This window comes from Crocodylus siamensis, chromosome 4 (assembly GCF_052110815.1).
Source record: "Crocodylus siamensis isolate JL-2025a chromosome 4, ASM5211081v1, whole genome shotgun sequence".
In the NCBI taxonomy this organism is placed as follows: domain Eukaryota; kingdom Metazoa; phylum Chordata; order Crocodylia; family Crocodylidae; genus Crocodylus; species Crocodylus siamensis.
The window spans coordinates 101,403,385-101,509,339 of NC_143398.1; the positions used below are offsets into that span (position 1 = coordinate 101,403,385).

The 105,955-nt window shown below is 44.1% G+C and overlaps 1 protein-coding gene across 1 annotated transcript; it reads left to right on the forward strand.

The window, feature by feature from the left end:
* The first annotated feature begins 421 nt into the window (after positions 1–421).
* Positions 422–65,820, forward strand: NUAK1 (NUAK family kinase 1). Its single transcript, XM_090043166.1, has 7 exons — positions 422–1,254; positions 30,157–30,277; positions 48,052–48,203; positions 49,540–49,605; positions 59,886–60,005; positions 60,366–60,498; positions 61,781–65,820. The coding sequence occupies exons 1-7, from the start codon at positions 1,045–1,047 to the stop codon at positions 62,932–62,934; spliced, it is 1,956 nt and encodes a 651-aa protein (XP_089899292.1). The 5' UTR covers positions 422–1,044; the 3' UTR covers positions 62,935–65,820.
* Positions 65,821–105,955: the final 40,135 nt, after the last annotated feature.

Here is a 105,955-nt window from a genome sequence, read left to right on the forward strand (position 1 = left end):
GCTTTGTGTGTGGGGGAGAGAGGCTTTGTGCCTGAAGACATGGGCTGAAGGATTGTTTTAACATAACCTAGGTATTTCTTTGGCCACAAGCATTGGGAAAGCACCTGGAGGGGTTGCAGGAAAGCAAGGAGGCAAAGAAAAGGCCTGGATGTGGGTGACATCACACCAGACCCCGGTGGGTCTGAGAAGGCATCATCATCATCATCGCTTCTCGGGGGGGGGAGGGGGTGCCCTTTATTGTCCCTCTTGCGTCCCGCTGTCCGCCTGCCCCTCGCATCTTTCGGTCCCTCTCAGGCGGGGTCCCCGCTGCTGCCTCTCCCCGCCCCGGCGGCCGCCTGCCCGGCCCACGGCCCGCCCCGCGCCTGCACGGGGGAGCGGGTGGGAGGGAGCGGGGCGGCTCCCAGCTGGAAATCCGCTAGTCACTGGCTCGCCGCCGCCTCCCCGCCCCAAGCGCGGCCAGAGCCGAGCGCGGCTGCCGGGCCCTGGGCAGAGGGCAGGGAGGCAGCGGCCCGCCGCCGGCCGCGCAGCCGGACTATGAAGAGGCGCCTCCGCCGCCTGCCGCCGGCCCCGCTCCGGCCCGGGGGACACGGGCGACTTCCCGCCGCACGTGTGTAGCCGCCACGGGCTTTGCATAGCCCCCCCGGCGCGCGCGCGTGTGTATACGCGTGTGCGAGTGTACTTAAACGTGTGCCCCGCGTGTGCGCGTGCGGACACGTGTGCTGCGAGAGCCGGGTGTGCGCTGTTTGTGTGCACGCGTGGGCGGCGAGTGTGTGTGGGTACATAGCCGTGTGCTGCGAGTGCGCACCGTGTGCGTGTGCGTACATAGGCGCGCGCGGTGAGTGTACATAGCCGTGTGCTGGGAGCGTGCACGCGTAGGTGTGCTGTGTGTGTGGACGTCCGCGTGTGCGGGGGGGTGGGTGTGTGTACATATACGTGTGGTGTGTGCGGTGAGTGCGCGCGGTGTGTGTGTACATACGTGTGCTGCATGCGCGCGCGCGTGTGAGCGCGGCGGGGCCGGCGGATGCGGCCCCGGCGCTGAGGACCATGGAGGGCGCGGAGCCGGCGGGCAACCCCCCGGCGCGGGGCGCGGAGGAGCCGGCGGCGGGAGAGGCCCACGCGCCCCGCAAGCAGCAGGGCGTGAAGCGGCACCACCACAAGCACAACCTGAAGCACCGCTACGAGCTGCAGGAGACGCTGGGCAAGGGCACGTACGGCAAGGTCAAGCGGGCCCTCGAGCGCTTCTCGGGACGAGTGGTAAGGGCCCCCGCGCCACATGTGCCCAGATGTGCAGGGTGTTTGTTATGCCCCAAGCCCGGGGTGGGGGGGAGAAAAAAATGCAGTGGGGTGGATTGGGGTTTGGGGTTGTTTTGGGGTTTTTTGGTGGCCTCCCACCTGTTCCCACCATTCCCCCCACAGCCCTTGCCCTGCTGACCCGCATCCCCTTTCTGCCTCTCAGCAGCTTCTTCCCTCTGCCCTGCCCTGCTGGAGCTGCCTGCTGCGGCCTCAGCTTTGCTGACACCTGCAAATAACACCCAGCCTGCCATGCAGCCCCACTGATTACAGCCCAGTGCCTCGCTCAGCCGGGCAGGGCTGGCTCAAGTCCTAAAGCCAGCCCTGAAGTTGCTCATTTAATAACTGAGTCTTGCTTGCTGGCACCTTGTACCATGTCTGGAATAACATGCAGCATAAGTGTGTTAGTCCTAGTCTTTATTTCCCCCCCCCCCATTGAAATGCATTAGAAAAGGGGTGGCATGAGATGTGGGGATTGCCTTAGGGATGGATGGCACAAAGAGGGGGATGCTTTCCCCAACATGCATCTTCATTTGGAAGTAGGCTGGTTGATCTGCAGTACAGGGGATACAAAAGCAAAACCAGCCACACACAGGTTGTGTTTCATTTATCTTTTTGTTTTCATTGTCTGCACACTCAGCACATACCCAGGCAGAAGCAACAGTAAGAGAGAGGGAGAGAGAGAGAGAGAAACCTGCCAGTGAGGTGGCTTTCATAATGGACATGGCTTTGCAACTGTATATCTTTGTGCCCGCAATGAAAATGAGAGAGGTTCAGCCAAGTTGTAGAGTTGCATTATATATACTTTCATTTTATGAGCTCATTTGGAGGCCGGCTACAGAGGAACCAGAGATGAACATCTCTGCACATGCTCACTCCGATTCATGATTTTTGGAGTTTGCTGCCTTGGCTGGTTCATACTTTCAGAGTAAGGAATGCTCATTGCTTACATAGAAACCTACTGATATTTAAAAGTATGCCTTTTCTGAATTGTATTTCAAAAGTACACCCCCTCCCATAAGCAGACCTGTTAAGCCCACGAGCAGAACTACTTTTAAAACACAAATAATTGAAAAATGATTAATTTTAAAACATGTTCAAGGGACTTTAATCAGATTTGGCTGGAGAGAAAGGCCTCTTCTGAACTGACTCTCTTTAGCTGAGGCAATAAAAGTTCAACAAAATAGGAAGAGAGTGTGAAAATCAAAACATAGATGGTTTTTAAAGGCAGATTGTATGCAACATTGTATTGTTTATTGTTATGTAGAATAAACTTATTTACATGAGTATTTTTTTGTAATTTATGTTGTAGTAACATTACTCTTGCATATAAAAATAAAGCATTTATATTAATTAGGCTACACTCAGGTTCTGACATAATGGTTTTTGTCTGAACCTTCATCACTGAGTGTGTGTAAAATATCTGCATTTTGGCTGTTCTTAGAGCTATTTGCCATTAACCTAAGTTAATGAGACCTGAAGTTAAATGAGAATGACTTTTTTGCATTTTCCTACCTTACCTTATACTTAGACCCTCAATTTCTCACTAAGATCAATTCACACAGAAAAGGAGAATGCAGTAAAAGGAGGTTAGGGCAGGAGAGCTTCAGGGTTTTCCTTCAACTTTTTCCCTTTTTTTCCTAGCTCCCCCTCCAGTCTTACTTGTCACCAGCATTTATGCCATCATTGAAGTGGCTTGAATAGTATGGCCAGCAGGGGATGCACAGAGAGCAGTGTCAGGCATCATTCCTGTCATGACTTCAATACAAATTGTCTAACAACCAGAAGCTAGGAAGCAGGAGTCCCAAGGTCACTCTTTAACCTAGGTGTTTGCTTTCTGTCATACTACTGGCATCGCTAATCTTTTTTTTTTTTAAACAACAACTCAGTGGTATGTAAATATTTGAAGCTGTACTGCAACAGATTGCAAACCTGCCCCTTGGAAACAACATCACATTCCCAGTAACCAGCCCTGTCCAAGTTATCTGAATATTTGGCCTTCCCAATTTTTGTGAGCTAACAAAAAGTTCAACTACACAGTGTTTTTGCTAAAGATTCTTGTATGATTAAAAAAACCCTTTCATACACAACATGAGCTTTGCATTTTCTCCAGGGTATAGGGCAGTAATAAACAACAGAGGAGAAACTGGCAGGTTTGGCAAACTGAACCCATGATTCTGATCTCAATTTGCTGTAAACTAGAAATAACTCCATTAAAGTTAATGGAGTGATACTAGTGTAAGAGGACAGTTAACTCCATTGTTTGTAAGCAACTCAGTGTTACTTCCAATTAAAGTCAGTAGCAAGATTCTTGTGGACTTCAGGGGGAGTAGTATTTGGTTCACTTTTAATAGTTTATGGGTACTCTCTTTGTTATTGTGTCTTTATCTTCCTTCTTTCTGTTTTGCATCAAAACATGTCCATAAAGTGACCTGCAAGTAAAACCACTATGCAGACTGTATATTTAGTTTGTTGTTGGAAACAATTATTTAAATTTGTGTACTAGTTACTACAGTTACTACATAAATTGTTGTTGTGTGTTGTATGAAACACAGTGAAATTAATACCCACTACATGGTACACTGGGGCACCCTGTTCTCCAAACAAGATTTCCTTAATTAGTACTGGCTGGGTATACCCTGTACATCTCATGACATTTAAAGTAAAAGCATCTGTAAGCATAAGAAGGAAGAGATGATATAGAAAATGTGTGAAGTAGCATATACAATGACATTTTGTGGGGGGTTTCTTCACTTGCCCGCTTGCATATATACAATAACAGAACAAAGCTTTGCTCATGTATTGTAATCTGTTGGCGTGTCTACATGAAATGCTGTGTAGCATCTGCGGGCACAAACCATGATGCCAGTGCTACTGCGCAGTAGCAACAAGCTACTGTGCAGTAGGGTCAGAAGGGACCTGGGTGCCACTGGGATGGCAGCGTAACGGCAGTCACTGCACAATCATTTAGTACTTGTGCTAAAACAAGTGCTGCACAGTTGGACATGCATGTAGACATGTCCCACAAATGTACCTTTAAGACACACTAGGTGCATCTACATGTGCATTTTACTGTGGAGCTGACTAATTAGCTACACCATCTACACGGGCACCTGTATTAGGATACAGTAAGTTAATTGTCTAGGACAAGTACTATCCTACTGCAGAGTTACATGTGCTGCAACGCACATGTAGATAGTGACTAAGGCTGGCTAGGGCATGAGGTTGCAACAGTGTGGGGGCTGCCTGCTGGCTAGCCCCATAATGTACGTGTCCCATCCAGGCCCTCTATAGCATGTTGAGCTGGGTTGGAGCAGCTCTGGGCTTGCAGGCTGATCCTCCGGACCCCCGCTGTCAGCCGGGGATGCTGCGTCATGGCTCAACATGCTGTGTTCCCAGGTGCACAGCCCAGGAGCAATAAACTCCCACTAAACATCACTAAGTCTCGTGTGATACATCATCAAAGTAGATGTTTCAAGATGTTCATGCAAAGAAACACGGTAGGGATAATTACTCCTGCTAATTTTCTCTACTTTACTGAGAGGTCTTTTCAACTTTATCCCCATCTTAGTGTATTTTTTTCTGGAATTACATACAAGGCAGTACAGGGTACTGTGCTGATATTGTGCATGTTTTGGTAACATGAGCAAAAAGGAGGTGTGGCTTTAATCATGGAAGGAATGCAGCTGAAAGCCCGATACTCTGCCTGATCCATCCAAAACAGAATATGATTTGCTTCTTCAAAAAGAAAACATATGAGGACCCTCTGCAGATTTGGAGAGTCCTCCCTCTGTCATGTAGTCCTTTCTTTGCAGCCCAGCATATTAACTATGGTTCTTGCTGTCCACTCTCCCAAGCAGTTTCACCCAGGCTCCCTCCATGTCAGCCTTTATCCACAGTACAGGTCTTTTTCTCTGCATGGTCTGGATCTTCTGTCTGTCTGTTTCTCTCTTTCTTTCTATCACAGGCAAGGTTAAGATAGCAGGAGCTGCAAGTGTAGATTTTTTTTTCCTGGTTCAATCCTGAGCCAGGGTTTCTTTTCTTCCTCCTGGCCAGCAGGGGGCAGGCAATACTATTTTTCTTTCCCTGCTCTTCTGACAAGTTTTGTTATTCTGAGAATTGATGGCAAGCTGCAGCACAACATAAAACACAAGCATTTTGCACGTATCAATATAGATGTTTACAACCTATTTACTTTTCTAAGTAGAAATGCACAGTGCAGTGCTTAGCTATGAGGGTGCTACCAATGGCAATGTGATTCCAGATTTGTGTTTCTTAAAAAACAAACTTTTGTGAAATCTTAAATCAATAGAAACACTTGCATAATTCCAAACAAAAAGAAAAAGAAAAACCTTGCTTAAAACAAGTCAGCTTCCCCCCAGCTCCATGCTGAAAAAGCAAACATTATTATTCCCAAGAACCTGAAAATGGAACATTGTCTCTTAAATATTTATGTTTAAAAAAGGGGGAGGGGGAACTGCCTTCACTGATTGTCACAGTTCTTACACAGAAGAATGCAGAACACTAATAGTGAAAAGTAAAATGGATTTTTAAAGTTTTGTCATTTTAATAAATAAGGTCTTATTTCTAACACAGATAGATTGGTTTGTTGACAGCATGGCTTTTGTATGGAGACTGACCCAAGTTAGGAGACAGAGCAGATTTGTGGGTCATGAGGAACAGGCACAGTAGAATAGGACCTCTGCTTTGGTTTTTCATCCTGCTGAACTGATTTCAGGGTAGCTATGGACCGTGTGTGTGTGGGGGAAATTGGCTGTGTACTGTTGAAGCTTTTCAGCTTTCTTAACTCAGGGCCTCCTTAGGTTGCTATTGACTGTCCACACATGTGTATCCTTCCATGTTCTGCCATCCTCTGTACACTGAGGACCAAGAAGGGACTGGTGCAGGGCTTTTAATTACATGATCACCCACCAGTTTCTGCAGAACCCTTGCTTAATTCAGTGAGTGGGTGGCTATTCAGTATTGATTTATGTTCTCACTATTCAGGGTAGGCTGCTGTGCATTATTTGCTGCATAATATCCAAACCCATGGGACTATCTGTTCTTTTCCTGTAATCAGGGTTTGAATTATGGGGGAGCTCAGGGGGCTGAGACCCCCCATAAGAGACAAGAACCCCACCCCCACGGGCTGGTCAGCCCGCAGTCCACCCCACCCCATGCCTTTCTAAGCAGCCCGGGTGGTGGCAGTGGTGGCTCCTTCCGGCTGCCGCCGCCACTGGCCCCAGCCCTGCAGTACTGGTAGGGACCTGTACGCACAGCCCCAACCCTGGCTAATTTTTTTGGCAGAGCCCCCACCCCGCCAGCCCTCCAAGAGTTGAAGTGTAATTCAAACCCTGTTTGTAATCCCTTGCCTCACTTTTTATGTGCCTTCCATCTTTGGCAGCATGTGAGGTAGGAGTCTTATGAACAGCCACCTATCTCACTAGACAGCCCTGCTCCCTCCAGTCTGTCCCTCTGTTCTCTTCCTCCTTGGCTCTTGCCTCTGGCATCTCTTCCCTTTTTATTTCCTTCCTTCTTTGTACAACCTGGACATCAGGGAGTACTGGAGAGAGAGTTTCCTTGCTGTCAGTTCCTGTGCCCATAGGCAGCCTGGAGGAGTAGCTGCAGTCCTGCATATCCCCTGCATTCAAAGAATGAAGCATGCTCAGTGAGTCCATGGAGGCATTTCATGGACACTCCAGTTATCACATAGGACCTGTGGTGGACTGGAGATCTCTCAGTGTAGATGGATCCTTTGGAGGATTTATCTTCCAAACTCTAACGAGTCTTTACTGAGCATGTGCAAACTGATTTCTTAGCAGCTTATAACTTAGTTACAGTGGGCAAATTTTCACAAGAATAGCAACAGTCATATCCCTGATACCAAGGCAACCCCTGCTAAATTTCAGCTCTCTTTTTACAAAGCGTGGAGGTGCTAGAACATCCTATGAAAAGATTGAAAGAGTTATTTTTCTAAAAACAAAACAATGTATTTTCCCCTTTCCTTGTTCTTGGAAATACCCAGACTGTTTCAGCTGAAAATTTCCAAATATATTCATCACGAGACAGACATGCAGCATGGAAAATTTCAGTCAGAATCTTTTAAATTTACAAATTACAAACAACTGAAAAACAGCATTTACTAATGGGAAATGCAATGGCATCTTAATGATAGGCATAGCTACCTCCACCGTCTATAGAAAAGGTGGGCTTGGGGTAGATTTGTTTTGTATTGTTCCATTCCTAATTATTATGTAAGTGTGTTCTGAAACATTTGCATGACTGTTCTGATTAAATTCAGTAATGTATATATTTTTTGTACCTAATGTCCTTCACAGCACAGCACCACATATTTATTATGGAGGAAGCTTTCATGAGGTTGTATCATATGACTGCAACTAGGGCAGTGGTTACCAACCCAGAGATCCTAATCAACAGGTAGATCCCAGAGCCTCTTTGGGTCGATCCTGGGCTGGGGGGACAGCTAGGTGCGTACGCATGTGCACACCCAGCCCCAGCAGGTCAGTGTGTGGGGGAGGGAAAGGGCAGGGGCCAGATCAAGGGCCTCATGGTGAGTGATAGACGGTGAGGCCCAGCCAGGGCCAGGGGAAGGTAAGTAGGGCCCTAGCCCAGCCAGGTGGTGGGAGGATTGGAGCCCAGGGGGCTCCTCCAGGGGCGCGAGGGGGTCTTCCTCACCAACTCTGCGGTGGTGGAGGCAGCAGAAGCAGCTGCTACTGCATCTTGAGTCCCACTGCAGCTGGCCATGTGGGCACGGCTCAGTTCAGCAGCGGGGACTCACGTGGGGATGGCCCTGGTCTGGCCGGGTCTGGGAAGGTCTGATCATCCAGGAATGCATGGGGGGGCTCCTGCTGCTGGGTGCAGCCCAGAGGAGTCCTCGGGGGCCTGTGCCCTCTCCCCACCCAACATGCATGGGGTGCAGCAGGCAGGCAGGAACAGCCGCCTTGTCCGCAGCACAGGTGGCAGGGAGCACAGGCCTCCGGGGCCTCCACCGGCCTGTGCCCAGTGGCAGGAGTCCCCCCACCCCTCCCACACACCCCTAGACAACCAGATCTTTCTAGACCTGGCCAAGCCAGGGCCCAGCCTGACTTCTGTGCTACCACTGCACTGAATCATGCCTGCTCAGCAGCCAGAGGAACGTGGCATCAGGACCTGGCCTGGCCAGGTCTGGAACTCTCTGTGGCCCAGGGGTGCGTGGGTGTTATAATATTGTTAGAAATGGAGTGTTGTTAGAAATGCACAGTTTGCATCTCGTACCTGATAAGAAAAAAAAAACACTGCCAAGGACTTTTTTTTTTCTTGGCCAGCCTTGCCACAGTTCTTCTTATACTAAATCACACTCTCCCCCAGCCTCCCCCTAGCTTTTCTCATGCAGATTACAGAAGCTGGAATTCAACTGACTGTGTCCTTGAAAGGGGGTGGGATTTAAACTCTTGGTGACCTAAAGAACTTTCTGAGCATGCACAATTAGCTGATGCATATTTACTTCTCCGCCCTGCATACTTAAGTAGTTAATTATAATGTACATGCGATGGATGTAGTGATGTAACCACACACATGTTTGTATGAAACGGAAATGAACTGTAAGAGTTCCTGTTTCTGCACACGTGCCCAGGAGGGAAAGGATAAATACGGGCTGCAAAGTTCCTCAGGGGTTCAGAGTAATCTGAGTCTTTGACTCTGCTCTGACCCTATTTGCAAATACACCTTTTGTGCTGCTAATAAGTGTGTGTCTGTGATTTTGCGAGCCTCCAAAGAAACGGACTGCAAGCTTTTTGCATCAGGAGGATGGGTCAGTGAGATGGATGCATCCATGGCAAGGTAGGGCCCTATATTCTGGCCCTATCCCTATCCCTATTCCTATCCCTGGCTTTTCTGCACCTTGCATTTAAGATTTATGGGATAAAATGATTGAACGGTAGAGGGGTAGTTTCTGCCCTATTAGCACAATAATGGTGTAAGAGCCTGTATCAATGAGTAGCCAAAAGGGTGTGGTCTCATATTCATTTTTAATCTTTTAATTAAATCAAAGAATGAAATGCTAGCTTTGTTTCTTGGGTAGGTATAAAGTGATGTTCACTGGAGGACCTTGGATCCTTAAAGGAATGAATTACAGCAGTGGTTTTCAACCTTTGGTCCATGGACCCCTGGGGTTCCACAGACTATATATAAGGGGTCTGTGAAAGATAACTATGATCAATCAAAAGTATGTGAATACCCACAGTTACAATTCAGAGGGGAATATTGAAATATTCATTTCAACTCCATTTGAAATATTTTAGGTGTCCACAAATGAAAAAAGGTTGAAAACCACTGGATTACAGGATGCCTGGATTCTGTTCCTGGTGCTTGGGTGATTTTTGACAGATCATTTAACCTTTCTGTTTCCTCTCTGAGCAGGGACAATACTAGTTGATGCAAAGTTATTATGTAAATGAATAGGCCAAACTCTACCTTGTTTTATGCCCTGTGCCATACAGTTGAATTCATGGTAGAATTTGATCCAATCTTTATATGATATTTTATCCTTAAAGAAGTCCACAGTTAAAAACACTTTAAAACTTCTAAATGTTATTAGTAATCATTTCAAAACACCATGTATGTGAGAAAACACAACAAAATACATATTGGTTGTAAAAATTATCTTTCCTTATTTATTGATCAGCTGTACTGTGTTACTAGCTGTGTGTGATTACTTTTTACTTTTAAGAATCACAATTAGGATATGACATGGAGACAATTATCATGTATATTGTAATTTGGGGTATGTTGGCTAGACTATTTGGAACATGCAGTTCCTATTGAAGAGTGCTTATTCTTTATAGAATTATAATAGTCTATGTTTTGTCTGGTAAATAAATGATTAGAAAGTCTTTGCTGAATTCAAGACCCATTAAGTGGCATGTGGTAGCCACAACAATACCAGAAGAGAAAGCCATATATGAGTTAAAAACATGGACAGTATTTGGCAGATGAATGGACCTTGGTCACAGCCAGATCAACCTGCAGAGCCATGAAAATCAATGTCAAAAGACTACGGGAAACACCCCAGTACCCTTACAGCATACATAGATCAGTTGACATTTTCTCTTGCACTCTCTGCCCCCTCCCAGCCTTTTCCAAACATGAGCCAGAATTGGGCTCTAAATTGCTAGGGCATGCCCCTCACTCTACAAAAAAATGTTCTTGTACCTCTGATGGAACAATGTACCAGCTATAGTTGGTGTTCTCAGGAAAACTGGCCTCAAATGACAGGTCCTGTTACTAAATATGTAAGCAGTATTTATCAGTGTATCCTTAGCTATCTTTTAGCAGATGTGGATACCATGTGGGTCGATTTAATAAAATAAACTAAAAACAATTTCCACTTTGCTAGATATATGGGCAATGGTGGAAGGGAAAAACTACAAAGCAAGGTAAAAACTGCATATGTGTGTTGTTATATTTGATGACCAATTCATTAAAGCCATAAGTGTATCCAGGCTTTCAATAGTGTTCTCCTGCTGTTGCTTCCTGTACTTCCTGGCTATAGAATCAGGCTCTATGGCTCTGATTTGTCTAACCCACATGAAAGCCTTTGAGCATCTGTAAGTTATGATTTGAGAAGTATCTGCTTTTAAACAGAACATATTTATCACCATGTCTGCCCAGACAACATTGTACATTGTATAAATTAGAGAATCCTAGACCTTTGAGCACCAGGGGGCTGGGTGAGATATTCCATGAGACTATGGTGTCTGGCCATACTGATCAAACATCCTGGCCCCACACCAAAATACCAGATGTTTAATACATGTAGAGGCCCTTCTGTAACCTTTAACTGCATGGTAAAATGGGAAAAATGCCTCAGTGCAATCATCCCTTGTTGAAATGTTGTCTGAATTTCTGGTTGCAACTTAATGTAATTTTTATACCAATCACTTTGAGTACAAAGCAGGCAGTTCTTAAATCATATTAGTAAACTAATATATATTATTAATATTTGTAATATCCTGGCTTTCAAAAGCATATAACATTTGCTACTAGTTTTGGTGGTTCACACAAGATATCAACCCTTAAAACTGTCACTGGTCCAGGATTTGATATGAGACCTGAGTCTTGCTCAAAAGTGATTTTCAGGCTCTGTTCTTAAACATACGGAGGAAAACCATATTTTTATAGGCTGTTCCTTTCATTTAAATGAAAAGGCAGCTGTAGGAAAAGTGTTGTACAGGATTGGAATGTTAAGAGTAGTCCTAGTGGAATAAGAATAGCTAGCTACTCTAGGGTGAACTCAACGCTGCAAAACAAATGTAGCTTTTTTCTGGGGTTAATAACTTATTTCATAGGTGCAGAGTCTATTCTGCCTGAAAATGATCACATGATCACTATACAGATGTATATACCTGACCAAAAACGTTAAAGCAAACTGCTGTGGTTGCTCAGGTTAAATTCCACCAACTGGTGCATTAATCTAGCCAGCCCCCTTTGAAATCTACATCTTATTACTCAGCTACACAGAATAGTTTTCTCTCCACAGTGCTATTTTCCACAGCCCACCATACATTTTTGTTTACTTCCTTGTCTCTTCCCATATCCCGTTTCAACTTTCCATGGTCTCCCTGCATGAGCCATTCACCATGTCCTCAACCCAGTTGGTGTATTTGTATGATACACGGGGAAACCAAAGAGGGCATGAAGTGGGATGTGAGAGAACTTGAGGGCCCATGGGATTCAGTAGGATCAGGAGAGTGACAAAGGAAGTGGGGGAACCAGAGGGGAACCAGACTATGTGTTGTGTAGAGGGTAGCTGAAGGATTTGCTGTGATTCTGATATTTCAGTGTGAGAGCTGTGCCTTAAGTATTGGGGGGTGGGATCCTCAAAAGTACCAGTCCCTTGGCACAGAAACAGTGGTTAATATATCTTTGGCTGAAAATGTAGAAAATTCACTTGTTCTATCAAGAGTTATTGTGCTAAATTTGGAAACTAAATTCAGTTATGAATATCTAAGCCAGGAGGGATTTTTGTTCTGCTTTAGGCAGACCTTGCAAAGCAGCCCTAGCTATAGAGTTGCTACCAATACATACATAATTTATTTCCCAAACTGAAAAGAGATTTAATCCCTACTACACCTTCCAATCTCAACACAGTCCTAGTGCTTGATGTGGTAGGGTGCCTCCATAATGTTCACTTTATTTGAAAGTTATTGGTTTGGTTTTCAAGCAAGTGTGAATAGTGCTCTTGAGTTACCTATTACACAGCTTAGCAATGGGGGCTGGATGAAAATACCACTGTCCCATGATCATTATCTTTATATTAAGCAAATGTTGCTTTTAATTAAACATAGTGTTTTGAGTTTTTTTCTATTTATCACTGATACATATGATTAAATCAGCATCTGAGCAAAAGTTTAATGAAGAACATGGCAGGTTTTTTGTTTGTTTTTTTAAACCTCACTGTCATGTACTTTTGGGATTTCCAGAGGGGGAGGGGGAGCTTGGTACTCTGCAGAGGTAAAAACTCAGTAATTTTTGGTTCTATAGCAAAGCTTAATTGTGTTTGTCACAAAAAGTGAAATGAGTGGATTATTAAATAACAGTCTTGGAATATAGAATGCTTTAATATATATATATAGTTACGCTTACAACAAAGACGTATCTCATAATCACCTTAGCAGTGGTGTTTTGTGGTTTGCTGTTTCAAGTGGAACATTTTGGCATAGGAAAAAGTGACCGTTGGGAGAACACTGAAGAGTGAAACCTCCCTGGTAGTAGAATGCTCAGCAAGGGAAAAGGTTTCCCCAAAGCTGTACTCCCTGGTGTCTGAAATGATTACATACCAGTATGAAATATTATAGCCCATAAAAATACCAACTAAAACACAGTACTACTGCCTGACCACAAGAGTATTTAAGATACATTAGTAAGTGAGACATCTAGACCTACACCAGTTGGGTATTAACATTTTTGATAGCTCTATTGAGATAGCAGTCGATAACTAGGTATTTTTGGTTTCACTTGAGGTTTGCTTTTATGGCTCATTGGTCCACATCACTGGAGAGTGAGTTTTCCATGGCCTTAACTGAATGAGATAAAGGTATATATGAGTAGCACTTACCTCGCTCTCTCATGCAGATAATTTTTTAACCAGGTCTGTACTCAAGTTATAAGGTGATTGATTATCCGTTCCAGTATGCTCAGCTGCCTCTTCCTTTACATAATTTGACTTTTTCTTGTTCACTTTCATTTAGATTTTTTTGTGGCACTCATTGCCCTAATATCTGAGTACTTCACAAACACTGATATATCTCACAATATCACTGTGAGGGAGGAAGAATTATTTTCTCCATTTTACAGGAAAGAAAATGAAGCCTGCTTTAAAAGTTTTGATGGCGTATCTGTGTTGGTTAGGAAAATATGAAAAACTCACACCCCTGATGAACGCCACTCTGCTGGCAAGAACTCTAGTATAGTTGCAGTTATATAAGCAAAATTGTCCTTTTGCTACTGTAGATTATTTTGTTTAGGCGAGTAGTATAAAATTTACCAGCAAATAAAACTCTGCCGTTTTAAGATGAATGTCCATTAGGGGACATTTTCCTATTTGCTAGTATTATTATATTGATAAAAAACCTTTCTAGTGTAGACAAGACTTCAAGTATTGATAGTTTTATATCAGGGTTTTCCAGTCTGGGAGCAGTTTGGGACCAGATGCCCTCAAGCGGCCTAGGCTACAGGCTCCATAGACTCCCCAGACTACACCTTGCCCAACCTCCAGGGCTCCGGGGAGGAAAGAGAAGCTGGATGAGGGAGGGCAAGCTCAGAGACCCCAACAGCAGCAGCAGCAGGAGAGTGCTGGAGGAAGTGCATCTGGACCAGGAGCCTGGGGACTTTAACCCTTGCAAGTGGCATTCAGCTCATGGTCCACTAGTTGGACAGCCATCATTCAAATGACTTAGCTAAGGTCACACAGGAAGTCTGTTGCATAATGAGAAACAGAACCCAAATCTCTCACCATTTCTTGCCTTTCTCTCTTTGATTATATGTGGTAGCTTCATGTATCTTAGGGGAAAAAAACCCATCACTTTCTTTGTGACCAGTAAAATGAGTGTATCCCTTTGAGATTATGGTTATATTCCCATGAGTGATGGAGATGTCATTGTTTTTCTGCCCACATAATGTAGCCTCATATTCATGTCCATACTCTTCCTTATGTCAGGTCAAGTACTTAAGGCTTAGAATGAACAAGGGACTTCCACTGAATTCTGCAATATATTGGCAGCCAAGAAGCCTGCTGTTCTTCTTTTCCAGCAATAATTTTATTCCAAGTATAGTCTGACAGCTTTCTATAATCTCTTTTTTTCAGTGAAATAAATATATTCTCACGGTTCATCCTGTCTGGCATTTCATTATGAAAATGTATTCTAACAGGACTTATGAAATGCTTCATTGTGGAGTTCATATTACTGTAGAGAAATTCATTAGGGAGAAGAATTTCATGACGTACTCTAACCTTGCCCTTTCCAGCCTTCCTAAGATGAAAAGAAAAACTGTAGCTTTGAGTGTTACTGATTATCATTATTGGATATCATTATTCACTCTCCAAGTACAAAACAGAAAACCACATTCCTTGTGATGCGTTTGGACAAAATGCTACCCTCAGTTATATTACTATCACTGTAAATAGAAGAGCAAGATTTGGCCCTTTATTTCAATTGAAGTATTTGCTTAACACAGGCAAGAACTAAACAACACACTTGAAAGTGATCTGTACAATTGTCTGTAGAGCAGAATTTGTGTTTTATGAACTGGCAGATCATAAAGGCCGCATAAATCATGTAAAGGAGTCTCATTTACTTTTGCTCTTTTTTGCAGATGGGGCTCACAGAGTAGAATTGCAGTCAAATGTCTGCTTCAGGATATTTTAGTTGAGCTGTACAAGTCCATTAAACAAATGTAATAGCTTTTTGGAAAGAAGTGCTATATGTTTGAGACCAAATGTTTTACATAGAGAACATCTGGGTAGTTCTCAGTTTATGTGTACAGCACATCAGACAGCAGCCTTAGTAAGCTCAGCTGGGAGGCTGCCTGGGATGTGGTTGTAGGATATGACAGTTCAGTTGTTATAAGAAATAATTCGTATGAAGTATTGCCATAAACCAAATGTTTGGCATGAATAGCTGGGTCTTTGTTTCACTCTACACCCAAATTCTTTTCATTGTCTGCCCAACAAAACCCACTATGACACTTTAACAGCTTATTATATAAGCTAATTTCAGTGTTGGCACATTCTGAATTGTGGCACACACATGAAAGCACACTTCAGAAAATAGTCACACTAAAAGAAGAGCTCAGATTGCTTCATTGTGAGCAAGAAAACTGTTAATCTCTGTCACGAATTATCTGATGCATTTGTGATATTAATACAGTGCTTGCAAGCATTAATGAGAGGGTGAATTGGGAAAGATCAGTAATTTGGTGGTAGTCATATGTATTCTTGTTTTGAGGAATGTAAAAATACAAAACCCAGAAAAACACATGCAGTTAATACAACACACAGGTTCATCAAGCGGCTAATAAAATCACTTTTGTTCCTGGAGGCAGTCAAATGTGATGAATTTGGGTTTATTTCAGCTAAATTGCAGTTCATATAGGTAGGCCTAGGAAATATAGCTGGTAATCTAGGTAGATTTGAAACACTTAATTTTAGGAGTCTTACAATTAAATTAGTTCTACCTTTTAGTGGAGGAATGTGTGGCTCAAATGAGATGAAAGTTATTGTTAAGTTCCAGAATACCTAATGGAGCCTCCCCTTTCCGGGTCGTTTAAGCAAAAAGTTAAATAAAGTGGGGTAGGCAGTCTTTTCTCATTCCCTTGTGAAGAGCAATTCACATTGCACAACACCACTTAAATAGTTCTACGCAGTATGACATGATTTGTGGTATTTGCTGAGATGAAATTCTGGACAGAGTAGCTTGTGAGGGAATTGTTCTTTACTCTGGGGGATGTGGTACATCCAAGTCTGTGTTAAGGTCACTGGCAGGGTGAGGTGGGAAGTTTGTATTGCTGCTGTTGCTCTACCTAACTTCTCACATTTTGGCAAAGGGAGCCCAGAAATTCAAGTACTGATACTCCTTTGTTCACTTGACCCTGGCCAAAGTGAATGCCAAAAAATAGAGCTGGAAGGAGGGGGCTTCAGTCCTAGAGATTATACAGTCTGAGTGGATTCTTTGCCAGAAATCTTTTACTTGTTCCTTTATTGTGGAATTCTGAGTTGACTTTTTTCAGACCTAATTCTCTCCAAACTGCTTATAATAATTGTCTCGATTGCTGAATTAACTATAGAGCAAGGAGAATAGGTATCCTTCTCTGATGCTGCAGGATCATGTGAAAGGACAATTAATTCTTCAGCCTGCCATACCTTGGTCAATTCTAGACCCTCCCCCCATGCCCCCAGGGAGCAAAATATGCATGTTTTTGTATTATTGCATCTAATGAGCCATTAAGGTAACCTCTGTAATTTTCTTTTGATAAACAGCAAAGAGTAGCTGCAGGTTTCTCTACCTTCAGGAATACTGACATTTCCTAGAAATTACAGGTGAATGGGAAGAATACAAGCAGAGTACTTTTCTCTCTGCATATCAATTCTACCAGATTTTGTAATAAATTTCAAGATTCTGTTACTAAAGAGGGCAATTAAATGGATACTGTTTGAGCTGTACAATATGATACTAAAGCAGAAGCTGTTACGAGTACAAGAGAGGAAAGTTTAATATTACAGTGATCTGTAGGCCCAAGAAGAAGCAAAATCAACTGGTGAGATGTAAACTTTCACAGTTGCCAATACTTGAAAATATTTTCCAGGAGCTGTTCTCCAAGTAGGATGAGGGACTACCGTTTATTAGCCCCCTGCTACAAGATTCTGTTTGCATTCTGGTTTATTTTAGAATATTTTAGAAAATATATCTTAGTCATAACGTCTTTTGAGTCTTGTGTGATAAACAGGGTGCTCTCTTTCCATTTATATGCTTTTGCACACCATGTGCCGTGTTTTCTGCACCATACATGACCCTTATAACTTAGCATGCCCACAGTGGTCATTGGAAAGCACTAACCCTAAATCCCATCTTTGAAATCCATGCTCATCCGGAATCCCCTTTGATTTAACTAAAATTTTTAATTGCTCAAGGAATGTAGGTGGAGGTTCAGATTAGCACAGCCCTATCCAGGAATATGGATTCTCTAAAAAGAAAATTCAAAACCAATTCTTTCTGCTTTGTGGGTCGCAGGCTGGAAAGAGACTTTCTCTTCCCTTATCCTGTTTGTAAGGACTACATTGTCAAGGGAATAAAACAAAATGAATGCAAAACCCAGGAAAAGCAGGGTAAAAGCAAATGCAGGAGCACATGAAAAGCTCTGCATTTTAAAATGACTTATCACTAGCGATAGGAGAAAACAAATATAGGTCTGTGATTTGCTAGCACCAACAAGTTCTGGGGCTTCTTTAAACTCACATAAGTCCCAAACAATAGCCTTTGGTTCATCACCTTCTCAGACCCCGCTGCCTGTTGTAGTGGCTTTATGCAGGGTGGCAGGTCCTGTCTTTTGTACTAGCAGTGTGGCCAATATGCCTGTTTCCCTTTCTCCAATATCTCTGGGGGAGACCAGTGGACCTGTTCCCTCACTGGTATCTTCAAGGAGTATTGTCTTCCTTTCATTGGGTCTGACCATGCTTCCACTGAATTTAGTAAAGAAACTGAGTGACTTCAGTAGGTGCTGGGTAGTGACTGTTTAGCAGGATGGTTTTTCCTTCCATGTTCATTTTGATACATCTTTCTTTGCCAGATTACTCTTCAGTTTCAACTCTCTTATATGAAGAAACGCATTGGTATCATCATTCAGCTGTTGGTACAGTGGGCCTCGTTAGCATGATAAAATTGAATGATCTTAGTGACAATATACATTGTGCATGCGTGTGTGTGCATATACACAGACACATACATACATATGTACATGAGAGAGAATAAGGAGAAAGTTTTCCTTCATGTAAGCAGAATTCTACTTGTTGATCTGCACCACCACCACTTAGATCTGCTTTTTGATATGAAAATGTACCTGGTGGGTTCTTGCAAAATGCTGGCTAAATGTAAGATAGAGTTTAAACAGCAAGGACAGGTACATGTTATGTTTATAATACATTTTCTTTCTTAGCACATGGGCTGAATGGTGTGGTGCTGTATTTGGAAGCTGATGATCAATAATGATTGCATAAATATAACCTTATTTAAACTATGATATACACAGACACAGAAATGGATGCTACAAGTTTTTTTCCTACTTATAAGTAAGCCAGCTTTTTTTCTTTTTGGTTCCAGTAAAATTGTAACCTGGAAGGAAAGGAGTTAGGCTTTGTGGAATCCCAGTTTGATGTAGCATTTGGCTTCAGTAAATGGAAGCCAAAAATAAACATCTGCTTGGCAACTTCCACAAAGTTAAATATAAATGCAGTTTCTATTCTTTTCAGTGAATTCGGCATGCAGTATTGGATACTATCTATTCAAAACTAATGACTCCATAGTTAAGGTTATAATGCTGTTTTTTAAACATTGTATTATAATGTGTATTATCTAGTATTTTCTTGTGATATAAAAAAAAAAAAACTATATAAAATTTCTCATGTCCCCAGAGGTGAACTTTGCAAGTTTAAAGATAGTTAAGTAGGATGTTTTTGAATATAGAAAATTGTTCTGACATTTTTTTCCATTCACAACCCAGAAGGAACTTGACGTAAAAATTTAAACTGTGTTTTTTAACTAGTCTTCCCACAGAAATAGAGCATAAGACTGTTTTAATCAGGCATGAGTACCAAAATTTTAGGTATAAGGAGTTGCAGTTTTTAAATGTTCTTCTGACAGGTCTGGGTGACAGGTACAGGTTAATCTATTTAAGAGTTAAACCTCTAGCCCATTTTACTAGGAAGATAAACTTTGGAACTCACAGTTGCCAGCTGGCAGGATACTTGTCACCTCACAACTTTGCACTTCCCTGCTTATGAAGGTTTAGGCCAGGGGTGTCAAACATATGGCCCATACAACATATCCAGACTGCAGGGCCTAATGAGTTTTACACCCCTGATATAGGCTATGTTGGATCTCCTAAGCAATGCCACTGAGAGAAAGTAGCAACTGTCCCTTTCCCATATCCCATACTGCCATTGCGTTCTATCATTCCTGTCTGAGGGAAACACAGTTTTTGAGAGTCAGAGTCATTGGCAGTCCTTCGATTGGAGGATGACAGTTTTTCCACTAAATAAGGAAGTCATCCCTGAGTCTGTAGATGACTGAGGAGGCCAATCTGAGATCTGTACCTTTGAGTGTAGGTGTGGCAAATAATTCCAGAAGAAAGGAGTAGATTCTGGTGCTGTCCGGTCACAATTCTTTCCCTTTGTCTCTCTTGTCTATCTCCTGTAGGGAGATGAGTTTTCTTGGAATGATGGATGCCTTGTCATACATCATGGCACCATTGGGGATAATTCATGACTTCAGTCTCCTGGAATTGATGTTAATGTTACCTTCTTCAGATTGGCCTTCAAGGTGTCCTTGAATCTCTTCTTTTGCTGACCTCTAAAATGGTGAGCATCAGTAATTTGTGAGTACAGGATCTGTTTAGGGAGCCAAGTTTCGGCATTCTTCTTATGACACATCCTGTCCAACAGAGCTGATCCTGTATAAACGTGCCTTCAATTGCTGGTGGTGTTTTCTTGAGTCAAAATGTTCTTTCTTCTGTCCTTCTAAGTTAATATGGAGGATTTGCTGAAGATATCCCAGATGGTAATGTTCCAAAGCTTTCGGGTATTTCGGGTATGGTGTTGCACACCCCATCAACAGGGTAGGGGCCTGATAGACAAGTAGTTTAGTTTGGGTCCTGATGTCATGATCATCAAAGACACAGTTTTGGACATGTCCAATGTCAGCACTGGCAGATTTTGTCCAGTGTTGAATATTATCATTTATGTTTACTTTTTGGAACAGGTAGCTACCAAGGTAGGGGAAATGTTCAACATTCTCCATCCACGGATTGCCTTCTAATTGTAATGTGTGGAGGAACCGCTGCTTAGTTTGGGGTGGGCTGGTAAAGTATCTTGGTTTTCATGAAGGTGTCTTTGAGTCCAAGCTTTTCATGTGCTTTGCAAAAGCCATCAAGAGTGACTTGAAGCTCTGCAGTTGAGGGAGCACACATGACAAAAACATCAGTGTGTTGAAGATCAGTAACGGAGGTCTTGGCTTATCTTGGATTTGGAACATAACTGGTTCATATTAAAAATATTCCTGTCCATGCAGTATTGGAAGCTGATTCCAGATGGAAGTCTGTCAGCAGTGAGATGTGGAATAGTTGTTATATAGATGGAAAAGAGTGTTGGTGGAATCACACATCCTTGCTTGATTCCAGTTCTAATAGTGAAAGAGCACCCCCTGACTATTAGAATTGGGGTCAGGAGAGATGTTTGGACCCCACCCCCTTCCACTTTTTGAGACCCACCTGATGCTATGGATTTCAAGGAAATAGATGGAAAGTGACAGCATCTGTGATTTCTGTGGTCACCAAGGCAAACTTACTTCACCTGCTGATTGTGCAAGAGGAAAATGCTTTTGAATTTGTACTAGCATGCTCATTCTAATGTAACTTTGTGAACAGGTTTTGAAAGATAACTTGTGTTGATCCAGTTTGAAAAAGTGAATACTTCATAGTCATTAACATTCATTAATATATTAGGTCTTTCTTTTAAACATATGCACTGCTGTAACTTGGGGGTTTATTATTGCTTAATAAACACCTTTCCTGGTGGAGGAGATGGCTTTCACTAGTGTTATAATGTCCATCAATAGAAGTGATCATTTGGGGATGTGCATTCTTGTTCTCTACAAAATGTGAGAGATATCAAACAACATCTGGTTTAGGCTGGATCTGAACCAGTGCACGTCTAGAAATGAAAGCATGTTTTTTTCCATTGCCTGAGACCGTCAGTTCTTTCCCCTTTTACAAATTTCACTCTACAAGAAGACAAAAAAAAAAGTAAGTGAACCACCAACCCGTATTTTGACTGTTCTTGGAAAGGAGTTCTAAGCCAAACCAGTTGCCTTTTACTTTTGAGTGTAAACCTGTCTTGAAATGGTTGGTGTAAGGTTGTCAGATCCAGTTGGAGATAATGAAAAGGCAAGGAAGAGTACCTTCTGAGCATGAGAAAAAAATGGATTGTCCAGAGAATGTTGGTAGAGGGTGCAGAGCAAACATATGCCAAGCTTCATTTGTGCAGCACAGGACAACAGGTACCAAACAGTGAGAAGATGTAAATTTTCCAGCACAGCATTAGTTTCTCAGGAAATACGCGCACAAATCCTGTTAACATATATCATGGATGGGGAGAGCACAGAAGAGGAGGAAGGGTGTTGCACATGTGCCTCCTGTCACCCACTTTGTGTATGTGCAGCATAAATCTCTTGGTCTGAATGCTTCTGATACTCAGGAAGCTTGGTTACACCACAGGCAGTTTCTTAGTTTGTGAATATAGGAGGCATTATAAAGAGAATGAAAATCTGGCTATGATTTATGAGTCACTAATTCCTTTTGCTGAATCACCACTAATATAATAATGACATTTACAGCCAGCAACATTTGAAAATGAAGAATTAAAACACAGATAAAAGCATCCTGCCTCTTTCAAAAGGCACAGGCACACACAGTATCAGTTTATGCAAACACCATTTTGATTTGACATTTATCATCTAGATCCAGAACTTTCAGTGCCTGAGTGCAAGAATGAGTTTCCCTTCAGGCAGCGATACAGCAGCCATAAATCACCTTTAGTTTTAGGAAGCAATCTTTTTTATGTGACACATTGGGAAGTAGAGAACTGGAGGAGTTAGCTACAAATTGGGGGGGAGGGGGGTTTAAATGCTTTTACCATACAGAATGAACTTGTTGGAAAAGATACCTTGCCCTTTTCAGAGAGAAAACTCAAAGGTGCCTGAGTAGCCTCCGTTGGCATGATCCTGTTTGCCCTTCTACACTTGTTGATGCAGCTGCTTGCTCTTAAACGACATTCATCTTTGTAAATGTCCCCGTAATGACATGAAGAAACGTGAAAAAAATAGCAAAAGCACAGCAGCCTTGAGGTTTAAATCAGCAGGGATCCAGTTGGTACACATTGCCCCACTACTGTTTAGAGGGAAGTATTTAAGCTACTTCCTTAATTGTTACATAGTTTGCCAATCTACTAAACAATGGAGTTGGGTCGTTTATAAATAATTAAATAGGATTTTGCTGCATGACTGTCTCCCAAGGAGCATTGCCATGGAGATGATCTAGCTCATGGGATCTGAAAAGTAACAATTTCCAAGACAATGGTAGTGTGTTGGCTTTAACCTTCTCTCCCCAGAGAAAAAGAACACTCAGAGACAGATCAGCTTGATGTTTAAGGCCATATTCTAATTTTACAGCACTTCGCAGTGCTCTTTTATCTGACTTTTCACTCAGTGCATGAAATTTTTTCTCTGTCTCTGTGGAAGTCTCTTGTAAAACTGTTTGCACTGTATATATTCAATATAGCTTGGAATCAGATTGCCACTCTTGCATCTTAAGCTCACAAGCAGGACTGTAGCCCTGTCATCCCTTTATAGGCTAATGCCCACAGGGGGTTCTTGGGGAGGGAATCAATGCCATTAGGATGTTCTTGTGGATTTCTCATAGCTTGCCTCTTTCAGATGGAATAGTTCATCCGCCGCCCTAAAACTTGGCAGAACCCAGATGACTTATATACAGCTGTCTTGATCCCTGGCAATAGAGCTGCAGTGAAACTGCACTGGCAGGGACACCCTTGGGACTTCCCAGTTTCAGAGCTGTTTCCCCTTCTCTGCACTCCTTCAGAGGGGAGATGATACGTAGGTCAAGAGCCACGAGTAGATACCTTTACAAAAAATACAGTATAGTCCCAGGCTTTATTTTTCCTGCCTAAGTTCCATAGGAGGAAGAACAATATGTTCTCCCCCCCCCACCATCACCTCACATACTATAGACATCTCCCTTTTTTCCTGGCCTGCCGATTACTGCCACCCTTTCTGCATAGATCTTACCTCCCACCATCGTGGGATCTTGACCTATGCATCTCACACTCTTCTTCCCACCTGGGATTCTGGGGGCTGAAAACATCTCTGAAACTAGCTGGACCCACTCACTTCCCATCACAGGATGGAAATATCTCTTCTGTTCACAGCTCTGGGGAAATACAGGTCTTGTCACACTTCCTCCTCCTTCCCTTCAACAAATAACTTCATTAAAATGCATTTTTAACATATTTCCTAATACAAGTAGCCAATCTCCCTCCCTCAGGAGATTGCATTCTCTCCCAGTGTCACTTCCCCTGCGCTCCAGAATGCTGTTGCAGTAACAGGCTGGAATTTGAGGCAGACTAGAACTGGTATGTCTAAGAGCTTGAACCCACCTAAAATTCACTGCCCCCACAGGAAAGGAAGAGACTGGGGAGGTAGGGGGAATGGGTAGAGGCTGATGAGCAGGGGGGAAGAGGCAAAGACTGGGAGAAGTTTGGGGGAAGGGGCAAAGGCTGTGCAGAGCTGGGAGTGTGCAGGTGGCAGGGGGGGCAAGAAGGCTGCAGCAGAAGGAGTGGGCAGGGCAGAGGGCAAGGGGGCCACCTGACCCCCTCCCTTAGCCACTGCTTTCCCTGCTGTAGCAATGGGGGGTAGAGAGGGGTGGTAGGATTCAAGACAACCCTCCAATACTTAGATTCTATACCTGGAAAATCATAAAGGTTTTATAAATTTTCCATATATAGAATCTAATTATTGGGGGGGTCATCCTTTATTCAAGGTTATCTTAAATTTGAGCAAATACGGTTATTTGCTTATCAGACAAGCTGAAGCTGTGGTATATAGAAAGTACTGGAGGAGGCTTTATGAAAGAGGTCTGACTAGATCAGTGGTACTCAACCTTTTTCCCTGAGGAGCCAAATGGGCAGTGCCTGGTCAGTCTGTGTACTTGATCCAGCTGGTGGTCCCAATCCAGTGCCTGGGGCAGGCACAGCAGGTGCCATCCAGCAACAGAGGAGGTCAGGAGGCAACCCAGCCCTAAAGGTGAAGAGGGCTTGACCCAGCCTTGCAGGAGGAGCAAGGGGGCATGGATCCATTTAGTGGGGGGAAGAGGGTGTGACCCATCCCCTGCTGGCCCTGGAGCAGGTAAAGGGGACATGGCCCTGCCCGGCAGTGCAGGGAGGTGGTGTGGTCCAGCCCCAAGCTGGCCCTGTCGAGGGGCAAGGAAGTATGGCCTGACCCTGATACAGCTGTGGCAGGAGGGGCATGGCTCTGCCCTACAGGGGAAAGGGCATGGCCCTAACTGACCTCATGAGGCTTAGAGTTTGGGAATTTGGCAGGGGGGAGGGAGACCATGTCAAATGGCCACTGCTCCCCTATTGCCAAATTTCCCAACCTGTGGGCAGCTCCGTGGGCCAGATTTGATGGCTTCATGGGTCATATTTGGCCCTCAGGGTAGAGGTAGAGCACCTCTGGACTAGATGATCATAAATTTTATGTACTGCCTTAAAATCAATGATTGTGTGCAATAGGGCAAATTCTGCCTTTGTTCAGATGCATGCACCCTTGGGCAGAATTTGGTGCATTACCATTAATAATTAGTAAGGAACAATTAAAAAAACCCATTTATGCTTTGATAAAAGCATAGCTTTATTATTCAAGATGAAGTCTGGGATTTTCTCCATACCTCCCAATGAAATGATATAGGCAAGATTATACCCACAGAGATGTCAATTGGATACTGAATGTGTAGCCCGGAGGTAGATGCTGACTTATTCCCTGTGCTTTTTGCCAAATGTTCATAGTCCGCAATATTTTCCTGAGCATAATGCTCTTACTGTGTCTTTAAAGGAAAATTCCAACTACAGTACTTTGCTTTTGCCGAGCACTCTGAAAGCTCATAAAAGAAGAGAAACATTTTTCATGCAGATAGTACTAATGTACAGAAAGCTTTATAACTGTCATGATCTTTGAAATATTTACAACTCAGTACAAATTATTTGTACCAAACAAAAGCAAGGAAACATGAAATGTATTGCAAAATGTTGCCCAGAGCTGTGTGTTTCTTCAGGTCTGAAGAATAAGTATATATCTTCTTTCCAGGAAAAGGAGATAGGTAATTTATTGAAGCCCTGAAAAAGCATCAGCTTACTTCTCCACATCTCTGCCCAGCCAAATCTACCAGCCAGCCCATGAAGGGGTGAAACTATGGCTTCATCCCCTCTTCACCTACCTGGTTATTAAAAGGGGAATGATGGCTGCTTTGTGGACCCACTGCCATAATGTGTTCAGTCTTAACACAGCAGCACAGGAAGTTGAAGTTGAAAGGACATTATTGCCTTGCATGGCTGCATGAGGGTTAGTGGTAATCTGCCCCTATGTGTTCATAACTTTGTAGACTGAAAACTTCATTTCCAAATCTATTTCCCTCGGTTGCTAAACTGAGTGGGGGTGTCTTGGTTTTCTTTTAGACAGCCACAGTGTATAAGTTGATACTTTAGTGTTATTCTCTTATGCACATCTTTTCTTAGTTTTTGAATGAACTTAGTCTTTCTGAAAAGTTCAGGATTTCAGGGTACCTGAAATTCTTATTAGGGAAGGATGGGAAAAATCATGTTATTCTGTTGATACAGTTAACAAAAATGCCCTAATTAAATATCTTAAGATCTAAAGCTACAGGTGTTTTAAAATTATAGTAACAAAAGGAGGATGTGTGGTGAGACTTAGTACAATATCATGGAAGGCCTCATGGGCGCAAGAGCACCTTTTCTTCAGATCTTGAAAAGGCTGTTTTAAGCAATTGATAGGATTGGCATAAAATACACATTTTATTTTATCCTACCACAGATCTGTGTGCTTTGACCCTTAACATGTTGGCAGGATGAAAAGAATGGGTTTGTTCCATTGAAAGATAGGGACCAGCAGGATGAACAAACAAGTACTTTTACAAGTACAATTAAAATACAAGTACAATTAAAATAATTACTTCTAGGACTTAAGCCCTTCAGGGCCATTATGTACAGTGTCTTGTTTTAGTCCCACATATCAGATTTTGACAAAAGGAGCTTACAGTACCTCTAATGTTAAAAGCATAAACCTACTTTAGGAATGACTCTTTGTTTCCTGAACAGATTTTTGAATAAAATTAATTTCATAAACATAAAATCCATTAGCAGAATTTTGGAGAGAGGCTCATTTTACTTCTTGATGCCATAATGCAGGGATCTTGTTTTGTTAATTGAGACTAAAACAGGGCAATGTACAATAATTTTCTAAAATGTGAGCAGAGCTCTTAGACAAAAACAGAACACGTTTAAATGAAAAAATTCAAACACAAAAAAACTGAAAATCTTCAGGCCAGATTCTCATTTGTGTTGCTTTTTGAAGATAGTGGACCTGCTCCAGGTGCCTGGGCTAACCTACTCTGTGAATCTGATGCTGATGAGGTGCTTGACCCCCAGTTTTTTGACGCTGAAGTCTCTTTTATATCTACAGAAGAATCTCCAAGATGGATGGGTGTGGTGAGGATTAACTAGATAACATTTGTACAATGCTTTGAATGTCTGAAGTACCCAGGAAATGCTAAGCAACATTATTATTATTAAGCATGAGTATACAGATTCTTCCTCTGTCACTTGCAGTGAATAGTGCCATACTATATATACAGACTACTAATGGTTAGTACTGATACCTTTTTTCACATCTAATATCCAACAAGCTATCGCTACATTAAAGAGTGATAGACTATGACTCAACATCTGGCTAAGTATTTTGGGGCAGAACTTCAGCTGATCTAAAATGTCACAGCTCTGTTGATTTCAATAGAACTATGACAGTTTACACCAGCTGATTATCACAGTCTGTGCTAAAGTAACAGTTACTTTACACATGTATGTTTACACATGCAGTTAACGTGACACAATAAACTCCGGAGCCATAGTGCTTTGCACAACTAATGTTGAACCCTAAAAATATTTTCAAGAGACATTTTTTTTCCTCAAATTGTAGTGAAATCCTTGCCTTTAGATAAAAACTTCCAGTCAATTTCATAAAGTCAGGATTTTACCTCTGGAATTTAATCTAATGTCTTACATATACCAGGTACAATTTTTAAGAGAACCTGTAAGCCCTGATTTCAAAATTAACTTGAGTACTTAATAGTGCAAGTTATTTTCAATAACACTGAGGCTCTCAGGTATCTAAATCATTTTTGAAAATGGGACTGGCCTTTCTAAGTCACATAGGTGCAACACATTTTGTTATATTAAAAGGCAGATGTCTACAAGACAGTTGTCATTTAAATCATTCATGTGCATATTTAAAAAGTACACATTTTCATGTATTATATTTTTTCCATAGAAGGTCCTGATAGGAAAATTAGCTCCATAACTCATTTGTCAATTATGGAATCAGAATACTGGCAGACTGTCAAGCGCTCCAGCATGCTATTATTTCCTTACTTTACTGACCCAGGATGTTGAAGAATTTGCTCCCTGTTGTACATTTGATGATAAAGTCCTAAAATTCTTCTGACAGCCAAATGCAAGGCTGCCTTATAAGAAAGACCATGTTTTTTATCCATGTCTGAATATCCTTCTTGCAAGAGTTCATGTGCTGCTCCAAAATCCACTCACGCTTCCTTATATATAGGTCATACTGCAGCCCAGCAGTATGGCCCAAAGCGAGCAGATAAAGAGGGAGCAAAGTCAGGCTTTGCCTGCTGGTATAAGCTACTTTAACCATTTCATTGGAATAATTTAAATTTGTCCCACTCACTCTTCTGGTAGAGACTTTCGCTTTCCACCTTCACTAGTTATGTATGGGTCCAGCATTACTGGTGTACTGTTATTTTTAAGTGTCTGTCCCAAGCTTTTGTGTTATGAAGCAGAAAAGAATTACCAAGCTTTTTGATGCCTTTTTAACCTGCCATTCTTTCCGGCTCAGTTCCATTCTGTTGTACATTTAGGTGTTGGATCAAGAGAGGGTATACTCACAAGCTTGACTTCAAGCTGTTGCTTAAGTCCCATGAACTTTGGTGGCCTGTAGGCACATGATTAAGGGTTTTGCTGATTAGGGATATTTTCCTGAATTGAGGACTTTTGCAAAAAACAAAACAAAACAAAACAAGCAAGCAAACAAAAACAACCCTGGTTCTTTAGATCACGCTCAAACTGTTCATTTTAATATTATTTTATGTTTCCCCCAGTATTCTGTAATGTAATTAAAAGGACACCAGTAGTTCCAGTTAGCAATTATTGATGCAGCAATGAAGTAGTTTTTTGAGATTTTTTCTGATAGGACCGAAGACTATTTATTGACAAGGCTAAGTGTCCTCTCAGGAAAGTTCCATATGGTAATAAGTTAGCAGAATGACAAAAGCATTATTTACTCTCCTTCACAGGTCAGAGTTAAGGTCACTGGAGGGCACTGTAGGATAATGAGGTTTGACCAAAGATTCATCTTTGACTCAAAACTAGTTGACAATTTATTCCTTGCACTCTGACTTGAAAGGCATGTCTACATGTCGCCCCACATCACCTAGCAACATGCTACATTGCCCTACAGCGGCTACAGCGATGTAACAATCACATGGGTTTACATGTGATCAGCAGCTATGTTGCCATAATGGTGCACTCCCCCATTTTAGCGTGCCGCTACAGCGATGTAGCAGTGAAATATAACCATGCACTGTGCACATGGCGTAGTATGGTTAGTTACTGCACTGTGCTTTAGTACTTCCAAAAGTGTAGATTTTGGACATGTAGACACTCCTCCCACAAAAGAAAAAGAAACCCAGACAACTTTAGGGTAGATATCTGTGATATAAAAGCCAGCACTGCCATTTACTGTCATTCAGAATATACATTTCCCCCTCCATTAAGTTCTCCCCATTGCGCTTTTTCATATATAGTATGATCTGACCTCAGTGATTATTTATGAGCTTGTTCATATAAGCCCTTTCTTTCACAGGCAACACACACACTCATAAGGGCTTTTAGAATCTGAATTTGTATTGCAGGTTCAGCTATAGCTTCCTTTGTTCCCACCCTGCTTTTTGGAAAGATACCCAGTCACATGATGTGCTTGTAAAAGGTGGCTGATTGAGGAAGGATGCAGGAAGGATATGGTTTTGGAGTGATTGCAGAAGTGCTGTATAGGACATGAAAGTGCAGGATTTATACAAGAATGATTTTCAAGGCAGTGGTTCAAATATCAGTTTTTTTCCCATTCTTAGCTAAGGCAGAGCTCCTGGCTATTCTACAGTACCATAAAACAACTTTATTAATTCAGTGCTTGTATTTACATAGTCCAATAATAATTTGTTACTGGCACTGTGGAAATTCATCATTTTTCTTTGCAAAAGAGATAAGATTTCTGTTTGGAATCAGCTAAAGCTTCTGTGTGAGATTGTCAAAAGCAATCAGCTCTGACCAAACTCTGCTTCTGTAGAAGACAATGGAGAATGTTACCATTTTCTTTAGCTGGAGCAGATTTAGGCCGATGTAGAATGCTTTTGAAAATCCCACTCTTGTTGCAGGATTAAGGCTTATGAAGATCTCAAAACTCAATGTCATTCATTGCTGTGTTGAGAACGAGTTTGTTATGATGAAATGAGAGACAGGGTGCGGGGTATGTATTTTAAGTTGTGTTTGGGTCATTTCACAATCTGCCAACATCTGACATCTGTGTTTATTTTCTGAACTCTCCTTAATGGATTATTTGCATCTGTTCAGTTCCAAGAGTAATGTTTGATTTCCTGCATTTATAGGTCGCAATAAAATCCATTCGTAAGGACAAAATTAAGGATGAACAAGATATGGTTCACATCAGGCGGGAGATTGAGATCATGTCATCCCTCAGCCACCCCCATATCATCACTATATATGAAGGTTAGTGATTGCAGTTCTTTTCATTGTCTGTGTTATTTTTTTATTTCAGACCTCTTCATAGTCTTTTAGGTGATGGATAAATTTCCCTTAGCTCATAGCAGAGAAATTGTTTCATGCATCATCTTCCCTACAAATCACGCTCCCCTTTGCAAATATACAACACCTCTTTAGCCAGTACAATAATTCCTTGTGGGGTGGGACCTGTATATGAGTGGCCGAAATGCTACATGTTTGCATGTATGACAGAGAGAGAGAGAGGGAGTGAGAAGGGAAAGGTTGCTAATATACCATCCCATCTCCCTGTTCCCACCAAAAAATTAAAAAATTCTCCCCGACACAAGTTCATGGTCCCCTCTCAGCAAAAACACAGTAAATCCCAAACCATTTTTTACACAATTTGCTGAGCTAACTCCCTAGAACCCAAACTGAATAGTCTTGTCTAGTTGAGCCCTAGTTCCTTCTTTGCGTAACAAGTCCTCTTTCTGAGTTTCTCCTCTTGCCCCATAGCATCTTTGTCCCTTGAATCAAAGCCCCTGTTTGTTGGCCCATATAGTACTCTAGTCTCTGCATCATTTACTCTAATCTAGTCACTGGCTTGTTACTCCAGTATCCCAGTCCAATCCTTTCCTCCTGCCAGCAACGTAATTATTTCCCCTCTATTACATGTCAGTGGGCACACATCTACACAAGGCATTTACTGTGGAGCTAACTATTAGCTCTGCAGTAAAGTTTTAACATCTACATGTGTGGCTGTATTAGACCAGGAAACTAATTAACTCTGCCTGAAGTTAGTACTTGTAAACAAAAGTACTCTTCTGTGACACAGTTCTTTAGTGCGCAGCAATGCACATGTAGACTCTGACAGGGTTGGCTGGGACACAAGAGTGCTATAGTGTGGGGGCTGCTTGCTGGCAGCAAGTTCCTCTGCAGCACGTTGAGCTGAGTTGGAGCAGCCGTGAAATCCTCTTCTGTTCCTCCTTCCTCTGGTAGGCTTTCACATCCTGACCAGAGCTGAGTACTTCAGGTAGTGTATGTGCTAAAAGTCACAGGTCATGCATCCTGCACACAAACCTTGACTAGAAAAAGAACCAGACAGAGGACCTGTAGAGTATGATCCCCAGAGAATTTGAGGGAGCTGGGCACAACAACTTTGCCCTGTTTATTCACCTTTTTTTTCACATGCTCATCTGTAGGGGGGACAGCCTGCATTTGACCCTTTAATATTTACATATGCACACAGTATTTTAGGTGATGATACGTATATGGCAAATGCCATTCTGAGAGTCAGTATGACTGATTAAAACAAGGTCTGGCTTGGAATAATGTTAAGTATCACATATTGAGTTATTCAAAAGCATGTTCTTTTACTTGAAAGGAGATGAATATCTGTCTTTTTATTGACTAAATTTGCAACAGCATCTGGGAACAGAAAAGGGGAGGGGTGCTGTGTCAGCATGTGGGTTGCAAATGGAACAAAAGTTATTCCTAATGTGTACTGGAACTAAAAAAATTAAGCACGCTACAATGCTTTGACCAAGAAGATGCTGAATTCTGTCTCCCAGCCTGCTTTAAATAATGCTACTGAGTTAAAACATTGTACACTTAAAAGGAGAAAGAAAAAAGAGAGAGAGAACAAAACCCTCTAATAGCAAGACCTTCCCGCATAACCTTTACCCCTCAACTTCTTTGAGAAGAGGCCTTCCCACAGCTAAGCCAGCGTAAGTTTGCACTACAGCAGTTTTACCCTCTCCCTCCCTCCTAGTAAAACCGTATATGTCAAGTGACTGTTCCCCTCAGTAAGATCCTTGGCTGTTATTCTGTGGTGACTCATCAGCCAAAAGTGATGCATATCTACAGCTAGCTCAAAGTCAGCTTTCTTCTGATCTTTAGAGGGTTTCCAGGGCATTTTCCTTGTACTACTGTTTGTTTCCTTTTAAAACAGTCCCATAGGAAATAGCTACTCTGTTATTAAAACAAAATAATTATTTATAAACTAGAGCAGTCTGTCATGTCCTCCTGTATTTAATTCATCTCCTGAAAAGATGTATGGTGGGAATTTGGATTGACATTGCAACTTTAGTCCATCATAACACCAGCAGGAAGACACAGGGAGCAGAAATATAGCATCACATCTTTCCAGGAAGCCAGAATAAATATTTTCTTTTAAAACCATTGCTGTAGTGTGAGCACTGAAATGCAAGGTCCACCTGGGGAAATGTGTCAGAGGAATAATGACATAATCCACAAGTACTTGTGCTAGGGACAGAAGTTACGCATAAACTGGTTTAAGTGATCAGAAGCTGGTTTGAACCTGTAACAGAACAGAAGTTTAGTGCACATAAATCAGTTTCAAAATGGCTGAAACTAATTTAAGATAAATGTGGTTGAAAGTAGTATCAGACTTAACTGATTTAGGTAAAAGTGGTTTATGGACCTTCTGTCCCAGACCCCTTTCTGGTTCAAGTTAAATCACAGTCCCCCAGCATCCCAGAATACTTTGCAGCTCTGGACTGGGCTGTGCTTCTGCTGGAGCGGTGGGCCCACCCCTCCGTTCTCTAGCCAGAGCAGTGAAGGCTGGTTAACAAGGTTGTGGGGATGAGAAACCCAGGTGGGGACACAGCCTAGTCTGTCTGGCAGGGGCACAGCAGCCTTTGCCAGACTTTTCTCACGGGGGTGTGAGACAGCAGGCTCAGGCAGAGAGGGATTAAACCCCCCTGCCTTCCCTCTCCCATCAGCATAGGACCTCAGCTGTTTGCAGTTCAGCACAGCCCAGGACCCCCAAAGCCCTCCTCCCAGCCTGGGGGCAATTCTGCTGCACCTTCCTAGCGCCAGGGCGGGGAGTTTCACTTGGAGCAGCCCAGGAGCAAAGGCCAGATTAGGGGAGGGAGGGGAGGAAAACCAGTCCCAAGGCCAGGTGTGGACATGCACAGAGCAGAGCACAGAGGGATCGTGGTGGTGGTGGCTCCATCCTGGATGTGAGCCCTGCTGAGCAAAGGGCCCAGGCTGGGGGGTGGGAAGGGCAGGGAAGGAAGGGGCTTGAGTGTGTGTCTGTGCTAGCCCAATGCAGAGCTGAGCTGAGCGTGCAGCTGGGGGAGCAGCTTCTGCCCAGAAGCCCCTTCTACCTGCTGCAGAGCAACACCCAGGCCAGCCCTAGCCTTGGCCCCTGCAGTGGGACACATGGTGCAGGCTCTCACCAACAGCTCCTGGAGTTGTGAAAGAGCACCAAGAAGCTGGGCAGCATGATCCTGGAGGTCAAGCTGGGCCAGGTGCGGGACCCAGGCTTTGCTGAGCCATGAGCAGGGGGAAAAAGCTGAACAGACCCTGGCTGGGGTCCCATGCTGGTGGGAGAGAGGAGGCAGAGGGGTCCCTGCAGGCCAGGGGTGGGACTTTAAACCCCTCCCCAGTCATACTCAGCAGCCAAGGGAGGGCTTGCTCTAGGCCCTCTAGCTTCTAGCCTGAGCCACTGCAGACATGCGCCTGCATTTCCTGAAGCAAAAGTGAATGTCTATTCATTTGCTTGTTAGTTCAGTCTACGCAGGTTAGACTAACTTGCAAAGATTGAATCAATTCAGACTTGAGCTTTTTGAATGTCTGTACTTAGCCTTGAGGCACAGTCCAGCCAGGTATTTAAGCACATGCCTCACTCAGAAGCAGTTCCAATTAAGTGGATTACTTCCATGATTAAGGTCTGCAGGTCCTTGCTGAAGCAGGGTTTACATTCCAGTGATTCATGAAGTGAGGTACAGTAATGGTATTCTTCATTCTTTGCTTATTTATTCATTTTATTCTCTCTCTCTCACACACACACACACACACACACACACACACACATGCACACAAACACTCTCTCACATACAATGTGCCCCAGAATAAAAGACACCTTATTTTTGTAAGGTAGAATGAAGGAAAAATGATCTTTCCTTATAGGAAGTAATTGCATAGGAACAGCTAGGGAGTTTATTCTGTTCCATGTATCACAGACTTTTTTCCCTTTTCCCCTCTAAGCAGAACTCCTATTACCACAGTTCTCACATAAAATAAGCACTCCAATTAGCAGCAGCTGGCTTTGGGGAAAAAACAGTGCACTGTATGTGAGAAAATATGGCGTGCATATGCGCACGTGTGTGTATGTGTGTATACGTGCATGCACATGCAGAGCCAGGTTGACACATAGGCAAAATGGGCATATGCCTAGGGCTCTAAGTGAAGAAGGGGCCCAGTTGTGCTTATTTTGCTATAGCAGTGCTGCTGCTGCACTGCTGCAGTGCTGCTCAGCTCCTTTTCCCTTCCAGGGCTGCAAGCTGCAGCTCCAGGCTGTGGCGGTGACTGTTGCTGCTGTTTCCCTATGCAAAGCGACTAGGTGCATAATTTGTTTGCCTAGGGCTCACTAAGAGTTAATCCAGCTGCCCGCACATGCGCATGTGCACGTGTATGTATTTTTCTGCTACGGTCATTCAAGGATGAGTAGGTCAGCACAGCCACCCTGCTCCCCTAACATCCGCAGTTCTATGTATAGGGCTGCATGGCGTCTGCTTAAAATGCCTGCTGCTTTCTCCCTCTCTGTGGAAGATTGCTGATGGGTCTTTACATTGTACTTACAAACATGTGATTTCCTTAAATGGCATCCATGTTTATATATCCTTTTGACCTGGCTGGGAAAAGGTGATTAACCTCTGAATTTGTCAACTCGATGTAAACAGAAGCCACCGGTTTTTGATTCTAAGGAAATTCAAATGTTTTTATACAGGCTTTCTAGTTTGGTGATATTTTTTGTAACCTAATCAGAAAGAATTTATCTTTCCCACTAGCTGCAAGAGGTAAACCCCTAGTTCTGAGTCAGAAGAAATTCCATCTTCTCAGCAGGAAGGTAATTGGCAATCCTGAGAGTGCAGCTGGAAGGGAAATGCTCTTTCTAGTGACTTTAAACTCCTTGAAAGGGACAGAATAGATGAAACCAGCTTTGCCAAAAGTGTTCTGATTTCAGGGCATAAATTTTAACTCAGAAAGCAGTGTCGTCGTCCCTCCCCCCCCGAAAACCTCAGGATTTGATAGTTAAAGCCTTTTGAGAGCAAACATGGAATTCCAGGGGTAGCCTTCCTGCAAAAAAAGAAAAAAACCCACAAAACATGCCATCTGGCAATACTTTATACGAGTTAAAATGTAAGGAGGGTTTGGAGCCCAATCCAGCAAATGCTTACACAAGTGTAGAACTATTCATCTGAGTTAAGTTTTATATATATAGAGAACCAGGCCCTTGGGTTTCTCCTTTGTGAGGCAGAACGTTCTGTAAGAGTTTCAGTGCTGCAAGTAGTGTTCCTGCTGCATTATAGTCAAACAGAGATGCCAGTGAAATTATTTGCGAACAGGTTTGTTGTGAATGTTTCAACAAAGATTTAAGCTGGAGAATGGGTGGACACTAATAATATGTGCTTGATCCAATATCACTGAAATGAATGACATGGTTACGCACATCCATAAAAAGGCATGTGCTTAAATGCTTTGGCCAGGCAGCTTAGAATTCTGCAGGATTGATCACCTTCCAACAGCATAGCACTAAATTTGCTTTTATCTTAAAAAAGACACTTCCTGAAGACCTTGTAGTTGCACTTATTTAGTTGGAAAAAGATTCTTAATGGATCGTGAATATGAAAAGTAAGCAAAACTCAGACTATACAGTTTATCAGAGTACACACTAATGTGCTCTCAGCTGTATCCTCACTGCACTATTGCCTCTTGCTAGGAGCACTTGTGCTTCCATGTGCACCCTGAGGCAGGCCAGTTAGTGAGACAGAGCACCATTCAGCTCAAACTAGAGATTTCTGCAGGTGGATAGGAGTGTGGCTAGAAGCAGCAGTCTCATTAGCTTCTACCTAGGTGTAGGACCTGCGAACTCCATCAGTTCCACCCAGTGTTTTTCAGTAATGATGAAAACAAACCTTAGGTTACTGGGCCCTGGGGCTAGGGACAGACATTACACCTAAACCGGTTTAAGTGATCAGAGACTGGTTTAAACCTGTAACAGAACAGATGTTCGGTGCACATAAACCAGTTTCAAAATGGCTGAAACCAGTTTGAGATAAACCTAGTTGAACATAGTATCAGACTTAACAGATTTGGGTCAAACCAGTTCGTGCTATGTCTGTCCCAGACCCCTTCCTGGTTTAAGTTAAATCAGAGTCCCCATGCAGGAATCCTCCCCTTCCTCTCTCCCATCTCCCACAGCGTAGACCATGGACCCTGGGCATGTAGTATGCTAGCTAATACGAAGAGGTGTCTGTGTGTGTCTCCAATTACACTGGGACAGGCAGACAGAACAGTGACCAGGGTATTTTGGAGGTAGTCAGCAAATCATCTGGTAAGCTGTTTAAGAAGTGTTTGAACTAATAGAGAAGCTATTGTTTTGCTGATGAGGTGATAAATGCTGTTATCTGGAAGCTTCCTGCTGGCTTGCTTGCCTGTCAGTTTGCTGCAGAAAGTATAAAGAAGCAGGGAGGGAGATTGAAAAGCTCTATATCATCAATAGATGCATGCACTGAACACCATGGCGCCCTTGCCTCATAGTACTAGCAGGGGTCTGGGGTCTGGCAACACTCCTTCCCCTTGAGCAGCCAGCAAGGGAAAGCCTGGGATGGTGCAGGCAGACTTCCCTAATCAGAGGTTCTGCCAGGGCCTGGCCACGCCCCCCTCAGCTGAGTACTGTAAAAGGGAAGGGAGGGCTGCTCTGGCACCCCCAGCCTTCTAGCCTGAGCCACTGCAGGCATGTGCCTGCATTTCTTCAGTCCAGAGAGAATGTCTGTTCACATACAAACCAGTTCAGCCTAGCCAGGTTAGACTAACCTGGAAAGATTGAATCAGTTCAGGCTCAGGCTTTTTGAATGTCTGTCCCTAGCCTGGGTGTACAGAACACACTCTGAATATAATAAAAGTCCTGTATATGAAGCATAGGTAGAACTGAGCTTTCAAGGAGAACACCAGAAATTAGAAAGCTGGAATATTTTTTTAAATTTATCCAAGAGATAGTATTTGAGTTGTGACAGAATTTAGTGACATTTCTAATGAGCTTCCTTTAGTTATGTAGCCTTTGGACCTTTAAATGGATTCTTTCCATTATTTTTCATTTGATAACATCCAAGAATATAAAGTGATTTTTCTACAGTCTAGCAATTAATAATCAAACAAGTATAAATGAACTTAGCTCATAGGTTATCATACCGCACCTTTTTGAATTTCCTTTCATTCAGTATGATGTAAGACTTCTAAAGCATTCCTTAGGACATGAACCTATGTTCCTGAGGACACTAGCAATTTCAAATCACATTCTAATATTGTCTCAAACAGCACTGAAATTTGTCTTGTATTTCAGTTAACCAGGCTTCCCCGCCTGCCTGATAGATGTTTGTCTGAGGTTCTATAAGAGGTTACAATCATAATTTTAAAAAAGTAATCAACCCCTGCATTCCTAGGCAAAAATTAGAGATAGTGGATCAGAAATGTGAAGTGTAAAAGCTGAATTAGTGATCTTTACATTTTGCTTGGCTTCTAAATGGATGGCATACTATCAAATTCTATGTTTCCTCAGATGTGCACAGAAAGAAAACAAAATTGTCAAAGGTGATGGTTCTAATGTTGATTTAATCTACTCAGTGGGGATTAATTTCTAACCACAGACTGATCTAAACCGATTAGTACAGGATCTTAACTACATTCCTTTAACTTAAAAAGGAATTATTTGCAATTCCACTGTATAAGGCTGTGATTCAGGAAGGTCATGTAGCACATGCTTACCTTTAAGATGAATGCTTTAAATTCCATTGACTTCAATGGTAATTAAGCATGTGCTTAGAGTTAAGCATAAAGGCTTTCTTGAATGGGATACTGAAAGAGGAGGGCTAATAGATGTTTTTCATGCCTACGACATGCTTTATTTAAACAACTTAAAATAGCAATAAAGTAGTAAATAACATTTTCAAAATGCTGTTTGGGGGTTTATAAGCCAAATAACTACTAGATTTGTTGCAAATTATTATGAACACATAACATACATTTGAATGTATTTCTTAGGTGGAAACTATTTCTCATTCCAGTGTCTTTTTAAGGAATAATTTAACTTTTATTATATGAGTATGTTAATTGGGCTTTGCACAATATTTTTGAATGAAAAGATTATTCCAGCCTGCATCCCTAAAATTAAAAGACAAACTTTTTTTTTCTTTTGATCTGGCTGACCTTTAATAAAAGACCATTTTGTAGCAGTGAAAAAGGTACTTCTGTCTGCGGCTGTTAGGAGAGTAATAAAAATACCACTGAATGGAAAGACACCAGATGGAAGGAATGTCAACATACTGGAACTAATTTAGGAGATTGCTCTGATAGAGAGCAAAGGCATGAGGAGAATTCAAATGGTTCCAATGCGCAGAGATTGGCTTCCCCTCTTAAACCAACAAACTAAAATTCTTACCCCAGGGTTACATGTAAACCAAAAGAAATTGGCCTACAAGGAGGTAGTGCTTTAAAGAAAGAAGAATAAAACCCAGAAAACCTGGACGGATGGATGGACGTGTGCGCGCGCGCACCTCCCCCTCCCCCCCCCCCCAGCCTGACTTTGGCATCTTATAAAACTCAGTTATAAAGGTATGAGGGTATTTTTTCTTAAATTAGATGTGAACTAAGTTCAACAAACTGTCATAATTAAAAAAAAGATGTCCAAAATATGCTTAGATTGGTGCTTGCAAGGGCATGTTCATATGTGGTTGAAACATTTATGACTAAATTTCATTTGGCGATGCCCTTGTGTATCTCCCATCTTTTGGTATGGATGGATGGTGAATGGTTCAATCAATGGCAGCATTTGGTCTGTGGAGTCTCTCTGGATCCATAACTCTTGTGTTTGTAGAGGGGAGAATAGAAATAGAACAGAAATACTGGGAAATGAATAGAGAGAGGTCTTTGCAGTAATGGTGCTATCTGGGAAATGTAAAGCTCTAAACAGAGGCTGTGTTCAGAATTATTACTACAATGGAACAGACTGATGTAGCCTAATTGTTGATATTACAAAATGTACATCAGTTCAGGTGTGTCTTTGGTCATAAAAACTTACGTTTTTTTCTACTTCTACTTTTGTATTCTTCAACCATCTCCTAGCCAAAGGTTTTGATTTCAATACCTGTTCAGAAACATGGGGTTTTCATTTTTTTAAAACAAATATTCATAGTTTCATAGTTTCATAGTAGCTAGAGTCGGAAGGGACCTAGGTAGATCATCTAGTCCAACCCCCTGCCTTAGCAGGAAAGAGCACCGGGGTCAGATGACCCCGGCAAGGTGCTCATCTAACTTCCTTTTAAAAATCCCCAGGCTAGGAGCCTGCACCACTTCCCCTGGAAGCTGGTTCCAGGCCCTAGCCGCCCTGACTGTGAAGTAGCGCCTCCTAATATCTAATCTAAACTTACCCTCCGCCAGTTTGTGACCGTTATTCCTGGTCACTCCTGGCAGCGCACGGGGGAACAGGAACTCCCCCAATACCTGCTGATCCCCCCTGACCAGTTTGTAGCAGGCCACAAGGTCCCCCCTTAACCTTCTCTTGTGAAGGCTAAACAGGTTCAGGTCCCGTAGCCTCTCCTCATAAGGCCTGCCCTGCTGACCCCTGATTATACGAGTGGCCCTCCTCTGAACTCTTTCCATATTGTCCACGTCCCTCTTGAAGTGTGGCGCCCAGAACTGGACACAGTACTCCAGCTGCGGCCTGACCAGTGCCGCATAGAGGGGGAGGATCACCTCCCTGGACCTGCTGTAACAAATGCTCAGCTGAATATCTGAACATAGGCACCTTTCACTGGTTGCACAGAATCCAGCTCTTCCTTCATTGAAAGAATCCTTGGGATGGAAGGAAGACTGAAAGAGATTTATAACCTAGGTTGAAAATATTTCTTACTTCCTGATACATTGTTGTGGTACTCCTTTTCTACCTTTGATGCACTTTGACAGCCTTCCCCTTTTCCCCAACTTCCTGATACAATATCAGGACACCCCAACATCATGGTTTATTACCGTGGCACTCTCCCCGCTATCCCCCAAAACTTCTTATACATTCTTACAGCACTCCTACATTTACCATGTGGAACCTTACTGCAGCCTTTTCAGGCTCCAAGAGGAGGGAACTAAATAAACACTGGCCATGTCTACACGAGACACTGACAGCACAGTAGCCCATGCCTACTGCTCAGTAGCACTGTGTGGCAGAAAGCATGATGTGATGCTGCTGCGCAGTAGTCACAAGCTACTGTGCAGTCATCATCACAAAAAAGCCATTCCTTGGCGCTACTGTATACAGTAACTCTGGTTACTGCACAGTTATGTAGTACTTCTTTATACAAGTACTAAATGAATTCACAGTAATGACTGCACAGTCAGAGTCTCATGGAAATGTGGCCACTATCAGTAAATCTAAGAGAAGAATGAAAAACCACTTCAGACAATGTGTTTCCTCCATTTCTTTCTCCTCTAGCATAGGGACCCTTTATTTGTCCCTAAACAAATCTTCTCTCTAGATTTCTTATTGACAACAGTCCATTCATTGACAAGCCTCCTTTTATTGCTTTTGCACCACTTGCAGAATTTTCCTCAAAACAGTTCCATACCTGTTCTGCATAAATAACCTTTCCATGGCCCTTCTCATCAGCTCAGGAGCAGTTCAGGGCAGCCTGGCCTCCCCATCATTAGCAGATAATGGAGCTTTCCTGGAGGAAGTAAGGAATGGTAAGCACTGAAAGATAAAATAAAAAGTTAAAAAAAGAATTTAAAAAGAAATAGAGGACATAAATTACAGAAAGTTGCATGTTTTAATAAATTAGGCTTTGGGATTGGGGTGCAGGGGATGCTGGTTGTGCTTCCCAGGGTGGCTGGGAGGTGGGAGCAGTGAGGGAAGGTGCTTTTGGGGGAGCTACTGCCCCTGGGAAGGCAGCCCCAGTTCATGGGGACCTGATCCAGCCCCTAACTTGTTCTCCCCACACCTTCCCTAGACCCCACTTCTGGACCCATCTGTGACTTGACTAGCTGGCATGTGCTCTGCAGACTTTTTGCACGTGGTTGCACCCCTGAGGGTGAGAAGGTTGCATCCTTGGGAGTAGGGGAGCTGGCTTGGTGCCAGAACCTCCCCATGGGCAGTAGAGTTCAGGGGGTGGATAGTTGGTCTACACAGAACAGGAGAGTGGGGGAGGGAACACTGCATCCTGAGGTGCTGGAGGACTGCAACATAGGTGTCTCATCTGTGGGGAGCAGCCACAGGGACTAGGGACAGAAATTACACATAAACTGGTATAAGTGATTGGAAACCAGTTCAAATCTGTAACACAACAGAAGTTCAGTGAACATAAATCACTTTTGAAATGGCCAGAACTGGTTTAAGATAAACCTGGATGGATGTAGTATCAGACTCAACTGATTTAGGCTAAATCAGTTTATTGAACTACTGTCCCAGATCCCCTCCAGATTCAAGTTAACTCACAGTCCCCCAACATCCCAGGATGCTTTGCACCTCCCCTGCCAACCCCCCCTTGCAGGGTGGGTCGGCTAGCCTTCACCCAAGCTAACTGCTCCAGGTTTCCAGGGAGGCATACTGTAGCGCATCCTGGCTTCTGGCTCGGGCTACTGCAGGAACGAGGCTGCATTTCCAAAATCAAAAGTAAATATTTGTTCACTTGCTTATTGGTTCAATCTGTTCAGCTTAAACTCACTTGCCAAGACTAAACTGATTCAGCCTCAGGCTTTTTTTGACTGTCTGTTGTTAGCCACATTGATGGAACATGAGCTGGGTAACACTGATTCAAGATAAACCTGGCCTGGATTGGCATAAGTTTAAGCTGCTTAAAGTGTGCTTAAAACTAGTTTCAGGTGTTAATGTATGGGAAATCCAGGGGTTATGAGCTCCAGGATTACCGTACCTAAAATTACTGTTTAACAAGGGCTTTAGTGTCCTTCTCCCTTCCCCTAACTCTTGATCATAGTATTTTCACAAGGCATATCTTTTTAGTAGTGTACTACACACATTTTATACATTATATATATGCTGTGATGTATTATGCTGAAAATACGTGAAAATAAATGTATAAATTTTTCTTTAAAAACACTGCATTCAATTAATATTTTATGGAGAACTGCTTAAGTTGGGTTCAGGTTGCATATCCCACCAGTGCAAACCATGAAAGGCAAGGGAATAGTTAAGTCATACAACTCCCCTTCTATACTCTGTTCATTTAGTTCTTTCCTTTTGGCTATACCCTTTCCACAGTCTATACATCTCCTTTCTCATCCTGAATAACCAGTGTACAGATCTGTTTATTAGATACACAGCTCATGTGTTCTGGGATTTAATGCTGGGTTGGTGTGTTTTGTTTTCATTACACTGTACAGGAACTGGTATCTTGATGTGATAAGGTAAAAGAAGATGGCAGCAGGCCTTAAATAATGCCTGCAGTATGCTTCGTTATAATATTTAGGAAAACCCTTGTCAAGGTGTGAGCTATAATAGTGGTGGTTGTAAAATTAGTACTAATCATTATGTATAAGTTACAGAACCGAAATCTTCAATCTGTGTGCAGAGGTTGACTAAAGATGGTAGGAGAAAAGGGAGGCTATAGAGGGTAGGGATCCTGGCATCTGTGCAGGGTTACCCAAGGTGGCGTGGAAAGAGCTATGTATTAAGAAATCTGTGCTTGAAGGTCCCTTCTCCTCAGCTACTGATCATTTTGTGCTTTTTCAGTTATTACTGTGCTGAGATAGCTGCTCTTATGGCAATCTAAAACAAAGGATCATTTCCCTATGATAAATCTCCTTTCAGTGAGATAAATACCATGTATCAGTGCCCCCTTGAGAAGACATGTCCTGGTTGCCAGTTACTGATATGCTGACACACTGTTTGATGCTAGTGCTTTTTTCCCCTCTAAAAGACAAAACTTCAGTGTAGTGATTTAATATTTCTTAAATTTAGCTTTTCAGCTATTAGCCCTGCTGGATGGCATGTTTTCTCTTGCAACAAAAAATGGATCTCTTTTTAATATGTACCTTTGTCCAAGCAAACACCACCGGCATCTATTTATATATAATTGTAGGGAAGGTTTTCTGGACCAAGACTTGTACTGTAATGTTGAATTTCAGGTCAGTGAGAAATGTGATCCTGGCATTATAACCTTGTGAATATAGAGGAAAATTTGACAAAACTCAAATGGTTGAGTTGTGAAGACAAAATGAATCAGAAGATTGCTAGAGTCAACTACATAATGCAGAGATGCTATGGCATATAATGGCTTCAAGCAGTTTGTTGTCACCTGGTAAGCTACAAGGGTGAAGGATGTCCAGTGGGTTTAGCAGAGTCCAAGCGCCTTTGTATGCACGTCCTCATGTTGAGGCCAACAGCGTCCTAAGCGCAGGAACTGTTCAGTGCTATTAACCGTTGGGATGCAAGCTACACCAAAACACTAGTGAAGGGTAGCCATATGCTTCTGCACCCTTGTCAGATGCACACATGCTATCAGACCTGACTGGCCATAGAGGACTGAACATAAAGCTCACCACTCCCCCAATTTAGGAATTGAGACAGTGAGACAACACCATGCCTCCTGGACACAGTACAGTTACAAACTGCCTTCTTGTCAGAGCTGCTAGCTCTCAAGCAGCACATATGTACCAGTAGCATATTAGCTGGAGTATTTAAATTGGAAGAAGTGGTAGCCTCCTTGGGATTAATAAATCCTCAGCATATAGCAGCACATAGATGAGCCAGATCCACTCTTACTGTGAATGGAATTCCACTGAGATAGCTGGAGCTTTGCCCATCTATACTAGCGACTTATTTGGCCAGTTAACTGTATGTGGATGATACAGTAATGCCTGGTACAGTGTCTTGGACTGGTTTGTGAAATGACATTATTTCTGGTTAGGAATCATGAATGAATGCATCGTTAACATATTCTCTGAATTTAAAGAAACTAGTTCCCTTCCTATGCAGGCTATCCATAGCAGTGGATTAGCAACTGTTTCGGTGCTTAGAGAGTAGATACACTGGAAGATAGGGCTAGGATTCAGAGTGACCTAGACAAATCGGAAGATTGGGCCAAAAGAAATCTCATGAGGTTCAACACGGACAAGTGCAAAGTCCTGCACTTAGGACAGAAGAATCCCATGTACGAGTACAGCCTGGAGACTGACTGGTTCTGCAGAAAAGGACCTGGGGGTTAGAGTGGGCAGTAAGCTGAATATGAGTCAGCAGTGTGCCCTTGTTGCCAAGAAGGCTAACAGCATACTGAGCAGCATGAGTAGGAGCTTTGCCAGCATATCTAGGGAAGTAATTATTCCACTCTATTCTGCACTGGTGAAGCCACATCTGGAGTACTGTGTCCGGTTTTGGGCCTCCCACTTCGGAAAGGATGTGGACAAGTTGGAGAGAGTCCAGCGGAGGGCATTGGAAATGGCTTGGGGGCTGGGGCACATGATTTCTGAGGAGAGGATGAAGGAACTGGGTTTATTTAGTCTGCAGAAGAGAAGACTGAGTGGGGATTTGATAGCAGTCTTTAACTACCTGAAGGATAGTTCCAGAGAGGATGGAGCTAAACTGTTCTCAGTGGTGACAGATGGCAGAACAAGGACCAATGGTCTCAAGTTGCTGCAAGTGAGGTTTAAGTTGGATATTAGGAAGAACTTTCCTACTAGCAGGGTGGTGAAGCACTAGAACAGGTTACCTAGATAGGTGGTGGACTCTCCATCCTTGGAAGTTTTTAAGGCCCGGCTTGATAAAGCCCTGGCTAGAATAGTTTGGTTGGGGATGGTCCTGCTTTGAGCAAGGGGTTGGACTAGATGACCTCCTGAGGTCCCGTCCAACCCTCATTTTCAATGATTCAATATAGGGTTGTGCATTACTGCTATAACAGTAATAAGCCAGAACATTTTTGTATAGGACACATATTATGTTCTTTCCAGAGTGCACGAGCGTGTAATTCTTGGACAGAGTACAGTAATACAGAGGTTCTCAAAAGTTTTTCTCCTTGTGTATCCCTTCCAGATTTACCAGCTGCCTGTGTACCCCTACCAGCATATATTTTTATTTTAACCCCTTAAATGCCAATTATTATAATTAAAATTAAATCCACCATTAGACAATTTCTCCTGCATACGCCCCAGAGGTGTCTTGCATAATACCCCCAGGGGTATGCATACAACAGTCTGGGAACTCCCACAAAAGTACAGTTTATCCAGAGACAGCTCTTCTACTTTTCAAAATGTTTTCTAAATGAGGATGCACATAAGATGTAATGACTGGCAGGAGTTTCTGCTTCAGGATAGAGTAAGGCCAGCAGGCAAGTAAATGGGCATTTGTATTTGGCTGTTTCCTTTTGGTTTTATGGGAGCCATTTGGCTGCTGCTTGGCAGGGGTAAAAAGAACTGCAGAGGCTTGGCATATGGGGTTTAGTTACTAGGTACAAAAGAACAAAGGACAAAAAAACACAACTGAAAAATACCTGCATGTTGAGAGCTGTAGCTACAAATCTAACTGCAAAAGTTGAAGTGTGTTCCTTAAAATACTAGTGAGCATAGTGAGTTATGCTGGAGAGATACTAGAAAACACCATTCCAGTTGTGCTGGTCAAGACCCGCATCCGTTTGGAAGAACCCCTGCAGCCTCATTAATTTGTAAGAGCAGCTGTGTCAGCAGGGCCTGGCCTCAGCAGGCTACCTTTAAGTCATAAAATAATAGGAGCTTCCACACTTTCCTGAGTGAACTATGGTTATGTAGGGCAGGTACAGTGTTTCCTGTGTGTACAGTAGATTTTCAGAGTCAAAGCAGAAATCTTACCTAGCAGCCAAAGCGCTGTAGCAATTTGAAAGTAATCACCACTTGTTTTGTTAGCTTAAATGCTTAGTTGTCATTATCCCCCAAGAAAGTCCTTGGCAGTCAATGGCACTTAGTACCTTGAGGCCTAAAGGAGCAGTCACGCCATATTATGTAGTAACATGAACATTCTCTGCACACTTGATGTGGAAGCCTACCTCTAGGTCCCATTGCAATTGGCTGTGCACCAGTATTAGAAGGCAATGATGGCACAAAAAATCCTTGTTGCTGGGCATTTGAGCACAAGCATTTTGTGACGTTAGTGTTAATGGCATTCAGTTAGAGGAGGGCAGGGAAGAATGGATAAGTCCAAAATTGTTGCTGTGTTCCCATTCTGAACCAACCTGAGAAGCTGGATGGGTTAAAATGGAGTGTGCAGCAGGCCATCTTAGAGGAAAGATAGCTCTTTATTGTTTCTTTTGCCCCAGGGTCTCAGGGTGATTTCTAGCTGAGTCAGCCACAATTGTTCTGGCAACTCCTAGTGCAGGATGGCAGCTCATCACTTACCCAGGGTACATCTACATGTGCACTTTACTGTGAAGCTGACTAATTAGTTCTGCAGTAAAGTGTCACTGGGTCAGGAGAGTACTACAGTGTTGGGGCTGTCTGCTGGTTAGCCCTGCACTATAGTACCCTCTTGCCCCAGCCAGCCCAAGAGCAGCACATTGAGCAAGGTTGGACCAGGGCTGGCAGGCTGAACTCCTGGGTGTGTAAATGCTGCACCCGGGAGCAATAAACTCTGGCATGAACTGTGCGGGAGTTAACTGTTATGTGCTAATTGCATGTGCAGATGCTCCCACACAGTGCAGAGTTAGTCATTAAAGTCACAATGGATTTGCTAATACTGAAGTGCATTTGCCTTTATATAAGGCTGAATCTTTAAGGCAGCTAGTACGCACACATACACACAAACAGAGCTTGTACATGTTAGATCTGCCAGAGGAAGCCTTCTAAACAATAATGCCCTGATTTTCAGAGGTGCTGAGCAGTCAGCACAAACACTGACCTTTGAAATTGTGCATGTGCATACGATTAATTGTAAAAGTTAATACTACATAGAATGTTGATAGCAGTAAGCCAGAGATGTATACACCTCCTGCATGGAATATAGGTAAAAAAAAAGGGAGAGAAATGATCCATAGCTTCCTATAGTCCCACTTCATGCTAAATGTGAAGAACAATTGTTAGCAGGGATGTAACCAGGCATTTGAGTGTCCCAGGTGAGAGGAGCATGTGAGGTAGCATCAGTGGTGGCTCTGGAAGCACAGCTGCTGCTCTTTTTTGCACCTTCCTGCCATCAGGCCATACTGCACCTATCTCCCAATATGTGCAGTATAAACTATACAAAATGGGCAGAAGGGTAAAGTGGTTGTCCAGCAACTATGGAACATCATGGTCAGACCTGGGGTGACCACTAATGTGTAGTTGTCATTTCCATACCATGGCCCCAGATCAGAGTGTAAGGATTTCCTTCCCATGTAGCCACTGAGAAAGCCACAGTAGTTGTGATCCTCCTTCTTGTGAACTGAGGGTTATGACCTCTAGGTGGACACTTCATGCACTTGTGCCTGCCTTTCTCAAGCTTGTTGGCTGTTTATTGAACACCTTTCCATGCATTATGGCATTAGTGTGTCATAAACCTCAGGGCAGACAAGGTTCTTTAGGTAAATCTGATATTTTTTATTAGACCAACTCAAATATTTGAGTTGGTCTAATAAAAGATCAGATTTACCCAAAGAACCTTGGGTGGCTATGTCCTTAGACCAACACGGCTACAACCTACAACCCTCATAAACCTCAAGTCATTTATATTCTCTTCTTCTTCCTCCACAGTACTAATTTGAAATGCATTTGATGGACCATCCAATTCGATTTTTTGTTTCCTTTTATCTATCCAGTGTTTGAAAATAAAGATAAAATTGTGATAATCATGGAGTATGCGAGTAAAGGTGAACTGTATGATTACATCAGTGAGAGGCGGAGACTAAGTGAGAGAGAGACAAGACACTTTTTCCGGCAAATCGTCTCTGCTGTACATTACTGTCACAAGGTAAGCAGAGGAGTTGTTGTAATATCTACTGGGTGATTTTACAGTGAGTTTTATATGTACAAAAAGGAATGAGGCTAGCAGTTTCCACTTGCTTATGCATAAGAGAGCATTACTTCAGCTATATAGCAGGTTATCACAAGCATAAGTTTTATAATAGTCCCTTGTTGGTGTGTGGAGACTAAACACTTTATTTTGAGTTCTGTCCATTTACACCAGATAACTTATTGAAGGCTCCTAACTTCATCTTTAGAAACCTCCCCCTTTTAAAAAAAGAAGGTTAAAAACAGCATATCAACTAGCTTTACATACGAGGACAATTAAAAGTTCATTGTCATTGACCAGTTAAAGGGGAAAGGAATAAGAGATTGTAATTGGAGTTTAGAATGTGTAAGGGAATATTTTTCAGATAAGAACAAAGTAGAATATATACAATAAAAAAGCAGAACAGAGGTATAAATGTCCAACTTTAGAACAAGGAACTCTTTTGAGCAAGGTAGAAAGAAAGAATACTTAGTAAGCAGCCATTTAAGTTACCCTTCCAGATATAATAGGATCATCAGACAGCTTCCCTTTGATATTGTTTTTATCCATCATGGCATGCCTTCAAATGGCAATTAAAACCATGAAAGACAAGCAATTGTCTGTTTATCTTCATGGATTCTCCCTTGTAGATGGTGATTGCATAGAGCCAAAAGTTGCACCTGGATAGAGGCAACAGGCAGCAACCACAGCCTTCTGTTAGAATTTTTAGCATTTTAATCTTCCTTTGAATTCTGTTAAGCAGTGGAGGTTTGTTTGCAGAGTCCTGAGTGCACAGCACAGAAGCCTCCATGAGCCTTCTCTGTATAGGTAGTTTTCAGAATTTTTGGGAGAAGGCACTGTGACTAGAACACATCTTGTTAGTTTCTTCACTTAATAGTTATAGGCACAAGAGTCTTGTAGGTTTATAACTTCCTTCGATTAGATGACTATACTGGAGGAATTGGAGCTTTTAGAAGGACAAATGTCATTGACAAATATTGTTTTCTGGTGCCTGGGAAGAATATATTGCTTTCACGCAGTGGGGGTAGGATAGGAGTTGGAATTAAGTTCCAGAAAGAATCCTCCTGCTGTTTTACAGGCTTTGTGGGAGGACAGATTCCAGTCATTCTTTTCTTAACCACACAGCAAGCGACTAATACATCTCCTGTCACTAGTCACTGGGTCGTGAGTGTTATGACAGTGAAATCAGTCCTGAAATGTACATACAAAGACCACCCTGATGGTTCAATTCTTTAATTTGTCTAATATTTCCTTATGTTCCCCTCCCCCACCCTGTGTGTTTTTCTCGTTTCAGAATGGTGTTGTGCATAGGGACCTCAAATTGGAAAACATCCTTCTTGATGACAATTTTAACATTAAGGTAGGGTTCTTTCTACTTCTTTCTCCAAATGTATTTGCATGTTCTGTAGCAATTTTCAACCAAGGTGGGGTTGTAGAATTCAATGGTTGTGTATACACGTTCACACAGTCTGGGAGAATATCCTCAGGTTTGTTCTCTCATAAGGAAACTACCCAGAGATGCCGAACAAATATTTGAATGCTGAACCCCTGAAGAACAGAGAACTTTTAGTGCTGACACTATGCATCCAGGGGGCCCCAGCGAACACATCTCAGCATGCTCTGGAGGCTCCTTTAGTCTGCATGGAGACAAATGGCAGCAATACATAGGGCAGCCCTGATTGGCTGACCCAGGCTGCTCAGGGTTATCCCACCTCTCCCTGCTGCACAATGTAGGAGTTGGAGCAGTTGACTGCAGTAACACACTTGTCTCCCTGGGAGATGAGATAGGAGCAAAGCCTCCTGGGATTCTGGGGGACTGTGCTATGGCTTCTCTCAAAAGATAACAGCTACAGACATTTGCACTCCCCAGGAAAATTCTCCCAGGAATGATTTAATCCTGGTTGTTCCTAGGTTATTTTTCTCTCAGAGTATTTTTCTGTGGGAGAAAAATCTTGAACATCTCTACACTCATGGTTTCTACTGTGAGAGCAGCAACTCTCCCAGGAGAAACAATGTTGGTAGGTGGCCAGTGTTAAAATAGGAATGCCTGGCATGTAACTAAAGGGGTGGGTGGTTAGGGAGGGATAGTACTATTTATGATTCGTTTTAAGTTCTCAATGGAATCTTAAATAATATGGGGGGGAGATCATCACACCACCCAAGAGGCTCACTTCTCAAAGCAATATCAGTTCACCAATGGAAAAGAGCAGAGTACTTCATACAATGCAGTTTACTTTACAAATGGTATTATTGCTAGCTGCTACCGAGTCTAGAAAAAACTTTCTTGGCCTACAGGGTTTAAGTGCCTTCCACAGAACACTCCAAATGTCCTTTTGATCACGTTGGGAAAATAAGCAAATGGAGTTTCAAAATAAACCCAGTAAAGCACATGTGCTTCATTAGGAAATGGCCTTGGAACTCCAGACACAAATGTAGCTTTCTGAACTATCAGTGATGTCGCATCTGTGTCAGTTACCCCCAGCAAAAGCATGGGAATGGCTTTTTTTTCTTTTTCTTTTTCTTTCCTTTTCTTTTTTAATAATAGCCATAAAAAGCTAAGTAATAGAGTTCTTGGAGATCAGTGAAGCTTCTGAATGGCTGACCTAGTTTCACTTCCAACTTTATCATTCCATGCTTATAAAGACATTTAGTCACTTTGCTTGCCCCCATCTCCCCGCTCTGTGCAGCATAGGTGGTTGGGTGCAGAAACTTGCTGATAACCAGACAGAGATAGGTGATCAATAGTATCTGCTGGTTGTTGTACTTTATTAATTAATAGCAAAGCAAAGGAATCTATTTACTAACTGTTTCTACAGCTAAAGTTTTGATTTAATCAGGTTTCTGTCCTGTCTCACCGTTGACAGTCACCAGGCTCTCCACTCTGTCTCCTGGTTATACACTGGATAGGCCTTATTCATTTTAAATGTGTGTGCAATGGAAATGGAAATAGAAAGTAACATATGGTTGTTACCATCTGTGTAAAACTGATGACAGAAGCTAACTTGGATTGACTGGATTAAAGATACATAAATATGCAGTTTCTAAAAATAGCCTTCTACAGAAGGCACATCGTATGTGGTACTTGAATATTCGTCATTAACATCGGGGCTGTAATGCCTCTTCAGTTATATTCCAGCAACATCACTGATACTGGCAGCCTTCCTCCCCCTCTGTCTCATAGCAGAGTTGGAAACAAAAGTAGCCTTTATAGGGCATTGCTTCCGCCTGCCGGATGACCTCTCTTTCCACACTGCTCACCAAGCTATCTTCCCAGCTAATCACAGAATTCTTGAGAGAAAAGAAGAATTTGGGGAATTTGTCAAATGGGTGGGGTTAAGCAATAGGCTGTGATCATCATGTGAAAACCAATAATTTTCTCAAGCCTTCAGGAAGTTGGACTGCACCAAAAGGTTTCATTCCTCCCTTGTGTGTATTTTATACCAGTTTAACTCTTTTGACTCCATGTGGATTTACACCCAAATTCTTTATGTAATGAAGGTACTTCAGAATGGCAGCCTTATTCTCAGACATTCCAGTGATTGACACGATCACATGGAAATGGGTAGATGCTCATCAGAAGGTCCACAAGCCTAGAAATCCTCCCCTTTTGATTTCAGTAGGCCTATATACATGAACCAGCAGTCAAAAGCTCACAGGTGTCCTGATGAAAACTTGGCCCCACTGAAGTCAAATGGCAAAATCTTATTGTGTTCATTGAAGCCAGGATCCCACCCTTGGGCTCCAGACATGTAAAATACTGCTGGTGTCCCTTATTGTAAATGTTGTGTCCCTGGAATACCTGAGGAATTTTGGTAGCTGAAGGATCCTGTAATACTTACGCTTTCTCTGCAACTCTCAGGAAAAAAAAATAGCTTGAGGTATTCACTGTTGTTCTTTTGTTGGTGTTGAACTAAATTCTGCTCAACTTAAAATGTGCGCATTTTGTATACTTTGAGCCCTTCCACAGTTGTTCCTTTGCTTAAAGTAAGGCACATCTTTGAGTGTATAACTACGTATAGCAGGGGTTTTCAACTTTTTTTAGTCTTAAGTACCCCTGGCAGCCGAGCGGGGGGTGGGGTGTGGATAGTGTGCGGCATGACATGGAGCAGGGAGATAGGGATGGCACTCAGGCAGGCAGGGATGGAGTGCCACCACCTCTGAGGAGCAGGGCCGGGGTAGGGCGAGAAAGCTCACTAGGCTGAGGTGAGGGCAGCGGTGCCCCTCTGTGGGGCAGGGAAGCTCACTGGGCTGGGGTGTGGCAGCAGCAGCCACTGTGTGTGAGCTTCCCCACCCCGCAGAGGGGCTCCACTGCCCTTGCCCCGGCCCCACTCCTGGGAGGTGGTGGTGCTCCATCCCTACCCACCTGCACGTGCCCTCTAGGACTGGTCCAAGTACCCCCAGGGGTACGTGTACCCACAGTTGACAACCCCTGATGTATGGGCATGCATATACACCCACAGGTGGCTACAAGCTGTCTTGCTGTCTCATGATGCTTGTATTTAAACAAAGAACCTCTTGAGGCTAAAGGATAGAGATTGGAAAACAGTTTATATTTCACACTCCTAATTATCAACACTGTCTGAATTTGGATTCCTTTAAGTGAGGGTTTTTGTATCTTACCTACCACATAATTGAAATCTACTTGCAGTACTTGATGTTAAACAGACTGCCACTATTTCCCTTGATGCTTTCAGCTTAGAATTTGTTATTGTGGTTTCTATGCAAGTTACACAGAGTTTATTTCCCCTTCTTCTCTGTTTCCCTAAACAATATTTGTTGGCAAGGAAACACATCTGGAACTGTAAATTATTTATTTGCAGTTGAGTAAATCTAACAGGCCCTGATTCTGAAAACATTTACAGATGCTTGAAGCAGAAAGAGAAATGTGCAGTTTAGGGTGGAGTGTTGGTTTTGAACATTCAAAGAATACATCTTCTGAAATGGGAGTTTTATTGTTATCTGCACTTCTAAGATCTCCAGTCTCATGATCTTGTATTTATATTTCATCCAACAGATTCCAGGGCCTTTTACAAAATGTACTAATTGATTATAAGAAAAGTATAATAAAAGGAAATCATTTTCTTCACTGGGTTGTGATATATAATTAAGTATATATTTCTGAAAAAAGCAGTGTCCTGTATAATGCAATTTATACAATTGCACTATAATTAGAACAAGCTCTGGGAAGATGCTAGAATGTTTTTCAGACAGGAAGTAAAGAACATTTGATCCATAAAAAATTATCATGTGGTCTCATGCAGTGAGTTAGCCAATTTATTGTGTTCTTTTATTTGATACCTGGACAACTTTGGAGCTATTGAGAAATTTGATCCTGTGTAAATTAAAGTCATAAAGTAGTTGAGCAGTGCACAAAGACATAAGTCAGTTTTTTAGCTTAATTAGTGAATGAAGTCTCCGGAAACTTGATAGGTGTGATGGTGTGCAACAGGAAGCACCAGTGTTTGAAAACTGAGAAACATATCACCTTTCCAGTGCAATCAGGGCATGTGCTGCAGTGGCACAGATTTGGGCTACTATTTTGTGCCTCAGAGCATGCCCCTGCATGTGCCCTTTGTTGCAAGCTGTGCCCTGCTCCTCCTGGCCCCTGGCCAGGCTCCCTGTGTTGTGGGAGAGGGGAAGGGCAGCTGGGGCACAGGGTCCCTTTGCGCAGGGCTAGCTGGCAGCCCCCTTGTCTCCGCTGCAGAGCCCCAATGCTGCTTTCTCCTCTGTTTCCGTGGGCTGTGGAGCCCCTGTGCTGAGACACACTGCACCTCAGCCAGTCCCATTAACCTAAATAATGTCTAATTTCAGTCACTTGTGAGATCAAAAGGGTGCCAGATCCTTTAGAGACAATGAAATAAATTATCCTAACTTTTGCTAAGATCTGATCATTGCTGGCCTGTACTTTTATACTTAATATGCCCAATGATCAGATGCATTTTCAGACCTTAGAAAAAAGTTCTTCACAGTCAGGGTTGCCAGGATCTGGAATGGGCTTCCAGGGGAGGTGGTGCTTGCCCCATCCTTGGGGGTCTTCAATAGGAGACTGGACAGGCACCTGGCTGGGTTCACATGACCCCAGGTTTGGTGACCCTTTTCTTGTCTGCCAGGGATGTGGGGTTGGACTAGATGACCCACTGAGGTCCCTTCCAACCCTAGAATCTATGAATCTATGACCTATGGGCTATATAACCAGTTTCTTGTTAGGCATATGGCAGGACAGGGTGGCACTTCATAAACTAACTCAGTGCTCAACCTTTTGGTGCCATGGGCTGCATAAGTGTGTGTGTGGGGGGGAATCCACAGATCAGATCAGACCCCACACACCAGGATCAGACCTCCACACCACCTCCTTACCCCCACACTGCCACATAGAGCCTCTGCATCACCTCCCTCAGCCCTGCTTGGGGCCCCCTGCTGCCTCCCACAGCCCTGGTCAAGGCTCCTTTCTGCCTCCCTCAAGTCAGTGCCACCAGGTCGGGGCCTCGTATCGCCTTCCTGGGGCCCACGCTGCCAGATCAAGGCCCCATGCTGCCTCCATCTAGCCTGTGTGCACCTAGATTGGGTCTGGCCCACTTCAGCGTGTCAATCTATGGTCTTGTCTGGCCCATGGGGCTCCCCATAAGTCTGGAAATTTGGCAGCAGGGGAGCAGCAATTACTGCCATCACTCCTCTACTTCCAAATGTTTGGACCTGTGAGGACCCTTGTGGACTGGATGGCGTGCCTCTGTGTGCTGAGTCTAGCCCATGAGTTAGGAGTTGAGCACTCCTGGACTAATTCAGAGATGCATGAAGTAGGCTGTAGCTTATTAAAGCTCATGCTGTCTAACGAGCTAGTCTATACAATGTGCTACCCTGCCCCGTCTTCTCTCTAACTTCAAATTACCATGGCTAACAACCTCTCCCAGTTGCTTTTTAAATTGAGTCTTATTGCAGACTCAATGTAGAAAACACTTTGGTATATGACGTGTAAGAACAGTGAACCAGAGCTTAATTTTAGCCAAAAGGGTGATTTTTGTGGCGTCAGAAATAGTACTGACAGCACCCAACCACAGTGGGGTCTTGGTCCACACAGGGGCTCTGAGGTGTTACCACAGTGCAGGTGAATAACAAGCAGAGTAATACATGCAGATAAATTGTTTTTAACCTAAGCCAGGAAACCTGATAATGATTAAAACTGAAAAAGCATTTCCCCTCAAACTGATAATGAGATTTCAGTGGATTCTTACAGGGAAGTCAGGTGTTTGTATCCTGGACCAAGACCTGCTAGGATGGAACAATGTTACAGACAGCCATACCCAGGCAGAGAATGGTTAGAAAGGCTAAGGAAGTGCCAAATCCCTAGTGCTTCTCCTAAAATGGTAAATTTAAAATTACACAAAGTGAGCACAGGATTGAAAAATCCAATTCAGTAGCAAGAGTCTGTTGGTTGCTCTTTTTGTTGGGCTGGAAAGGAGAATGCATACCTGAAATCCTGCTGGGTTAGCAGGAGGTAAAGTGGGCAGTTAGTTCACCGTTAGGTGCTTTTACTTCAGGTAAGGTTTCTTGTACAGCAAAGCTTTCATCTGCCTGAGTGGACCAAATTATTTGTCAACTTTAAAATATAAAGAGAAATGGATTCTCATGTGGTGCAAACTGGCAAAGTGCAAACTTCATGGAATTTTATACTCCACGCTTAAATCAACCGATAAATTACATCTGGTTTATTGTAGTTAACAGTAAATATGAAACATGCACCTCCTGAAGCTAAGGGAATAAAAGTCTGCTTTCCAGCTCCTCCCAATTTGGGAAGTTTTTTGAATTACTGCTTTAGCTCCATTTAAGTGCCAAGAACATGAAGTAATCTTGGCTTCTCTTAATCTTGTTTTGGGGGGCATGACAGTTTTAATGGGAAAAGCTGATAAGCATCAGTCTGTGAGTATGGGAGTGGACTGTAATATAAATACTCTTTTCCTGAATGGCCAAAATGGAAACATGAATGCCCAAGTCTGGAGTTCCTTGGTATGAGGAGTGGTGCATATACCGTTCTACATGCTCATTTATATATCCACACATTTTATACATTCCGGGCAGTTAAAGGAATGTGTTTTCTTAAGGAAGCATACTGTGCAGTATCCGCTTCTGTCTTAGCTGCGTCCTGAACTAAAATAAAACTCAGGGGCCAGCACAAAAGTTTTAAACAGTGAAATGGTCTCATTCTTCTTTTGATTGACAGGGCACACTTCATAAGACTTAAAACCAACTTCCTGCAAGCCAGTTAGGGTGACTTGATAAGGAAGTGGAATTTAGGGCAATTAAGTGCAATTTGAGCCATGAGAATACGTTTGCAGACTGCAATTGTATACCAGCTGCTTTCAATGACATTCCAGGCATACAATGAAGATTTTACAAGCCATGCTTATTTAAGTGTTGAATTTTGCTACAGCAGATTGATAGCACAGTATTTAGGAGATGGAATAAATTCAGACTATAAATGGACTGCGATGAGAAAAATTAATATTAATGAACAAAAACAGCTGCTTCATCACCAGAAATACTTTAGGAGCACCAAAAATCACTAGAGCATATTCTCTCTCTCTCTCTTTTTCTCTCTGTCTCTCTCTCTTTCCACACACACGCGCGCGCACACACACACGACATGTCTACACATGGATTTATGCTGGCTTAAAGTTACTGCACAGTAAGTGAGAGTAGGCTGATGTCAACACATGCAGGTGTTAAAGCACATTAACGCTGTGTGTGGACTAACTTAGAACTAAAGTTAGTCCCAAGTCAGTCCACACACACAGTGTTACTGTCCAGTAAGGCATCTACACGTGTTACTACGCAGGGCCGGCCTGTCCTATCCTGCGGAACCTGCAGCCGCAGGGGGCCCTGCAGCGAAGGGACCCCCTCCGGCTGTGAACACTTTGCCACTCTGCGTTGCTGCCAGCTTCACATGCAGCCGCTTGCCACTGCAGCTGCTGGCGGCTTCTTCAGCTGCTTGCTGCCCTCCTCCCCTCCTGCTGATGCCGGTTTCTTCACATCAAGGGGGCCCAAAACAATATCTCGCAGGGGATCCTAAAAATTGTGGGCTGGCCCTGATAATTGGGCATAAATTTGATACCTGCATGATGCAGGTATCAAATTTATGCCCAAGTGATATTAAGTCACTATATTTACTGCGCAGTACAGGAGTACACATGTAGACATGTGCCCATACTGTGCAGCAATTCTGGTTACTGTGCAGTAAATGTGCATGTGTAGACATGCCCAGAGTGAAGCAAAATATTAAAGATGGGTGATAGAAATTGCATGAGAGAGGTAAGGCTTTAAAGATTTCCTACAAAGGGTATTTTAAAAAATCAGGATCGTGTTGTTTTTTTGCCTTTTTCTGATATATAAAGAAGACCTGGAAAATTCTTCCTGTCCACCTTCTCCTGTAGTGCTCTTTTTCTCTTTGTTCTCTTGTTCTCTGGTTTTGTTGCAGAAGATTTTGGAGTTGAGGCGGATTGAAACAAGGAAAAACTTTATCCCAAGCATTCATTGAGCATCATAGTAACATATAAGTTAGTAGCAGGAAACACATATTTGAAACATTCTGTCAGAAAAAAGTCCTTTTTCCATCTGATGACTCTACTTTTGCTTTCCTGTTTCTTGTGACATCACAATGCCACTAGTTTTCCCTGGGACGTAATTTCTTCGTGATAGAAAAAAAAATTATTATGAAGTGAAGAAAATTCCTGTCTTGTATATGTTATATATTTTGTTGCTGTTCTAAAAAATACCTCCCATATCTTCTTCATACTTCCAAAAGAATAAAAAATGGTTACAAGTTCCCTTTAAGACATCTTTAGTAAGTAGCAGGATCCCAGCTGCCAGAACTAGCCTTACATCTAATGTGCATGCTTCTTATCTTTCTGGTTCTAGTGGCAGCCACCGTTGATATGGGTCCATGCAGCTCCTATTCCAGTTCTTCTCCCAAATCACCTCCCATGCCTCCTAAACTGTTTTATGCACTGTATTGTCCCAACTTCTTGCCCATTTTTTTGGTACCTACTCTTTCACTGCTGAGGGAAAGCCCAGGATCTGCTCCTCTTTTTCCCAGGGGTTTCTCCATGAGGAAGAGGAAGCAGCTTCTGCTGTACTGTGGTTCTTTGGGACTAGGTTCTATAACATAGTTTGAAGACCACCAAATAGGAAAAAAATCATTAAACCAACCAAAGTTCCAGAGCTTTATGTAACTATATCCTATAGATACAGCTATTAATCCATCCCCTATAAAGGATCCCATATGGAGAAACAAGCTACCTCCTCCACAGGATCTCAAGTTCAGCCCCATCCCTGACTCTCACAATCTGCCTATGGCTTCAGTGAGACTCATGCAAGTGGGATTTGTCCCAAGAAAGGATGGGTTTGACTGTGCTAGAAGCTATAGGGTGACTCACAGGATTTCTAGGATAGCCACATGAAAAGCTGTTGTGCATGGTGTTATCTGAGTTTTGCAGTCCAGCATTTCTTAGGTCAGTAGCATGCATGAATAAAATAGAGAAACTGGGCAACAAAGATGTTTGGGTAAAAAATGAAATATAAATTGAGGCATGTTTCCTTATGCTGGAGAAAAGTACCTGGGAGTTTTTAAGGCCACCCTTTTGTTCATATTTTTGTTTTTTAACAGAAAAGAACAGAACATAGAAGTCACAAACAAATTGTCTGGCCCCAATCCTGTAGTTCCTACACAGGCAGAGTTCTCAGCAGTCTCACATAGAGTTTCGCGTGTGTTGCGAAGGTTGGATTTGGGCCCATTGTTTGCAATTAGGAAAGGACTCCTGTTTTATTGTCTTATACCCATGTTCTTGTCTACTTGATCTTTGGTTTCCCTAAATGCCTGAATAATCAGAGCCTGTTGAATTTGGAAAAGTTAGTCAGTATCATACTCTCTTGTTCTCCATATTGTACTTGATGCTTAATAAGATAAAGCTTGTGTTCTATAGGGCACATCGACACATGGCTGCATAGCGCCTTTGTTACTGTGGTGTCATTTAGTACTTCCCTGTGGAAGTACTAAATAATGGTGCAGTAACAGCCTGTACTATGCCATGCTGCCCACGCATGGTTATTTTTGCCTGCTATATCACTTTAGGAATGCGCTATAACAAAGGAGTGCATTGCTATGGCAATGTAGTGGTGGCTTCGAAGTTTTTGCCACTGGGCACCATGGCACCAGAGCATCTTGTGTACACACACCCTGTATGTATCTTATTTATGTATTTTATAAGATGAAATACCTACCTTGCCTTCTTGCTGAATAAGACACCATTTTCTTTTAGGATCTTCTGCCTTGGTCCCCATGAATTCACTGCCTCACTTCTATTGGATTTTAAGGACCACTAGCCAAATACAACTGTGCTACAAAATCCAAATAGTGGCCCTTTATCATTGATTTGTTCCCATGCAAATAACCCTTGCAAACATATGCAAGACACCCAGGAGTAAATGCTTGACTGATGATCCCAGTATATCAGTTGCTGAGCTATGAATCTAATCTAAGAATCCTGGCTCCCAATCCTGGTGCTTTAACTAATAGATCTTTCTCTATCCCTATTATTTTCATTAGAGAAATGTCCATACCACAGAACTCTCTTGTAATTGTCTTTACAGATTGCAGACTTTGGGCTTTCCAACCTTTATCACAAAGACAAGTTTTTGCAGACCTTCTGTGGAAGCCCACTTTATGCCTCCCCTGAAATTGTTAATGGAAGACCTTACCGAGGCCCAGAGGTAAGGGCAGAGGGGAGGGAAGGAAAGAGTTTAAATAAAAATTCATCTTAACTTTTGTTGGTAGAGTGGGATGGGATGGAGTGGCTTTGGCAATAATGACCATGTAGGTTAACCCAATATGGATGGTACTGTTTGCATGGACTACACTGGGTGTTTCTGTTGGACGTATTCAGTTGACCTTCTGGTGCATTCATTTACTTTGCTTACAAATTATATTAAATACTTGTATGTCCGGAAAGATGCGCAGGTCAGCATTATGTCGCTTTTCTGGTGCTATGTCGCTTTTCTGGTACTAGTGGTTTAGAAGGCTGCAGGAGTCAGCTTTTCTAGTCTTCATGCTCTTTTGTCTGTGCATTTTAGGTTGACAGCTGGGCCCTAGGTGTATTGCTTTACACGCTGGTTTATGGAACGATGCCCTTCGATGGCTTTGATCACAAAAATCTAATCAGGCAGATCAGCAGTGGAGAATATCGCGAGCCAACACAGCCCTCAGGTATAAAAAGGAAACAAACAAATATGGGTGTAATGCACTGAGATCACAGCAGGAGCGCTGTATGACTGGTCTGCTTTGCTTCTCAGCAGGGTAGATATGCACCTTATAGACTAAATAAATAAAATAATATATATAGTTAGTTATTTAATTAGTTTATAAGGTGCATATCTGCTTTCTGCCTGACTTCGGACTAACACAGTTAACTACCTCTTTCTGCTCTGCCTCTACCACCATTTTCTGGTGTCTCTTTAGAAAGAAAGACAAAGAAAAGAATCTCCCAGACTTCTCCAAACTTCATCTGTTATCAATTCCCATCTGGATTGAGTGTTTTCCCAAAGCCCTTTTGAAATGAAAGTTTTATAGCAGATAGATTTTATTGCCTTAGGGAAGCTTTAACAAGCTCTTTTAACTAGATCTATGACAGTGGAAAGTCTGTTAGCTATTGCAAGTGGAATTGTTCAGACAAGCTGTAATTTGATACATGGTACTGATACCGATCAGTCTTCTAGTCTAACTACATTGTGGGATATAGATATCAAAAGCAGAGAGAAGATAAATAGTCAGGGAGAAGCAGTCACTTGCACAAGAACCTGGTCCAGTGTCTGAATTCAATACCAGTGTGTTCACAGTTATTTCTGAACAAGGGGATCACACAATGAATAGGGCCTTGATAGAAAATCACCAAAGAAATCTGGTCCGCCAAATGATCATAGTAGTCCTTTCTGGTTTGAAAATCTATGGCCCCTTTCATAAATTTCACAAGACACTTGTCTCTCATCATTTGTTTCCCAACATTGTTCATATTTTCTCTCCCAGTTATTGCTATGTCATTTGTTTTGTGGAAATTTAAGAATGCATAAAAAACCTATATTATAATGCATTTTACTTCCTTTCCTCCTTTTTAAAAATGATATTCACAAAAGCAATAATGGAGGTCATATAAAATACCCTTGTTCACTTTTGTTTTCCTCTAAGGTTTATAATAATCAGGGTTGATGGAAAGGTCGGTATCTACATTAAATTCCTTCACTAATATGGAAAAACACTCAGTTATTTGATAACCCAGTGGTACATTCATCTGGGTAGATCATATGTCTTCAGATATGGAATAGCACTTAAGAGCATTTCCCCCATGTTGAGAAAATGAACAAACCCTTACCCTGCAAATCACCTTTGTTTTATCTATTTTGGAGAAACATAATTTCTGCTTATCATCCATGCCCATATTTCTATTTTAAAATCAAAACAGAAGTCTATATTTTAAATGTCATTGTTTCCATAGATGCTCGTGGTCTGATCAGGTGGATGCTGATGGTGAACCCTGAGCGCCGAGCAACCATTGAAGACATAGCCAATCACTGGTGGGTTAATTGGGGCTACAAGAGCAGCGTTTGTGACTGTGATGCCATGAGGGACTCAGAGTCCCCGCTGCTGGCTAGGTTTATTGATTGGCATCACCGTTCTACTGGCCTCCAGCCAGAGACTGATACCAAAATGAAGTGCCTTTCCAAACCCAAAGGTTCTGAGGTCATGCTAGAGCGACAGAGATCTCTGAAAAAATCAAAGAAGGAAAATGACATTGCACAATCTGTCCAGGATGGAGGGGCTGAAAATGCATGCAAGCCAACCTCCAAGAGACCCAAAGGCATCTTGAAGAAAAGGAGCAACAGTGAGCATCGGTCTCACAGTGCAGGGTTCATTGAAGGAGTGGTCAACCCAGTGTTACCTTCCACTTTTAAGTTAGAGCAAGAACTGTGTAGGACTGGTGTAGCCATTAAAAGCGTTGTGGAGGGAGATGTAGGAGGCAAATATGGCACTAAACAATCTTCCCTAATGCCAAAAAAAGGAATCTTGAAGAAGACTCAGCAGCGAGAATCTGGCTATTACTCCTCTCCAGAACGGAGTGAATCTTCTGAACTTTTGGACAACAATGATGAAACAGAAAACAATGACATTTCCCCTGGTGTCACTGAAACATCAAGAATTGGGTCTCACAGCCACTCCTATAGGCGTAAGGGCATCTTAAAACATAACAGCAAGTATTCCACCAACAGCACTGAGTCAGCTTTGGTCAGCCCTGACACACCTACTCTGGAAGCCATGGAGGAAGTGGTACTGCCTGGGGATGGCCTATCTCGAAGTTACAGTCGCCCTTCTAGCGTGATCAGTGATGACAGTATTCTGTCCAGTGACTCCTTTGACTTGCTGGATTTGCAAGAGAATAGGCCAAACAGACAGAGGATACGGAGCTGTGTCTCTGCTGAAAACTTCCTCCAGATCCAAGATTTCGAAGGACTCCAGAATCGCCCACGACCACAGTATCTGAAACGCTATCGAAATCGCCTGGGGGACAGCAGTTTTTCCCTTCTCACAGACATGGATGATGTGACTCAGGTTTACAAGAAAGCGCTAGAGATCTGCAACAAGCTCAATTAGCAGAGTGAAGATGGTGAGGAGGGAAGGGAGTTGTCCTGTGTACCTTTATGATGGAGTTAGCCAGGTTACCTATTTGCTGACAGTGGTAGTGTTTTCAAAATGGGTGTGAATGTGCCTACTCAGCTGACACCCTTGAAATATATGTAAATCAGCCCCGAATCATCTCATGAACATTATGCAAACTCTCTTCCCATGGGTATTATCAAAATACTACCTAGTTGCTCTCCTCCACTAAACTCTTTTTACATGTGATGTAAACATATTAGGACCGAGCAGCCAAAGACAGAACAAAATCCAAAAATGGCTGGAAATGGAAGCTAGACTGGAAATAAGTCAGACATTTTGAACAGCAATGATAAGTAATCGTGACAGCAGCACTACAAAAGTATGTGGTAGAATCTTCACCACTTTGAAATCTTTGAATTGACATTAACTGTCCTTTGAAAAAAGACATGCTTTAAGTTGAGCCTGAAATGATTATACTCAATGGAGAAACTGCAGGTGAATATTTAGATAGACTGAATTATGTAGGAGGCCAGACCAGATGTTTGCAGTGTTACCTTCTGGCTTTAAAATCTATGAGTTACTGAACTTGTTATGGGACAGGGACCTTTACATAGTCACCCTCAGTACACGGTGGATGTTACTGAAAATATTTTATATATACCATGAGATTGCTGTTCATTAGTAAGGAGCATATATTCTATCTTGCCATTAACTCTGTGAAAAAATACAGCAACTGAAAAGTAGTCTGAGCTAGAAGATGTACATTTTAAGTGGCTAGTTGATGTCATTCCTTTGATTTAAGAGATTTCTGACATTTTCCAGATTGCCAGTCAAACAAATGCTTAGGAAGAGGTATGTAATAAGTTCTCTCAGGGGTTAAATAAACATGATTTCTATATGCCAGTCATTATCACTGTCAACAAATGGTGCCACTTTGCTATTAGCATGTAGAATCAGAGAGTGGGGCATAGTTTGCCTCTAGAATGTTAGCTTAAGAGAAGGCTATAGCATGTAGTAAGTGGACAGAGGTCTGAGAGTCAGAAGAACGTGCCTTTCTCCAAATAAGAGTGTTTCTAAGTAGGTAGTAATGGAACAGAAGGATTTGGTATATGAGCACTGAAATAACAGTAGACTTAAAGGATTTGGTGTGAAAATGCAGGTAGTTCTGTATGTATTTGTAGATGGTACTGCTTAAGCAATGGTATTAGCAATGGTATTGAAAAGGGGAAGGATATGTATATGTATCCTTAGACATATCTAAGTATCTAGACTAAAGGCTTCAACTCCCATAAAGGTACCATGTGGGTCTACTGGATTACCTGAATGTAAGCCTATGTTAGAAAGGCGCACTATGTGTTTGACAGGCCTGGGCAAACTGGAGTCTTATGGATATTATTTTGGATCTCATTTAGCCGATGGCCCTTGGTTTCACTGGGTACCAGTGTGACTAAACACAGGTTTTGGTAAATCACATCAAATTGGATACAGATCTAAAAGTCTGAACAAACAGCCCCATTGACCAATCATGCAAGCAAAAGGTAACAGGGCAGATTTTGATTGCTTTTTATCCCCATGACTTCAGTTGAAACAGAATTTGGCCCATCATCTCTGGGCATGGTCTAAAATCCTAAAAGCCATTGGGAAATAGTGCTCAATAGATTCCTTTTGGGCTTCTCTGAGACACCATCTCAAATAGACAGAAGCTGTTTCCCAGCTGAAATCTTTATTGTGCCATGGTCTTTCACTTTGTTGGTGCCTTCTTAAAAACCAGATGGATTAGCTAGCATAAAGACAAACTCCTGAATCAACTCATCTGTCTTTAGGGATGATACATCTCACTTATCTCCATCATTAGACGCTGGGCCAAATTCAGCCCTTGTGTAAATGACATTGAGTACCATGAAATCCTGGTGAGATGTGCCCTCAGGCAGCAAAGTTAACTTTGACTCACTGTTATAAGCAGTGGAATGTCAGTCCACTTCTACACGACACACACCTTTTAGTGTGATGCTGAAGCATCCTTTTAAAATTGGTTTTTGCCCTTCCAAAGTGAATGTGCTGTTTTGCAGGGTACAAAACTAACAGGTTTGCTATGTCCTCTTACTTCAGGTAGATTCTGTAGTGTTTCAAAAATTTAAGTGAGTTTTCCAGTCATGGTCAGAAGACACTCTTTAATTCTGTACTCTGGAGATAGATGCCAAAACCTCAGCTGGCATAAATCAGCACAGCTCCATTGACCCAATGGAACTTGGCTTCAGTAGAATTGCCCTGACTGACACCAGCAGCTAATCTGGCTGTAAATGTTTAATTGATATATATACATTTAAAGATGATGGAAGTGGGACTCAGCGTGACCTTGTGGGGAGCATAGTGCCATTCAGAAGGCTCAGATTTACCAAGGCATTTGCCCAGGCCTGCTGTCTTGTGTACAAATGTGAATGAATGATTGACTGCTTGCTGCCAAACTGGAAATGTTAAGTAGGGATTTACTGGCATGTTATCATTCCTAGAAGAGATGGAAAAAAAACAAAAACAAAAACAAAAAAACTTGACTGCACATTGTTATTATTAGTGTTGTGATTTTTATTTAATTTTTTTGTAATACAAAGTTGACTTTTTTATTTGAATTTGTCTTTTTTTATTTATTGGTCTGAAAGCCATTTCAAAGGTATAATAATATATTTGGTGTAATTTAATTGGTTCAACATTACAGCTCTGGCCAAAATTGTCTGGCGATTTGTTTTTTTTCTTTTTTCCCACACATTGGTTGGTTTGAGCTTTTACAAGGCACACAGGGAAAAATGCTGGATAATCACCCAAAGTGTTTGTATTTTTAATCAATACTGTTTTTTTTATTAAATAAAAATGAACTTAATGTAACTGGGAAGTCTTTTTCTTTCTCTTCAAATAAATGCATATCAGCTGAACTAAATAGACAGCTCATGCACAAATACAGCAGTGTTTCAGTAAATCATACCCCAGTTGTTTACTCCAAGTTTTTGGTTTATTCATGCATTTGAAGATCTTGTGGGTGGCCACTGAGATGTGCACACTATGAAAGATTTGGCATCAGGAACTATTCAAGATTTTCAGCTGTATTAAAATACCACAGAGAAAAATAGCAGGGTAGGATTTTCTTTCCTGGAGATGAATTAGATCCATGGGCCAGGTGTGCTGCAGGTGAGAACTGGCTATCCTACAGCCAGATACAGCAACGCATTTATAGCCTAGTGACACCCTATCACATTACCCTTCCCTTTCAGCTGGGAAGAGGAATCATATTATTTTTTAAATCTTTGTGTTGATGTAATCCAAGGCCTGTTTGGACAAAAGGCTGTTGGCCATCTGCTGCTATCAAATGTGTGGTGGTTTAGATTATATGGCTTTCGGCAGGCAGAGCAGTAGGCCAGTGAAAGGCAAAAACAGAGTCCACTTTCAACGTATTTTGTTGGAGACCACTTGAAAATAAGAGGCTGTAGCTCCTTAAAGGTGAAATCTTGGTGTTTCCTTTCCTTGGCAGTCTTGGGGCACCGGAAGGGAAACTGGAGATTGGGTATCCTGTTGAGCATAGGAAATGTCCAGATATTGGCTCTGACACCGTGTATAAAGCATCTTGCTTGATTTATTCAGGATGCCTGTTTTTTGTTTTGGAATTTTTTAGGGTTTTACTCCCAAGCGGTGTGGATTTGGGCCTGTAATTTGTAAGTCATGCAAAATAACCTTCCATTCTCTAATTCTACCCTGATCTTATTAAAGCTAAAGAGACATTGCTTTAAGTGCATATCTAAATTAGCCTATCTGGGTCCGGATGATCACAAACCAATAGAGAGAAAAGTCAAATACCCATTAATACATTTTAAAGGGAGTGATTAGCTGGCTTTACATTGATTGACCTACGAAAGCATTAAGTGTATATTCTGAGTCAGTCATTGCATCTATGTATCTGAAGTGTAATAAGAACTAAATTGTGGGTGTGTGGGCTTAGGACAAATTGATGAGGGAGGTAATGAGAGGAAATCAGGGATGATGGCAGAGCAAGACTGTTCTGTGGCAGCTGTGATGAAATTTTCAAGATCTTTTTCCCATAGAAAAAGGGAAGTTGAGGGAACAACTTATTTTTCTTTCTTAATAAAAAAGGAAGCAGCGAGTTTCTAGACAAGTGAACTTAATGCAAAGAGCCAAGAGCACCTAGCCAAGGTCTGACTGAGCCTATCACAGCCCATTGACTTAGCATGATTAGCACAGTTCTCCAGCACATATAAAGCAGCAATGTGGCTAGCATCATATCCAGCTACTTTTGACTGTTAGCCAAACAGCCAGATCTTCGTTTACAGCTGGGTGGACTGGCAGTGTGGTGTTTGGTATAAGGTTTGAATTCATATGGCTCCAGAGCCATGAAGTGCCTTTACCACTTAGCTACTCTGCCTCTTAGAGGTTCTAATACCAATTACAAATCTGCTTTCTCAGTTATGAGCAGGTCTAAAAACTCCACCTTTGTAATATGTGTGTATGTTCTGAAATCCACCAATACAAAAGTGGGCATTTTATTCTCATTTTACAGCTGGGATTCATAGATTCATAGATTGTAAGGTCAGAAGGGACCTCGGAAGATCATCAGGTCCACCAGACAGGAAAGATAACTGGGGGTCAGGTGACCCCAGCAAGGTGACTGTCTAGTCTCCTCTTGAAGATTTCCAAGGTAGGTGGTTGCACCACCTCTGGAGGGACCTTATTCCATAGTCTGGACACTCTGGCTGTGAAGAAATTTTTCCTAATGTTAAGCCTGAATCAATCTTCCAGGAGTTTGTGGCCATTACTCCTGATTTTCCCCGTGGGTGCCCTGGTGAACAGTTGCTCACCAAGCCCTTGGTGTAGGGCCACCTGCTGGGGTTTCATAGTTTCATAGTTAGGGTTGGAAGGGACCTAAGCAGATCATCAAGTCCGACCCCCTGCCATGGCAGGAAAAAGAACTGAGGTCAAATGACCCCAGCAAGGTGATTGTCAAGGCTTGTCTTAAAGACCCCCAGGTTAGCAGCCAGCACCACTTCACTGTCAGGGCAGCTAGGATCTGGAACCAACTTCCAAGCAAAGTAGCGCCTCCTGATGTCTAATCTGAATTTACCCTCTGCCAGCTTGTGACCGTTATTTCTAGTCACTCCTGGTAGTGCTCGGGGAAACAGGGACTCCCCCAATGCCTGCTGGTCCCCTCTGACTAGTTTGTAACAGGCCACTAGATCCCCCCTCAGCCTTCTCTTGTGGAGGCTGAATAGGTTCAGGTCCCGTAGCCTGTCCTTGTACGGCCTGCCCTACTGCCCCCTGATCATGCGTGTGGCCCTCCTCTGGACCCTCTCCATGTTGTCCACACCCCTCCTAAAGTGTGGCGCCCAGAACTGGATGCAGTACTCCAACTGCGGCCTGATCAGTGTCGCATAGAGGGGGAGGATCACCTCCTTGGACCTGCTTGAGATGCATCTGTGGATGCATGACAAGGTACGGTTGGCCTTCCTGACTGCATCCCCATGCTGCTGGCCCATGTTCATTTTAGCATCAATAGTTGATTCCAGGATCCTTTTCTGCCTCTGCACTGACGAAAAGGGAGTCCCCCAACCTGTAGGTATGCTGCTGGTTCTTCCCCCCCAGGTGCATCACCCTGTACTTGTTAGCGTTGAATCCCATCCTATTCTCGTCCGCCCACCCCTGTAACCTGTCTAGGTCTGATTGTAGACTATTCCTTCCTTCTAAAGTGCCCACATCCCCCCACATCTCAGTGTCATCAGCAAATTTGAACAGGGTGCTTTTTACCCCCAAGTCCAAGTCACTGATGAAGATGTTGAACAGTGCAGGCCCGAGGACTGAGCCCTGGGGAACCCCACTGCCCACAACCCTCCAGGTCGAAAATGACCCATCCACCACTGCTCTCTGGGTGCGGCCCTCCAAGCCAGTTAGTGACCCATTTGACTGTGGAGGTGTCGACACCACAGTCCCCCAGTTTCTTAATGAGAACGGGGTGAGAGACAGTGTCAAAGGCCTTCCTAAACTCCAGGAAGACTATGTTCACTGCTACGCCTGCATCTAAGGATTTGGTGACCTGGTCGTAGAAGGCCACCAGGTTGGTCTGACAGGACCTGTTGCTAATGAACCTGTGTTGGTTGCTCCTAAGCATAATCTCCCCTGCTGGCCCCTCATGGACATGTGCCAGAATAATTCTCTCAACAAGTTTACCCAAGATCGAGGTAAGACTAACTGGCCTATTTCCTGGGTCCTCCTTCCTCCCTTTTTTGAAGATGGGAACCACATTGGCCCTCTTCCAGTCCTCTGGCACCACACCAGAGCACCATGAGTGCTCGTACGGCCATGTCAGGGGTCCTGCAATGACCTCAGCTAATTCCCTCAGCACTCTGGGGTGGAGAACAGCCGGACCAGCTGATTTAAATGCATCCAGTCCCTCCAGAAGTTCCCAGAGTAGATCCTCCCTGACCCTTGGCCTAGGTGCGCCTCGCCTGGGGCCTGAGGAGGGCCTGGTGGGGGGGCTGATCTGGTCCCTGCTCAAGAAAATGGAGGCAAAGAAGTTAAATAGGTTAGCTTTGTCATCTGGTGTGACAACCAAATTTCCTAGCGTGTCTTGCAGGGGCCCCACGTTACCCGGTACCTTCTTTTTGCCCCCTATATATTTAAAAAGGACTCCTTGTTGTCCTTGATCGGGGAAGCTAGTCCCAGTTCCATCTCTGCCTTGGCCTTTCTGACTGCCCCCCCTGCATCCCCAAGCAACCACAGTATATTCCTCCCTGGGGATAGCCCCTCCCTTCCATTGGGTGTACGCCTCTCTTTTAGCTAGAAGACATTCCCGGATGGTTTTGGTGAGCCATGGGGGCTTTTGCGCCCTTTGATCTGTGTTGGGATTACCTCCCTTTGGGCTTGGAGGATTGTCTCCTTAAGGAGCAACCACTCTTCTTGGACACCTGGCTCCCCTCCCCTCCCCTCCCCTCCGGGACCTCAGTGCTTCCCCAACTATTCTCCTTAGCTCATTGAAGTCTGCCGTCCTGAAATCTAGGGCTGCTGCCTTGCTGCAGACCTTTGCCACCTTGCGCTGGATGGTGAATTCCAGCAGGCGATGATAGCTGTTGCCCAGGTGGTCCCCTCACCAGGTCATCTCCCGTGGCCAGCACCAGGTCCAGCAAGGCGTCTCCCCTGGTGGGGCTGTGCACGTCCTGGGTTAGATGGAGGTCCTGCATTTGGGCTAGGAACCTACGTGAGCGGTCAGACCTGGCTGGCTGCTCTTCGCAGCAGATGTTAGGAAAGTTCAAGTCACTCATGATGACCATGTCCTTTGACCTAACTACCTCCGTGAGCTGGCTTAAGAATTCCTGGTCTAGCTCTTCCCCTTGGTTGGGTGGTCTGTAGTAGACCCCCACCGTTGCCTCTTTCCCCTCAACTCCCTTGTATTCTAACCCAGAGCACTTCCGTGTGCCCTCCTTAATGTAGAGCACCACACCCCCGCCTTTCCTCCCTGTCCTGTCCCACCTGTACAGCTTATAGCCCTTGATATTCACCACTCAGTCATGTGTTGGGTACCACCACATTTCAGTGAGCCCCCACTATGTCTGGGTTGGTGTCAGCTAGGAGGTGGGTAAGTTCCTCCTGCTTGTTTCCCATACTACAAGCGTTTGTGTAGAGGCATTTGAGGCCTCCTGTGGATGAGTGCACTGGCCCCCTACTCTCAGCATTGAGTCATAGCAGAGCCACTGGCACAGCTGTTTGAGCATTCTTGGTGCTCAGGTCAGGTCCCAGAGGACTGGAAAAGGGCCAGCGTAGTCCCTATTTTCAAGAAGGGGAGGAAGGAAGATCCAGGTAACTATAGACTGGTTAGTCTCACCTCTATCCTTGGGAAGACCTTTGAAAAAAATTAAGGATCAAATTTTGGGAGTCCAGCAGGAAAAACAACTCTGAAGAGCAACCAGTGGTGGTTCTTTGCAATATCACTTGAGAAGGAAAAGCTGAGAATCAGGGAGTAGATGTCGATGCCATTGGAAATTATGTCCATAAGCTTCTATTTGTCCAGATATTGTCATGCACAGGTAAAGACAGAAGCAGTGCGTGCCAGTAATCCTTGCTTATGCCACAGACTTGCTGTTTCACTTTGAGCAAGTCACATAACTTCTCTGTCCTTTTGTTAACCACAGTATGAATATAAGCTGGCAATGCAATGCTGTAGCCAGTAGGGCAAATAATACTCTGGCCTGCATCAATCAATGCATCGCCAGCAAAACCAAAGAAGTGATTCTTCCACTCAACTCAGCACTGGTGAGACCGCAGCTGAAGTTCTGCGTCCAATTCTGGGCACTGCATTTTAACAAGGACGTGGACAAACTGGAGAGAGTCCAAAGAAGAGCCACCTATGTAATCCGAGTCCTAACAGGCAAGCCATATGCGGAAAGGCTGAGGGGACTCTTCAGCCTGAAGAAAAGAAAACTGAGAGGGGACCTGGCAGCAGCTTACCACTACACTAGGGGAGTACAGGTTTCATAGATGTTCAGGTTTCATAAATGTTCAGGTGGGAAGGGACCTCAGCAGATTGAGTCTGACCCCCTGCCATGGGCAGGAAAGAGCGCTGGGGTCAGACAAGCCCAGCCAGGTGCATGTCTAGCCTCCTCTTAAAGACCCCCAAGGAAGGGAGAACACTACCTGCCTTGGAAGACCATTCCAGAGTCTGGTAACCCTCACCGTAAAAAAGTTCTTTCTGGTGTCTAATCTGAATCTGCTGTCTGTCAATTTGTGGCCGTTGTTTCTAGTTACTCCAAGGGATGCCCTGGTAAACAGAGCATCTCCTATTCCTTCCTGTCCTCGTCCTCCCCCCCCACCAATGAATTTGTAGGCGGCCATAAGATCACCTCTCAGCCTTCTCTTGTGGAGGCTGAAGAGATCCAGGGCCCTCAATCTCTCCTCACAGGGCTTTGCCTGCAGCCACCTAACCATGAGTGACTGGTGCCTCTTGAATCTGGGGGGGCACCTGCAGAATCTGCCGATGGTGGTGGCCCTGCTGAGGGGGCACCAACCCTACCAACAGCATTAGTGTCAAGGTCGGGGGGGAACCATCCCCATCAGGGGGGCACATGCACCCCCATGCACCCCCTACCAGTCACCTATGCCCCTAACCATGAGTGGCCCTCCTCCTCTTTAGGTTATCCACATCCCTCTTGAAGTGTGATGCCCAGAACTGGACGCGGCACTCGAACTGCGGTCTGACCAATGCCGCATAGAAGGGGAGTATCATCTCCCTGGACCTGTTTGTCATACACCTGCTAATGCAGGATAAAGTGCAGTTAGCTTTACTGACAACTCATGTTCATCTCAGTGTCAGCTGCTGCTGTGCTGCTGAGAAGGTCCTCCTCCAGTCTGTAAGTGTGCTGGTGATTCCTTCTCTCTAGATGCAGCACTTTGTGCTTGTCCTTGTTGAACTGCATCCTACTCTGTTCTGCCCACTTTTCCAGCCTGTCCAGATCCACCTGGATTTGTTCCCTGCCCTCAAGTGTGTTAACTTTACCCCATAATTTGGTATCATCTGCGAATTTGGACAGAGTGCTTTCCACACCCTCATCCAAGTCATTGATGAAGAAATTAAACAGCACAGGTCCAAGGACCAAACCTTGTGGGACTCCACTGCCCACATCTTTTCAGGTCATAGTTTCATAGTTTATAGGGTCGGAAGGGATCTGAGCAGATCATCAAGTCCGACCCCCTACCATGGCAGGAAAGAGTACTGGGGTCAAATGACCCTGGCAAGATGTTCATCTAGCCTCCTCTTAAACACCCCCAGGGTAGGAGCCTGCACCACTTCTCTTGGAAGTTAGTTCCAGATCCTAGCCGCCCTGACCGTGAAGTAGTGCCTTCTGATATCTAACCTAAACCTACCCTCTGCCAGCTTGTGACCGTTATTCCTGGTCACTCCTGGCAGTGCTCGGGGAAACAGGGACTCCTCCAATGCCTGCTGATGCCCCCTGACTAGTTTGTAACAGGCCACTAGATTCCCCCTCAGCCTTCTCTTGTGGAGGCTGAACAGGTTCAGGTCCCGTAGCCTCTCCTCATAGGGCCTGCCCTGCTGCCCCTGATCATGTCAGTGGCCCTCCTCTGGGCCCTCTCCATGTTGTCCACATCCCTCCTGAAGTGCGGCGCCCAGAACTGGACGCAGTACTCCAGCTGCGGCCTAACCAGTGCCACATAGAGAGGGAGTATCATCTCCCTGGACCTGCTTGAGATGCATCTGTGGATGCATGAAAAGGTGCAGTTGGCCTTCCTGACCACGTCCCCACACTGTCAGCCCATATTTATTTTGGCATCAATAATGATTCTGAGATCCTTTTCTGCCTCTGTGCTGACAAGAAGGGAGTTCCCCAGCCTGTAGGTATGGTGCTGATTCTTCCTCCCCAGGTGCAGCACCTTGCATTTGTCAGTGTTGAATCCCCTCACCCCTGTAACCTGTCTAGGTCTGATTGCAGCCTGTTCCTCCCTTCTAGTGTGCCCAGTACCAACCCATCCACCTCCGCTCTCTGGGTGTGACCTCTAAGCCAAATTGCTACCCACCTGACCATATAATCGTCTACGTCACAGCCGCTCAGTTTATCTATGAGAATAGGATGAGATACCATATCAAAGGCCTTTTTAAAATCCAAGTAGATGACATCTACCTCGACTCCTGCATCTAAGCATTTTGTGACCTAGTCATAAAAAGAAACACGGTTAGTCATAGTATCATAGTGCTTAGGGTTGGAAGGGACCTAAACAGATCATTGGGTCTGACCCTCTGCCCCGGGCAGGAACGGGTGCCAGGGTCATATCACCCCAGCCAAATATCTGTCCTGCCTCCTCTTGAAGACCCCCAAGGTAGGAGAGAGAACCACTTCACTTAGGAGCCCATTCCAAAGCCTGGCAGCCCTAACTGTGAAGTAATGTCTCCTGATGTCCAGCCTGAACCTTCTCTCTAACAATTTGTGGTCATTATTCCTAGTAACCCCGGGTAGTGCCTAGGGGAACAGAGCCTCTCCCAATTCTCACTGGTCCCCCCTGGTGAGTTTGTAAATGGCCACCAGATCCCATCTCAGCCTTCTCTTGTAGAGGCTGAATAGGTTCAGGCCTTCAGCCTCTCTTTGTAGGGCCCGCCTAGCTGCCCCTTGACCATGTGAGTGGCCTTCCTCTGGACCCTTTCCGTGCTAGCCACGCTCTCTTGAAGTGCGGCGCCCAGAACTGGATGCAGTACTTCAACTGTGGCCTGACCAATGCCACATAGAGGGGTAGGATTATCTCCCTGGACCTGCTTGTGATGCATCTGTAGATGCACGACAAGGTGCGGTTAGCCTTACTGACCGCTTCTTCACCACAGTCAAGCAGGCTTTACCTGCTATGAATTCTTTTCTTCAGGCTGAAGAGTCCCCTCAGCCTTTCTGCATATGGCTTGCCTGTTAGGACTCGGATTACATAGGTGGCTCTTCTTTGGACTCTCTCCAGTTTGTCCACGTCCTTGTTAAAATGCAGTGCCCAGAATTGGACGCAGAACTTCAGCTGCGGTCTCACCAGTGCTGAGTTCAGCGGAAGAATCACTTCTTTGGTTTTGCTGGAGATGCATTGATTGAAGCAGGCCAGAGTATTATTTGCCCTACTGGCTACAGCATTGCATTGCCAGCTTATATTCATATTGTGGTTAACAAAAGGACAGAGAAGTTATGTGACTTGCTCAAAGTGAAACAGCAAGTCTGTGGCATAAGCAAGGATTACTGGCACGCACTGCTTCTGTCTTTACCTGTGCATGACAATATCTGGACAAATAGAAGCTTATGGACATAATTTCCAATGGCATCGACATCTACTCCCTGATTCTCAGCTTTTCCTTCTCAAGTGATATTGCAAAGAACCACCACTCGTGCTGCTTCTCTTGTACAATGATATTTAACCATTCAGCTAGTTTGTTTTTTTTTAGAAATCAATGTGGGGCTCGTTTGTTTTTTTTTCTTCTTTCTTCTCAAACCAAGAGATCTTTGTCATAAATGAATGCCTAGCTGAATTTTACTTTGAAAAGAAAAGATTTCTTGGATTATCTCCCAAGCTTTTTTATTTTGGGCCAATGATCTCTATTCTCTCCCAACCTTTTTTGATAGAATGTTTTAGAATTTCCCTTAGTGTACACATTATCTAATTTACCTGTCAGTGGAGCACACACAGTCCTGACCATCTTTGGCAATAAGGACATCACACCCATCCCTGTTCACGCATGCATATAAATGTTTTTGAGATAGAATTTAAAGGTTCAGGTATATCCAGTCCAAGATGGTTCCTTTATGAACTCAATCCATTTGTCAGTATGTATATGGCTCTTGCCATACTAACATCATGCGTGCTGCTTGGTCAAGTCAGTGGCAGCTTCAGGTGCTGAACACTTTTCACAATCTGTCTCAAAATGAACTAAATGACCTTCTTGAGAATCTGCTTTTTTCCCAAACCTGAGGAAGTGCACTTTGTGTTCACAAGCTTATCCAGCATCTCTCCCCACTATAACATTGGCCTAATGCAAACTATTATTTCCCCTCACAATTCAGGCTTTTCACATATTCCTGGGATCATCATGGCTAATACAGCACTACTATAGTTATTCAAAATGAAAGCATCTAGTAACAGAGGCTACTTGAAACATTAACTCCACCTTCTGCTTTTGCTTTTCCCTTTCTATCTTAGACTATTTAATTTCCCCAAGGAATAGAGGCCTCTCTTAATTTTAACCTAGTCTGTTATTTCATCAAGTTTTGAAGCAGGGCCTCAATGATACCTTGTCATGTGTTGGGTTGGATTCTACCAGCTATATTCTTTCTGGATGCTTGCTGTGGCCATGATATTGAGTCAGTAATTGGAGTCTCTATTTAGATCAATGGCCTAAGGCAAGATTTTGCTTTGCCTCAATTTCTGGTGCCCTGTATTAAGTCATTTTTCTCTGTGGATGTCAAAGTAGGGGAGGACCCCTGTGAAAGAGACCTAGAGCTAACAACAGTCTATTATCTGAAAATGAGACTATATGGAGGAGCAATTAAAAAAATAGGCTAGACTGTCAGACCGACTAAATACAAATTTGCAGAAGTTATGATGAGATTATAATGTCCCAGCAGGACTCTACTTAGAAAGCCACATTTTTTCAGGCACTGGGAAGATACAGTTGTGTTCAGAAAAATACAGAAAGCCAAGCAACGAGTTGCCATAGAAAAGACCTGGATAAAAAGTGAAAGCAGGAGATGCTGGAGACAGGATTATACTATTGCATTCCAATGACACAGTTTATTAACCTACTGTGACCCTTTTAGATTTCAGCCTCGGAGGTAACAGGACAAGGAATATTGTAAATAGAAACTAAAGGAAAACAAATTTAAAGCAGATGGGAAACTTTTTTCTCCACATATAAAAAGTCCCAACTGCAGATAAAGCCTTGCCAGGCAGGGCAAGTTTGCAGGGACTAGAGCATGTGCAATTATGCTGGGTGCAGTAGGAATTATCAAAAAAAAAAGCCTGGATGGTTTTTATGTTCCCTTAAAGTCTTTTGTTCAGTTTAGCAGTGTTTATCGGATCTTCATTGTTAAAGATGAAGAATCTGCTACCACTTTGGGAACAGGAGGTTTGTACAGTTCCTGCTTTAACTCGGTGCAAGTGGTAGTAGGGTTAACTTCAGCCTTATGGAACAGAGGCCCACAACAGGGCACCATGATTTTAATATTTTGGATTCCTATTTTAAATCTTCGGGTTTATCTCATGAATCATGTTTGCACACCTAGCAGTCCTAATGTTGCATAGCACTCTACAACACCTTGAAAGGCTCTCCAGACACCCTGGTTGAGAATCACTGACCTATGCTACACCTCTCCTGTGAAGAGGCAATTGTATTTTGTGTGCTGTCAATACGGTGCTTTTCACCCATACAAACATAAATTTTGAGAAGTAGCAAATCAAGGTCCTGAATTCATAAAGCTTTCTGCATATACTTGCATTTATCCCGCACAGTGTCAACTGGAGCCACTGTCTAAATCAAGTCACTGCTCACAGAGCATAAGCTGGTTTTCAGGCAGATGAGAGGCCTAAGTCCTCAGTTCCTGTGAGGAGCAGGAGGTGACGGGCAGGGCTTGCACTGGAGCTGGGTGAAAAATGCAATTCCTCTCCCTCTCGGGGTCTATTCTAAAATTAGTCTGAATTCACTCAGGCCCAGCTTGTTTGCCTTTTCTGTGGCAAATAGAAGTGATGGAGTGCATTCACAATAACACTTTTAAAAAAGGACATTTGAATTTTCTTCACTTGAATATTGGTAGAAGAAGTGCAATATTTTATAAGAGCAGGACACAGCTTGGTACAGGAGGAAGCAGGGTTTCCCATATCCCCTGTGCCAGCCCTAGCATAAGGCCATCCAGGGAGGGATCAGAACCAGTGATGTGCTAAATGGGGCTTTCAGGGAGACTCTGTGTTCAAGCTGCCACTCAAATGACAGGAAAGCTTGCATATTCTCTGTCCTTGGCAGATTTTCTCCTTATGCTGGCTACTGCCGGCTCACCCTTGCCACAGAGCCTTCCTCTAAAAATACTTCTGAAGAGCATATTTTTAGAACAAACCAGATTGCTTCAAATAGCAGGCGGGCTAAAAACAATTTTCTTGGGGAAAGAAATATCCCTGGTATGCAGAACCCAGCATAGGCTAAGCAGGGGAATGTTTTTATGGGGGTCCCTTGCTAATGTATTGGCAGCACATCACTGCTCTGACTTGCACTCTTCACAATTAAGAACATACATGCACATGCAATTACTTTGTGTCATTCACTGCGGTGTTGGCATAACATTTAAGACAAGTAAATGCAACAATGCATTTCATATATTTTACCTGGTATGGTACGCTGCTTAGGATCCCAGCAGGAGGAAAGGAATCCCAGAGCCTCTTGCTGGAATCCTGGCACAGAACCAGGCAAGGAGCTGACCTCTCCTTGGCCAACAGAGCTGCACACACGCAAGTACTTACATTGGGTGAGTGCAATGAGACCAAATTAAAACTCTGCACCCAGCCATGAAGCCACAGAATAGCTTGATTTTCTTAGTCATGGTAACTTGGACAAGGCCAGCATGATTGAGAAAAGAGTTTAAACTGTCTAAAAAACCCTCTCTAATCTGGTTTATATGCTTGTACGCCTTATATTTCTCCGTTACCCAAAGACATTCAAAACCCTTCTCATTAGCTGCTACAGGACTTTCATCTGATAACAAAAGTTATACTCCTTCAATGCTGGAAATGAGACAATACCACATGGCTTCTGTGATCAACAGCAACAATCCCCAACAGCTCAAATTTTGAGTCTTGAATATACTAACATTTTGAGGTAGCACGAATGGTTTGTGATCAAGTGATGGAGGGGAAAAAATCTGCTGAAAATATATGAAGCAATTTCAAACCAAACGAACTGGAGGAAACTGCATTTTTCTACCTGCTGTGGTAATAGTGGATTGCTGTAGCCTGGATGGTCTAGAAAATATGCGAGAGGCAAGGATTTTGTGGGTGATAGCTTTTCTTGGACCAACTACATAGTTGGGAGGAATCTAGGTAAGCTCTGACGCCCAAAGTATCCTTCCTCAGGGCTGAGATGGAAGCAGATTGTGATCTGAAAGAGAGGGTAGATTAATCTGATGAACGATCTTATCTCAGTCACACTCCAAAGTCCCGTGGAATTGGTTGTATTCTGAAATGACAGTAGAATCCACAGAGATGCTACAATTAGCTTTTCCCCTGAAAAGTTCAAAAGAAAAGGCTGACCTTTCACCAGGAAAAATATCCACGTTCCCATTCACACGCATGTGAAATAGAAAGCCTTTGTTCAGATCAAGCAGAGAAGAAACAAGACTATTGTTAAAAGGTCATCTCAGCTTGCTTTGAGGGGTGGGGAAGAATTACAAGAAACAACCAAATGTGGGTTTCTGACAGGTGATTACGGATATTTTCTTTCAGCAAGACAGATCTGTTTTGTTAGAGAGACTTATTGTTTAATGAAACTGGATCGTTATAGGTAGAGGACCAGTATGTTCCAAAAATACTAGTGACTTTAGGTGCCACAAATTCTCAAGTGCCTTATCTGAGGTACCTTGCAGGAGTCTGATTTTCAGAGGGCGAGTGGCTCCACATTTTCTGAATATTGGGACCTATTCAAATAACTTATATTGCACATCAAAAAAAATCAAAACCCAACCAACCAACCAACCAACTAACTGGCTCCAAACTGACTTCAACAGGCTCAGAGCATTAGTAGGGGAGGTGATGCGGGACCAGGAAGGGAAGGCAAAGAATAGTCTTTGCTCAAGAATATGATCCTCAAAGCACAAAAGAAAACTGTTCCTGCAAAGAGGAAAGGTAGCAGAAGGGCTATACATTAGTGGCCAACACCTGTAGGGAAATGATCAGGAAAGACAAAGCGGTGACTGAGTTTAGGTTAGCCACGGGGGTCAAGGATAATAACAAGTCCTTCTTATGGGCGTGGGAAAACTGGAAGATTGTGGACTCAGCTGCTCGATGGTTCAGTGGGTGTGAAGCTGATTACAAGGTAGGACTCAGAGAGTTCTCATGAACGGATCTGTGTCATCCTGGCGCAAAGTAGCCAGTGTTGTCCCTCAGGGGTCCGTACTTGGACCTGTGCTTTTCAACATTTTTATCAATGATTTGGATGGGGGAGTAAAAAGCTCACTGGCCAACTTCGCAGATGACACCAAGTTATGGGGCAGTGTGGTCATGCCAGAAGATAGGTTGCAGATACAGGCGGACCTGGACAGGCTCAAGAGTTGGGTAGACCGGAACCAGATAAAGTTTAACATATATTTCCATGTGTAAGGTGCTCCATCTGGGGGCAAACAACCCTCAGCATACATACAGGCTTGGTAGTGACAGCTTGACTTGCACCACGGCGGAAAGAGACCTAGGGGTAACAATTGACCATCACATGAATATGAGCTGTTTGCACGATGCGGTAGCCATCAGGACAAATAACACACTGGCATATATCAACCAATGCATCTCGTGTCAAACTAAGGAAGTGATACTCCAGCTGTACTCAGTACTGGTGAGAACGCAGCTGGAATACTACATCCAGTTCTGGGTGCCGCACTTCAATAAGGACACGGAAAAACTTGAGAGGGCCCGGAAAAGAGCCACCCGTATGATCAGGGACTTGCAAGACAAGTCATATGAGGAAAGGCTGAGGCACCTGGGCCTCTTTAGCCTAAAGAAGAGAAGGTTGAGAGGGCCTTGATAGTGGCTTACCACTATATCAGAGGAGTGCATCAGGAGTTTGATAAACTAGTGTTCACTAGGGCACTCCTGAGGAAGACCAGGACCAATGTATACAAACTCCTGGAAAGCTGCTTCAGGCTTAATACCAGGAAAAACTCCTTCACAGTCAGGGTGTCCAAACTGAAATGAACTCCCTCCAGAGGTGGTGCAATCACCTACCTTGGAAGTTTTCAAGAGGAAACTAGACAGTCACCTTGCTGGGGTCACTTGACCCCAACTGTCTTCCTGCCTAGGGTGGAGAGGCTGGACCCGATGATCCCTTCCAGCCCCGTACAACCTATGAATCTATGAAACCATGGGCACTTTTACAAATCTTGGCAATGGTGTATTTCTTTCACAGTGGCACATCTACACATGTCCCTATGGTGCCTTTGTTACTGCAACATCATTTAGTACTTCCTTTTGGAAGTACTAAATGACGGTGGAATGACAGCCTGCATTGCACTGTGCCGGTAGCACATGGTTATTTTTAGCCCCTATGTCATCATAGCAACATGCTATAATGAGGGAGCGTGTTGCTACGGTAACATAGTTGCAGCATCACGGTTTGTGTCCGCCAATGCTATCTCACCATAGTGTATTGTTACAGTGACGTAGCATCATGTGTAGACATGCCCAGCATAGGCAACAAATATAAGGTGGACTGGGTACACTTGCACCCCCTGAGAGTGAGCGTTCTCAGCTTAGGCAATGGGCAGGTGGAGTGCTGGTGCCACCCCTCCCCCACAAGAAGTGCTGCTGGCACTTTTAGGCTTGGTGTCTGGCTGCGAGGGACCCCCTGCCGCTGCTGCTGCCACTGCCGCCACCACCGCCTGTGGACAGTCCCCGCTTGCTCTGCCCTCGTCGCTGACACCTGCATCGCCACCTGGGGGCAGTCACCATGCCCCTCCAGGCTCAAGAGGTACACATCACCTATGGTACCCAGTGTACTATGTGTTTTAGCACCAAGAAAATCATGGAGCTACATTGCCACTAAAATAAGAAATATGGAACCTCTTGCCAATGATTACTCGTACTAAATACTGGCTTGTTGCACAATTTTGCCTCAAATAAACAGTTCGTCATAGCAACGCTAGGATGGCAGCAGTCATATGAAGTCCATATTCCTGAAGAACACAACTTTGCACAGAAGAGTTTTGTTGTGAAATTTTAACTGTGGTCTTAAGGAAAAGAATTTGTTCACATTTCCAAACTTCATATCTGAAGGTGCTTTCAGTCCTATCATGGAGTCCTCCACCTTCTCTCTCTCCTAGGCCACAATTCAGTAAGGTTCTTGAGCCTGAGTATAACTTTAAGCACAACTACTGTCTTTTCCAAATTGGTGGTTTTCATTTGAAGTTAGGCACATGGTTGTTAAGCACCTTGCTGGGTCAAAGCTGTGGTATTTTACCTTACAGTGAAATGCTACCCATTGAAAAGAGTAAAATTTAAGGAGATTGATAACAACGTTCTCCCCTCCCTTCCCCGCCCCGCTTTTTTTAACCCAGACTTCAAGAGGCTGTCAAAAACTGGTTAGAAGTGGTTTTTCAGGAACTGGCTGAGGTATATTGTATATAGGTCTATCAGTAAATCCCAAGTTTCAGGACAAACAACAGTGTGTATGGTTTTTGACATCTTGTTATGGTCTGGTCTGAATATTTCTTTCAGAGGATAAATGGCACTTGGGAGGTAAATCATTCAGATGGCTCTTGTGAACAAACAAATCAAAACAAAAGACACTCAGCAGGGGTCTAACACTGTTCCACTGAAATCAGTGTTAATATTCTGTGCTTTGAAAAAATCCCACACACCAATGTTTGGAGGCTCTTTCTGTTGTTATGGCTGCTTAGGCCTATGGCATATCTTTGTCCCAAATTTAAATTTACCTAGAAATGTTTGCACTTGGAGGTGTTCTGCACTGTAGTTGTTGTATGCAAATAACACGTCATAAATTGTTTAGAAAACCATAAAATAAGGATACTTCATTTATAACCATAGACCTTGCTTTTCCATTATAGGTTTAGAATCAGTTCAACCAATATGAAAACTACTGATGTCAAAGTTGCAGTGGCCATTTGGGATTTGTCCAGAATTTTGCTCCCCCCCACATTTGCCACCAGGGGAGGTGGGTGTTCATTTGCATTATGTTGCGGGGCACTGTTGCGTCCCGTTCCTAAGGAGACTCAACTCCGGGAGGGGGAGGGGTGTCACAGGGGCACTTAGGTGCCCTGTTCCTAGAATGGGATTAAGGAGCTGCCAATCACCGGGGCAACTCAGGTGCCGGTTGCTGGGGCAACCAGGCAGGTCACATGGCCAAAAAGGGGGCAGGGCTGGGAGGTGGTTCCTTCCGGGTGGCTGCAGGCACAGGAGCTCTGTGGGAGAGCTGAGTAGGCCGAGAGAATGGTAGTAGCCTGACTACCCTGACTGGCTACAGGATGATCAGGGCTAGAGAGCCGAGTGAGTATGGGCTTTGAGTTACAAGCCCGGAGGCTTATTGTATTTGTGTTGTAGCCGTTTGGCTCATGGCTTAGTTATGGTTATACTGGAGGACTGGGTGAGGCTGTAGGGGCGTGAGGAGGCCTCACGGGGGCTCCCCAGCACCTTGGGGGTTCCCGGTGCCCAGCGAGGGCACAGTGTGCAGTGCCACAGGGGGCACAGCATTTGAGAGTGCCGGAGAGGTGGCCGGTGAGTGTGGGGCTGGGACCCCAGCCCACGAGGGCGGTTGCCCCGAGAGGGCAATAGGGGGCCAGGCATGGCTACGGGCCACCTGAGCCCCGGGCGCGAGCGGCGCGGCACGAGCGCGAGCAGCGCGGCATGAGCGCGAGGGGTGCGATATAGGCCCAGAGAGGGCGATAGGCCCCGCGAGGGCGAGGAAGTGCGAGAGGCGCGACACAGTGCGGGAAGTGCGGCACAGGCCCCAGAGAGGGTGAGAAGCTCGACATAGGCCCTGAGAGGGCGGGAAGCCTGGGGGGGCCCGTGTGGTTTACAGACATCCACCAGGGTGTGGGCAGGAAAGGATCCCAGAGGGGCTCCACTGTGGTGGGGACCCCAGAGGGTCAGAGGGGCACAGGGTGCGTGACCAGTTCAGGAGCGCCAGAGAAAGGGGCGCAGGTTGTGTGACAGGCCCAGGAGCACTGGTAAAGGGGCACAGGTTACGGGACAAGCCCAAAGGCGCCGGTAGAGGGGCGCAGGTTGCATGATCAGCCCAGGGGCACCAGTGAAGGGGCGCCAGGTGTGCAATAAACCCAGGAGTACTAGAGAGGGGGAACCGGGGCCAGGTGTGTGACAGGCCTGGGGGTGCCAGAGAGGGGCACCAGGGCGTGGCGAGCCCAGGGGCGCCAGAGAGGGGCGACGAAGGGCAAGGACTTAATAACGTCCGGGAACAGCTGTGAGGCTTGGGGCATGCTGAAGGGGAGGAAGGAGGCACACATTGCCCATAAGGCTGGGGTTGCACCGAGTCACCCCATATGGGACGGGGATAGTTTACCATAACGCCGTGTGGTAGGAGATTGGAGGCAGCCTCCCATAGAACCATATACATACCAGCAAGATGTGGCGGGCGAGAATAGGGGGCGCTAGATCACCTAAGTGGCATGGCAGGAGGGGCGCTAGTGGGTTCACGGCTGCCCCTAGGCTCTGCCCCCGGACACATTATATAAAAGCATACCTAGTTTAGTTGCACCTGCATCTCAAAAATGGGCTGTAGAGCTTTATGGGAAGCTTTTTCTTTCCCAAGTGACACAGACAAGCTCTTGAGGTCATAGTTTAAACTTCAAAAACAATTAAAGTGAACTTTGACCTGTTTGGTTTTTTTTAACGTGCCCAAGCAAAACAAAGTTTATTTGGGAAAGAAAAGAGAGGAAGCTAGCGCTCAAAAACTGCGTAGGTTTAAGCTTGTACGTTCCTGTGGCTCTCTCTGTCACCCTTAGCACCAAGTAACAAGTTTGAGAACGGGTTGGCTACCTACGACCTGTGGCCCGAATTTAGCCTGCCAAGTGATTTCATGGAAGTCCACTTTTATGAGAACGCTCTTCATAGGCCTTCTTATTTGAAAAGCTGAAGTAGCAAGGTCTTGCAGGGGTAGGGGAAGCCAGGGCCAGCACCTGGGGTCCTGGGGAGGGGCTCCTGGGGCTCCAGCAGCTGTGATCTGGGCACACAGCCTGGCTGGCAGCCCGAGTGTGGCTCTGGCTGGTCAGGCTCCAGTTTCTGGCAGTGCATGCTCCCTCCAAATGCGCTGTCCTGCTTTTTTGACACTGGGATTTCCCAGTGTCAAAATCAACCATGCTGGAAATTAGCAGTGCAGCAAACACCTGCATGTGCAGGGCCTGCAGTTTCACATGCTGCAAATCACATGTGCATGCTTGTCTGGACATGCCCTGGGGTTGTACTTCACCATGTAAAAAAGTCCCAGGTAAAAGGGGTGACTAGACTACTCTAGAGGACAGGACAGATGAACATCTAATCTGCTTCCCTTGCAAAACATGAGCCATAGAGTTTCATTAAGGGTCCATAACTTGAGCTACAACACCTCTTTTAGAAAAGCCTTCTATCCTAAGCTCAAATTCCCAAGAGATGAAGACTAATCATAGTCTTTAGTAAGTTGTTTCAACAGTTTATAACTAATATATAATGCCTAGATTTCAAAGTCACCTGAGGGTTGAGAATCTAAATCCCTTAAGGCAGTTGTGAAAATCTCAGCCTAAATATGCTTCCTTGCTCATTCAATCCTGCTGTGGTAGAATGTGTTTGTTCTGGAAAACATTAATCAGTACCTTAAAGTCACTGTGGCTTAAGAAGAAATGTGATGATACAACTTGTTGGACTTATAAAGCATCTCTCATCAGACACTTCAAAGGCAGGGAAGCATAGCTGTTCACTAATAAAGATAGGAAAGCCAAGCAGAGGGGGAGTGAGTAAATGATCTGGCTAAGGCCTCAGTGAAAGCCAGCACCATGTCAGATGACTTTCATTAGCACTATGAAATTTTGTCTCCTGCCCTAGGGTCCTCCAATCTTTCATGTAAAGTTCACAGGCCAGGTCCTGGCTGACTGATATCACTGGAATGATACCATTCTATCTGTCCACTGAAGATTACTTTTATGTCCTTATTCCTGTAATATTTAAGTTGTCACCATCTCCTATTTAGCATGAGCACATTAGAGTAACAACTTGTTGAATAGCCCCCTCCCCCCATGCCTAGTAGTAGTGTCCGTATCTTAACTGGCTAAATTTACGAGCCATGTAGTGAAATTTGCCTTATGTACAATAACCCAAGGGGATAGTGCTACTATCTCCATTTTACAGATGGGGAAAACTGAGGCACAGATTGACTGCACAACTTCCTTAAGGAAACAGGTTTCTCTGAGTCTTAAGTTAGCGCACAAACCACTGAACTCTCCTTTCTCTCTTCATTTATTCCACCAGAGGGTCTGGCCACATATTTCAGCTCTCTAGTGACTGGGGAAAGAAATGGGCGCTCTTTGTGACCACATCTGTTCCCTATGAAAGAAATATAGACAGACAAACAGACTTCAAGCAAAACTCCGAGTAATGACATTCCTGGAGGGGGAGACGTTTCCTTGTCATTTTTGCAGCTTGCACAGAAATCAGACTCTGGAAAAGCCCAGCAAATACTCACCATGCACTCAGGCTGAGCTCTGCCTTACCCAGATGCAAAATATAATTGCACAGTTGCTAACATCATCAGAAGGCCACAGAGAGCAGGGGACTCAACTTGAATCCAAGCTACTCTGGATCTGTTTCTTAGCCTCATGAGGATGCCTTCCTGCCTGTAGCAGGGATAGCTGATGGAAATGACCACAAGGTATTTGACTCCACCATGGCCAGACAGATCACAGGAGCAAAAGGGGATCAGATTTCAAGAAAGCAAATTGGATTTATGGGGAAAGATTTAAAAGAGCTCATTATGTTTAACTTGGCTAAGTGACAACTAATGGGGGGTTATGATAGCTGCCGGGGAGCATTTGAAGGATGCAAAACACAGCAAGAGGAGAGAGAGGAATGAAGCTGAGCGAAGGTAAAAGTAGGCTGTAAGCTAGGAATAAAAATACTGGGAATGGGATCTATCAAACCAGGGAACTGTTTTCTAAGGAAATCAGCAGAGATCTTATTCAGGAGTGGGCTGACACACATACAAAAATAGACCACAAAAGAATAATTCTGCACTGACAGAATGATGGAGCAGGAAGCTAATAGGTCATTTCCTTCTCTAATGTATATGATACTACTAAAACCATGGGGTCATCCAGCCTATTTTGTCCAGAAGCCTTAGGATTCAGCCTTGATAGTAACAAGTCCAAAGGAACTCTTGTACAGTGAACTGATTCATTTCACAGAATAATTGAAATGTGAGAAGAGTTTCACTGTATATGGACTTGAAATGAATTGCTGTACAACATTTGAACTATGAGGGAAACTTCAATCTCATTTCATCAATAGGATTTTACTGTATATACCAAGGTATGTCTACACTGTGGAAAACAGAAGGGCTTTACTTTAGGTTTCACAATAGATTTAGACTTGAGCCCACAACCTGAGGTGAAATCCAAGTTGCCTTGTTTTCACTGCTAAAATAAACAAAGTTAACAAATTTGGATTAACCAATTCAAGTTAACATTTTCTTTTTTGCAGGGTGGACACACGTAGAATTCATTAAACGTAGCTGCAATTTCTGTATCAAAAATGCTCGCCAGGAAGCATGATCGGCTATAACATTTCACCCAAGGAGGGTATAGCAACTGTCCATGTCCTTAATTTTGATCTCACTGGAGTTAGTGAGGACAGTGTTGAACATTTAAAAATAAACTTGGCACAACTAGTACATTATCTCAGTTTTATGCTGATACAACTCCTTTGAGTTACACTGGGCTAAGCTGGAGTAACACAGTGGTGACTCAGATCCAGCATGTTTACTCTTCTTGTGCTAAATTTATATACTAGACAAGAGGCATTTGTCTTATTTGTGATTATCAGTGTTCTCAGCATGATGATCTGATTAATCATCAGGAAGTTCATTACATTTTTGCAATGCCTTTAATCCTGAATATTTGCAATGATTTGTATTCAATATTTATTTATGTGGTTATTGTTGTTAACATATTGCAATGTACAGCATGGTAAAGCACATCCTTTTAGCAAAAGAATAATGGACACGGCACATCATGCTCAGTACATTTTGGTGATGCAAAGTTGCACTGTTTTTATGACAGCCACAGGAAGCTGGGCTGGTTCACATACCAGAACAATTCTGTTCAGCAAGTAAAAGCATCAAAGGAAGCAGAATTTTCTCTACAAACTTCCTCTGAGCAATTGGTTTACTGGAAGTCTAAGAGTTCATACATGGCAGTTTTAAAAATGTTATACTGGACAAAAAAGGCAGGAAAGCACACAGAGGCCTGGATCCAGCAGAAAGGATGTACAGTAAGTGTAAATCAAAGTTGCAATTAACCATAAATGTCTGGAGTGGAGAATTTTCTTGCTTCTGACGTATTTACTCCAAAGGGGGTTTCAGACTGAAGCCGCTCTCTCAGTAGTGACACATTCTCTTTTTTTTTTTAAAGCTAGAATGAATAAAAGGGAGGAAGGAGGAGGTTGTCTTGCACTCAGCATATGACAAACAACAGGCAGAGGACTTTGAATCAATGACCTCTTTAAAACAATCCTCTATCAGTCTTGTTACAACATTGAGCCTAAATAGGGAGAGTGCATGTAACCTCTGGGTCACTTTAAGCACAGACACCTCCTGAGCAGGAAAAGAGAATCCATCTTGCTAATGGAACAAATCAAGAGATCTCAGGGACATATTAGTGCAGTGATTCTCAACCAGGGCACCAGAGCACCCTGCAGTACCTTAAGGTTCTTTCGGCTAGGGACAGACATTACACATAAACCAGTTTAAGTGACCAGGAACTGGTTTAAACTTGTAACAGAACAGATGTTCAGTGCATATAAACCAGCTTGAAAATGGCTGAAACCAGTTTGAGATAATTTTGGTTCAGTGTAGTATCAGACTTAATTGATTTGGGTCAAACCAGTTTATACAATGTCTGTCCCAGATCCCTTGCTGGTTTAAGTTAAATCAGAGTCCCCCAGCATCCTGGTATGCTCTCTCGGCTGGGCAGAGCTCTTTGCTTCACAGCAGAGCTGCCCCTCCCCTCTGCTCCCTGGCCAGAGCTCTGGCAGAGACTTGGCAGGCACAGCAGGGGGTCTGCTGGCTTCCCCATGCCCCCCCCCCCCACTGCTTAAGCAGGGATCTCTTCCTCCTCTCTGCCACAGCACAGACGATAGCCAGCATGTGGTATGCTAGCTAGTGCTGTGTGAGGCTCCAGCAGAGACTGCAGACGCAGCAGGGTCTGCCTGGTTTCCCCTTGCACTACCTCCCCCACTTCACTGCTCAAGCAGGAAATCCTCCGTCCCTCCCCCCCATCTCCCACAGCAAGGACCCCAGCCCCACGGACCCTAGGCACGTGGTATACTAGCTAATGCAGAGAGGTGTCTGTGTGTGTCTATCCCCAATTTCACTGGGGCAGGCAGACAGAACCATGACTGCTTAGGGCTGTTTGGAGCTAATCAACAGGTCAGCTGGTGAGCTGTTTAAGAAGTTTGAAGTAACGGAGAGAGACTATTATTTTGATAATTGGGTGATAAAGCTGGCTTGCTTGCCTGTCAGTTTACTGTAGACAGTATGATGAAGCAGGGAGAGAGACTGAAAAGCTCCAAATCATCAACAGATGCATGTACTGCTCCCCTGACTCCCCATACCCACTTGCCTCAGAGTGCTAGCCCGGGGCTGGGGTCTGACAACACTCTTGACCCTTGAGCAGCCAGTGGGAAAAAGTCCAGGACTGTGCAGGCAGACCTCCCTATTGAGAAAGTCCCACCAGGGCCTGACTATGCTCCCCTCAGTTCAATTCCCTGCAGAAGGGAAGGGAGGGCTGCTCTAGCACCCACTAGCTTCTAGCCTGAGCCACTGCAGTTATGTGCCTGAAATTCCTCAGTCCAGAGAGAATGTCTGTCTGGCTTCAAACCAGTTCAGCCTAGCCAGGTTAGACTAACCTGCAAAGATTGAATCAATTCAGGCTCAGGCTTTTTGAAAGTCTATCCCTAGGCTTCAAGGGTACTGCAGAGTGCCAAGCAAAGTTAGCACTGTTAGGTTTGCAAACATGATTTGGAAGACAAACCCAGAGACTTCAAGTAGAAATCCATAGTTGTGGGCTGAGTTCTTTGTAACAGAAAAGCTGCTCTATTATTTTTCTGTAGTCAAAAAAAGAGTGAAAACTAGAGCAGGCATTTTCCAAGGGGTTCCTTGAGTCTATCCAGTTGTGCCTTGAATCTATCCATAGGTGCCTCAAGTCTACAAGGCTAGGGACAGAAGTTGCACATAATCTGGTTTAAGTGATCAGAAACTGGATTAAATTTATAACAGATCAGAAGTTCAGTGCACATAAACCAGTTTCAAAATGGCTGAAACAGGTTTATGATAAACCTGGTTGAATGTAGTATCAGACTTAACTGATTTAGGTCAAACCATTTTATTAAACTTCTGCCCCAGACCCCTTCCTGGTTCAAGTTAAATCAGAGTCCCTGAGCATGCCAGCCGAGGGCTGGGCTGAACTGTCTGCTCCAAAGAGCAGCGCTGGCCCTGCCCCTCTGCTTATTAGACAGAGCAGTGAGTGGTTCCACTGGCTAGCTCACTGCCCCCACCCCCAGGCAAACCCCAGCTCGGGTCTGGGGCCAGGGAGGAGGGAGTTAACTTCCCTTCCACAGGGTATGGAGCTTCCCTGCCCTGCTGGCTTACTTAGTGCTGGCTGTGACTCTGGACTACAAATCCCAGAGGCACCTGGACGCATGAAGAGGAACTGATGAGCAACCTGGCAGAGTCCTGATGCTGTAATTGTGGACTACAAGTCCCAGAGACCTCAGGAGCAGCAGGATGAAGCAGCAAACATACAGCCCATGCTGGCTACATGCCAGAGAGCTGTGGTCTGGCACCCCCCAAGCTTCTGACTTGAGCCATTGCAAGCATGTGGCTGCATTTCCTGAACCAAAAGTGAATTTCTATTCATTTGCTTATTGGTTCAATCTTTTCAGTTTAGACTAACCTGCAAAGACTGGATCAATTCAGCCTTTTTGACTGTCTCTACCTAGCCAGAAGGTTGAGAACCACTATTAAGAGTTATTCTTGGCTGCTGTGTCAGTGTCATGGACTGGGGAGGAAAATACAAGCCAATTTGTTATCCTTCAAACTTTTAAGGTTGGCAAAATTATTCAACTGATTGTCTCTAGACAGGTCACTTTGCTATCCACCATATGATAGCAGCACCTACTTGCTAAAGCCAAGTATTCATGTGGCATCTATGGATAAGTGTGTAAAGCTCACTACCTGACCAGCCTTTGAATGTTACATGTGAAAAAAAGAAAATAGTTAAATGATTTCTTCTAGGTAACTTTAAGTAACACTAAGGAGAGTCTCATATGCCCTCTTGTGACTTCACATGACAACTTGATAACGTGCATCAAACAGAGCAATGAAATCCAGCCAGTTTGTTTACCTAGGGTTGTCTGAAAAACACATGGAAATATACTTGTCTTAAAAAGGTTTCACAGCAAATCTTACAGGACAATAGCCTGGGCTTATGTATTTTCCAAATGAAAACATACGTCCTTTGTTTATGTACTACTGATACAGATTCCTGGCTCTTGGCTAGGAGTGAAAAGCAACTGCATCACATCTCCCACAACTCCAGAAGCAGTAAGCACAGCTTGATCACTTGGAGTGGTTTGCTGCAGTTAACATCAATATATAGACATGTCCTTAGCTTAGAGGTGCTGACTTCAATGGAGTTATGACAGTTTACACTGGCTGAAGAATCTGGTCCCACTGTCTTGCAGGAAGGAAGAGTAGGCTAGAGTCCTAGTTTGGCTCCCCCCTTCAAAAGGATTCTCTTCTCTGCCTCTGTTTCCTGTACTCCATTCACTCTTATACTCCAGTGATAGCAGTGGAACATAAAGGTTGGAGTTCCCAGCTTTTCCAGGCAATGGAGAAAAGAAATGCTTGTGGTGAAATTCACCTATAGGTCTTGGGCTAGATGAGAACCTCTGCTGAGGAGTAAATTTCACCACAAGTTCTCAGCTAAATTCATTCACTTGAGGGTCCTTGCTGCTCCATACCATCTAAATACAACAACAATAATTATTCTCTTCACATAAAGACTACATCTCACATCAGATGGTGGCTGTGATGGCTGTATGGAAATGATCCAGTTGGATGGTAGGGACCTATAGAGCCTCATTTCTTTGATGGTCACTGTTCAGCAGCCAAGAACAATGAAACTCCTGAGTTCTCCTGAACACAGAATCTTCTCCCTTCTCATGCCACACCCTGAGGAGAGCCAAGTATCTCAGTGGGGCTATGGGCAGAAGGAAAGTTGCAGGGTTGGTACCATCCTTAGCATGAGACAGTCATTAGCAGCTACAGCTTGACCATCCAAGGTGATCCTTAGGGCTAGAGACAGACATTCAAAAAGCCTGAGCCAGAACTGCTTAAATCTTTTCAGGTTAGTCTAACTTGGCTAGGCTGAACCGGTTTGTAACTGCACAGTCATCCCCTCTGGACTGAGGAAATGCCTGCACATGCCTGCAGTGGCTCAGGCTAGAATCCAGGGGGGCACTAGAGCAGCCCTCCCTCTCTTCCTTAGTGCTGAGCTCAGGGGGGTGTGACCAGGCCCCAGCAGGACACTCTGATTAGGCTGGTTTGAGCCAAATCAGTTAAGTCTGAGACTACATTCAACCAGGTTTCTCTCAAACCAGTTTCAGCCATTTTCAGACTGGTTTATGTACACTGAACCTCTGTTCTGTTACCAGTTTAAACCAGTTTTTGATTACTTAAACCAGTTTATGTGTAATGTCTGTCCCTAGCTCAGGGGTTGAACTGTAGTTGTGTTCCGGCTGTCTGATTTGAGACAACAGATTACTGAGGACTGCAGTCATCAGTAAAAGCACCAAGAGTAAGGGACAAAAATAAGCAATGGGGCAAAAAGAAAATGAAGCAGAGGAAGGAGGATGGGACAGTGTAGGAACTCCATGCAATTTGGTGGAGTTCTTTTGTATTTTCACTGGTGCACAGGACACCAGAATTTGACCCTGCATTTTCAGTAACACCTGAGTTTCTCTCACTCCAGACCAGTATTGTAATGAGGAATTTCAGAAGCCTGCTAAGTAATACTAATTATTATGTTATATTGCAGATACTTAAAGTGGCTGGTAATAGGGCTCAGCTGAGCTCCTGAGCTGATGCTGGCGCACACACTTCCAAGGAACAATGCTATTATTGGTTAACATGTCTGGTTATTTTATAGACCCAGTTAACAAGAAAGGGGGAAAAATCCTAGCATTGTGCAAAGAACTTTTTCCCCCCTGTTGTTTGGATCTTTGCCACTGTTTAAATTTAAGCAAATTTGCTATCCCAACATCTGCAGTTTGATTATTTGACTATTGCTTGGCTCTCAGTCAAACCACAGCAGAACACACTAACCTATGATTTACAACCCAGGCTGTGATTATAATGATTTTATTTCAGTTGGACCCCTGTTTGCAGGCTCATTTGTATTTGCGCACAGTGTTATAACAACAATGGCAGAATTATTAGGTCTCATAGTAACAATTGCACATAGTAAAGGGTTGCAACTCACAGTATGCTGGTTAAGTGCTCTAGCAGCCTGGTGATGTCTGTAGCACAAAGGTTGCCATTTTAATAGCAAGGTGTGGGGGTGCAGGAGAAATGTGGTTATTATTAATTCTTTTCTAAGTAAATAGAAAGGACGTGTGTTTCCTGGATTAGCAACCGAAAACAAATGCTATGGGGAAAAAGGCTGGTGTTTCCTTTAGCAGGGTTATGTAAGGTATCCTGCTTCAGTACTTAAGGAAGTCACCTGACTCTGAGACATGCCGTAAGCTGTGCAGAATGTTATTTATCTTATTGAATACAGAGACGCTCTAACAGCTATCAGGAGGTTTGGTGTGCAACTAAGGATGTTCCTATCTCACTGGAGGTGAAAGGGAACCGTCAACTACTATAGAAGTACAATCCCAGGCACAAAAGCCACAGAAAAGCATAGGTGAGAACAAATAATAGCTCATTTATATTTATGTCTGTCTTCAAGTGCTGGCACAAGGCACTGTAAATCATAAGACTACTTCATGGCTACATGGGCCTGAGTCAATGATTTGCAGACTTTAATGTGTTCTGCCTAGGGACCAGTGTCTCATGAAAACTTCCGTCTGTTAATAATACTAAGGCTTTCTCTTTGCACTTCAGGAGCTCTAATTAATCAACCCTCACAGCAAGCATGTGAATCTGGGAATTATTACTACCTGGATTTTACAAAAACATCAGCTCTTGAAAATTAGGGCTGCCAATCTTCCACCATCAGTCCCCTGCTACTCAAATCCCCTCCCTTCTCTGCACCCCACTCTGCTTACTGGGTGGGTGCCACCAAAGGTCATGGAAAATGCCAATGGGTAATGGCAAATTTGGCAGCAAAGGCACAAAGTAAGAGACTTTAAATCACTGCATTGTTTCTGCTCATTTCAACTGGTTCTCCTCCCCACCAAATCAGACCTTCCTAGGCTGGATCCAAGCTCTTCTTGAGTAGATCCAGACCATGGGCCATAGGTTGCTGACCCCTGCTTTAAGGTACTCCCTCAGGGCCAGAGAATCAGTGGCAAAGCTGGGGTTAATCTGCAGGAAATCTTGACTTTCAGGACTGTGCTTAGATCACTAGACCATTCTGCTATATTTTGCAGTCCACTTCTAAAACAATAAAACAATTTTTTCCCCACCAGTCACTGCTATCCTTTAAATTATGGCATGAAGAATAAAGCTATGTCTCAGACATAGGCCTGGGTATTTCTCTCCAGCCCTGCATCAGCGATGTGAGTAACAAAAATTTTAAAAAATTAAAAAATTGCTGGATCTTTCAGTTTAGTGTGGACAAAAATGGCTAATGTCTTTATTACTGAGAAGGATTAAAATCTCATTTGTAAGTTTTTCCCATGTACAAAATGGCTGATTTTAAGTTGAATTTTTGTTCTAATTTTCACAGCCAAAAAAATATCTTGGTTGGAGCCAAGAGAAATTAAAAACACCTGTGGCAGGTGAAGCTGAATGGCAAGGTGGCTTAGCAGAGTTCGGCAGGGAAAAATTTAAATGCTGCTAGTTTGGTCTGTAAGGCTGGATAATCTGCTTCAAGCGTAAGTTTGGGGTAAAAATAACTCAGCTTCAAGGGAAGTGGCTTTCATTTGTGGTGCTAATCAGTTTGGTGCTGCCATACCTGTAGATGTGTTGGGGGTTGCACATCCCAAAGTGAAGCACTTTACATTTTTCAACATTGAACTTCATCAGGTTCTAATCCTCCCAAGTTGCTAGCCTGTCTAGGTCCACTTGTATCTGCAGCCTATCTTCAAACATGACCATGTTTCCCCATAACGTGGTATCACCTGTGAACTTTGCCAGTGAGCTCTTCACCCCCACATCCAAATCGGTAATGAAGATGTTGAAAAGTACTGGACAGACCCCTGCGGGACACCACTGCTCACTTCTTGCCAGGATGACAGATCCGTTCACTACGACTCTCTGGGTCCTATGTTCCTGGTGTCCATGCCAAGTGGGCATTTTCTTATACAGTGTGTGTGTGTGTGTGTGTATAATATGCACGCACGCACACACACACACATATATAGAGGGAGTATATCATGTATGTGTGTTAATATAAACGTACATGTAGGCATGCACACACACATATACAAAATAAACTTCCTCTATATAGATATACTATACTCTCTGTGTGTGTGTGTGTGTGTGTGTGTGTGTGTGTGTGTATACACACACTGTATATAGATATATAATATGTATATTTCATAGATTTCATAGACATTAGGGCTGGAAGGGACCTCGGGAGATCATCGAGTCCAGCCCCCTGCCCAAACTCATCAGATTGAATGAGATTCTGTATGCCAGACGGCCTTCAAGGACATCAGGCAAGCCCTATGATGGGAACTGCTTCTAGAAACCCCCAATTTCTTGCTACCATTCACTTTACAGACAGATGCCTCTGGTGTGGCTTTATGAGTGGTCTTATCCCAAGAAGTGCAAGCTGTCGAATGCCCTGTGGCATATGCCAGTTGAAAGTTGAATGAATATGAAAAGAGGTATTCCACTGTGGAACAGAATGTCTTGCTATTTCTTGGAGGGGTTGAGTACTTCTGCTACTACTTATTGGGGTGGCAGTTTAAAATAATAACAGATCATGCTCCACTGAGATGGTTGAATACTGCAAAACTTGATAATACCCATATTGCATGGTAGGCGTTAGCTCTCCAACCTTTTCGATTCTGCATTGCATATAGGCCAGGGAAGTCAAATACGCTAGCTGGCTTCCTATCTCATTGTGACCCTGTGGCAGAGCACCTTTGGGGTGCTCATCATGTAACAGTCTCTGCAGTAGGCTGAAGCAGAGCCCAGCAAGGAAGGCAGCCAAGCGAAGCCCCCAAATCTCATTTTAAGGGGGAAGGTGTGTGGCAGAGCACCTTTGGGGTGCTTGCCATGTGAGGGTTCTCACAGGCTCGGAAGAGAGCTTGCTTTGGAGGAGCAGCAGGGGAAACCTCCCCCATGTACCATTTTAAAGGGGGGAGGTGTGTGGCAGAGCACTGTGGATGCCTGCCACTTTAAGACTGGAGCTAAGCAGCGAGCAGGTGCTTGATTTAAGGCAGCCATTTTAGATGGCTGGCTGCTTACATAAAGAGCTCAGTTCCCTGCTGGCTGGGCAGGCAGTAACATTGTCTGGCTGCAAGGCTCCATAACACCCTGGAGGTAAGGGCAGGAGCTGTAGGGGATGGATTGAAGGCTCCTGGTTCTGGGCATGACCTAAAACTGCACCCTGCTGGGAGTGGGTAGCCTGGTGGGGCTCTCAGTGGTGTAGGAGCCCCCAGGAAATGCCAGGCCAGTTACCACCCCAGTGAAAGGCAGGTAGGGGTGCCTTAACCCTAGCCCTCACCTTCAGGTGAGTCATGTAACACTAGAGGCAGTTGGGGGCCAGGCATGGCTGCAGCCACCTAAGCCCTGTGGGGTGCAAGACTTTGAGCAAAGGTAGTTGGGGCCAGGCATGGCTACAGCCACCTGAGCCCACTGAGGATGGAAGCCCCATGGCCCTGAGTGAAGCGGGCATTGCAGAGCCCCAAGTGAAGGAGGTGGTGCAGAGCCCTGAGTGAAGGGGTAGCCTCAGAAAGAGGGTGGAGACAAAGTACCCCAGTGTGGGGGAGAAGAATCAGAGGGCTGAGCCACGGGGGAGAGAGAGAGGCCAGCCCCTGGAAGGGGCCAAAGTAAGCTTAGACCCAGTCAGGAAATTGGCTGGCCACTACCCTGGTGAGGGTCGTGGGAGAGGCACAAAAGACGGTACATCTGCCACCCAAGGGATAGACTAGCTAAGGGGCCTGCTCCAAGAAGGACCAAGGCAGGATGAGTCATTGATGTATCAAAGAGAGCCTGTGAGAGAGGGTGGAGTGAGAGAGGAGGGTGGTATGATTAGGGGTATGACTGAGGCCTGATGGCATGGCCTAAGTTTGGTCCAGCTGTGGGCTGGGAGCACTGTAAACATCGGGATGGCATCTGTGAGGCATGAGCTGCAGTGCAGGCAAGGTTTGGAGCTGCAGATAGCTCCCCCTGGCATCAGGGCATAAAATGGGCAGCCTCCTGCCTTAATTAATAACTATTAATTAAGAACAAGGCATGGCAGGAGAGTCAGGTGGGGGGTGTGCCCAAAGGGAAGTGAGGAACCTAGGAACATGGCTTGGCAGGGAGGCCCACTTCGCGACAGACCCCAAAGATGGAGAGGAGATGAGTGGGGAGAAGGAGATGAGTGACGACAACCCCAGAGAAAATGAACAAGTAAACAAAGAAGAGAAAATGCCCTAATGGCATCTTGAGGGACAGGATATGTAAGGGAAGAGAAGGAATCCCTGTGGGCAGAGGAAGAAACCAGGGTTTGAAGGGTGTTTGCCTGCGGTTGTCCCATCACCTAGGATACACACATCTACAAAGGAATCTTTCTTCTTTTCTGGAGGGGATGGGGAAGGAAAGTGAGCTCTGGTATAAAGAAGGACCCACAGCAGACTCAGGGGTGGAGACAGGAACCAGAAATTCCTCACCCCGACAGCGAGTGAGCAAAAAGTCCTGAGAGGGGCAAGGAAGCACAAGCAACAGTTCTTCCTGTAGCTAGCCGCTGATTTGCCATGGAGAGAGATGTATCTATGACAAAGTAGCCAGAATGAAATCGGACACTCTAATCAGCTAGCCCTGGGAGGTACTGTAAATACTGAGATATATGGACAGTGATTTTTGTTTTGTTCATTATTTCTGTTGGACTGAAGGATGTGGGAATCCTCCGAGAAAATAGAACAAGGATAAAGCTCAGATATCTGCACATAAGTTAATAAACTGTTTAAATGAAAGATGTTTTCACTTTCAGAGTCCCAGTGAGGATTAACCAGGACTAAGTTTGTTTTGATTTACATTAAAGGTACGAGCCTAACAAAAGGATCCTGTGGACTTTTTAAATGTTATATGGACAATGAGTTACCACCCTGTGGATCAGGAGAGGGTACAGGGGTTGGCAGAGCCCTTGCTATATTAAGGTATCGCCAAGGATCATTTGTGCAGTTAGCCTCCTGCCCTCACATCCTTTCTTCTCCTCCCTTATCATCAAAGCATGGCAGGCGAGAGCAAAGTACCCTGCACTAAAAAGTATCCTGGGAATCTTCTGCTGACTGGCTGAAGACTATTACCACAATGTAGAAGACACAGAGACAGTTTTACTTGCTAGGAACAATTAATAACCAAATTAATACAAGACATCTTGTTGTCAATACTCATAAAGTACTTTACACACGGACCTTCAAAAAAGCTCTCTAACCTAAAGCATTTTAGTCTGATAACTTATACATCAAGGGTTAACTTAAAGCGCCATATACCAGTCCTGTGAATGTCTGTTCTGTTATGGCTTTAAAGGGAGTGTTTCAATATGGGATACTTCATCAGAAAGACAAGCAGAAGAGGTGATTAAACCATTCTGAAGAATAAGGCACAAAAAGGGTACAAACCACTATGAAAGAGCAATTTAGTCCAACACCAAAGTCAGAGGAGACCGATCACACCTTGGTGACCTGAGGCAATAAAATCACTTCATACAGGAGTAGATAGAAGTATGCCTAGAGCTGCAGAAAAATCTTACCACTAAATGCTCCTTTCAGGATACCTTGGAAATCAATACAGTACCATTGGACAGATATGTACAGATATATATTAAGATAAACAGTTTGGACTGAAGGGGAGAGACATTGCTTTTCCTTTCTGGTCAGAGGTGTTTTGGTTTTGGTTTTGCTTTTGCATATAGTTGGTAAACAACAGCAATATATGGTGACCTATTTAAGAAGGATAGGCTTGTGGTTAGGCCCTGAGTTAGGACTAGGGAGACCTGGGTTTCATTGCTGGCTCCACAAAAGTCTCCACAGGTGTGACCTTAGATAAAACAGATAATCTCTCTCTGCCTCAGCCCTATCTGTGTAAAAGGGCAGAATAATAATTTTCCTCGCTCTCTGGTGTTTTTTGTTGGTACATTCACTGGGTTGCAGAAAGTGTCTTACAAGGTATATGTACAGAGCTTAGAACAATGCACTCCTGGTCTTAAGTGGGGATCTCTAAGTGCTTTTGCAACGTAAATAATAATAATAATAACATAAATAATTGACATCACTTTGTACTGATGTCAATGAGAGTTTTTCTCTTGGATTGGAAAGGAGTAGGAGTGCTGCGTCCAGTTCTGGGCACCACACTTCAACAAGGACATGGACAAGCTTGAGAGAGTCCAAAGAAGAGCCACACATATGATCAGAGTCTTACACAGCAAGCCATATGAGGAAAGGCTGAGGGATCTAGGACTCTTCAGCTTGAGGAAAAGGCAGCTAAGAGGAGATCTGGTAGCAGCTTACCGCCACACTAGGTGAGTACATCAAAGGCTCAGTGAGGAACTGTTCACTAGGGCACCCAAAGGGAAAAACTAGGAGTAATGGCCACAAACTTCTGGAAGACTGATTCAAGCTCAACATTAGGAAAAACTTCTTCACAGTCAAGGTGTCCAGACTGTGGAATAAGCTCCCTCCAGAGGTGGTGCAGTCACCTACCCTGGAAATCTTCAAGAGGAGATTAAACAATGACCGTGCTAGGGTCACCGGACCCCCAGTATCTGTCCTGCTTGGTGCAGGACCCAATGATCTTCTAAGGTCCCTTCCGGCCTTACAATCTATGAATCTATAAATAGCCCTTATTCAGTCAGTATTGCCACCTTCCAAGAATTTCCAGAGACTGAAGGACAATGAGTGCATCTACACATGCACTTTAATGTACAATAACCTATTTTACTGCACATTAAAGTGTTGTGTAAGACCCTTGCTCTTATGCTAATGCACAGTAAAAAAGGCTTCTGTACATTAAATGAGTTACCTAAAAAGCATGTGCTTTGTGCTACTGTGCATTAGGGAAGCCTAATGCACATGAATTTAGTACCTTACATTGGAGGCACATTAAGAAAAGTGCAACAATTCACGTGTAGACATGCCCAGTCAGACTCAAACTATCCAGTTTCCTAGTAACATTTTCCCAGCAGAGCCTAATTGTAAGGTAATACAGAGGTGCATGAATGCTGGGATGTCTAAATACCAGGCATTCAAAGTCAGCTTTCATTACGCTATATTTTGCCATTGGTCTTTTTATCATGTAGGACAATCAGTTTAAGTGATTCCTGCACAGCTTTCTGGTTTATTAACGGGGTTCCAGTGTACAAGGGGTTGTCCTTGATCTAGCTCATTTCCTGAATACTGAGGAACCCTGGGAAAGGCCATCTCATTGCTGCATATCACTTGAATAAGCAAAAGATGGATAGCACAGCAGCAAATTGTCTCATCATCTTATTTACGGTCTGATTCTGCATATATTGAAGTCAGTGGTAAACCTTCTGTTGATTTTCCTGAGTTGTTTGGACCATTTAAGAGAATGATTCAGCTTTGCTTGGGCTCTCTCTCTCACCTATATAGGCCCCTATCCTTTATTTAAATTAGTCCCATTGATTTCAATGAGATAACTGAGTGAATGAGATTTACTCCTTCATGTTATCCTCCTATCCCATCACATCCTTCGTGCAGGATGAGGAGGTGGTTCAATGACTGATTCTACAGAGGCAAGCTGACAGTAAACTTCGTTCATAAAACAGCTTCTATTACACATAATGAAAGTAGCTCCTTACCCTGCTCTGACTTTAAATGTCACTGTGAATCTTTTGCAGCAGGACAAGTATAGGAAAACACATCTGGAGAAGAACAAGATACTCCCACAGTGAATCAAAAGAGAAAGACTTGAACTCCAGCTTCATCACACTCCTATGTAGAACAAGAGAGGCAGCCCTATTGTTTCTGTATTTGGTCATGGAATCCCTAATTATGACTTATGTGTCGGAGAAAAGTACACATCATTCTTACTTAAAAATGCAAATCTGCAGCAAACCTCTGACAAATTGTGTTCCTAACTGGCAGGAAGCAAAAATATAAAGTAAAGAAAAATGTTTCCATTTAGGATTATTAAAGCAAACAGGCCCCAATTAAAGCACTTAAGTACATCTTAGATTTCTTTGAAAAAATCAGTGGGGTTTGAACATATTGTAAGTCAAGTAAGTTTATAAGTGGTGTGCCAAATAGAGATGGGATTACTCGACATGCTTACAGTTAAGTCTGTGCTTAAGTGCTTTGCTGAACCAGAGGCACAGAGCCCAAAAAGGAGGCCTCTGAACAAGGAGAAGAGGGAACCTCAGTTCCTACTGAAATGGGGTTTCAGGCTGGGCAGCACAGCAGAGCAGGCTGCTCAGGAGCTCTTGAAGTCTGGTGAATAATTAGACAACCTCAACCCATGGGCCACAGGTTATTTTTTGGTCTTAAAAACTGCTCCCAAGCCTACACTGGCACCAGCGTGTGGCATTTCAATGGCTAGGAAAAATCTGTGGTAGCTGCACCTTCGGAGTGAATAATCAAATTCATTGCAAGTGTAGCCCTGGCGGTACATGGAAAGGTACCCCCTCTCCAATCAAAGGGATGTCAGCAGGTCCAGATATGCTGTGGGGAGCATGGCTGGCTAGCTGTAGGCCAGCTCACCTCCTTTCCCTACAGAGCAGAGTGCCAGGACTCTCAGTGATATTTAAATATGTACAGGTTTAATGATACAAAATAATATAAAACTTATAACCATAAACTTACATACATATGTCTACAGACACAGACACACATATTTTCATAGATTTCATAGATATTAGGGCTGGAAGGGACCTTGGAAGATCATCAAGTCCAGCCCCCCACCCAGAAGGCAGGAAGTCAGCTGGGGTCATAGGATCCCAGCAAGATAAGCATCCAGTTTGCTCTTGAAGGTGTTCAGTGTAGGTGCTTGAACCACCTTCAACGGCAGGCTGTTCCAGCCCTTGGGGGCTCGGACAGTAAAGAAATTCTTCCTTATGTCCAGCCTGAAATGGTCTTGTAGTAGTTTATAACTGTTGGACCTCGTCATCCCTTGGGGCGCTCTGGTGAACAAATGTTCCCCCAGGTACTGGTGGTCATCCCTGATAAACTTATAGATGGCCATCAGATCACCCCTGAGCCTGCACTTTTCAAGGCTGAAGTCCCATGGCTCTCAACCTCTCATCATAAGGTCTGCTTTCCTGACCTCTGATTATGTGCATGGCTTTTCTCTGGACTCTCTCAAGCTTCTCCACATCCTTTTTGAATTATGGAGCCCGAAACTGGATGCAGTACTCCAGCTGCGGCCTCACCAAGGCCGAGTACAAGGGGAGAATGATGTCCCAGGATTTGCTTGAGAAGCATCTATGGATGCAAGCCAGCATTTTGGTCGCTTTACTAGCCGCAGCATCACAGGAGGGACAGGATAGGAAAGAGAGGTGGGGGCGTGGCACTCTATATTAAGGAGGAACACACATCCTCATCAATTAGCGAGGAGTCAGGGGAGGGGCACTCTGAAGTGCTTTGGGTTAGAGTACAAGGCAGTCAAGGGGAAAGAGACTTAACGGTGGGAGTCTCCTACAGACCTCCCAACCAGGGAGAAGAGCTTGACCAGGAATTCTTGGGTCAGCTCACAGAGGTAGTGAAGGCTAAGGATGTGGTAGTCATGGGGGACCTGAACTTCCCAGATACCTGCTGGGAAGAACAGTCAGCCAGGTCTGAACGCTCACATAGGTTCTTGGCCAAAGTGCAGGACCTCCATCTAACCAGGAGGTGCACAGCCCCACCAGGGGAGATGACTTGTTGGACCTAGTGCTGGCCACGGGTGATGACCTGGTGAGGGGGCTGCGGGTGCTTGATCACCTGGGTGACAGCGATCATCGCCTGCTGGAATTCACCATCCAGCGCAAGGTGGCAAAGGCATGCAGTAAGGCAGCGGCCCTAGATTTTAGGAGGGCAGACTTCAACGAGCTAAGGAGGATAGTTGGAGAAGCGCTGAGGTCCCGGAGGGGAGGGGAGCCAGGTATCCAAGGAGAGTGGTCGCTCCTTAAGGAGACGATCCTCCAAGCCCAAAGGAAGGTAATCCCAATGAGGATCAAAGGGAGCAGGAGAGCACACAAGCCTCCGTGGCTCACCAAAAGCATCCGGGAATGTCTCCTTGCTAAAAAGGAGGCTTACACCCAGTGGAAAGAAGGGGTCATCACCAGGGAGGACTATTCTGTAGTTGCTCGGGGATGTAGGGGGGTAGTTAGGAAGGCCAAAGCAGAGATGGAACTGGGACTAGCTTCCCAGATTAAGGAAAAGAAGAAGTCCTTTTTTAAATACATAGGGGCTAAAAAGAAGGTCCCGGGTAATGTGGGGCCCTTGCAGGACACCATGGGAAGCTTGGTCATCACACCAGACGGCAAAGCTAATATGTTTAACGATTTCTTTGCCTCCGTCTTCCTAAGTAGGGACCAGAACAGCCACCTCCCTGCTGGGCCCCCCTCGGGCCCCGGGGGAGGCACACCTGGGCCACGGGTTAGCGAGGATTTAGTTAGGGAGCTTCTGCAGGGGTTGGACGTATTCAAGTCAGCCGGTCCAGATGATCTCCACCCTAGAGTTCTAAAGGAACTGGCCAAGGTCATTGCAAGTCCCCTGGCACAGCTTTACGAGCACTCGTGGTACCGGAGGACTGGAAGAGGGCCAACGCAGTCTCCATCTTCAAAAAAGGCAGGAAGGAGGACCCGGGAAACTATAGGCCTGTTAGTCTTACCTCGATCCTAAGCAAGCTGTTCGAGAAAATTATGCTGGCACACATCCAGGAGGGGCCAGCAGGGGACTGCATGCTTAGGGGCAACCAACATGGGTTCATCAGTGGCAGGTCCTGTCAGACCAACCTGGTGGCCTTTTACAATCAGATCACCAAATCATTAGATGCAGGGGTAGCAGTGGACATAGTCTTCCTGGACTTCCGGAAGGCTTTCGACACTGTCTCTCACCCTGTTCTCATTAAGAAACTGGGGGGCTGTGGTGTAGACACCCACAGTCAAATGGGTCACCAACTGGCTGGAGGGTGGCACCCAGAGGGTGGTAGTGGATGGGTCCTTCTCAACCTGGAAGGACATGGGCAGTGGGGTTCCGCAGGGCTCAGTCCTCGGGCCCGCGCTGTTCAACATCTTCATCAGTGATTTGGTTTGGATGAGGGGGTAAAAAGCACCCTGTTCAAATTTTCTGATGACACTAAGATGTGGGGGGACTTGGGCACACTGGAAGGATGCAACAGGCCTAGACCGGTTACAAGGGTGGGCAGACAAGAATAGGATGGGTTTCAACACAGACAAGTGCAAGGTGATGCACCTCGGGAGGAACAACCAGCACCATACCTACAGGTTAGGTAACTCCCCTCTTGTCAGCACGGAGGTAGAAAAGGATCTGGGGGTCATCACTGACTCCAAGATGAACATGGGCCGGCAGTGTGGGGAAGCAGTCAGGAAGGCCAACCGCACCTTGTCATACATCCACAGATGCATCTCGAGCAGGTCTAAAGAGGTGATCCTCCCTCTCTATGCGGTACTGGTCAGGCCACAGCTGGAGCACTGCATCCAGTTCTGGGCACTGCACTTCAAGAGGGATGTGGACAGCATTGAGAGGGCCCAGAGGAGGGCCACGTGCATGATCAGGGACAGCAGGGCAGGCCCTATGAGGAGAGGCTACGGGATCTGAACCTGTTCAGCCTCCAAAAGAGAAGGCTGAAGGGGGATCTTGTGGCCTGTTATAAACTAGTCAGAGGGGACCAGCAGGCATTGGGGGAGTCACTGTTCCCCCGAGCACTGCCAGGAGTGACCAGGAATAAAGGTCACAAGCTGGCAGAGGGTAGGTTTAAGTTAGATATCAGGAGGCGCTACTTCACTGTCAGGGCGGCTAGGGTCTGGAACCAGCTTCCAAGAGAAGTGGTGCAGGCTCCTACCCTGGGGGTGTTTAAGAGGAGGCTAGATGAACATCTTGCTGGGGTCATTTGACCCCAGTACTCTTTCCTGCCATGGCAGGGGGTCAGACTAGATGATCTGCTCATGTCCCTTCCGACCCTAGAAACTATGAAACTATGAAACATTGCAGGCTCATGTTCATCTTGTGGTCAATGATGACCCCCAAGTCTCTTTCTTCTGTAGTGCTAGCCAGCATGGCACTGCCAAGCCTATAAGCATGCTGCAGGTTTTTCCTCCCAAGGTGGAGAACCTTGCATTTTTCAGTGTTAAACACCATCAGGTTCTCATCCGCCCATTACCTGAGCCTGTCAAGAGCTGCCTGGATCACCCTTCTGTCCTCAGGTGTGCATGCTTTACCCCAGATTTTGGTGTTGTCAGTGAACTTGGCCAGTCTGCTTTTAACACCAGTGTCTACATCATTAATGAAGATGTTAAATAGTATAGGCCCTAGGACAGAGCCTTGAGGGACCCCACTGGTCACAGCGCACCAGGACGATTGATTTCCGTCAACCACCACCCTCTGGGTCCTACTGCTGAGCCAGTTCCCCAGCCAGCGGATCGTGGTGGGGTCGAGGCCAGAGTTAGCCAGTTTTGTCAAGAGGTGATTGTGGGATAGCAGATCGAAGGCTTTTTTAAAGTCAGGATATATGACATCAATCTCTTCTCCCTTGTCCATGTGATAGGTCACCTGGTCATAAAAGGAAATGAGATTGGTCAAGCAAGACCTACCCGCAACAAACCCATGCTGGCTATCCCTCAGGATGTTGGTATCGGCCAGTCCATTAAGGATGGCCTCTTTAATAAACTTTTCTAAGATCTTCCCTGGGATAGAAGTCAGGCTGATGAGCCTATAGTTTGCCGGATCCACTTTCCTCCCTTTCTGGAAGATAGCCACCACATTGGCCTTCTTTCAGTCTTTGGGCACTTTGCCAGAGCACCGGGTGTTCTCAGAGATCCCTGCCAGGGGCTGGGCTATGACGCTCGCCAGCTCCTTGAGTACCCTGGTGTGTAGATTGTCAGGGCTGTCTGACTTAAAGGTATCCAGCCTCTCAAGGTGTTCTTTCATGAGGACGGCATTTATGGAGGGCAGGGAATCGCCCTCACCC

Coding starts and splice junctions, on each gene's coding strand:
- NUAK1 (XM_090043166.1), top strand. CDS start 1,045: ATGGAGGGCGCGGAGCCGGCGGGCAACCCCCCGGCGCGGGGCGCGGAG. Junction 1,255..30,156: donor AGCGCTTCTCGGGACGAGTG/GTAAGGGCCCCC, acceptor CTGCATTTATAG/GTCGCAATAAAATCCATTCG. Junction 60,499..61,780: donor CGAGCCAACACAGCCCTCAG/GTATAAAAAGGA, acceptor TTGTTTCCATAG/ATGCTCGTGGTCTGATCAGG.